Here is a 142,815-nt window from a genome sequence, read left to right on the forward strand (position 1 = left end):
CCTCCAGGAATGAGGTGAGCCAAAGCAGACTCGCAGGAAAAGCACAAGGCAAGTCTAATTGAGCTTTTCCAATTAAAAACAAAAAAGAAGCAGAAAAAGAAAAAAATAGTCTAAACTTCAGTAAAGAAGTTTATGCCAAGCCAGCAGTGGGAGAGGAAGGCCTGAACTTTAGGAGTTCTGGACCCCTCAGGTCTCTTTACCCTGAGGTCCTGCAGAAGCAGCACCCCTGGCCCCAGCTCAGGGTGGTTTTGGGCACCATTGGAGCAGGTCTGACCTGAAATAAATAGAGCAGGAGATCTTCCTCCTTTTTAATGCCTTTATTAAAAATCAGCTCGGGTGGGGAGAACGGACGGGTGGCGCACACGCTGCTGCTGCTCCCAGGAGTGGCACTGAGGAGGAGGAAGAGTGCAGCTGTGTCTGCTGGTCTGCAGGCAGAGCTGGGGCTTCTGTCCTCACCAGAGCACCAGGAGATTCCCCGCTTTTTCAATTTGACATTCGAGGTCCTCTGTCCAGCCGACGTCTTTTTAGGTTAAGCAGACACAGGAGTCTGTTCCTCACCTCTAGACATCACTTAGATCTCTTAATTCCATGGTGGCTCATTGTTTTAGGGGCTTTTCCTGCTAGATTTGGGGAGATGTTTCCTCATTTGCCTGCCAACCCTGGTGTCACCTCCTCCTCATAGTCCCGTGTGCCATCTTCCAGGAAGCAGCAGGATGATACTCGACAAAGGGGGATTTCTAACCATCAACAACAGGTAATTAAAGAAAAACTATTAACAACAGGTGATTACAACATGAAATTATTAACAACAAATAGTTAAAACTCCAACTTATCAGCATTTGGTTTAACCTGTTAACTCTACAACATTTTTTTTAAAAAAGTGGACAACTTTTCTACTCATAACATGAAACCCACCACTGGGAAGGCAGCAGCCACTCCTGTCACCTTGGAAGAATCCAAGGAGAAAAAGGAGTTCCTTGCTCAGGAGGGATGAGCTCAGGATGGCTGTGAGGAAAAGGGGCTTGCTGATGATAAATCAGCTTTCAGCCTTTCACAGGGGCCTATGGGGCAGGCTGATCCTTCCTGAGGCAAAGGCTGTGGCTGTGCACAGATGTTTCTACCCTCCTTCCATCCCATCTGAGCCAACAACCCCTCCTGGAGGGACAGAGGAAGGGGTAGCATAGGGTTTACCAGGGTGTGCTGAGCTCAGCGAGGCTCTGGGCCAGGCTCTGCTCAGCTGCTGGAGTTCAGCATGGCCCCATCAGTATCAGGGGCACAGCCTGGAGCAGGCAGCCCTGGGCATTGCAGCTCCCCAGGTGTTGTATTCATATTGTTGTTATCATATTTCTAGAGCCCCATACCTTCAGGGTGGTTTTCTCACAAGTAGCTCTTCACAGCAGTGTTGTTCCTGCTTCTTCATCAGGGCTCCTCCAAGGCTGTCCCTGACCAGCTCTCAGCTGTAGAAGAGCTGTGAGAGCTCTTCTTATCTCAGCTGTCCTATCTTCTATCTCCACTCATTGTTGTTATATTTCTAGAGTCCCAGCTCTCAGGCTGCCACAGCTCTCAGCTGTCCTATTTTGTGTCACGTTGGGGTCACCAACTGTTTTATTCATATTGCTGTTATCATATTTCTAGAGTCCCATACCTTCTGAGTGGTTTTCTCACAAGCAGCTCATTACAGCAGTGATGTTCCTGCTTCTTCATCAGAATTCCTCCAAGGCTCTCCCTGACCAGCCAACCCACCCTCTTTTATCCCAGTTATCTTCAGTAGCCACAGCTGCCACCCAGTTAAGGACATCACAGCTGCAGCCCATTTAGAACAACTAGGATCGGGGCAAGGCCACTTATACAATACATGTATTTTACTAGGACTCCTATTATACCCAGGCTCTGCTCGGGCACCAGCAGCGAGCTCCTCATGTTTGCAGCTGGGAATTCTGCACCCGCTCTGGTGCACTCCACTCAGGGCTGAATTTTGGAGTGAGGACACCTTAAAACAGATGCTGCCATCTGGGGATGATCATGGGATACATTGGATTTGACCAAGATTTTTCCAGGCAAACATCCTTGCTCTACTGGGTTTCTGTAAAACTGGAGATTTCTGCAAAATATCTCCTGCAAGTGTTTGAAGTGTACATTTCTTTAGGGAAGTAAGAACAAAATACTTCCCTCCAGGCTGATGTTAAACTGTTTTGTCTGAGTTGCCTCAAGTGGAGATTTTGGGGTAAAAATTGTCACCTGAAAGGTTTCTGACAGAAAAATCAGAACAGATTTAGTCAAAGTATTTTGCAAATCTGTGTTGAATTGTGACAATGAACAAAGGAACCTCTGCACAACACCTGGCGTTCTGCCTTTCAACAGCTTTAAATTGAAATGAGTCTTAATTCAAAGAACTTCTTTTTTTAGGCACTTAATTCCCTTTCACTCAAAACACATACTTGTATTAAAGGAAAAGATTTTCTGCCTAAAGAATAGATTTTATTCCTGTCAAAATGCTTTTTTCCTGATTATTTGTATTTTCTGCAGCCAAATGAGAATTCAGGTGTTTGTGTGCCCCAAGGGAGATGCTCAGAACCACGATGTTCTCAAGGAAGGTTGGATCATTTTCCCTCTGTGGCTCCTGAGGTGCCACGCTTAGCCTTGGTGGCTGCCCCCCAGCAGTGTGGGCAGAGGCAGGTTGGTGTTGTGCCAAAGAATTTGTTTTGACACATCCAAATGGAAATTGCATGGGATTCTGGTTCTCTCGTTATTTTTTCCCCGATGTGTTTTGAATTTTTCATCCTTGTTTGGGATGAGCAGATGCCAAACCAGCAGTGTGGGGTTTTTCCTGCTCCTGTCTCTCTGGCACTATGAGGATGCTCTGCCCTGCTCCCTGTGCCCCCACACTCAGGGCAGTGACACCATTGCTGCTCCCGGGAGGGCTTTTCCACACAGCCTGGAGATCTCCTGCTCTTCCCTCATTTGTGGAAGGCAGATGCTCTGAGGCTTCTCCAGCCCAGGTCTGGCAGCTCAGCCTGCCAGGGCTGCCCCACTGGCACCTGCTCCCGGCTCAGCTGCCACACCTGGAAATGGGGGCAGGCACTGCCTGAGCAAACCCCCTGCAAGGCCAGCAGGGGAAGGGGATGAAGCACTGGACAAGTCTTCCTCATGTGGCTGGAACTGGTCCGTCCCCATGGCAGGGGGGCACAAAAAGATGCTGAGAAAGTGGGGGCTGTCCAGCCTGGAGAAGAGAAAGTTGTGTGGAGACCTCAGAGCCCCCTCCTGGATCTGAAGGGGCTCCTGGGAAGCTGGAGAGGGACTGTTCATCAGGAACTGGAGTGACAGGACAGGGAAGGATGGGCTCAGACTGACAGGGGAAGTTTAGGTTAGAAGTTCTTCCCTGGCAGTGTGGGCAGGCCCTGGCACAGGGTGCCCAGAGCAGCTGTGGCTGCCCCTGGAGCCCTGGCAGTGCCCAAGGTTGGACACTGGGACCTGGAGCAGCCTGGGACGGTGGGAGGTGTCCCTGCCATGGCAGGGGTGGCACTGGATGGGATTTAAGGTCCCTTCCCAACCAAACCACTCCTGGATTCTGTGAAGCCCCCGGCTCACTGCAAAGGACAGCCAACTCATTTCTCCTAAAAAACTTTCCACACATTTACCTCTGGCCCCAGTCAAACCCAGACGCTTGGAAAGGCCACACTGCAGCATCTCATTCCCCAGATTCATTTCTGTTCCAGCCGGGAGCAGGTAGCCGTGGGCAGGAAGCTGCCTGACCTGGATTTCCACTCTCCCTTGACTGGGGGGTTTTGCTCTGCTGATGCCTAATTGCATCCAGGCCAGCGTTGCTGGTGGAGCCGGGCTCCAATCTCAGCTTCTAAATAAAGCTGTTTGCGTGGTGTGGGGGAAGAGCAATGAGCGGCCCCTGCCCCATTAACGCCGCATTGGGAGCTAATGAGTCCGAGAGGAATCCTGCACTCCAGAGCGGACCTGCTTGGAACAGTGGTTTATCGAGCTGCATTTTTCCCTCCTCTTTTTAAAGTTACTAAATATTTTATGAACATCTGTAGGGCAAAACATTCGCTTCCCACTCCACAGCAGCCCTCGATAACTCACTCACTGCTTTTACTGCGCATTAAATTCTTTATGGGTGTAATTGTGAAGCCTTCAGAGGCGCTGCCGGGGCACCCTTTGTCAGTGTCCCCTCCGGGTGACAGCCAGCGCTGGCACCAGCGGCTCGCTGCTGTGCCTATCCCTGTGTGTCGCAGGTGGCGATGGTGGGGACCCGGTTCGGTGCCATCGCAGCCGAATCCCCGCTCTGGGGCACGGGCAGGGCCGGTCCTGCCCCGCTGCGGAGCCGGCAGGGATGCGGTTGGTGTTGGCTGCCGGGTGTGAGCTGTGCGCTCGGGAAGGGTTTCCTCGGGAGGGGCAGCGTTAGCGGCAGTGATGGATGGATGTGCGCAGTGATGGATGTGCGCGCACAGCCGCGGCTCCTGACACATCTGCGGCTGCCAGAGCCGGGGAGAGCCGGGCTGGGCTGCCTGGGTGCCTCTGCTGCCTCCTGAGCCAGCCCAAAACTGGCAGTGATGCAGGACGGAGGGAGGCAGGGATTTCTGGTTGTGACCCCCGTGTCTGTGGGGCCGTTCTGCACTCCACAGGGAGCCCTGGGTTCCCTGCTTCGCCTTTGAGGTGTTCATAATCCACTGCTCTGGGATTCGAGGGGAGGGAATGGATGTGTGATGGGGAAATGGACCAGGACAAATGGAAATGCCAACATCTGCCTTTAATTCTGCATGATAACTTGTTTGATTGCTCATGTCTCTCTGATTTCCCTTTCCAGCTTCAGGCATACACGGCAGGCAGGAGCAGCCAGGGAAAGAGGATCTCCGAGGGAAGGCTGAGAGAACACAGCAGAGTGCAGAATGGTTTTAAAAATATATAAACAGAAGTATTGACACTGGAAATGTCATCCTAGGAGCTGCTGCACTTCTGCCCAATGCTGAGAGCGACATGGACCCAACCTCACGTCCCACTGCTTCCACAGAGACACTGCTGGGAAAGGGGAGTCACAAAAGGACCTGAGCCTGCAGGGAAGGGTCCAGCCCCAACCTGTGGGCTTTGCCTTCTTGTGGCTGCTGTACCCCGAGTTTGGCACTGGGAATTTGGTGAGGAAGAGGATGTGAGCAGAGCTGAGAAAGCCAATTTACTGAGAGGGACCCCGGCTGCTTCTTGTATCTGGCAAAACCTCCCGCAGCACCTCGGGGGAGACACAAGCTTGAAATCTTAATTAAAAAGCAGAAAGCAGGGTTTCATGCAAGGCTGATATTGTGACTCTCTTCCCTTTATGGACAATTCTTATGCAAGCTCCTACTGTGTCTGTGGAATTGCTAATTTAAAGGAAGTTACAGATCTGTGCAGTGCAGGGCCTGTGTCAGCAGTGTTTAACATCAGGAGACTGAGGTGTGTGCTGATCCCTTTCGTTGTTAGGAACTTTCTTTTTATTTCTTGCAATCCTTCCTTTCTTGTCATCCACTCCAGAAAACACCAGAAGGAACATTGCCACCACCTGGGGTGCATGGAGGGAGCACCAATAAACCAAAGTGTCACCATTCAGCACTAAAACTCTGTTCATGGCCAAACGGTTCCAAGGTCTGGATCAGCAGGGAACGTCACCCATGGGCTTCAGTCCTCAATTCCCCTCTGGAAATTTTCAGGGGGAACAGAACAGTGTTCTTACATGAGCATCTCCGACCATGGAGGTTGAAAACAGGATTGGAGAGACTTGTGGTTTGTGTTTTACTTCATCCAGGCCTGATGGAAATTTTGAAAAGCCAGACTGACATTATCTAATCAGAGCCAGTCCATAACCAGCCAGATGGGACAGAGCTGTCCCACCTCCAGCTGAAAATGAACCAAGGACATCAGCCTCTGGAGAGGGTTGGCTTTCTCTTCATGCCTGATTAGGGAAGCACAAGCTCCTCTCCTGAGGCACAACTTTGAAAAATGTAATTTAATTCCTTTTGCTTCTCCATCTTTTTAAGAAAATAACTTGTTCTGTCCTGTTAGATCAGGAACCTGATCGTAATGGGAAAAGTTATGAGGTCTGAAAGTACAAACCTTTGGGATGGTCCTAATAGGAGCACCTTTACTCAGGTTTAGGGAGATTTTGGGGAGAGGCTGTACCTTATGGAGATGGGTGGCTCCAGGGGGATCCATCTGGGGGTCCCTTGGGCACCCGGACCCTGCCCCAGACCAGATTTTGGCCAAGCATGACTTGCACTTCCTGGCAAAGATTTAAGAAAGATTAGAGTCCAGACTGGTGCCAGCAACAGATGAAATGCAAGATAACTTTATCTGTGCCCTTCTGGAGGAAGGACATTCAGACAATGCCTGATCCAATTGCGGAACTCATGGCAGGGCCAGGGGACACCAAACACAGAGATGGGTTTGGAAAGTCATTAGAGAAATGTGGCCAGGAAAGGGCCATCAAGGGCTTTTAAACACAAGTTACTCACAGCTCCATCTGGCTCAGGAAGGCCCTGATCTGCAAATGCCCAGAACTGGGAATGGTTTATGGCCTGTCCTGTTCCTGTGCCAGCCCTCCAGGAAATTGGCTTTGATGGACTTTTGATCTGATCTGGGAAGTTCTTCTTATACCCTTAGCACAAATGGCCGCTGAGAAATGATAAGAGTTTGATCAAAATGGGAGTTGGGAAGAAGTTCAGGTTGGATCTGACTTTGTTGCTAGCTCCTTGCAGGAAGGCAAAGTTTGGACACAATTTGGGTCTTTCCCCTTGTCCCAGAGAGATTAAAACTCCATCCCTGTGACCCAGCTGGGAGGACCCAGCCCAGGCGTTTGCAGAGAGTGCAGCTCAGGGCATGGAGGGGAAACCTCTTCCCTTCAGCTCGTGGGGACAGTGCTGGGGGGTTTTCTCTGGGAGCTGCTGCTCACAGGGGTCTGGGAGAGCTGGAGCATCTCAGGCTGCCCAGAGAGCGAGAGGACAGGCGTGGGCTGGTGCTGGTGCTCAGCACAGCTGCTCCCAGGCAGAGCAGGCCAGCGAGGAGCTGCTGATGGATGAGTCCATCATCTCACTGAGGCGAGGTTTGTGTCTGCCTTAGGGCTCCAGCTGTAAATGAGCCCCTAATGGATTCTGCTCCTAAAACTTCCCTGTAATACAGAAATAGCTGCATCCCCAGACATGGGAAAGGGGGGCAGAGATGGATGCACAGAGGGAAGGGATGCTGGAGCCCTGCAGTGGTTAACAGGGAGAGAAAACCCCTCCTGAAGCAGCCGGGGTGATGCTGAGACTGGTGAGAGACTGGGAAATGGGAGATGTAGCCACCCCTTCTCTCAGCCCCAAACTCTGCTTTGCTGCTGTAATAAACACCCCCGAGGTATCAATGCCTCCCAGACCTCACCCCAAAGGACCGCCACACTTGGGATCAGCCATGCACCTTCCCCTGCCCCTATTCCCTGCCCCTGCCACCCTCCCCTTGTTCCCACATCCCTGGAGCTCCCCAGTTTGGCTCAGATATGGAATGGGAGCAGATGGTGGCTGTGGCACATGGGAGACCCCGTCCTGTTCCAGCCAGGACTGTGCTCCTGGTGCTCCCTCCTGCACATCCACCTCCACATCCCTCCCTGTTCTCCTGCTGGGTTCAACACAGGCAGACACAGCTCCACTGCTTCTGCAGCTCAGCACGGGAGGACTGGAAATGCTGAACAGCTCTGCACCATTCCTGTGTCAGCAAACAAACAAACGAACAAAGGCATGGCATCTGTTCCATGGGGATGTCAGCACCTCAAAGCTGTCCTTGCTTGTGGAGCTCTGGGATGGACAGAGCTGATCCTGACTATGCAAAGGACCAGGTTTGGAGACACTACCACCAGGCTTGGAGAAGGCTGCAGCAGAAGGTAGGAGATGCTGGGAGGCACCTGGGATACTGGAAGGTGGACTTGGATGGTCCTCAAAGGTCTCTTCCAACTCAAATCATTTTTTCATTTTATGATTCTCCCTTATCCTGCTAATGCAGAGGAGCAAAAACCCCAAGTCTGTTCAAGTCAAGCAGGAGAGAAATCCAGGAACTGATTGCAAACCTGGTCTGGGCAAGAGGAAGGGACCCTGCGATGCAGCAGCTCTGGAGTTGCTCCCCAGACCTGCTCCCTTTTCTGCACTGAAATTTGCCTTTCAAATGCCAACCCCTGCAGGTGCAGCAGCTGCCCCTTGGCTGCTCTGCTGGGCCAGGCTCAGCCCTGGCACTCGCCCCGGCCACACCACCCTCCCTCGAGCCAAAACTAGAGTTCAACAGGGAAAAAACAGGGAAAAAACTCCTCTGCCTCTCACTGCAGATCACAGGGATGATCCTGGGTCTCGTACAAAGGCTGGCAGGCATTACCTTGCAAGCAATCTTTTTAATCTACCAGATGATTCCCTTCCCCTTGCCCTCCATCATTTTTACGGCCCCGCAGCGCGCGCAGGGCCTGGCGTGTCCCGGCGGGAGGTGGGAACCCAACCCACGAGTGCCTGATTCATCACCGCTAATTCCGTTTGCCATTCGCCATAATAACAATAATCAAAATGAATTAATTCGGTATTAGTGGAGAAGGAACATTGGAACTGCATGGGAATGGTGCTGCAATCAAATCAGATACGTGTCAATTCAAAGGAAGATCTCTTTATCTCTTTAATAGCTTTTTTACCTGCCTGGGACTGCGGTTTATTCTCAAGGACGGGCTCTCATATTAATATAACTTACAGCTGTTCTAAAATGTTTTCTATCTTTCACAGCTTGTTCTAAATATTTTAGCAAACATAAAGTGGGCTTCTTCCTTTCATCCTCTCTTGAGATGAGGCAGAAGATGATAAAAACCCTAGTTTTCCCCACAGCAAATGTACCTTTTTATAGCTTATTGGGAATCAGGCAAAATGGATCAATTAGGTGATCGTGTAGAGCAGCTTCTTGTTTATGGGGTGATAACTCCAGGCAGAGAGGAAGAAACTCTCTGGGTGTATGGCCAGGGTGTTTATTTAGAAGATGTATTTATACAAGGCTAATAGGAAACACCATCAATTTATTATTTGCACAGGATAAAGGTCAGCCTAATCAAGGACTTATTGAAAATGGTACTTGGGCCAGATTTAGGGTCTTGTCCAAAACTGGTCCTTCCACTTGAGGCTTTACCTGCTGCACAGTGACCTGTGGAGGTCCCCTCTGGGCTGGGGGAAGGAGGGAGGTGGGACAGGATTGCAGGGATTGTCACCTCCCCTGAGATGGGACCTGGAGCCTGGGCCATGATGGGGGACAGGGATGAGGATGCTGTGTCTGTCCTGGGCACGCTGCTGCCTTGGGTGCCTTCAAGCTCTGGTGGCTTTTCCCTGATGCTCCAGGGTGTTTGAGACCAAGCCAGCTGCTGGCATTGCCCTGTCTACTCTCAGTTAGGGGGTCTTGTCTCAGGAGGACACTGTCCTGGTTACGCTGTCCTGGTGACGCTGTCCTGGTGACACTCTCCTAGTGACCCTGTCCTGGTGACGCTGTCCTGGTGACACTGTCCTGGCGACGCTGTCCTGGTGACCCTGTCCTGGTGACACTCTCCTGGTGACGCTGTCATGGTGATGCTGTCCTGGTGACACTGTCCTGGTGACCCTGTCCTGGTGACATTGTCCTGGCGACGCTGTCCTGGTGACCCTGTCGTGGTGACCCTGTCCTGGTGATGCTGTCCTGGTGAAACTGTCCTGGTGACGCTGCCCTGGTGAGGCTGTCCTGGTAACGCTGTCCTGGTGACGCTGTCATGGTGACGCTGTCCTGGTGACCCTGTCCTAGTGACGCTGTTGAGGTGACACTGTCCTGGTGACCCTGTTGTGGTGACCCTGTCCTGGTGACACCAAGCACCCAGCAGAGATTCCCCATCACTCAGAGGTGTGAAGTGCTCCTGGAGTGAAAGGCTTTACTTCCACCCTGGAGCCTTGCAGGGAGGAGACACCAGGTGGGAAGAAGGGCTCTGACCATGTGAAGATGCCAGAGAACGCAGCACTCCCACGGACAGCTGGGACAGAGCCCCTCTCTGGGGTGAGAAACCTCCTCTGTGGCAGGTGACAAACCCACCTGTGCTCCTGGTTTGCCCCACGCTCTGCAGGAGCCCCTCTAGAGGCTGGCATTAGGTCCCCATGAACTGGCCTGGAGCGTCTCCCCTGTTCCTGAGGCTCCCCATTCCCAGACAGTGACGCAGCTGCTGAAACTCGTCCCGTGCAGCCCTGAGCCATTTCTTGCTCTCGTCTCTATTTTCTCCCCGTCATCTGGAGTCGCACATCACGGGTGAAATATGAAAGAAACAAATTAGAATTACCTCGCTGGTGTGACAGCGAGGAGAGCTGCGAGCTGGGGAAGCTGAATGGAATGATAAATCCCATCGCTTAAACCGTGTAATGAATTTTCCTGGAGATTTGTCTCAGAGTAAAGAGAGGGAGAGGAGGGGAAAAATATGAAATTCTCCTCGGATTTTGCAGAAGGGTTGCAGGCAGCTCTGACTGAAAAGTGTAAATCTGAAGAGTTCGTGCCTGCAGTGCATCCAAATAAGTTCCCCTTCCTTAACAGTCCTGGGTGCAATTTTCAGTGAAATGTCAAATCTTCTTTTCCTCCACTGGCATTCAGTCTAATAACATTATTTTGTCCAAGAAGCCTGGAGAACTAATGTGTTTCAGGAGTAATTCTGCAGCTAAATATAGGAAAGAGGATTTTTTGCATTACAAGAAAATATTTTTGTGCTATGAGGGACTTTTGTGGGGGTTGGAACATCTTTTGCCACTGATTAGTTGGGTGACCTTGGATAAATCATTATCCTCTCTGTGCCTGTCTCTCCTTCCCTCTCTGAACTTCTCATGGATTTAGGTTTCAAGGTTTTTGGGGTAGGGACCAATTTTTATTGGATTTTGAGGATTTCCGAAAGAGTCCCTAGGAGTGAGATGCACGTGTGAGCACAGCTCCAGCCAGGGAAGGAAAGATGCCTTGTCACAGAGCCTTTCCTTGGCGGGTGTGCAGGAGAACAGGCTAGAAACATGAAAAAGTCAGAGTTTTCCTCAAAAGCAGAGGTCAGGTACCCACAGACCGTGCCTGAAGCTACCTCCCAGTGAGCTCCAAAGAAACACAGATTTAGTGAATGGAAATCCCAAATGTTGACACCAGTTCTCTGAAATATGCATCCCAAGGCAGGAGTGAAGCTCTCTGGAGATGTGTTCTGAGGCTGCAAACAGGGCACCCCAGTGCATTACTACCAAGGCTGTTCCTGGAGCAGGAGGCTGGGAAACCAACCGAGACCTTGCCAACCCTGGGGAGCTCCTGGCAGGATGAAGATCTCAGTTCACAACATGTAACTCAATAAAAATGGGGTCTCTGTGACATCCAGGCTGTTTCATCATTGCCAGCAGCTCCCACTCTCCTTTTGTCCCTGCAATATTGAACTTATTTTTTTTTAAATCCTTATTTTTTTCAAGAGAAGCCCAAAGGAAGAATCCTGCAAGTTGCCTCCTGTGGGAACAGAGCACAGAACATGAACAAGCTACAAATACATGCCAGGAAAAATCCATAAAAAGTAATATTCCCTGAGGTAAAAGGAGAATATTCTCTGTATTCAGACCATGCTGTCTCACCTCACTGCTGTTTTCATTCAGAACAGGGTGTTGGCTGTCCTGGCCATACCCAGCCTGAGGGGGTGTGCAGAGACACAGCAGATTTTAAAAGAATTCTGAGGATTCTCTGCAAAAAGCACATTTTATTATTACCAAAAAAGGAGAGAGATTATTCTTACAAATTGGCCCCTCAGATGACCAGTGCAGCATCACCTGGCCAGGTGTCACCAAAGACAGGAATGGTTTTCATGCGATTTCTGATTGCAGCATCCCCTCCTGCTCTCTCTGCACGAGGGATCTCCTCTTTGATCCTCAGACTGCTCAGGGCAGGCTCAGGGTGGGCACAGTAGGAATTTCTGCATGGACAGGGGGCTCAGGCCTTGGCAGGGGCTGCCCAGGGAGGTTTGCAGTGCCCATCCCTGGAGGTGTCCAAGGAACAACTGGAAGTGGCACTCAGAGCTCTGGGCTGGGCACAAGGTGGGCGTCAGGCATAGGTTGGTGTTGGAGGGCTTTTCCAACCTCAATAATTTTGGGATTCTGTGATTCCATCTCCCACCAGATTCCATCTCCTTCTTTGCCCCTGCTCCCAGCCAACACTCCAAGTCCATCCATCCATCCATCCATCCATCCATCCATCCATCCCTCCCCCATCCATCCATCCATCCATCCATCCATCCATCCATCCATCCATCCATCCCTCCCCCATCCATCCATCCATCCATCCATCCATCCCTGGACAATTTTGGATTTCCTGCACGAGGACATTGGTCACGCTGATTTGGCTGCACAGCCCCGGCCGAGCCCCCTGCGGTTCCAGGGAACATTGCTGGGATCAGCAGCCCTGGCACACCGAGGCACGGGGCCCTGCCAGCAGGGAAATGAACCTTGACACTCGCAGCAAGCAGGAGGTAATGAAGGAGGTAATGAAGAGCAATAGGAGTTTTAAGCAATTCATTTTCCCCCCTCACCCCCCTTCCCACCATCTCCTTTTCCTTTTTCCTTCAAGGCCAAGGTGAGGCCACGTGCCCATTCCCTGGGAGCCTGCTCAGTGCCCCAGAGCCCTCTGGGGGCAGGACTTGTCCCTGTCCCCCGGCCTGACCTCCCCTGGCACAGCTCCAGCCGCTCCCTCAGGCCCCATAAGCTGGAGGCTGATGTTGGGTCCATCCCACTGGGGAATTTTCTAGAACCTTCTCACAGAAGTCACCTCTGGAGCACCCCCCACCCAAACTCTGCCACCCCCTAGTGCAGCTCTCATCCACCCTCGTGTGATCCTGAGCATCTTCCCTCGGGAAAATGGAACCCACTGGTTTTGCATGGATTGAGCCATGGAACACGAGGGGAATTTGTTTGGGTCCAGCTGGAATTTGCTCTCCCAGGAAAGAGGCAGCGTGGCACGAATTATTGCGGTGCAAGTTACACTTTCCTTTATTTGGGCTTCAGACTGTGGAACTAAAATTAAATTTAAACTCTTTGCAGAAAGGTAATTTTTCCTAATCACTCACACTGCTGCACAGATCTCTACAACTTGATTACGTTCTAATTAGATTAATTGGGTGGAGAATAATTTCTTTCTTCAAGAAGATCAACTACAAACCACAAGCAATTCTATAGATTCTGTGTGTGGGGGGAGGAACCCACAACAAAATAACCCCAACACTCACTCAGAGCTTTAAAACCAAAGCAGAGAATGCCCAGTAATTAAATTGTTAAAGAATTTATAAGGATATCTGGATAAGCTCAGGTGTTGTTTTTCATTCCTTTCCCTCTCTTTCATAATTTTCCCTTGTGCTGTCCCTCTTTTTCTATGGGCCATGAAATGAGATGTGGAATTCCAATTCCTTCATTGATTTCTGAGATAAAAATTTAAGAAACTCAAGTAACAAAAGGTTGCACTCCCACGTTCTGCATGTGAAATGGATTGCCTTTGTTACAGGGCAGCAAATATTGAACTGGGTAATGCTGTGAGGTCTTTGGCCTGAATACTAATGGTCATTATTTACCAGAAATGAACACGAGCCAGGGAGGTTCAGCACCTCCTGATTGGCTTTGGCATCCCAACAAAGGCACAGAAAGAGGGGCAGGGGACAGGAAAAGTGGATGCAGAGCTCAATTCCTGAGCCTGGCCCAGCGTTATGAGCCAAGCTGCTGTGAATTAATGCCGAGCAGTTTTCCGCTGGCAGCATCTGGTGACAGCGCACGTGGCTGTTCAAGCAGGCTGGAATGTGCTCGGAGGATGCTGCATTCCCGATGTCCTCGCTGCATTCTGTCCTCTGCCCTCTCCTTGGGCAGCGCTGCCCTTTGCTGGGCACAGCTCCGAGCTGAGCTGCAGAAGGGGGGCTGTGAGTCCCTGCGAGCAGCTCCCGCGTTCCGCGCGGGTGAAGGTGCTGAGCTGGGCACCCACGGGGGCACCGGGGCCGTGGCAGCTGCAGGCTCAGCCTGGAAGCTCCTCACGGAGCTCTCGGTGCCACTATAAGGGCGTCAGGGCCCGTTAACTTCTGGGAAGGACACGGAGGCTCCTCGATTGCTCTCTGTTGTCTCTTAAAAACCCAGTGGTGATTAGAGCAGACAGGAAACTCAGCCACCTGACCTTCAGAGTGCCCAGGGAGGTTGGTTAGAAGGGCACAAACGGGCCAGATTTGTTCTGGAGACTCTCAGGTCAACGCTGCTCTTTTCCAAATTGTCACAGGATCATTGAGGTTGGAAAAGCCCTCCAAGGTCATCGAGTCCCATCTGTGCCTGATGCTCACCCTGTCCCCAGCCCAGGGCACTGAGTGCCACAACCAGTTGTTCCTTGGACACCTCCAGGGATGGGCACTGCAAACCTCCCTGGGCAGCCCCTGCCAAGGCCTGAGCACCCTTTCCATGGGGAAATTCCTGCTGTGCCCACCCTGAGCCTGCCCTGGCTCAGCCTGAGGCTGTTCCCTCTGCTCCTGTCCCTGTCCCCTCCTGGCAGGAGCTGTGCAGAGCCACAAGGGCCCCCTGAGCCTCCTTTGCTCCAGGCTGAGCCCCTGCCCAGCTCCCTCAGCCTCTCCTGGGGCTCCAGACCCTTCCCCAGCTCCGTTGCCTTCCCTGGACATGCTCCAGCCCCTCCAGGTTTCAAGGTCCTGTGCCCAGGACCGTCCCACACAGATCCTGAGCAAATGCACCTTCCAACATTCAGTGAACAGGAGAATTGTGCCAGCCTGGAGCTGTGTGGGAGGTTTTCACTGCCAAATGACCCCGAGCCCTCTTCCTTGTCCCTCCAGCCCTTTGTTTCCTCATGGGATGGGTGGCAGATTTATGTCTCAGTGGCTCCCGTGGTGTTTGGCTCCTTTGTGCTGAATGCAAAGACTGCCCAGAGTCTGAAATATGAAAAGTGTTTGAATGGGGCAGATAGGCCACCTGCAGATGTCAGCCCCAGGAATGATGACAGAGCCTGGCAGAGCCACTGCAAGTGCTGATATTAATAACAAGAGATCTATTAAGCGGATTAGACACACGTTTGAACACTTACAACTTTATCTCTTGCTGCTTGTGGCAGGGACTATTTATTTCCCCAACCCAAATGTCTGAAGGGTGATTTGTAGATTGGAGAAGGTGGAGAGAAAGTTTGCACACTTGAATCCCCAAACCTCTGAGCTTTGGCGGGGGGTGAGGGATGGGGACTTGGCCCTCCTGGGCATCTCCACAGGACTGAGTTGTGTCTCCTTTACTTTTGTCCGCACTCTGGAGCCATCCTGGAGAGCTTGAACTGCCTCCTGTCCAGCTCCTGGATGAGAAGGTTCTCTGGGAGCACCCCAGCCATGTCCAGAGCATGGGATAGGGCTGGGGCCACTGCAGAGCACCCTCCCAACCTCTGCTGACATTGGTGCCAATGCAGACACAGCCCAAGACACACATCCTGCCTGTATTTCCAAAGGGGAGCTATGGTTGGAGGACCCTCCCTTTCTGGGGAGAAGGTTTTGGGGCAGGGCAGAGGGGTTGCTGCACATCTTGTGTCTGGTTTAACCTCTGGGAAAGCCACACCTGCAGGGGGGAGGCCCGTGGACAGCTGGAGTGCAGGGATGTGCAGGTACCTCTATCTGTGAGATTAGAATGGTAAATCTGAGCTCTCAGAGGTCTGAGTGCTGGACTTCACAGCCTCACCTCGTTTGGATGTGATTCTGTGTGTGTGGTATGTGAGATTAAATGAAGAATAAAGCAGAAGATGGAAACCTCATGCCCAGCACCACCCAGCAGGGCTAGAACACACTCCTGGAGCTGCAGGTCTCTAACGTTTAACTGGATTCCTCCCCAGATCTGAGTCAGGGGGAATGGCAAAGCTCTTCTGAGCTGCTGTGGGGGAAACCATGTTCCAGTTCTAAATGTCTCTTTGATACAGGTAAATTCTGGGATGTTCACAGGCTCTTGAATCTCCTGGTTCACAGCACAGCCTAAACAGGTCCTTTTATGTTCCCTGACACTCGTTAGAAAGTTTTAAGAGATTGAAGAGAATGGAAAAATCAGATTTAGTCTTTTTTTTTTACAATATGCCCCTAAAAGGAGCCTCATAAAATATGAATTCCACTGAATGTGCTTGTTTCTAAATTCAGAACATGTGTCCAAGTGAATTTGTAGCTCAGGAAATGAAGGACAAACTGCCTGGGACAGGAGATGAGCAGACAGGCAGCTGCCCTTTCCCTGCCCTGCCATGCCTGCCAGGGCATTTCCCAAAATATTTTGCATCCAAGGCACCCCCCTTGCTGTGCAGGGCTCCTGCCTTGTCCACCGGGTGCTCCCACCCTCATCCCCTCACCTTTCATTTGCAGGGTTGGTATTAGGTGTGGATCTGGGAACAGGGGGACGCCTCAGCCCCTTCCTGGGGCTGCCCTGGGTTCTGCTCCCTGTGATCCCTCCACCTCCAGGTACTGACCTCACTTACACTGCAGGAGGGAAAATTTTCCTGCCCTGCCAAATATTTTAGGTTCAGCAAAGCTCCCCTGCCAACCACGATGGGCTGGGAAGAGGAGCTCTCAAAAACCATTTGCAACATAAAAGCTTGGCAGAGTAAATTGCTTTTGATCTGTGCAAATAATTCCCTCGGCAATTTTGGGGAGGTTTTTGTATCCGTTTCTACTGTGTTAACTTTCTGTTTGTAATAATTAATTTCACGATAATCAGCTCGACATTGTGAAACGCAGAATCATTTCAAACCAGAAATGTCTTTTATTTTGCAAATATCAAGGCTGAAACACGAACAAAGACAAAAATGTCCCAGAGGCAGCCAGAAAGGAGGGGGTTGGATGCAGCCTCCTCTGCAGAAGTTCAGTTTCACCAAATAGACATTTTCTAAAGCCCCAGTCTTGTGCTGAGGACTTCAGTGGCCTCCAAGTCAATATTTTTAAAATTTTCTTGGTTTTTAAGGTGTGATAAAGTCTGGCTGCAACCTTTTCAGGGCAGCAGCCCTCAGTGAGCTCCTTTCTCTCTGGAGTGGGAGCAGGGATCCAGGGAGGGAAGAGCAATGGGAACGTTCCCAGCCGTGTGTTCTGAGCCATCCTGAGTAACCCAACACGGCCTGGAGAGGGGAGGGAGCTGGGCTTAAATCAGCCCCACCTCCAGGTGTCAGACCCAAATCTCCAGCCCTTCCTCCCCTGTGGGGGTTGCTGTTCCCCAGCAATGGAAAAGCTGGAGCCATCCCAATGGATGTGATGCCAGGGGAGCTATGGGGCTTTTATGGGGTTTTTTGGGCTGGGTCCCTCATGCACCCCCTGCTGAACCCTGCCTAGCTGTTGGAATGCTGCTCATGCCTTCCTGGGGATGATGAAGCCGACATTTAATTGGGGACAGCACCTGGTATTTGCTCCTTCTCAGGCTCTGCTCCTCTCCATTAAAACCATAACGAACCCAAGGAGTGATGCAAGTAATTTTATGGTGCTGAGAAGGGTCAAACACATTTGCTCTTTGATGAGAGGAGCTGTAAAATCCTTAACTGGGAGCTGGATGGATCAGGCTTTCTGAGCATAAACAGGCAGAGGAAAAATGTGGAGATGGTCTGATGGGTCAGTCTGGGAGAAGAGAGATGGATGCATTAAATAAAGATCCACTCAGCCATTTATCCATCTCCTCTCAGTCTTCATCCGGGAGGAGAGCTCCCTCCCCGCCGTGGGCAGTGCAGCAGAGCTCAGGAGGCAGGATGGATGGGTGCAGGAGCAGATGGATGGCTGGGCAGCCTTCCCCCAATCCATCTCCATCTGTCCTTACACCTCAATCTTTATCTCATCTGGTGATGCACACACATGAAGAGCTGGAGGCCTCAGCGGGGAGGTAGACAGGGACTGAGTTTAGGGTGGAGTGGAGAGACCGAGAGGTTTTGTTCAGCCCCAAAAGCTGAGTGTGGACAGTGACAATGACAGGACATTGTTTCTGCAGCCCTGCCCTGCTCCCTGTGAGGCCACAGCTCTGCCCTGGCCATGCCGAGGGCTCCTGTTAACCTTGGCTGTGCTTCCCTACCCATCCTGGCTCTGCCTTCAGAGGTGAAACATTTCAGAGCAGGGAAAAAAAACCCCTACAATTAGAAGTATCTTTTGGCTTTTTTTGTCTTTCCAGCTGCTCATGTCCCCTTTCCTGGGGCCTGAATGCAGCATCATTCAACAGAAAGTTTTTGTGAAAGTCACTATGAAAGCCAAAGCATTGGCTTTTTCTGTGCAAATAACGCCAGATTTTAGAGCCTCTGGACAGGAATCCAGCTGGACAGATGGAATCTCTGCACCCCACTCCTCCCAGGGGCGCACAGGGCCCTGCTGTGCCCTGAGATGTCTGCAGCCACCCAAAGGTGACAAGGAGCTGACTGCAAGGGGGAGAGTTCCTCTGCAAGGACCTCAGCTCTGCCTGGTTTGTGGGACGTGGGCAGCCCTGCTCCAGTGATCCAGGAGCGTTGAAACAGTAGGTTCAGCAATGTTTTAGGAAGAAGGATTGAATAATGGAATCATTCGGGTTGGAAAGGCTCTCTGCGATCATCGAGTCCAACCATCACCCAGCACTGCCAATGTCACCTACACCCAGCTTTTAAACCCCTAGAGGGACGGGGACTCCACCACTGCCCTGGGCAGCTGAGCCAGTGCCTGACAATCCTTTCCATGGAGAAATTTTCCTTCAAATCCCGCCTGAGCCTGCCCTGGCCCAGCCTGAGGCCGTTCCCTCTGCTCCTGTCCCTGTTCCCTGGAGCACAGCCCGACCCCCCCGGCTGTGCCCTCCTGGCAGGAGCTGTGCAGAGCCACAAGGGCCCCTGAGCCTCCTTTGCTCCAGGCTGAGCCCCTGCCCAGCTCCCTCAGCCTCTCCTGGGGCTCCAGCCCTTCCCCAGCCCCGTTCCCTTCCCTGGACTCACTCTGGCCCCTCCGTGTTCGGAGGGACCCCACACGAGTGCACGGTGCCAATGCAGGGCCATTTGGGCCTGAGTGCCCTCCAGGCATCTCCAGCAGGCCCCTGCCGGGCACATTTCTCCAGCTCGCGTCTCTCCTCTTGCAGAGCCCTTCCCAAGCCCCGCAGTTACCAAAATCCTGGTACGTCCCGGTCAGAGCCGCCGTTCCACCCCGAGCCTGCGGTTCCAGGAAGGGCCTGTGCTCCTGCACGTCAGTGGGGAGCTGTGAGGTGAGCCCAACCCTAAGACCAGCCCCGAGCCCGGCCCAGCCCAGCCCCGAGCCCGGCCCAGCCAAGCCCCGAGCCCGGCGCCGAGCCCAGCGCCGAGCCCAGCGCCGAGCCCGGCCCCGAGCCCAGCCCAGCCCCGAGCCCAGCGCCGAGCCCAGCCCAGCCCCGAGCCCGGCCCCGAGCCCGGCCCCGAGCCCGGCCCAGCCCTGTCCGTGTGCCAGAATCGATGGGGATCGTGAGTGCCCCGTCAATAACAACGATCCCATAATGAATAGCGGCTGTGCTGCAGGCTGCGCTCCGGGCCCGGCCATTACAAGATCCTGACCGGAGTGGTTGGATACCAGGAAATCATTGATTTAATGACCCTTGGCTGGAGTTCTGAGACAGAGCAGAGACCCAGAGGAGGAGGCAGGTGGAGCAGGGGTGAACTATCAAACCTTGTGTTTGTCCAGATTTATCTTTTAGCCTCTTCCACACCACACTGCAGCGCCAAGCCTGCCAGTCCCTAGGAATTAGGGAACCTTTGGGGCCCCTTCCTCATCCCCATAGAATTTGTCCCAGGATGGGACCCTCCCTGACAGTCACCAGTGTGGGCAGGCTGTGGGGTGCCGGGGGGCTGCAGGGGGGTCCTGGGGTGTCATCCTGCAGCTCCCACTGATTTTCCCAGCTGTAGGAAATCCCTGGGTGTTTCTCCCCATCCAAGGGCGCTGCCCCCTGATATCCACCGGCTGACGCTGCTTTGCTGAGCCTCGGGCACAGCCCCTCAGCCAGAGCCCCTCTCTGCTGGGACACAGCCCCGTGAGCATCTCAGCACGGATGGAAATCAGCGGGGAGCTGAGCGCTGTAGGATTTGAACGCATCCCTCTGCAAGGGCTCGGGAAGGGGAGGCTCAGAGGCTGTCGATATTGCCCTGCTGTGATAAAAGCTTAAGGAGCTGCCCACTGCGAGGAACACGCTGCCGCTGATCCCAGAGTGCAGCGATCCATCGCAGCCCGTGGCTCGTCCCGCTGGGAGGGATCCCAGCCCCGGGGAGGCAATCTCCCGGCACAATCAAACACCCGGGAATTGTTCCCAGGTACAGAATCTGCCGCTTCGGAGCGGCTGCTTTGCTCTTGGGCAGCTCTTTGTGTGTTAGCCTCAAAGGGAATTCAACTAAAAAGGGTTTGGAATCTCCTGCCCTGCTTTCCAGCAGGGAAACTGAGGCAGGGACAGCCCCACTCTCTGCTGTGCCCCTCGCTGACCATTGGCACGCCCTCCTGGTGAGATCCTGCACACAATTTGTAAATTGGAAACTTCCTGCAGGTGTTTTGCTCGTTTTCTGAAGGCAGTTGAGCTCTAAAGAAACTCCACGCTGTGAGTACATGGTGTGGATCAGTGTGGATCTCTGCTTTCTCCCACCTCTGTAGTTTTTGAATGTTTTAGTTATTTTCCAGCGAATTTGACAGAGGAATTGAGGTTCACGATGCTTCTGCCACCTTCTGTCAGCAGGAGCTGAGCAGAGGAAAAGGTCCCCAGGGATGACCTGAGAGAAGCCCCATCAGATGTTGGAGCAGTGGTAGAGGATAGGGGAGGAAAACGAGATTTAATGGCAGGAAAAGCCTCAACCAGACCTCCCAGTCCCCCACGAGACCCAAAGCTGCAGCAAACAGCCAATTTGAGTCTGATACTCATGTTAATATTATTTTTTTCCTCCTGATTTTTCTGAATTCCTGTGGTTGTGTGTGTGAAGGGGTGTGGAGGGGAGACTCCTCTGCACTGGGCAAAACACATGCAGGGAGGCTGGAAAAGGGGGTCAAGGCACCAGCCAAAACACCCAAATTTACATGAGGACAGCTGAGATGAGACAGGGGCCCCTTCCCTCCCCACTGCCAGCCTGGAACTGTGCCCCTGAGCCTGGCCTGACATGATCTCACGTGGAATTGCATCAGTTTTCTCTACAAAGCAAGGATTTGATGTAACCATTCGAGTATATCTCAGCTTAGATGTTCTGGAGCTGCATATGAAAGCTCCAGAAAGTTATTTATTTCAGCCCATTTAAAGTGTTTTTGCTGATGTATTCTGCAGAGTGGGTTTAGTGTGTGAGCTCTTTAGTAAAATCATTTCTGTATTAATGAGACCTAACCCAAAACCATTAAACGTGGCTTTAAAGGAATACCTCAGCGAATGGCTCATATTGAGATGGATGGGAGCAGACAGAGAGTGTTTGTAAACTTACACATCCTCAAATCAAACTGGAACTCATTAAATACAGCAAAATTATTCACTGAATAATTCACTCGCCTTGAATATGAAAGATTTGGACAACCTTGGGTTGTTTGATTGAAAAACAGCTTATTTTTTATGCTCCTGTGTATGTGACAAAGTAAAAATATGAGCTGAAGGTGGGGAGCTCTGTCACCTTGGTGTCGAGGGCCTTCCTTGGAGGAAGCTTCATTAAAGCTGAATTCTGACAAATTCAGCCTGGGGGAGGGTGGGCTTTGCTGGGGACAGTCAGCCTGGCTGACTCTGAGGATTTTAAAATATTTCTCATGTTTCATGCCCTGGTGGGGGGCAGCAGCTCAGGGGGCTCAGGGGGTCTGAGCTCGGGGTGTTGGCTGAAGGTTCTGCATCAGCTCCGTGTCCATGGGAGGCTGTTCTGTGTCAGGCCAGGCTTTGAGATGCTGAGGGCAATGGGAACCAAGCATTCCAGGGTTTTCCTTGTCCCCTAACTCCGGCCTGTCCCCGGGGGTGTCCAGCTGTGCCAGGAGCTGCCCCAGCCCCATGCGGGGCCCCGCTCCCAGCACAGCTTCTGTGCAAACTGGGGGCTCTGCTGCGCCTTATCCTGCCTGCAAAGGCAGAGAGCAGCTCTGGGGCAGCTGAGGTTTGTGAGGGGATCCAGGCTCGTGGCTGGATCCACGGCTCCAGCAGCCTCTGGGCCAGGAGAGCTGCTCCTGCTGGTTCTCCTTCCCCAGGCAGGGAGAGCAGGCAGGACGTGGGGAAAAGCCATGGTCCCACTGTGTGTACATCCAGAGATGTGACTGGGCTGAGCTCCTCGGCCATCCCTGCGGCTCAGGCTGCGATCCTGCAGGCTGCACACTGAGGGAACTGTGGCAGGAGCTCCAGCAATGCCCCTTCCCTCCGTGTCCCCTCCTGCTCCAACCCCATCCCACCACCGCCACGGCGACTCCACAACCGGCTCAGGAACCTCCCAGCAGAAGAGAAAGCTTTAAACAAAATACAATTTTACAGTTCATTTCAGGTAATCACAGAGTCTATGTTCCGAAATGATCCTCTCGGCATTGCCCATGGAGAGGAGCCATGGCTGATTGGCATTCCATTACTAAACAGCTAAGCCATTCATAATGCAAAAAAACAGACTTGATGGAAAGATTTGATTCAGTTTTCAAGCTAGACTAATTCAAAACCCAGGGCTCTATAAATCAGAGCAAATGTTCTTTATAAAAAAAATATAGCCAGAGCCCATGTGCAGTATCAGATCTATGATTTATGTCTGTATCCCATTAAACTGAAGGACAAGCGAGGGGAGCAGGGCTGTCCCTGCACCCTGGGGTCCTGCCTGCCCCATAATAAACTCCTTTAGTGACTGAGGAAATGGCTCTGATGTCCCAGGGACATCTGGGGACATTGGGCTTTCCCTTGGGGAGGGAGCACAGCTGAATTGTGCCCTTCTGTTGCTGTCAGCAGAGACAGGGACAGGGGGACAGGGACACAGGGGCAGGGACAGGGGAACAGGGACACAGTGACACAGGGACAGGGACAGGGGGACAGGGGCAGAGGCAGGGACAGGGGAACAGGGACACAGTGACACAGGGACAGGGACAGGGGTACAGGGACACAGTGACACAGGGACAGGGACAGGGGCAGGGGAACAAGGACAGAGGGGCAGAGGATGGGGCAGGGCAGATCTGGCAGCACCATGGCCAGGGGAATGAGCTCGCAGCTCGCAGGGCTCCTTCCAGGGCAGACTCTCCCAGCCAGGGACAGCCCCGTGCCCCAGGGATGTCCCCACTGCTCCCCCAGACCCTGGGGTGCCTCTGGGGGCTGTCATGGCATTGTTCTGTGTGCTCTTCATAGAACCACGGGATGCCTTGGGCTGGAAGGGACCTCGTCCCACCCCTGCCATGGCAGGGACACCTCCCACTGTCCCAGGGTGCTCCAAGCCCAGTGTCCAACCTGGCCTTGGACTCTTCCAGGGGTGGGGCAGCCACAGCTGCTCTGGGAGCAATTTCTGCTCAGTACAGACATTAGCTCTCTCCAACTCTGCTGAAACCTGTGGCTTTTTCTTCCTCACTGCACCACCTCAGGTCCTGAGGAGCATCCTGCTTGCAGAAATGTCATGGTTTAACCCCAGCCAGAGCCAGCCCCTCATGGCCTCTCGCTCACTCCCCACAGCAGGAGAGTAACATCTGGATGGCTCATGGATTGAGATAAATTCCATTTAATAGGGAAAGCAAAAGCTGCACCCATAAGCCAAGCAAACCAAGGGATCAGCTCCCTGCTTCCCATGGGCAGGTGGGTGTTCAGGAGAGCAGGGCCCCATCCCATGAAACGGTGGCTTGACCTCCATCCCCCAGAGCAGGAGCTGAGGTGCCCTCAGACCCAGCTGAGGTCTGTGGGAGAGGGAGGATGTGACCCAGGAACGCTCACCCTCAAGCTGCTGGACAGAAAATTCCCTAAATTGATTTTCTTCCCCCAGACTTACCTGTCTGCTGGCAGCTCCAGCATTCTGTGAGAGCCCAGCCCCTCGTGCAGCCCTGGCACAGCGAGTGGTGCTCAGGCTGCCCCGAGTCCCCGAGCCTGGGCTTGTCCCTGCTCCCCAGGACAGAACCATCCCCAGGGCTCACTGCCTGGGCCTGCTGCTGTTCATTCCTCTGCAGTTCCTGGAGCTGCTGCAGCCGGGGCTGGAAACATCTGTTGGCAATCCAGAGCTCACAGGGAAAAGGATGCCATCGTTCAGGAGCCGACAGTGACATTTTAAAAGCTGTGTCTGAAATCCCCAAACAATTAAGAGGCATCTTTTTTACATTCCCTCCCTATCTGAGGCATTGCACAGGCAAGGCACCAGCTGAGAAGTACATGTAGATCTTGACAGGAAAAGCTGCGATTAATGAATAATGGAGCACCAGCAATATATAACTTCCAGGCGGAGCCATCGTAATTCAATCCAAACAGTAATATCAGGGTCTTTTCTTGGAGGAGTCTAAGCAGCAGTTAAATATTAAATAAAAAAGATGACATTTTATTTTATTTTCCTTTGGCAATTCTGCATCTCCTGATTCAAAGAAGCAGAAGGCAGAAGGTGCCACCACGGAGGGGGAAGGAAAGTTTAAATGTAAATTCACCTACCCCCAGCCTGGGCTATAAAAGTGCTTAATGAGGGAAAGGGAGGGCAGGGATGCAGCACTGGGCAGCACTCTCCGGACTGATTTACCACCTGCACTTGTGCCCTTCATCTTTTCATCATCACTCAGATCGCTGGGACTCTTCAAGGAAATAGCTCCAAAGTTTTGTCCCTGGTTTTGTGTGCCTGGGAAGATGTGTTCTTAAAAAACCCAATAATTCACCATCTGCACAGGAGCTTGCTCAGTCATCCCGAGCAGAAGCAGATTTGATCCCATCAATGCAATGGGTTCTGCTTGCTCTCCATGTGGCCTTTTCCCCCTTTCCTCTCACATCTCTGGAGCTCTGTCCCCCTGCAGTGCCCCTGGGGCACCCCCAGCATTTCAGCTCTGCTTCAAATCTCCCCTCGCACCCCTGGGCTGGGGCGGTCCCGGCCCCTTCTCCCACCCCATGTTCTCCCCAGAGCAGAAACCTCCCTCGTGGCCTCATTGCACCTCATTAAATCCTCATTTCTTTCCAAATCTCACACCAGCCCATCCCTCTCCCCTCTGCCTGGTGCTAGGGCTGAACGATTTCATGAACCAGTAATGCCTCCACGGAGCAGCCCCAGCTGCTGGAGAGCTCCTCTGGCACCTCCTGCACACCAGGGACGGCTCCGGGCTGCCCGGGTCAGCCCTGGGGTGAAACCCTCCGCACCCAGCAGCCCTCTGCCATCAGGAGTTACCAAACAACGGGGGGACTCCTCTGCCATCAGGAGTTACCAAATAATGGGGGGACTCCTCTGCCAGTGAGCACAGCTCTCTTCTGTGACCTACAAAAATGGTGCTCCCAGCAAGGAGCTATGGGGGAAGAGAGGGCAGACAGGGAGGATGGGGATTTAGGGTGGAGCAGTGGGTACCTGTAGGGCTGTGTGAGGATTTGGGGTGAGCAGTGGGTACCTGTATGGCTGTGTGAGGATTTGGGGTGAGCAGTGGGTACCTGTAGGGCTGTGCAGGGATTTGGGGTGGAGCAGTGGGTACCTGTAGGGCTGTGCAGGGATTTGGGGTGGAGCAGTGGGTACCTGTAGGGCTGTGTGAGGATTTGGGGTGCTCAAACTCAGCCACTCTCCCTAAATCTCATCCAGTAAATTTTTGCCAATGTGTGGCATTAACTCTTGGTTGCTTTTCCACCTGGAGGACAAAACCTTTACTCCTTGTCCTGGCTCTGCTGTTCCAAGAAGAGCAGGGGGCAGACTGAGAGCATTCCTGGTGTGGAAAACAAAGCCCCAATTCACACAAATCTGTGCTGCTGCAGGCTGAGCCCGGCTCCCCAGTGAGCAAGGGAGGGAGCAGTGATCCGTGAGCTCCTCCAGGGGTTTGTGCTGCACACCCCTCACTGGGCTCAGGGCTCTCCCTGGAGCCAGGGGGGCACCAGGCCTGGCACAAACACAGCTTTGGTCCCAGTGGAACTGGAAGGAGGGGAGAGAGAAGTGCCTGAGCTGTGCTGCAGGTGAGGGCTGGGTGGGGAGCACGGGGTCCTGTGGCTCACAGATGCAGTGTTCCTGCAGAGCAGGCAGTGTGGCAGCAGGAGCAGCTCCAGCCCTGCAATAACAGAGCTGACCCCTCAGATAAGGCACAGAAACACCCACGGGGAGGGGCAGATCCTAAGCTCAGCCTGACTGTCGGGTGTATCCCTGAGCCTGGCAGCAAAAAGCCCCCCATGGAGGGGTCCCAAACAGAGGTGTCCCCGTGGAAGGTCCTGGGGACACAAGAGCCCAGCCAAGAGAGGGCTCTGTGCACTGGGCAAAGCCTTGTCCCCCCCATGGCCAGCAGTGAGACAGAGCCAGCACAAACCAAGCAGAGCCAACTGCAGAGCAGGGTTCCAGTGAGTTGCCCCAAGATCTGTATAGTAGGAGTCCTAGTAAAATCTATGTATTGTATTAAGTGGCCTTGCCCCAGTCCTAGTTGTTCTAAATGGGCTGCAGCTGTGATGTCCTTAATTGGGTGGCAGCTGTGTCTATTGAAGATAACTGGGATAAAAGGGGGTGGGCTGGTTGGTCTGGGGGAGTTTTGGAGGAACTCTGATGAAGAAGCAGGAATATCACTGCTGTGAAGAGCTGTGTGTGGGAAAACCACCCAGAAGGTGTGGGTCTCTAGAAATATGATAATATTGATATGAATAAAACCATTGGTGACCCCGATGTGATACAAGATAGGACAGCCGAGAGCTGTGGCAGCCTGAGAGCTGGGACTCTAGAAATATAATAACAAGAGATCTGCCCTGGGAGCAGCTCTGGTTTCCTTCCACATTGCTCTTCCAGCCACCCGTGGAAGGTTTGTTTGCTTTCTGACCCCCCTTCACAAAAGAACAATATTTTACTATCACTTCTTTTCTTTTTCCTTAATTTTCTTTAATTATACTTATTTAAAGTCTGTAGTATTTTTGGAGGGTTGAGGAGGATTACAAGCACCTTCTAAGACCTTTAATTCTGTTCAGATAAGAGAGCTGCACTAAATCATCTCCAAAAAGAAAGCAGAAGTTAAGATAAGACTGTGCTTTCAAAAGTATCCCAGTGACTCCATTAGAGACAAAACTGGTAGAAAGCAAGCAAGATGGAGCAAACCAGATCTTTCTGGGAATTTAATTTTTGTCTCACTGGAATTAGAAGGAACTCTCTTAACAAACAGCCTTTTATTCCCCAAGGAAAGGATTTTATTCCCTAGTAAGAAGTGATGGGATGAGAGAAAACATCCCCAGGAAGCACCAGGGGAGGTTTAGACTGGATGTTTGGGGACATTTCCACATTGGAAGGGGTTGTCAAGCGCTGACACAGCTGCCAAGGGCAGTGGTGCAGTCACCATCCCTGGAGGGGTTTACAAGGCTTGTGGCACTTGGGGAGACATGGGGCAGTGGAAGTTTGGAACTTGTACTGAGGAGAAGTTGTGCCCACAGAAGCTGTGGCTGCCCCTGGAAGTGTCCCAGGCCAGGCTGGATGGGGCTTGGAGCAGCCTGGGGCAGTGGAAGGTGTCCCTGTGTTGGAACAAGATGGTCTTTAAGGTCCCTTCCCAAACCATTTTAGGATTCTGACCTGAGAGGGAACTGTGATCAGGAGGTGTCCCTACCAAGGATGGAATTTGTTAAGCTTTTGGCAGAATGATTTTTATCTTTTTTTTTCCCCCCATGAATTCTGCCTGCTTCCTGCTGCAAATTTCAATATTTCATCAGGAAAACAAAAGCTTCTTGGCTCTCAGTGGATGTTTTATGTGTTTTGAGCAGGATGTTGTGACACACTGTTGATGTGTTTCCAAGGGAAATGGGAGCTCCTCTTGCCCGAGCTCTCGGTGCTGTCGCTGCTCCTTCCTTCCCCAGCTCTGCCTGCCCAGCCTGACTCGGGTCCCACCCCGAACCCCATTTCCTCAGGGCAATAAAGGAAATAACTGCAGCCCACGGCTACTTCAAACTCTCTCCAGGAGGCACAAATCCCGCACAGGATGGGCAGACAGCACACTCTGCTCTCACATCCCGAGGGAAAACAGGGGAGGCAGGGAGGGAGAGAGAGAGGGAAGGGAGGCAGGGGTGGAAGGAAGGGAGTCAAGGATGGAGGGAGGGGAGGGAAGGGGAGGCAGGGATGGATGGATGGATGGATGGATGGATGGATGGATGGATGGATGGATGGATGGATGGAGGGAGGGAAGGGGAGGCAGGGATGGAGGGAAGGAAGGCAGGGATGGAGGGAAGGGAGGCAGGGCCGCTTCCCTCGGCGCCCGTGATGCTCTGGGATGCTCCTGGGGAAGGCAGATATCCCGGACCTCGGGGCCCTGAGCCAAAGGCGGCGGGTGCCTCACCAAAACAACATCGCTCATGCGTGCAGCTGTTCCCAGGGAATCAGGCGTTAATGGGGTGTCACATTTGTCTTGCTGACAGCTGGCATCGCCGATAAGAATTAATCAGCTATAAATAAATAAATAAGTAAAAGTGATAAAACCCCTCCAATATCTACTAACAAGGCTATTTGTGATTATTTATTTATTTTTTTAGTGTTGCTCTTATCTTACACAGAGGAAGGGAGGAAAAGCAGCGAGGCAGATAAAAGCGTTGGGTAAATCCAGCATGGCTGGATAATGCCATTGGAGCCGAGTGCTCCGTGCTGGGGAGCAGACTCCTGCTCCTTGCTCCTGCCTGATAGTGGGCTCAGGCAGCTTTAGCACCTTTGGGCTTCCAGGCAAATGCTTCCAAGTGCAAGCAGGGTCTTGCAAAGCCTTGCACATTCACATGCACACCCACCATGCAGCGGTGATGGCTTTGTGCAGGGTTTGTGCTGGAATCAGGCTGGGCTGAAGGTAGAGGATGTCCCAGGAGCAGCTGTTAGCAAGCTGCAAGATAATCAATAATCTTGATGGAGATGCAATGGGTTCCTGGAGTCTGGAGTTTATGATTTTGCCATAAGTAGAAATAATTGGTTGCCCATTTGCTGGGGAGGGTATTGAAAATTCTGTGGGTATTTGTCCTTCCAGGGAAACACCTTTGTTTATAGACCCAGCCTGGAGCACACCAGGGCCTGTCCTTCCTGCCCTGGTCACGCCAGGGATGACAAAGGCACAGCTGATGCTTTGGAGACTTTACCAGAGGCATTCTGTGTCCTGCCTGCTTTGGGGACCCCCTGCTCCCATCCCAGGATGATCCAGCTCTGCTCTGACCCTTTTCCTCCCACGATTTCCCAAAGCAAAAGCACGACTCTAAACACTCAGTGCAGCCACTGTATCTTCACAGAAATATCAATGGGATCTTGTCTGTTAAAATCCCATCTATTTGAGCATATAATTTTGCCAGAGTCAGAATCTATTAGTGAAATCTCAGCCCTGGTGACAAGATAACAGAATCCTCAAATTAAATAGGGTTTCCACAATTACAGCGTCTCCCTTTCTTTCCCAGCATTAACACCATAAATGCTGCTGTCAGACAAGATAAAATCTGAATTCTATCCTGACAAGGCAAATGTTATCAAAGATCAGTTAATTACACACTGGATTTCAGAGGAGGCAAATAAACCCCCTGTGGGTTCGTGTGAAAACTGCTGTCTTCCCAGCAGCTCCTCCCTGGGCCACCAGGCACGATTCCCTCATCCTCCCTCCCTCTCCTGCACGCTGAGGAAATGCAATCCACACTTTCTGCTGCTGTCAGACCTTGCCCCAGCCCAGGGCAGGATGCTGACAAGGGAGAGGTGCTGGAGGTTTGAAATGTTTGCTGCAGAAAGGGACATGTAAAAACCTGCTGGGCTTGCGAGGAGGGTCTATGGCTCTGCAAAGAGCTCTTTCAACCCAGCCCATTCTGCGTTTCTCTGATTTATTTCATTAAAACAATTGTTTCCCTGCAGGAATTGTCAGAATGGACACACATCTTCTCTTATCCAGTAGCTGCTTCTCTCCAGCTGGGAGTTTTTTCTTCCTGTTCTTTGTATTTGCAAATAAGGTATTTAAGCCTTATTTTGAGTGGCAGCCTGTGTTGGAGGGGGATGTTTTCCAGCTGCTGTGAGTTCGCACGGAGCTGTATTCCATCCATCTCCAGCAGCCCTGCAGGTGGATGGGACATTCCCACTGCTCATCCCAAGATCCCGATGGAAGCATGAGAAGGCTGCTGTTAAGAGCTGCCAGCCACAGGTGTTGCACAGCCCACAGCAAGAAACAGGCCAAATTCAGAAAATTATATGGAAAATCAGAGCTTGTGGATATCTCTGATTGCTGCATTTAAAATTTTCTTCAGCCCTGCAGGGTCACTGCTCCATTGCTGAATTTTTGCTAAACACAGACACGAGTGCAGGACACGGCCCAAACCCCCTGGTGCTGCTTTGGGGGCTCTGCCCTGTGCCCCAGCCCTGCCTGTCTCTCCTAGCTGGGTTTTCCCACTTTGCTGCTTCCTGCCCTGCATTCCCAGTGTTCCTGGGGCTGGCAGCTCCATCCCAGCCCAGCACAGTGAGGGCTGTGTGCAAGGAGCTGTCACAGAGTGGCTGGCACTGAGCAGGATAAATGTTCCTCCTCTTTTGTTAGGTTCCTCATTGAGGAGAGCTGGTGATGCTCCACCAGGCTGGAATGATGGACTCCTGTCCTGGTTTAGGGCAAATCTGGGAGAAAACCTCCAAAGGGGCCCCTCCCCACAACTGGGTCAGGAAGGATTCCTCAGAGAGAAGTGGAAAGAACCTGTTTATTTAACAGGCACAGCACCCCCAGCACACAGAATGAACAATACCAGGTGACACCACTCTGTCACCACTCTGACAAAGATGACAAATTCAGAAAGTCTCTCTTGGGGGTGGTCGCTCTGTTCTCAGTCCCTCCTGTGCTGGGGCAGCTGCTGCAGCCACAAGGGGCAAACTCTCGGTGTTTCCAGGGCCCAGCCCGGAGCAGGTTCGGGATGGTCCAAAAAAGGGAAAGGAGAAAGAGTCCAGGGAAAATTTGGACTGCTTAGCTAAACTAACTAATGAGCAGGAGCAAAAAGCAGGAGCAAAGCAGGAGCAAAGCAGAAGCAAGAGCAAAAGCAAAGCAAAAAGCCAAAGCAGCACCATGCACTGCCCTGTCTGTGTGTCCTGCCAGCCTTGGGGGAGCAGCTGAGAGCAAAACCAAAACAAAACATTCGCTCTTCAGAGCCAGTCTGGAAGGCACAGAACATGATATCCAGCATGAACAGAACACAGGAATGGGGATACAGCATCATAACATCACCCTAGGACAACTCCCCTTCCCACGCTGTCCATGGGGAGCGGGGTCCGGCAGTGCTCTGCTCCCACCACGCTCCTGTGATCCTCTCCACCTCCACTAATCCCCTGAAATTCTGCACTTCTGCTCAGGGCAAGGCTCCTCACAGCCCTCACCCTGCCTGGGCTCAGGGCTGGGCACTCCACACTTGGGTGGGTTCCTGGAGGCCAGGGCAAGTTGGGAAAGCCCCACCAGCATGGCAACAACTCGGCTGCACGGTGGGACTGGGAGAATGTGGTGGGACTGGCAGAAATACAAAATTTGGGCTTCTTGACTTGTTCCATCCTCCCCCCTTTTATCTCCCCCTCCACCTCTCTTCTTCACCATCCTTTTCCATTTTCCCCCAGATCAGTCTTTCCTGAGGACTTTGAAATTTGGAGTGCCAGGATTTGTGTCAAATGCTGTGTGACAAAGGAGCTCTACCCTGCACCCAGGTGTGATTAATGTTACCAACAGTCTGAGCTCATTGTCACAGCTTTTATTTAATCCAGGAGGAAAAGAGCAAGAAAAGAGAAAGGAAAAAAAGAATATGGATAATTTATGGCTCCAGGGTGCAGAGAGGGGCCTGGTTGTGATTTTCTAGGAGCAGTCTCAGCTCTCCTCTTGAGGAATCAGTGCCCCTGTGCTTAAGATTAGCCCAAGAAGGTCAGAGAATCATGGAATGATTTGGGTTGAAGGGCCCTTAAATCCCATCTCATTCCCTGACATGGGCAGGAAACTTCCTCTAGTTACTCCGGGCCCTGGTCCTGCATGTCTGTGCTAGAATTAAATACAAGGAAGCCCAGCCCAAATCAAGGTAAAAATTAGGATTCTCATTTAAACAGGAGCCAACTGCCTGAAAGTGAAAGATGGTGGAACCCCCACTGCTCATTCCCTTGGTTTCATGGCTGGTGACAGGCACTGCCCTTCCTACTGGGATATGGGATCTCCATCCAGCACAAGGGTGCCCACTGGGACACAGGGGCTCCATCCAGCACAAGGGTGCCCACTGGGATATGGGGGCTCCATCCAGCACAGCAGTGATACTGGGACACAGGGGCTCCATCAGCACAGCAGTGACACTGGGAACGGCCCAATTGCCTCCTGGTTGCTGTTTCCCATCCCACACCCTGAGCCTCCCTCCCTTACTGAGCAGGGGAAAAGGGCAGAACAAACTGGAATGTGTAAAATGCTCCTTCCTTGCATGTCCCACCTGGCTGGTCTCCCAGTGGGCTCCTTGGGGTGCCCATCACTGCCATTCACCAAGGGCACCATTACTGGTTTTGTCACTTCCTTACTGAACAGGAAAATACCAATTTTCCCCTGCCCTTAGTAGAATGGGGAGCCACTGCTTTCATGGTTAACAAGCCCCAGGTGATGCCATACTGGTCTGACTGGTGTGAGAGCTCCTGGGCTGGTTGGTGGCTCTCAGGGACGTAGTGAAACCCTCACTCCTGCTTTGGGATGATGTATTTCACACAAGGGCACAGACACAGCCATGAAATAAAGCAGAGCTTAATTGCAAAGAAAAATGCAGGGATGGGAATGTAGCAAAAAATTCAGGATTTATTTGCTTGTGGGAAGCAGCAGAGGTGGGGCATTGGCAGTAATTGACTTGGAGTAGGCTGCAGATCCATTCCCTGCCTGGAATTTACACCAAGCCTTCTAAGTACATCCTCCACCAGGGCTTCCATCATGTCAGACTTGTCAAACGTGGGTAATGCAGATGAAACACTTTAAAAGAATCTCATTTTCAGGACAAGCTGATCACTCTTTCCTTGAAAATAAAGCCCTTGTAAAAGATCTTAATTTAAGCAGTCAAAGATTAAGCTGCCCAGAGTGATTGCCTGCTTTTGCTGCAGAATTTCCTGGCATTTAGCACGAGGCTGTTCATGGTGTGTCACGAGCTCTGAGCCCCATCCTGCTGATAACAGCAACTGGGGGGCAAAAGGAGACCCGGGGAGGCTGCGAAGCCTAAAGTGACTATGGCAGAAAAACAGAGGCAGGTACCAGTTTTGCCCTTGTCCCCAGTCCCTCTGCAGCTCTCCTGGAGCCCCTTCAGGCCCTGCAAGGGCTCTGAGCTCTCCCTGGAGCCTTCTCCTCCCCAGGCTGAGCATTCCCAGCTCTCCCAGCCTGGCTCCAGAGGGGCTCCAGCCCTGCAGCAGCTCCGGGGATTGATCTTCACCTTTGTTCCTGGAGGCGGCAGAGTCCCTGGAGGGCCTTGGTGCAGCCTGTCACACCCTCACCTGCTCCCTGACCTCTTGGGATCCCAGAACTGAAGGGGAATTGGAGATTTTGTCTCCTGAACTGTAGCTTAGGAGAAATCTGAGCAACAGCTGAGTCAGTGCTGGCCCATCTGGAAGGGGAGCTTTTTGTTCAGAGGGGCACAGTGTCACAGCACACTGGGAGCTGGAGTAAAAGGGGGAAACAGGGATAAAAGGAGCAGTCAGAGGAAGAAATCAAGTGAACAAAGCTCATTTCCTTGAGGTATTTGAGCTTCTGATCAACTCTAGTATCTTCAAGCAGCAGAAAGCCTTATTTATATATTATTTATCTTTGGCTTAAAAAGAATCATTCTCTCAAGTGACAGCTTCTGCCTGGATTTTTGTGCCATCTTCTTTTCTTTTCCCTATGTTTGTTGTTTTTTTTTCTTCTTTTTCTTTTGGGGAATCTTAACAGAGCTGCTCTGCCTCTGTTTGCTTTTGTAGCCACAACTTCAAGGCCTGACCTTGGTGTAGCTCCTGCCCATGGCCTCGGGCTCTGCCTTGGCCCTGCTTCCCCTCCTGCCCCAGCTCTGATCTTCTGGAGCTTCACATCTGCACGTCCAGGGCTGCTTTGTGCTGCAGGCTGGGGAGGGCTGTCCCTGGAGGAGAACCGCTCCTCATTGATGTGGAAAGCAGAAAACAAAGCAGGCGCTTGCACTCTTTATCTTGGGGGAGCAGTTTTGTTCTCCCCATCCCCTCCCTGCAGATATGAAAGCATCCCAGCCCGGGGAAGCCCTGGCAGCAGGGTGAGGGGAAGGCAGTGCTGAGAGCAGCAGGCACGGTTGTTTCCAGCACTGGGGCTTGGGCCCTGCTTTGCCATGGGGCTTTTGCTGCTCCCTGGCAGCCCCTCAGTGCCTGCAGCGCCCTGGCTGTGCTGCTCTGCCGCCAGGAAACCTGAACTGGGAACTTGTTACAGGGCTTGCAAGGGTGTTTCAGGGTGAAGAGAGAGATGAGAATGTTGATCTCATGTTCAGAAGGCTTGATCTATTATTTTATGATATATATCACATTATAGCTATACTAAAAAGAAATAGAGAGAAAGTTCTCAGAAGCTAGCTAAGCTAAGAATAGAAAAGGAATGAATAACAAGGGGCTGTGTCCCAGCACAGAGTGAGACCCAGCTCTGCCGCGAGTGGTCAGTAAACCCAAACATCCACAGGAGACCAATCACGGATCCACCTGTTGCATTCCACAGCAGCAGATAACCATTGTTTGCATTTGTTTCTGAGGCCACAGCTTCTCAGAAGGGGGAAAAATCCTAAAGAAAGGATTTTTATGAAAAGATGTCTGTGACAGGAACTGGGGGAAAATCCCAATTCCTCAGGTTCAGAGAGGCTGCAGAAATGGCACATCAGGGCTGGGATTGAACCAGAGACACATCAAAAGGCAGTGGGTGCAGAAAACTTTAAAAATGTTCCTTTTGGGGTCCCAGGAGTGCTCTGTGCCTGTCCCCACCCCTGTGCCATGGCACCACCCCACACCCTGCAGGGCACAGCCCCTGCACATCTGTGCACAGCTGCAGACAGCAGGGCTCCCCCTCAACAGAGCTCTGGCCAAGTGGAAAATGGGCATTTGTAGGTACAAGGCCTTTGATTTTCCACTGGGAAAAGAGCACAGGCAGCCAGAGCTGGGAGTGTAAATCAGAGCTCACTGACACGGATCCGAGAACCCTTCCAGATCAATATTTAAGAGAGTGAGGTAGGAAAGGCAACCACAGTCCCTCTCTATCCAGCAGCTCTGCACAGGGCTGCTTATCTCATCTATCTCCTATCCCCCATCTCCTCCCAGGCTCTTCTCCCCCCATATCTGCAGCACCATCGAGCCCTCTCATAATTCCTCTGTGTTCCAGCCTCACTTCTACAAGGGAAGAATCCCAGTACTGAGACCTATTCTCACTCTTTACTCATGTGCAGGAGGCTTGGGAGTGAAATCAGGACCAGAGCTGCTGACACTGAGCTTTACCCCAGCCAGGCAGGTCCCTGCTGCTGCTGGGGATTGTTGTGATCCACTGGGAAAGACTTCACGCCCCGGCAGCTCCAGGTAAGAGCCTGCTGCTGTTTTCCTCTTTGCCCTGCTGGAGTCAGGAGCATCTGGATGCTGTTGAGAGGGTCAGACACGGTGAATGTCAGGGTCAGTACTTGGTGAATGTCAGGCTCTTGGAGGCTCCTGGCACAGCCCCCTTGGTGTCACAGCTGTCCCCCCATGCTGGGGGGTTGTCACTGTGGTGGCACCACAGCAGAGGACAAAGGCCTGTGAGGGAACCCAGAGCCAGGAGCTCCTGCCCTGAGGCAGCTCCCACCCCACACAGCTGGGCCAGGGCCTGGCAGCTGGAATGGCCTCAGTGCTCTGCAGCCCTTGTCTCCCAGTGAGCTGAGATGTTCCTGATTTCCTGATTTCTATGGCATCTCTGCCCTCTGTGGGTCCTGTCCTCGTGGGGCTGGGGACAGGGACATGCCATTATCTCTGCTGCAGATGGGAAGTGCCTCTCTACAGCTCACATCCCCTCCTCCAGCTGCAGGATACACAGGGCAGTGTTTATTTATCAAAATGCAGTAGTCTGGGGAGGGATGGGCATGAAATTCACCCTGTGTCAGTGTGCCTTGGAGAGGAAGCAGAGCTGAGCTGTGGATCATCCCTGAAGCCCTCAGGAGCCACATCCTGGCAATGTCTGTGTAACCACTGTCCATGGAGGGCTGTCCTGCCCCCAACCCCCCCGAGGCTGGGTAAGATGAATGCCTCTGACGCCATGGGAATGAGACCTGGGCTATTCCCAGGATTTCTGGGGTCTGACAGGCTCAGGGCAGGTTGGGAAGGAGCAGGGTCTGAGCCCTGTTGGCTCCTCACAGATCCTCACCACTGGCTGCCCTTCCTGCTCCCAGCAGCTGCCCGGAGGGATGAACTGCCCTCTGGAAATACCTTTCCATGCCATGGGCTTAACTCTAAAGCCTGACTTTAAGGTGGGAAATCTGCTTTAATTAGGCAGGAAGTCCAACTGATACCTTCACTTCTGTCTCTCCATACTGGTGCTTCCAGCAGCATCTTCTTCCCAGAGCTTTTGGGAATTACTTCAAGCCAGCAGAGTGGAGGGCAGGCACAGAGAGTGTGGGGAGGTGTGAGCTAAGTATTGATACAGAACTTTGGTGTCACTCAGACAAGTTTGTGCAGGCAGCAAAGTTCACATTTATGTGCAAATGAGGAGACAGTCACACTGATCTGGAGGGAGAGGATGCTAATGAATGTTCTGCCAGGCTTTAAGGAGAAGATATTGCCCAATGCTGTGGAAAATTAAAATTTGTTTCTAATATGTATGGTAAATTTAATGCTAAAGACCAAAGATAAATGGGAAGGGAGTTTAATCTGAGCTGACCCCATTTTTGCTGGAATGTCATTTGCTGTGGTTTCTGCTTCCTTTCAGAAAGCAGGAGACACTCTAATTAGTTCTTGCATTCTGCACATCCATTATTGCTCCCAAACATTGAGAGGAGAACGTGAGGGATGCTGAGGAAGGAGCAAGGGAACCCTCCTGGACCCACAGAGCTCCCAGGAGATCACAAGCAGGGGGACTGGGGCTGCAGAGCCCCTCCTGATGGGCAGCAGGAGCAGTTTGGGCTCTGAGGGCTCTGTGGAGGTCACTGCTGTGTATGCGGTGGCCATGGCATGGCTGGGATTGAATTCACCTTGGGATGGAAAGAGCTGCCTGGCTAAAGAGGATCTGGAGTGTGCAGGGCTCTGCTGGTCTGAGGTTCCTTGAGATGGATCCAACTTCCAGCTCTTTCAGAATTTAACATGCTGCCCACTGCACACACAAATCCAAGTATCCTCCTTGCATTAAGCTGTGAATTCACACAAACTGATCCAGCTATCGAAAAGCTGATTTGCAAAAATCCCTTGCCAGGAAAAAGATGAAACCAGAGGACCCCTTCTAGCCTTCATTCTCAGAGGGAAAGATTCTGAAATAACATGATTTATGGAAATTCCTTAGGAGTAGATCAGAGTTGGAGCTTTATCTTCCTTAAGCAGTTCCCTGTGAGGCGCAGGGAAGCTTTTCCTTCAGGGTGGGTTTTCAGCCACGGCCCAGGTTCCCCCCAAGGCACTGAACAGCAGAGCTCAGGAGGTGCAGAGGTGGTGGAAGCTGAGCTCAGAGAGCATCCCTGGCACGGAGGGAGCTCCCCAGGGCCGTGTCCAGCCTGGCCTGGCTGTGCTGACCCTCCCTGGCAGCCCCAGAGCTCAGGAATGATCCTGCCTGCCTCTGCTGGGGCTCAGCAAACCCAGCACAGCTGCTCAAAGTTTACAGCTCAGATGAGAGGCCCTGGAACTCCTCTCAGGGACATTCAGGTCCCTCCATGCCCTGCTGCAGGAATTTAATTGGCTTGTGGCTGTGACAGGTTATAATCAACCTGTCCAATTTTAATTTCATCATCGCCTATGTGGCAGATCTATGTTTATTTTTTTAATTGTCTGCTTTCTTTGAATGGTGAAAATGCCCTGCTAAAAGAAAATACTCCCACAGCTGTTTTCTCCAGGCAACTGGAAAAGTTCCTCCTGCAACCAATGTGTTTCAATGGCAGTGCCCAGGAGTGAGATGCTAAGGGAGAGGGGCTCCTCCTAAAGGGTTAATTACTCTGTGTTGGACTGTCTAAGAGGAAATGGCATCAAACAGCCAAACCCAGTTACCTGTGTGGAGAGCTTCAAATGGGAAATGTGATTTGGCCCCTGGTGGAGAATTCACAGCTGCAGGAGCTGGGGAAGGGTCCCTTGTGCCTGGCAGGAAGGACTTGTGCTGAGAGATCACCCACAGAAAGCCCTGCAGGGAAAGAACTGACTCCAGCCAAGAGGAGACGGGCTGCAGGAACCTCACTGGGGTCACTGGGCAAAGCCAGTCTCGTGCCTGGAGCTGGGTGTGTGGAGTGGGGTCGCCATCCCCTTGTGAGCCCCCCTTGCTGCCCCCGACTGCCCCAGGGCAGCCTGCACACCCCAGGGTGAGAGGGCTTATTTTGGTTAAAAGTAATTTTAGGAACAATTATAATTCCTGGCTTCTGTATGAATTATTGGGAAGAGGGACACTCGGACTGTGCCTGTGGCCATCAAGTGTGTTTTCAAGGGGTCGCATGAGTGTAGGTGTAGCTGCCACGGGGCTCCTCTCTCCCTGCAAAGAGAGGCCAGCTGGATCTGGAGCTTTGGTGGGAATTGTCTTTGGTGGGAATTGTCTTTGTTTGGCCAGGAGCCTGTGCCCTGTGAGGAGGGAGGGCAGCAGGAGGGCTGGAGCATGGGGCCAGCCCAGCTGCAGCTGCCCCACATCGCGGCTGGGTTTGCTCCGTGCCAGCCCTCGGACAGCCCTGGGGGTGCCAGCTCTGGGGGTGCCAGCTCTGGGGGTGCCACCTCTGGGGTGAGGCTCTGCAGGGAGGATCTGGAGCTGTCTGTCACCATTACAGCTCTTGGCTTCCCAAACCCAGCCTGACAGGAGTGTTTTGTGAGGACATGATCCGAGAGGACACCTTCCCCAGCCACGGCCAGGCTTGGCCAGCCCTGCCCATCCTGGCACAGGGAACTGGGATTCATGCCAGGGGGAATTCAGAATCCAGCGTTTCCCCGTGCTGGGTGGGAGCTGCAGTGGCTGTGGGAGGTGTGTGGGGTGGGCAGGGATGGCTGGGTGTGCTGTGTCAGGGCATCACTTCAAACTGTGGCGAGAACCAGCTCGACCCTACGGAGTTCTGTGCGGTGTAATTACCTCTTCTGGGCACAGGGGATATTTTTAGCCTGCTTGCCTAAGGAAATTAAGCTTATATGATGATGGAATGAATGCGTGAGTGTTCCTGCATGTTTATTCTGACCTTAATAATTTTTGAAGCCATTGGCAGTTTCAAGCAGATTTGATGGGGGAGGAAAGCAGTCTCACATACAATTAAGGTTTTATCCACACTGTGAAAACACTGGTCAGGTTGAAGAGAGAAAGCCCCTAAATGCTCCCAATCAGCATTTCTTGTCTGAACAACAGACCAGAGCGTGGGCTTCTACCTCGCCAGTTATCAAAGACTCCACACCAGGGGAGAGAATTTAGCAAAACCCATTGGAACGGCAGGAAAGGATTTGATCGGAGCTCGCAATCAAGCATGAAATGCAGATCTTGGGGAAACAGAGCTTTGTTACTCCATGTGCTGATGGGACTGCATATTAACTGCTGATTAGTTGTATCAGCACAAAGGCAAGAATGGATTTAGTTGGAGGTACAAAGCCGTTGCTGGTAGCACAGCTTGTTCCTCTTCCCCACATAAGTGCATTTGTGTCAGTCAGGTTGTTTGCTGCACTCAGGGAGTTAATGCTGCTTTCACTTTGGGGCATGAGCAGGGCTTCAAAGCCCGGAGTATTTCACATGGAGATTTCGGTGCCGGGGTAAACCCAACCAGCTGTCAGATCTGGTTCTCTGCTGTACTTAAAGTGACATGGATTAGGGCTGGGGAAGGGAGTTCTTATGGCAAATCCTCTGCGTTGCTGCTCCTCAGAGGCTGCCATGGAGCTGTGCTGGGGGCTCAGCTTTGGGGGGTCCAGAGAGACCCCTCCTCAATCCAGCCCTGAACCCCAGTGTGGCCCAGTGTCCATGGCCACTGTCCTTCCTGCCCCCCTCAGCTTTTCAGGGTGGGAAAACCACATCCCTCTCCCACACTGTGGAATGAGCAGCAGGCACTCACATCCCTCCAGCTCCCGAGCTTCTCCCCCTGGTTCTCCTCCAGGGAGATATCCAAGATGATTACACGTTCCTCAAACATGCACGGGAGCCTTCTTAAAATGAACATCGTCTCCATTTCATTTAGCATAACTCACACTGGGGCTTAATACAGTTTGGCTAATCCACTGGAAATTTTGGCTTTTGCTTAATTCAGATGAATTTTGCAGAGAGTCCCTGCATGGACAAATCTCCTAAGGTGCCTGACAGCAGCCAAGGCTTGCCACGTGTGGCCACAGGGACAAATTGGAATTTTGGAATTGGAATTGGCCAAGATGTGTTTTGTTTACCCTCTTTCCTGCTCTCAGCTGAATGATGGGAAAACATCTTCCAGCTGCACTAACCCCTTCCAGCTGCACCAAACCCTTCCAGCTGCACCAGCCCCTTCCAGCTGCACCAAACCCTTCCAGCTGCACCAGCCCCTTCCAGCTGCTCCATCCCCTTCCAGCCTCCCCCATCCCTTCCAGCTGCACCAATCCCTTCCAGCTCCACCAGCCCCTTCCATGTGCACCAATTCCTTCCATTCCATCTGCACCAACCCCTTCCAGATGCACCAATCCCTTCCAGCCTCCCCCATCCCCTCCAGCCTCCCCCCGTCACACACGCCCCAGTGAAAGCTCTGGGCATGGCTGGGGACAGTGGGGTCACACAGCTGAGCCCAGAGCAGTTGGGGTGGGAGATGCTCCTGCATCCCTGCCTGATCACCTGGCAAAGCCACCAGAGCTCCGAGGTGACAAAGCTGCCATGAAATCCAGTGTCAGAAGGGATTTCATGGGAATGTTTCTGATCCCAGGCTGGAAACCATGGCATCTCCAAAGAAACAAGCCCCACTGCAGGGCAGTGCTGTTCTCCTGAGCTTCACCCCATTCCTGCCTCCAGGGTGATTTGTTTGCAGAGTGACTTTAATTAAGTCACTGGGAGCCCTGTGGGTCTGTGTCAGCTCTGCTCTGCACACCCTGGCAATGAAACCCCATGGAAACATCCCTTGTCCTGCTCCTGCCAGCTCGGGGCAGCTGCAATTGCACTGATGGGACCCAGCACAGGCATCATCAAAGCCTTCCCAGACTGTTCTCAAGGCTGTTTGCCATAAACTGGCTGGGTGAGAACCACAGGGAATGCTGAGGAACAATGTTGAGGATCCTTGTTGGACATTGGGGCTTGGAGCACTCTGGGCAGTGGGAGGTGTCCCTGCCCATGGCAGGGGTGGAACGGGATGGGCTTTAACGTCCCTCCCAACTCAACCATCCAATAATTCTCTGATGATTTAGGATGGGAAAACTCCTCTCTCTGCAGGGGCTGACTCCTGTTGAATCTGAGCATCCAGGAGTTCTCTGTGTCCCAAACTAGCCTGGCTCTCCAGGTGCCCGGAACCCCTGGACACAGCAGCTCCACTCTGGAGCTCCAGCTGCCATTTGAGGATGCCCAAAGCACCACCCAGGGTCAGAGTGTCCTGAGTGTCCCCACTGCAGGGTCAGGGTGTCCCTGAGTGTCCCCACTGCAGGGTCAGGGTGTTCCTGAGTGGCCCCAGTGCAGGGTCAGGGTGTTCCTGAATGTCCCCACTGCAGGGTCAGGGTGTTCCTGAGTGGCCCCACTGCAGGGTCAGGGTGTTCCTGAGTGTCCCCACTGCAGGGTCAGGGTGTCCCTGAGTGTCCCCACTGCAGGGTCAGGGTGTTCCTGAATGGCCCCACTGCAGGGTCAGGGTGTTCCTGAGTGGCCCCAGTGCAGGGTCAGGGTGTTCCTGAATGTCCCCACTGCTCCCCTGGTGCCCTGAGGGATGGCCCTGCCTGCTCCCTGCACGCAGTGAGTTAAAGACACCGTGGGACTGATTCCAGTGCAGCTCCTCAGAGGGAGCCTGGCAGCCCTGGGCAGCCCTAGTGCTCACACAGCCTCACTGGGAGGATCGAATGAGTGCTGTGGTGACAGCAGCAGGTCCTTCCTGTCACATTTGGTGTTGTGGATCCATGGGGGATGTGGGAAGAGGGAAGATCAGATCAGGCTGGAGCTGGGGGACGTGCTGGAGCTGGAAAAGCTGACACCAGAGTGTGCTGGTGACAGATAGGGCAGAGCTGAGGTGGCAGTGGAGCTTTCCCAGATCCCCTGTAATGCTGTCACACTGACCTTTCAGAAATATACATTGGAACATTCCAGGAGCCTCTGCTCCCAGGTTCTGCACAGCAGCAGCTCTGAGGGTGGTTCAATGCCCAGGGATGGTTTGGATCCTTGCAGAGCTGCCACTCACCGTGGTTCCCCCAGGAACGCTGACCTGGAGTGCTGCCCATGCCATGGGGTGTCCCTCTGTGACATGGGGACACTGCTGGGACCCTGGGCAGAGCTGGCACTGCTGTGTCAGTCTCCATGCTCACTCCATGGCCTGGGGGAGGGCAGGAAGAGGGAAACCCCAGAGGATGGAGCCTGGAAGGGAGCCTGGTGCTCTCCCCAAAGTTTTAACCCTGGGCTTCTCCCCCTCTTTCAGGCTGGTCGTAACCCAGGCAGTTTTCTAAATTTGTACAAAGGGATAATCCATGATTAACAGCCATTTTAATAAATGGCTAATCAATTTATATGGGTTGCTATAGAGTTTAATAAATCAAGCCCAGGTTGATTATAACCATGGCTTGTGGCCATCCTGTAATGCCTTCCTCTGATGTGCTTCTAATAGTCTGGAACCTCCAGTGCTGCTGTCAGGAGCTCATTTAAAACATCAGGCAGTGTTTTTTAACACACTAAAAGCACAGGGCGAGTAAATATTCCCCTCTACTTGTAAGTCACATGATCCTTCATGGTGGCAAATTTGGGTCCCAACCAACGTCCATCAGGAGCCTGGGCAACCAGGGGCTCGTGGAGCTTGGAAGAGAAGCTGGGAGGGAGATGTGACTGTAGGGAGGGTGATGCTGGGCTGGACTGGGGTCCTGTGGGGCCTGAGAGGGGCCAGGAGAGAACTCCTGGGGGGAGGGTGTCACAGACATCTTTTCATTAAAATCCTTTCTTTAGGATTTTCCCTTCTGGGAAGCTGAGGCCCCAGAAAAAGAATGTAAACAATGGTTATCTGCTGCTGTGGAATGTAACAGGTGCATCTGTGATTGGCCCATCTTGGATGCATACAATTAAGGGCCAATCCAGGACTGAGCTCTCTCTGGGACAGAATCACAGAGAGCTCCTTTGTTATTCATTCATTTTCTATTCTTAGCTTAGCTAGCTTCTGAGAACTTTCCTTCTATTCTTTTTAGCACAGTTATAATGTAATATATATCATGAACTAATAAATCAAGCCTTCTGAACATGAGGTCAACATTCTCATCTCTCTCTTCACCCTGAAGACCCCTGCAAGCCCTGTGACAGGGAGGGGATGGGGAAGGGCACAGCCAGAGCCCCTGCCCAGCCTGCAGCAGTTCCAGGCTCTGCAGGGAGCCGAGTCCTTGTCCTCACCTTCCAAAGCCACAGATGGATTTATCTCGAACTCCACAGTCCCAGGGCAGCTCCAGGGGCCTCTGGGGGTCACCTGCTCCCCCAGGGCCACCTCGCTCAGCTGTCACAGGGTCACCTTTAATGTGCTTGTCACACAGCTCTGTGCAGTCCCAGGGGAATCACACTGAGGGAATGTTCATGTCACTGCACACAGCAGAGGTGGAAAATGTCTCTCTGAAAGGGCTGAACTTTGCCCACAAACACCCAGGAGGGGCTGGGGGCTATTCCATGGCCTGGATGTCCCTGCTGGCACCTCACTGTCCCCAGAAAGTCATCCTGGCTCTTCCCAAGGCCGTGTCCTGCCAGCCAGGGGGGACAGCGATTTTCTGAAGGAGAAACAGGAGTTCAGTACTTGAACTGATCCCTCAGAGAGCCAGAATTCCTGCTGCTCTCCAGCCCCTGTGTTTTCAGAGCCATCAAGACAAAAGAGGATCATGGTACATTAAAAAAGCCAAGCAAACTGTGAGCTTGAATGTTTAAAGCCCTACAGCCGGTAGGGTTTGCTTTTTTTATATTCAATTTTTTTTTTTTTTTTTTATTTCCAGCTTGATTCACACAACTCTTTGGAAGAAGCCCCATCTGCTAAATATAGTCTGAAACCTGTAGCTGCCTGGAAAGAGAAGTGTGGTGATTTCTGAAAAACTCCAGCCTATAAAAGCTGACACACAGCCACTCACACTCTCTAAAAACCATCTCCTGGTGGATTTATTAGTCTTAGGCAACAGCAGTTGGTCTGAAAAGAAAATGTATTTAACCTTTCTTTTTAATTGTCGCACTGTTAACCTGTCAGTTCTACATGGGGCTGTTAATAATTCCGCTTTAAATGTCTCAAAAGAACTTTCATGTTTAAATATTAAACACTAAAACTTGGGTACACTTAGCAGAGGATGGAGGCAGCACTCAGAGCAGGAAATGTGGCTCAGTGCAGAGTCCACTGCAGTGCCTAGGAATTGTCACTCACAATCCAACAAGCCCAGACACAGCGTGGGCTGCACATCCTGATCCCAGGGTCAAACCCTCGGAGCTTTAACCAGGCTGAACTGTGGGGTTTAGCCTGGGAACCACCTGGTTAGACCTTGAGAGCTGGGCTTTACCTTCAGCTGAAGGCAAGATGCACATGGAGGGGCACAATTCATTAATTAGGCTGAGCTGACTGCACTTACACTGCTCCTGCAAGTGGTGCACACAGATCACCTGGGCTCCGGAGGAGCTGTCAGCTGGGAGCCAGCTCCCAGTTTGTTTAAACAGCAGTCCTGTGTTAAAGGCCATGCTTTGAACCATCTGCTGGACCTAAAGCCTTCCTCCCATGGCAGAACGGCGTCCCAGCCTGGCTCACACCCCTGCAGCTCTCACCCTCCCTTCCCACCAGGGATATCCATGAGCCCTTCCCAGTGAGACATCCCTTTCAGCAGGGATGTTTGGGAGCCCTTTCCAGCAGGGATATTCATGGAGCCCTTTCCAGCAGGGATATTTGAGGAGCCCACATTGCTGTGATGGAGAAATCCTGGTGACACCTCCACACTTCCCTTGGCAGAAGCTCTGCAAGAGCCTCACAGGCTCTGCTCTACCCTCTCCAACCCCAGGACAAACGCCCAGAGGGTTTCTGAGCCTGGCCAGGGCACCATGGACCGTTCACAGAGCAGGACAGGGGTGCTGAGCACATCCATATCCTGTCTTGGCCCTTCCAGTCAGGATGTTTGCATGCCTGGGATGCCACGGGTAAATTCAGCATTGCTGGTGAAGGTGGCACGATTCAGAGCCTGTCAGGCTTGCTGAGGCTCCCTGGGCACTTCTTACCCCTGGCTGCTGATGCAGAAAGCAATATAAATAAGAGTAATTTATGCACCAAAGGAAAGGTGTGAGTTAAAATAACTCCTAGCCTAAAATAACCTCTGTGTGGGGAAAGCGGGAGAGAAGGGGAGACTGAAATTTGTGCCACATAGAGCATCAGCTCTGAATTTGGCCCTGGGCCTTAAAGCTTTTAAAAAGAAGGAATAAGTTTAGTTTTGAGATCCCCCATGGCTCTGCTCCCTCTGCAGGACTGCGGCCGAGCAGCGGGGCTGGCAGGGACAGGGGCAGGGGAAAGAGAAGGGGAGGGGGCAGGGGCAGGAGAAGGAGAAGGAGAAGGGGCAGGGGAAGGGCAGGACAGGGACAGGGATAGGGGAAAGGGCAGGGGAAGGGAAGGGCAGGACAGGGGCAGGAGAAGGGGAAGGGACGAGGCAGGGACAGGAGAAGGGACAGGGACAGAGATAGGGAGAGGGACAGGGACAGGGACAGGGGCAGGGATAGGGACAGGGACAGGGCAGGGGCAGGGACAGGGCAGGGCAGCGGCAGGAGAAGGGTCAGGGGAAGGGGAAGGGACAGTGACAGGGGCAGGGCAGGGCAGGGCAGGAACAGGGCAGGGCAGGGCGGGGCAGGGACAGGGACAGGGACAGGGCAGGGACAGCGCAGCGCAGGGCAGGGCAGGGGCAGAGGCAGGGACAGGGCAGGGACAGGGACAGGGACAGTGACAGGGGCAGGGCAGGGCAGGGACAGTGCAGGGCAGGGCAGGGCAGGGACAGGGGCAGGGGCAGGGACAGGGGCAGGGACAGGGCAGGGACAGCGCAGGGACAGCGCAGGGCAGGGCAGGACAGGGACAGGGACAGGGACAGGGGCAGGGACAGTGACAGGGGCAGGGCAGGGCAGGGACAGTGCAGGGCAGGGCAGGGCAGGGACAGGGGCAGGGGCAGGGGCAGGGACAGGGGCAGGGCAGGGCAGGGACAGGGACAGGGACAGGGACAGGGGCAGGGACAGGGCAGGGACAGCGCAGCGCAGGGCAGGGCAGGGCCGGTGCTGAGCCGCTGGGTTTCCAGGGCCGCTCTCTCCCTGCCCGCTCCCCGCTCTGCCCGGCCGGGAGGAACCAGGGCCACCCCCAGCCCCAGCAGTGCCCATCCCGTGCCCGCTCCCAGCCCTGCCCTGAGCTGCCTTTGCCCCTCGCTGTGTCCCCTCGGGTGGCTCCTGCCGGGATTTGTCGCTCTCAGCGCCCGGCAGGGACCGAGCATTCCCCGCGCTGCTGTCACCCTGCCCGATGGTCACTTAGCGCTCAATTGTCCCTGCAGGCAGCGCTGCCATCGCCGCTGCCCCGGGCGCTGGGGGGTGACAGGGACAGGGCTGGTGCCGGTGCCACTGCCGGTGCCGAGTGTGACACCCCTGCCTGTGACACGGCACCAGCCCCGGGGCTGACCGGGGACAGAATGAATAAACATCCCCGTCTGAAGGGGGGAGGCTGTCAAAGGCTTTCTAAAAACAGTCGGTAATTGGCTTTGTACCAGGCTGATGAGTGTCTGGGACCGTCTCTCCTCCTGGTGCATCCCTGTGCTCCAGGGCACGGGCACAGCCTCTCCCAGCCGCAAGCACCAGCAGAGGATTTTCCTAATGTCGTGGTTTGACAATGACAGGAAGTAGGGTTTTTTTTTGGGATATGCTGTGGGTTTTTTTGGGGATATGCACAGGGCAAGGCCCTGCTCCCCACGGGATGGGAACACAGCTCCCCCAGTGCCCTTCTGGAAGTGCTGACCCCTGGGCACTGGGGACAGCTCGGCAGGGTCCACACCAGCGATCCCAGGGGATTTACTGCCCCTGATCCTGATCCTCACGGTTTGACTGTACTGGCTCCCACCATGAACCTCTCAGCTCCAGAACTTTTCCTGCTTTGGAAAAAAAAAATCGTAGAAGATCAAATTTCCTGGCTGAAGTGTTTGTGCTAAGGGCAGGATTTGATCCCAGCAATCAGTGGCAGAGGCCTGATGGAGACCCTGGTGAGTGGGAGAGCTGAGGCTGCTCCTGCCCCCAGACCTGCCCCAGGGCTCATCCCTGCTGTGGATTTATCCCATGGGATAGAGCACAGCTGTGGGCTCAGGGGGCAGCAGCCTCTCCCACAGCCCTGCTCACAGCAGCACTGCCTGCTTTGTACCAGCTGGGAACTCAGGGAAGGTTCCAGATCACCTTGGGCCTTCTGGGTGTCCCGGTCAGGGCACACATTTCCAGCCTGGTGTGAGATGCAAAGCTGTGTTTCGTGTCAGGTACAAACAGGCGACGTGTGTACTTGTGAATGCGAAATGTGTGGACCCCGACAATGGGAGAGCTGTGAATTCTAATAATAACTGAGGAAAATAAAGCATGGAAAAAAGCTTTGAACCTATCTTTTGTTTGCAATTAACCCTGGTTGATTTAGGAGCATTGGAATTAAGGTGTTAAAGATGTTGCTTTTTGCTTGCATTTAATCCATAAAAAGCTCTGCAATAATAACCTTTTGAAGTATAATTTTAGAATATTACTTATATCCTTGAAACTATAGCTTTGGAATAGATATAAAGGAAATATGCTTATCTCACACCTTATTGAAGCAGAGAAAAACAGTTTGAGAAAGGAAGATGAACGTCACCTCAAGGATTTATGGTTTTGACCAAAGGGAAGCTGGACATCACTGTTATGAGATTTATAGTCTCTGCAATTAAAAGGTGGACACACATCTGGGGAGCTGGACCCCAACAGATGGGAGTCGTCTTTCTTCTTTTGGAAACTGGACTGTCACCATCTGGGGATACTCCTTTGAGATACATCCTGAGAAATTAAAATCACAATAGTGTATAGAATTGTGATGTAATAATTTAGAATAAAAATTGCTGATGAGTAAAAAAATTGGAAATAGAAACTGCTGAAAAAAACCTGATGAGTACCCCTATAAATACCTGTAACCATCAATTATGAGTGTGCAGTTGGAGGGAAAGCTTCCCCCACTATACCCAGTGCTGTATTGCTCATACTTTACCATATTAAATAATAAATTGATTGCTGCTTGAATATTGGCCTAGTCAAGCTTCTTATTCATAACACTGGCCCCAAACGTGAGGGTGACAAGGACCCCTCCTTCCCCCCCAAAGCCACTCTGCTCCTCTGTGCCCTGTGATCAAACTCCTCCTGCCTTTAGCAGCACTCGGATGAGGGGTTTCCTCCTCAGGCTCTCGCATGAAAGTTCACACACATCTTAGAGCACATGTGGAGGAAAGCCTTGAGCACTGAAATTCACCCACCCAAATCATCAAAACTCCTTTTATTTTTACACAAAATGTTTTTCTTTATGAAAGGAATAAAAGAAGTCTAACAATCATGATGAAATAAGAAAGGGAATGCCTAGAGCTAACTACAATATAAAATCGTATTCATCATATCATAATATTTTACATTTTGCTCGTTGTTTTTGTGGGTTAAAACCCTCTTGAACCAGAATGTAACAACGGTAAGGAAAGCTGCAGAGGAGGAAGAGGAGAAGGAAGGTGCAGCCCAGCGGGCAGGGACAGCACGAAATGCCCCCAGACAGGCACAGGAGCCAGAATTAGACAGAATTCCAGAATGGTTTGTGTTGGAGGGACCTGAAATCCCCTCCAGTGCCACCCCAGCCATGGCAGGGACACCTCCCCCTGTGCCAGGTGCTCCAGCCTGGCCTTGGGCACTGCCAGGGCTCCAGGGGCAGCCACAGCTGCTCTGGCCACCCTGGCACAGCCCAAACCTCTCTAACCAGGCCTTGCCAGGCTACAAACCCCCTGTGGCAAATGGCACTGGGGGCACCTGCAACCAGCCAGGAAATCATTCTTTCCTTTCCTTTCTCCATTTGCTGCAATGGGTTTTGGTGCTGGTTTCCATCCTTGATTGAGGAATGTGAATGCCAGAGTGGTTTGGGTGGGAAGGGATCTTCAATGGCAGCTGATTGCAGGGCAGGGCCACCTGCCACTGTGCCAGGTGCTGCCAGCCCCAATGTGCAGCCTGGCCTTGGGCACTGCCAGGGCTCCAGGGGCAGCCACAGCTGCTCTGGCAATTCCAGCCCAGCCCCTGCCCACCCTGCCAGGGAACAATTCCCAATTGCCAAGATCCCATCCAGCCCTGCCCTCTGGCACTGGCAGCCATTCCCTGCCTCCTGTCCCTCCATCCTTGTCCCCAGTCCCTCTGCAGCTCTCCTGGAGCCCCTTCAGGCCCTGCAAGGGCTCTGAGCTCTCCCTGGAGCCTTCTCCTCTCCAGGCTGAGCATTCCCAGCTCTCCCAGCCTGGCTCCCCTCCCCTCCTTGCCCAGGCCCAGCCCCAGCCCCAGCCCCAGCCCCAGCCCCTGCAGTGCCCGTGGTCCCCAGCCCAGGCTGGGTGTGGGGTTGAGGCACAGAAAGGGGAATAAACGAAGCAGGAGATCCTTCCTGTCCTGGAGGCTCCAGCCCAGCATGAAACCGCTCCCTGGGGCTGTGTCAGCAGCCTGTGCTGGGTGAGGAGCAGAGCAGAGCCGGGGCTGCCCCAACCAGCCCCACACTGGGCTGGCCCAGCCCCTCAGGGCAGAACACCCCTGGCTGCAGCAGCCCTGGGTGGGAAATGCTCTCTGCTGGCATCCATGCAGCTCCCAAGGTGTCCTTCCCCAAATTACTGCTAAAATACCAGCGTGTGCCTGGGATTTGATTGTGAGCACCAAGGGCTTTCTGCAGTGGAAGGGAATGAACAAAGCAGCTCCTGGTCCTGAGCAGAGCCAGAGCCCAGGCAGCTCCAAGGGCTGTTTGCAAACTGTGCAGGCACTGGGAGCTGGGGAAAGCCAATCCCATCCCTGGCAGGCTGCATGTCCTCTCCTGCATAAAATCCAACATGGCATTTACTACTCAAACCACTTTGCAATACATTTCCAGATGCTTCCAAAGAACACTTTAAATTATCCATGTGCCATTTTCCACACGTGGCAGAAAGGCCCTGCACTGCTTTTATTTCCTGGGCAAGTCAGGACGGCTCTGGTGGGGTTTGCTTGTGAGAAACAGCAATGTGTGTGTGTGGCAGGAGCTCTGCTGGGTGTGGGTGCCACCATGCAGCTCCTGCAGCCAGAGCTCTGCCAGGACATCTGCAAACCTGGTCTGGCATTAATTTGTGTATCATTGCAAACCTGGCCTGGTATTAATTTGTGTATCATTGCAAACCTGGCCTGGCATTAATTCGGGTATCATTGTAAACCTGGCCTGGCATTAATTTGTGTATCATTGCAAACCTGGCCTGGCATTAATTAGTGTATTGCTGCAATGGGCCCTGGCTGGGTAATAATTAACATAGACTCCATGTATTTCAGAAGGCTGATCAATAATCTATTAAGAAATCCATTTATTTTATAGACAGTTATGATACAGGTGGACCCAATTGGTCCTCTAGTCCAAACATCATCACCATTGGCTAATTTAGAAATCACCCTTTGGTAAACAAATCTCCATAACACATTCCACACGTGCACAGCAACAGGTGCAGCAAGTGGAGATAAGAATTGTTTCTCATTCTCTCCACTGATCCTCTCTCAGCCTTTCCCAGCACAATGCCTGGGGAAGCTGTGCTGTTCCCTGTGGCCAGAGAGCTGCTGCCACATGGGTCATTAACACTCCTGCTGTGTAAGCATGAACACAAACACACTGTGGGCTGCATAGGTGTGGAAAATGCATGTATTTTATGATTGGCTTTTCACAAATATTAAAATGAATATTATATGTGTTGTGTTAGAAAGTAATGCTGTATTAATTCTCTTAAGTACTGTGTTAAATATAGTTTTAGGTTATAAAAATTGTTAAAATAGAAACTATGCTATGTAAGATGCTTTGTTTAACAGAAGGGGCTTGCAGCGAGATAGCAGCCACAGGATACCTAGATCTTTCAGAGAAAGGGAATTTATTGACTTCTTAGCAGAAGAAAGGAACTTCTTCCCGCCTTGGAGGCGCTGCTAGGATTAGAAGGAAGAAGTTGACGCTGACCAGACAGAATCCTGTGTTTGAATGGAATTTATGCATCATGTATGAAGTGTATGAATATGCAACAGGCTGTTGTTTTTAAGAGTTAATCCTTTGTTAACGGGTGTCCTTTTTCGGGCTCGTGATGCCCAGAAAAAGGTACCCGGACATCCGTAACTCTTTGTTTTTATTGTCTCATATTGTCTTAATTCAATTTGTCCAAGTTGTTATTGCTCTAATTGTGTTACTATTCTTTTTAACCATTTTATTACTATTAAGCTTTTAAAAATTTTTAAAACGAGTGATTGGCGTTTCTCACCATAGGGTTAAACACTCTGGGGTTTCCATTCCAGTGAGCTCTGCTGGGGCACACCCAGGCAGGGGCAGTGGGATCCTCTCACCCTCTGAGTCCAGAGTGGAGCCCACAGTGCTGCTGTGCCAGCCTGCACCTGGCAGGGAAGGGATGCCCTGCCTGACCTTCCCCTTGCAGCCTGAGTTCCATCTCCTCTCTGCTGCCCCTCGGGGGCCGGGCTGGGTCAGGGCTCCCTGGGCATTTCCATCAGACTGATTTTCCTGCTGCCTGTGCCAGGGTGGGCACAGCCCTGAGAGGAGGCAAGATGAGAGCTGGAAATGAAGTTATTCTTCATCCTCGAGATCACTGCTGAGGACGAGACTGGAGCAACCAGCCCGAGGTGCTTCTGCCTTCCCTGCTCTCCATCTCAGTCCCACACAGGGACGTTGAATTGGCAGCACTTTCTGTTTGTGCTGCTAAAACGGCCATTAAATGCCAGCAGGGGAAAACCAGCCATAAATACCTGCTCCCCTCTGTGCTTGAGGGAGGGAAGGAGCATCCCTCCTTCTGGAGAGGGACCTGCTTCTAGCTGGGAAGGGCTGGGAAGGGGCCAAGCTCCCAGCCCTGCCCAGCACAAGAAAAGAGGGATCATTTTGATTTTGTCTCTGCAGACTGGGACCCACTGCATGTCTGAGCCCCTTTCCCAGCAGGAGCTCCTGGAAAGGATTTTCCTTCATGTCCAAAGCCCTCCTGACCTGTTGCAGGACCAGAGGTGTTGCAGGTGTCTCACCAAGCTGGGCTCAAGCAGCCTTTAGCTGGGGCAGCAAAGCTGTGCCCCCAAGGGAGAGCTCTGCATTGCTGTCCCTACAAAGGGCTGGGGTGGGATGGGATGGGATGGGATGAGATGGGATGGGATGGGATGGATTGGATGGGATGGGATGGGATGGATGCCAGGAGGGGCAGGCACAGCAAACAAGTCCTGCCTGTGATGCAGGACTGTCCAGCACTGCTCCAACACCAGGATCCCGGGGGGATTTGGGGAAAGGAAAAAAACAAACAACCAAAAAACCCCTTGTGGGTTTCTCAGTGCCTTGAAGTGGCTCCTGGACAATGTTATCCCACCTGGATCGGACGAGATGGATCTTCTTGGAGGGTGAGCCAGCGGTGGGAGACAATCTCCCTGTGGGAACCACTCAAGATGTGGCACTTTGAGGCACCTTGGGGATCCAGCTTTGGTGTCCCCACGCTGTCCCTCCTTATAAAGCCCTCGAGAGCCACTGAAGCCGGCAGGAGCTGTCTCCGGCCCCAGTTCCCGAGGGTCTCCAGCCCCACGCCCTGGGGGCAGCTCCAGGCAGCAGAGCTCGGTTCTGCAGCAGCACTAAGCTGGGCAATGCCTCACCAGGGGAGCTGGGGGGGCTCGAGAGGAGCCGCCGGGATCAGATAAGCCGGGCTCTGTAATGCCGGGCTCTGTAATGCCGGGTTTCCAGCGCCGGCCTGGGGGGCAGATTAGGATCATTGTGTTATCTGCTGTTATCTAATTCAAGGAAATAACCGTGTGCATGGCACATGCTATCAAACGCACAGCACTCCTCCGAAAATGATAGGAAGGCAGGAAGCTCTCGGTTCCAGCCCCACTCCATCTCCAATTCCCGTCCCACCCCCGCAGTCCCGCGGGGCCGGAGGGGCTGCACAAAGCCAGGTGAGCTGCAGGGATCAGAGCTCTCATTCTGAGCTTTCATCCTGCAGCCCAGCCCTCGCCTGTTTGAGCAGCAAGCAGCGTTATTTTAACAACTTGGGCTGTGTTTGTTTGGTTTCTGCGCTGCCCACGGGGGGAGGAGGCCGGGCACAGCTGTGTGATGTGGATTTTGGAATGCTCTGGAATTGCTGCTGGAATTGTGCTGGGGATCGGTCCTTGCTCGGGGACATTCATCATTTCCATAAGCAGGGGAGGGATGTGGAGGAGTGGCTGGAGGTGTCCCTGGAGCATGCGGGTGCAGGAGGGAACAGGGAGAGCCCACAGCCCCTCCATCCCATCCCATCCCATCCCATCCCATCCCATCCCATCCCATCCCATCCCATCCCATCCCATCCCATCCCATCCCATCCCATCCCATCTCATCCCTGCTGGATGCACAGCACGTGCTGATTTTAATCTCCCACTTGTGACCCAGCAGGGAAGGATTTTGGGCTGCCTGGGGATGGGAGGAGGTCTTTAAGCACCGTCTCTAGTGACTTTTCAGCCTGACACAGCAAAGATTTAACGCTGCACCAGCCTCCCTCTGGGGGAACCCATCAAACGCCTGCACAGCCAGAGCCTCATCAGAAAAAAGGGATGAAATCTGTAATGGGGGAGATGTTTCTGTTCATCCTCACTAGAGCCTGAAGCCTTATCTGGGAAGCTGCTCTTTAACTGGAGATGTAAATTTAGGGTTTCTCTCCAGCATGAAGGGATGCATCCCCCTGGGAGCTGGCTGCTGGAGGCAGAGCCTGGCAGCACAGAGCAGCACGGCTCGGTGCAGGGCTCGGTGCAGGGCTCAGTGCAGGGCTCGGTGCAGGGCTCGGTGCAGGGCTCAGTGCAGGGCTCAGTGCAGGGCTCGGTGCAGGGCTCAGTGCAGGGCTCGGTGCAGGGCTCGGTGCACGGCTCAGTGCAGGGCTCGGTGCAGGGCTCAGTGCAGGGCTCAGTGCAGGGCTCGGTGCAGGGCTCAGTGCAGGGCTCGGTGCAGGGCTCAGTGCAGGGCTCAGTGCAGGGCTCAGTGCAGGGCTCAGTGCAGGGCTCAGTGCAGGGCTCGGTGCAGGGCTCGGTGCAGGGCTCAGTGCAGGGCTCAGTGCAGGGCTCGGTGCAGGGCTCGGTGCAGGGCTCAGTCAGGGTCCAGGGCTGGGACAGCCCTGCCTGGGCTGCAGGGGGACACCAGCTCCCAGCACACGGCTGGGGCACATCCCACTGCCAGCCTGAGCTTTGCAGTGATCCTGAAGGGGCAGGGGAATGGGGTGGATTTCATGGCACCACAGAATGTCCTGAGCTGGAAGGGACCTGCCAGGATCATCAAGTCCAGCTCTTCAGTGAATGGCCCACAGAGGGATCAGAGCCACACTTGGTGCCATCAGCCCCTGCTCTGACCAAAGGAGGCCCAGGGTTACACAGTTTCTCCCCTACAGCACTCAAACCCCAAAGTTTAACCCTAACCCAGCCCCTTTGCTTCCTGGGCAGCCAAAGGACCCCTGGCAGCCCCAGCAGGAACCCTCGCTCCCTCATGGCTCAGCTCCACCAGGGTGCCACAGCCAGACCCAGGAGCAGCCCCAGGCAGCATTTGTGGGATCTCTCTGGGATTTCTCCAGAGATGGCTGCTGTGGAAGCTCCAGTTCCTCAGCTGATGCCCAAAGCTGCTGCCCCATGGCCCTGCACAGGCTGCCCAAGGACACCAGGACTGGGATTATGTTCCCTCGCTGAGTTTTGGGCAGTTGCTGGTGCCAGTTTTAGCTCAGGGCCCTCATTCCCAGTGCAGCTCATGGCTCAGGCCTCAGCTTCCATCACAGGAGGGAGTTTGATCTGTGAACAGCAGCAGCTCCTGGGGCCAGGAGGGGAACGGGACACAGCTGGGGACAGGGACAGGGAACTCTGCTGAGGGGATGTGGGAGTCTTCCCAAAGCACTGAGGCATCCAAGGGGCTCACTGCAAGCAGGAAAAGTGCAAAGCCTTTCTCTTGGAAAATGTGAATGATACCCAGCACCAGCACTCCTCACTTCAGCTCCAATCCCCACAGAATATTCACAGCCATGGACCTGAGGATGGGAACAAAGTCATGAATCACTCCAGGGTACCCTGTTCTGCCCTTGGGGTGTTTGCACCATCTCTGGACATGGAGCTTTGCCAGCTGGATCAGCTCTGCACAGATTAGAGGCACCAGCTGCAGGAAATCCAAAGGGAAACAACATCCATCCATCCATCCATCCATCCATCCATCCATCCATCCATCCATCCATCCATCCATCCATCCCAGCAGGGTCAGTGCAGAGCTCCTTGCTCTCTGCACCAGAGGTGACCCTGTGGATGTCACCCATCCTGCTTTCTCCCTCTTTTCCACCCAAACACCTACATGGAAATGAATGTTCCCCCTCAGAGGGAATAGTTTCACTTCAAAAAGTTCCAGAGGGGTTAATTCAAACATTTCCCTGCCTTGGAAGGGGCAGATGCACAGAGATCAGCCCTTCACTGTGGCAGTGTCTGATGCTGGAAACGCAGCAGTCCTGCAGGGAGAGAAGGAAGGAGAAGCTACAAACCTCCTGCCCGAATTGCCCCAAACCCCCTGTTCCCTGCCTGAATGCCCCAAACCCCCTGTTCCCTGCCTGAATATCCCCAAACCCCCTGTTCCCTGCCTGAATATCCCCAAACCCCCTGTTCCCTGCCTGAATTGCCCCAAACCCCCTGTTCCCTGCCTGAATGCCCCAAACCCCCTGTTCCCTGCCTGAATTGCCCCAAACCCCCTGTTCCCTGCCTGAATTGCCCCAAACCCCCTGTTCCCTGCCTGAATGCCCCAAACCCCCTGTTCCCTGCCTGAATTGCCCCAAACCCCCTGTTCCCTGCATGAATTCCAACCCCCTCTTCCAGCTCGAGCCTGGAGTGGGACGGTGGCAGTGAGGCCAGTCCCAAGTGCAGCAGCAGAGCCCAGGAAGGGCTGCAGGGCACAGGGAGGATAACCAGGGATGGATAACCAGCTGTACCCAGGGCACAGGATGGATAACCAGCTGTACCCAGGGCACAGGGGTGGATAACCAGCTCTATCCTGGCACAGGATGGATAACCAGCTGTACCCATGGCACAGGATGGATAACCAGCTGTACCCATGGCACAGGGATGGATAACCAGCTGTACCCAGGGCACAGGATGGATAACCAGCTGTATCCATGGCACAGGATGGATAACCAGCTGTACCCATGGCACAGGGATGGATAACCAGCTGTATCCATGGCACAGGGGTGGATAACCAGCTCTATCCTGGCACAGGATGGATAACCAGCTGTACCCATGGCACAGGGTGGATAACCAGCTGTACCCATGGCACAGGACGGATCACCAGCTGTATCCATGGCACAGGGGTGGATAACCAGCTGTACCCAGGGCACAGGATGGATAACCAGCTCTATCCATGGCACAGGATGAATAACCAGCTGTACCCAGGGCACAGGATGGATAACCAGCTGTATCCATGGCACAGGATGGATAACCAGCTGTACCCATGGCACAGGACGGATCACCAGCTGTATCCATGGCACAGGGGTGGATAACCAGCTCTATCCTGGCACAGGATGGATAACCAGCTGTACCCATGGCACAGGGTGGATAACCAGCTGTATCCATGGCACAGGATGAATAACCAGCTGTACCCAGGGCACAGGATGGATAACCAGCTGTACCCTGAGCACAGGGGTGGACAATCAGCTGCACATTTCCCTGGCAGTGATGAAGTGGCTGAACAGGGCCCAGACCTGGCACACCTGGCACAGCTGAAACCAGGGAACATCATTAAAACTAAACGACCCAGGCTTTTATTTATTATTTGTGGAGTGCAACACACACAAATAATAAAAAATGTAGCCTTTCAGCCAAAGTGCTTTCTGACCAGAATAATGGCTTTTTTTTTTTTTTTTTTTTTCACCCTTGGACTATTTACAAGCCATGAGTAAAATCAGCCCAGTTTGCAGCAGGACACGGCCAGAGAGCCACTGGGATGTCTGGCAGCAGAGTCCCACAGATTCAGCAAAAAACCCACATTGTTCCCCTACTTGTCTCTTCTCCCTCCCTCCCCAAACACAAACTGGTTCCATGCACCTCCTTTGGGTCCTTGGATCCACACATTTCATCACCCATGGCCCTCTAAACTTCTGGAGTTTGCATCCATCATTAATCAGGGACCCTCAATCTTGCTGCCAGCTTCCTACTGTGCCTCTCACATATGGACCCAGAAAGTGATGTGAAAACAAACATTAATTCCCAATACTGACTGGGATGTCTCATCACTGAGGAAGGAACAGTTAAAAAAGAAAAAAAAAAGAAGGAAAAATCATCAAAAATGAAGTTGGAGCTACTGAAAACCAAAAGAAGATAGACCAGAGCAGGTGTTTGCTCTTGCTAAACAACCATTCCCACACAATGATAGTTTTTATGATTAATTACAAGATGTTGCCTCTGTATAGGAATTTTTCCCAGTCTTTGTTCAAATATGGATTTTTGGATGTGGGGAGAAGAAATCAACCTTCCTTCCCTTCCCTGGCTGAGGACACCCCAGTCAGGGAGGGTTTTTTAGGAAGAACAGATGTCAGCCAGGCGGTGAGGGGGTGCTGGGGAGGTGCAGCTTGCTGTCACCTCCTCACTGGGCCATTTGGGTTTGGGATGCTGCTCTGGGGCAGATTCCCTCATTGCATCCCCCCTGGGATGTGCCTGGGATTAACCCTGGAGCTGGAGAGCTGCCCTGCATCCTCCTCCTCCTCACTGGGGCACTGGGAGCAGCAGGTTCAGCTGTGCCCCTGCCCTGGGGGCTGTTCCCATGGGAATTCCCAGGGTTTGCTCCTGCTGGAGCCCATCCCAGAGCGAGGCACAGGGGAAATCCTGGCCAGGAGCTGCCATTTGTGGCCCCCCTGCCCTGCCCTGACCCCACTCTGGTGCTGTGACAGTGGTCACAAGGGTTGCAGGTGAAGGGAGAGGCGAGAATGTTGACCTCATGTTCAGAAGGCTTCATTTATTATTTTATGATATATATGCTACATTCTGACTATACTAAAAGAAATGGAAGGGAAAGTTCTCCGAAGGCTAGCTAAGCTAAGAATAGAAAAGGAATGAATAACAAAGGAGCTCTCTCTGACTCTGTCCGAGAGAGCTCGGTCCTTGATTCGCCATTAATTGTACACATCCACACGTGGGCCATTCCACAGCAGCAGATAACCATTGTTTACGCTCTTTTTCTGGGGCCTCAGCTTCCCAGAAGGGAAAATCCTAAAGAAAGGATTTTTATGAAAAGATGTCTGTGACATCGTGCACCATGGAATGGCACAGCTGGGGGAGGGTTGAGAACATCTGGGTTAAAAGATGAAATGAGGGAATGAGGGAAGCAGAAAATTGGATGGACAAGGGTTACAACAAAAGAACAACGTGACAACACCCTGGATGGATACAGCCCTGTTAACCCTTATCAATAATTGATGGCCAAGAACATGGATTTTCTATTATTCTGATGAGATCAGCTCTGTTGCTGATATGTTCCTTGGCACCAAAAATTACCCACGCATTAAAAATTACTAAAATGCTTTTTCCATCCCTTTTAGAGACAGACCCTCTGCATTTTCCTCTCCTCTCATCCCATTGAAGCATCCCAGAGCGGCTGAATTTTCAGGCAAATGTGCACGAAAGACAACCTGGATAAAGCCTTGAGTGTTCCTGGCATGGGGAGGCTCTGAGGGACCTGGGAACTCTTCCAGTGCCACCCCTGCCATGGCAGGGCCACCTCCCCCTGTGCCAGGTGCTGCCAGCCCCAATGTCCAGCCTGGCCTTGGGCACTGCCAGGGCTCCAGGGGCAGCCACAGCTGCTCTGGCAATTCCAGCCCAGCCCCTGCCCACGCTGCCAGGGAACAATTCCCAATTCCCAAGATCCCATCCAGCCCTGCCCTCTGGCACTGGCAGCCATTCCCTGCTTGGTCACTGGGCTAGTGGAGAAATGGCCATCCCTAAAGACCCAAAGAGGGAGAACACCAGGAATCCTATACACAAAAAATGCACCAACAGAGCCAGGAACAATAAATTTCACCTCCAGCGGGAGTGGAGGAGCACCAGTGCTCAGGATTCGTTTTTGTGACCAAGGTGCACCAAGCCTCCCCCTGGAGGAGCCAGGATGGGCCCAGGATGTGCTCTGGGGCTGGGATCGGCCCCATTACACCTTGGGATCTCAGGGTGTCCATCCATCCATCCATCCATCCATCCATCCATCATCCATCCATCCCTCCATCCATCCATCCCCCATCCATCATCCATCCATCCATCATGCATCCATCCCTCCATCCATCCATCCATCCATCCATCCATCCATCCATCCATCCCTCCATCCATCCATCCATCCATCCATCCCCCATCCATCCATCCATCCATCCATCCATCCATCCATCATCCATCCATCCATGCATCCATCCACTTTGGGATCTCAGGGTGCCCATCCAGAGCACCAGGATCTGCCCAGCTCTCTGAAATCCCAGCCATGCATGGAGATAAATCAATGCTGAGGCAGCTTTGCCACCTTCCAAAGGCTCATTTTGGTTGGGTTTTCTGTCAAGTGTAACCACTTGAATTTATGCAGATTATGCACTCCTGCCAGGTGTTTATTTTATGTGGTTCTCTTCCCCCCTGCTACACTGTGAAAGAAAAATTGGGCAATATTTGCTAATGAGGCAAGCGGGATCCTTCCAGGCCCCTTTAACTTACTCGGAATAAAATATATTTTTAAAAAATTGCTGACCCTTTAAACCTCAACTGTTAGCTTATCTTGGGGACACATTTCTTAGTCAGCAAAAGGCCTTTCCTGCAGGAGTTATTTGTAATTCATTAGCACTGGAGTAATGGCCACATTCTTAAATAATTCCTGTGCTTATAAAAGACCATCTGGCACATGTGCTGAGAGCCCTACACTCCCCTGGTGTAAATCAGGAGAGATCCATGGAGTTGAAGGAGTTCTAGAGGCTTTACACCGTCCTGCCAGGCTGGCCCAGAGCTGCTCTCCAAGGCCTCGTGTTCCCACTTTTACAGGATCAGCTTCTCTGTTCCAGCTCATGGCAAAAGCTCAGGCTGGTCCTGGGCAGCAGGAATGACCTGGGCCTGGGGCAGCTGCAGCTCCTTGGGCTGTATTTATGTATTATTCTTATGATTTATGTATTTATGCATTATCCTGTTGGGATTTGTGTCCCAACAAGCACCAGGTCCTCTGTGCTGAGCCAGAACACCTGCCAGGAAACTCCCAGTGTAAGAGGGGGGAAGGAAATATTCTGACTTTGAAGCCACTCTAACTTGAGCTTAAGGATTTTGCTTAAGCACAGGGATGGATTTGCATCAGTTAAAGGAGATTTGCTGGGGTTATATCCTACTGCCCTCACCCCCCCCCCCCCCCCCTTAAAAAAAAGCAAAATGTAGTGAGAGGCAGGAGGGAGATTTCCAGGACACAGGCAGTGAGGAAATGCAGAGTTCTTGTAAGCAACCCAAATTAAAAACATTTCCCACTCACAGATCCTGCCTGCAAAATTTCAAAACTGCTTTGGACCCCCTTGGGCTCTATAAGGGGCAGATGCAGGGAGCCAAAGGGATGGAGCCAGGGCAGCCAGCAGCAGGTGTGGCTGTGGGAACAGCTCCCTGCCCACCCTGTGGTGCCAAACCACCCCAAAGCCCTCACAGGAACAGATGCCTCCAACCCTCTCCCAGCTCAGCCTCGGGCTCGTTGTTCACCAGCTGCTTTGGGAAGGTAAGAGCAGCCCTCGTGTTCCTGGGGCTGCTCCATTTCCACTGGAGGCTCTCTGGAGCTGGGCCCCAGGAAAAGCAAATCTCCTGTGCTGTAGGCAGGGATCATATTTCAGCACAGCAGTGCAAGATTTCATCAGGGCTTTTGTCTGTAACAAAACCCCAGCGACAGCCAGAGCTTAGTGTCCTGGAAACTCAGCAAGGACAGCACATTATGGCCCCAGCCTTTGGTAGTATCAGGTCCTTTTTACTGTTTTTTAGGTGTCTGATATCCTAACCCCCCATTTGTTCAATCTGCCTCCTCTGGGATCAAAGCACCACCACAGCTCGGAGTGATTTGTGTGCTCCCCAAAACACTGACCCACACATCTCCCCCAGGGAAACCAAGGCTTCCAAATAAATCCGTTCCAGTGGGGATTTAGGTCTGAATGCAGCTCTGGAGGAGCAGAGCCCATCCCCAGCTGTTCAGAGCTGGCAGAGGCAGCTCAGCGTTCCCAGCAGGGCCTTCAGGGCCTTTTGGAGCTGCTCATTTCCCTCCCCGTGGTGCAGAGACAGCAGCTTCAGGGTTCCCGTTCCTGCTGGCTCTCAGCATTCCTGGAGGGCCAGGCTGCTCCATCCAGGAGCCAGCACCACCCTGGGCTGGCTGAGCCCTCCCTGGCTCCTGGCACTGCTGGAGAGCTCCCACCTTCACAGCTCCCAGAACTATTCCTGGGAAAGCATCTTCTCTTTGGTCCTGTGCTTATTTGAAATTTTTAAGACTCAGAAAATGTCCAGAATGAACTAGAGCCCCTGCAGACTGTTCTGCACAGCTGAGTGCTGAGCTGGCCTCATCTGCCTCTTGTAAAAGCCTCGGTCCCCTCCTGCTGCCCAGCTCCAGCCTTGAGCACACCCATTCCCAAAGCAAGGCTCTGCCATGGCCCCAGGTGAGGGCATCTCCCATGGATGGGCACGTCGAGGCAGCCCTTGGGCTCAGGAAAAGGCACCTGAGGTGGGGCAGGCCCCTGAGAGGGAATTTGGGGAAGGAAGGCAATGGCAGAGGGAAGGAAGAAGGAAGAAACACAGATGAAACTCTGAATTTCTGCAGCACCAAGTTCGAGTGGATTCTGACCCAAATTAATTAATTGTTAATGATAATTCGTACAGCTGAGAGTGGGAACAGGGCCCAGGGAAGGTGAGCAGAAAGCAAAACAAGGGAGTGGAGCAGCAGGAGGAAAACAAAGCCCTGGCAGGCTGTTGTCAGTGGCAATAAAGGCTCCCAGCCCCAGTGATTTATCGGGGCTCTGTCTCTCTCTCTGCTGTCTCCTGGCGTTTCAAGACATTGGTATTTGCAGAAAGTGCAGTGCAGCCTCTGGATAAGGGAAAAGAATGAATCCATCACAGCTTTCCTGTGGGCTCCTGACAGCTCCGAGCCATAAAAGTGGGGCAGGCAAGGAAGCGCAGGCAGGGCAGGGCAGGGCAGGGACAGGGACAGGCAGGACAGGGACAGGCAGAGACAGGCAGGGGCAGGCAGGGGCAGGCAGGGCAGGGGCAGGCAGGGCAGGGCAGGCAGGGGCAGGCAGGGCAGGGCAGGCAGGGCAGGGCAGGCAGGGCAGGGCAGCTCCTCTGGGAGGCGGCGGGTCCGGGGCACTCATCGAGGGAGCTTATCAGGGGTGCCAGCCCTGCACAGCTCCTGCCCACTGAAACCCAGCTCCCCTTCTCCCTGCAGCTCCTGTCTGGGCTGCTCCTGCCTCCAGGCCGGGCCAGGCTCCATCCAGGACACAGTGCCTGCTCTGCCTCCCCAGCAGGGCTCGTCTCTCCCACCCAGCCCTGCTCCACACAACTCCCAGGTGCCCACACCAATCCCAGGTTTTCATGCAAATCCCAGGTATCCACACAACTCCCAGGTTTCCACACAAATCTCAGGTTTCCACACAAATCCCAGGTTTCCATACAAGTTCCCTTTGCACAGAGGTGAAAAGATCCCTTGGCCATGACACTGCAAAGTCAAAGGTGCAGAAGAAGCCCTGTGAGAGCAGCAGAAAGGACTCCAGAGGGTGATTCCATCTTTGTCACCCAGTATGAACCTGTCTGGGTCACACAGGATGGGTCATTCCATGCTGCTCCCAATGCACCTCCCTGTGTACAACAGCTCCAGCACAGAATCCCACCAAAAGGCCTCTCTCAATTGTCCTCCCATAATTAAGAGCCTTTTACAGCAACAATGTGAACAGAAACAGGCAGCAGTGGAACTGTTCTGGTTTTATGGCCTATTTAGCTCCATTTCTGGTCTTCTCTAAGGTTCTGTGGCTCATTGGAGCACTCCTCTGTTCTCCTACAGAAGCTGTGCTGGACTGGCACCCGTGCTCTCCCCAGCCTGTGGAATTCCAGTGTTCCCAGTGGGGCTGCTGGGGTTGGGAAGGAACACAAACCCCCACAGCAGAGGTGTGCACACTCGCCAGCTTTATCCCTGCAGCTCCCCTGCTCCTCGCTTCCTGTATTTCATACAAACATTTCAGAATGACAGACAGTTAAAAAAGGAAACTGCAGATGGAAGTGTGAAATTTTGCACTTTGGGGCTGTAATGAATCTTGCCTGGCTTCCCACTCCTTGCAATATCCTTGCTGGAAAGTGCAAAGACCTTAATTTTCCCTGCACACAACTTAAAATGTCTCAGCTCCTGGTTGAAATGTCAGGGCTCCATCACGTCCCTAATGCAGAACAAAACCTGAGGGCAGCCAATGCATCTCTGTGCAGGGAGGGGCTGGGCTGGGCTGGGCTGCCCAGGCAAGTCCTGCTTGGGAACTGATCCCTGTAGGGCTGGGAGGGACAGGATCACCCCGGGAGGGACAGGATCACCCCAGAGAGGGACAGGATCACCCCAGAGAGGGACAGGATCACCCAAGGAAGGACAGGATCACCCTAGAGAGGGACAGGATCACCCTGGGAGGGACAGGATCACCCAAGGAAGGACAGGATCACCCTAGAGAGGGACAGGATCACCCCAGAGAGGGACAGGATGATCCTGGGAGGGACAGGATCACCCCAGGAGGGACAGGATCACCCCAGAGAGGGACAGGATCACCCAAGGAAGGACAGGATCACCCCAGAGAGGGACAGGATCACCCAAGGAAGGACAGGATCACCCCAGAGGGACAGGATCGCCCTGGGAGGGACAGGATCACCCAGGGAAGGACAGGATCACCCCAGGGAGGGACAGGATCACCCCAGGGAGGGACAGGATCACCCCGACAGGGACAGGATCACCCTGGGAGGGACAGGACCAGCTCAGAGCACGTGAGCCCACCCAGAGCCGGCACTGACCTCCAGGACAGGGACAGGGACTGAGGGATGGGGACAAGGACAGGAACAGGGACATGGACAGGCACACGGACGGGGACAAGAACAGGGACACAGATGGAGATGGGCACAAGGACTGGGACTGGTACAGGGACAGGGACAGGGACATGGACAGGCATAGGGACAGGGACTGAGCAGGGACAGCAGCCAGGGCACGGCTGGGGCTGGGCCAGGGCAGCTCAGGCTGGAGATCAGGGCAAGGCTCTTCCCCCAGAGGGTGCTGGCACTGCCCAGGCTGCCCAGGGAATGGGCACGGCCCCGAGGCTGCCAGAGCTCCAGGGATGCCCAGGCTGGGATTGGTGGGGTCTGTCGGACTGGGTGATCAGGGTGGGTCCCTTCCAGCTCAGGACATTCTGGGGTTCTAAGTGAACACAAACTCCTGGTTTGGAGGAACACCCCACATTCTGCTCAGGACAGGGGGAAAAATATAACAATGAGCATTTTTCTGAGGAGGTTTCCACAATGCTGACTGTTCATTGGGCACTAATGAGCCCCATCCTGGATCAGGCACTCTGGGCACAGCCCCACAGCCCAGCCCGTGCCAGGGCTGCACACTGAGCTCACCCTGGGGACACCAGGGTGCAATGGATGGCTCCTTCTCTTCCCTCTGCTACTGCCAGCCAGTTTTAGTTTTATTCCAAGCTTGTCCTTGCAGGGATGGAAACATGCTGGAACACAAGCTCTGGTCACACCAAACCCAAACAGTCCAAACCCCAAAACTTCACACCACAAAGCACCAAACCAAACGATCAAACCCCAGAAATCCCACACCACCAAACCCAAACAAAGAAGAGCCTTGACCAAGGTGTCCAGAAGTCCTGAGAAATCTGGGATCCAGCCCCAGCTCTGCACATCCAGGCAGAGTTTGGGACAGACCTAAGCAGAACCAATGGGAATGTGAGTGTCAGCAGTCTGGGCTGGTTCTGGTCTTTAGGCAGGTGAGAGACAAGGTCTTCCCAAAGGAGGAAAATAAATCAAAGTGGAAATAAAGCCTTTGTTTCCCAACCTTTGCCTTGCACCCACACATTTTACACTGACACCGCTCTGCATGACCCCAGTCCTGTGGGAAATTGCCTCTTTTAGCATCCACGGGGCCACGTTCCTCTCCTGGGCTGTAATCAGCCTGCTCCAAACCCTGCAGCAGCTTTTACAGGTATTTACAGAACGTGCAATTCAGATGTCACTGGATGATTAACCTTGGCTGGGGAGCCCTAAATGTCTGCATTGGCACAGATGAGTTTGTTTCCTCTACTGCAGGCTAAAGAAGAGAGCAGGAACAGGGGAGAGCAGGCAGTGCTGTGCGACTGCCCTGCACCCAGAAAGGACAGGGAAGGGAAGGGAAGGGAAGGGAAGGGAAGGGAAGGGAAGGGAAGGGAAGGGAAGGGAAGGGAAGGGAAGGCAAGGCAAGGCAAGGCAAGGCAAGGCAAGGGTTGGCAGCCATTCCCAGGGGCTGGAATGTGGGAACTCCAGCCCCAGAGTGCTGAGAGGTGATCTGGAAGAATATCAGGAGAACAAGACTCTGCTTTCAACAGGGAAAATTCAGATTGAAGTGGAGGGCAAACCCTGGAGCAGCCTGGGCAGTCCCCAGGCACCACCTCCTGCTGCTTCTCAATCCCCACAGCCCCAGGGGTGCTCCCAGCCCTGCCTCATCTCCACTTTGAGATCTGGGGAAAGCAGCCCCTGCTCAGCCCCTCTCCGTTGCTTGTCAAACAGGGGCTGGGCTGTGCTGGGACACGATGGGACACGATGGGACATGATGCTGAGCTGGTGACAAATCTCTGCTGCTCTGGAGGCAGCAGAGCTGTGACACGGAGCTGTCACCCTGGGAGTGGCACAAACCATCCCCCGGGGCTGTGACACAGAGCTGTGACATGAGCTGGCACTCTGGGAGTGGCACACACCATGCCCAGGGGTCACAGAGTGTCCCTTGCAGCAGGCCTGGCCAGGGCCAGCTGGGCTCCCTCAGCACAGAAGGATTTTGTGTCCGTTTGCCATGGCCATGGGTTCCCATGGGAGAGGCCCCAGACAGATTCCCTGAGGAGCTCTGGGCTGAGGAGATCTCTGGGCTGGGCTCAGGAGCTCTGGGCTGGGCTCAGGAGCTCTGGGCTGGGCTCAGGAGCTCTGGGCTGAGGAGAGCTCTGGGCTGGGCTCAGGAGCTCTGGGCACGGCTGCCAGGGGATGCCCATGCACCAGGAGGGCAGGCAGCTGCTGGGGCTGTCTCCAGGGCTGCTGCAGAGGGGCACAGAGCCCAGCCCAGCCCCGTGGCTCTGGGAGCCCTCAGGGGTGTGGGGTGTTACACAAACCCCAGACTGACTGAGAAGTGCCATTCCCAAGGCACTGGAAATGTCAGAGCCACCACAGGAAGATCCCCCTTTGTCCCTGATCCCTCTCAGATTGCTGCTTTCACAGGGAGATGGAAGGAATGGGAAGGGGAAAGCTGCTCTGAGTGAAGCCTCCCCAAGGTTTCCAGCTCCACATGGGCTCCTCTGTTTATTTTTGGGTTGTTTTGCTGAGCTAACCCAAATACACAGGCCTGTTCTGGCACTGCTGCTCCATGGCTTTCCTGACAGTAATCCATCTTATCCCAGCGAGGAGCAGCAGGAAGAGCTCCTGTCACTACCAACAAAGACAAAATAAAATCAGCTGAAAATTTTCTCTGACTATCAGGAAACTCAGTTCAGCTCCAAACATGGTGAACAAAATGCCATCAGTGATTTTCCCTTTGTAATTAGGTTTGCAAAGGTTGACTGGCAAGGAATTAAAACATGGAAGCATTTAAAATATCAGTGAGTTCTGGCATCCTAAGTAATGTGACATTTATATGATAATTTGGCAATTAAATATGCAAGCAAGGATGCTTTTTCTTTTCAAACACGAAGGTACAACACTTCCACAAAACCCTTCCAGCATTTTACAGGTTCAACTTCTTGCTCCAGTGGAAAAATATTGTTTTCAGTGTGTGGGCAGGGGACACTTGCAGCAGAACTGAGGCAGCAGTGCATCCCCCAAAGCACCCATGGGGACCTGGGATCACTCATGGACAGGGGCAGGTTCTGGTCTCACCTGGGGGATCACTCCTGGCTCAAGCCCAAGGTGCTGCAGAAATAAAATCTCTCTCCAAGTTGCACAAATGAGGCTGGAACAGCTGGGACTGTTCAGCCTGGAGAAGAGAAGGTTGTGTGGAGACCTCAGAGCCCCTTCCAGCATCTGAAGGGGCTCCAGGGAAGCAGAGAGGGACTGTTCATCAGGAACTGGAGTGACAGGATGAGGAGGAATGGGGTCAAACTAAAAGTGGGGAAATCCAGGTGAGATACTGGGAAGGAATTGTTCCCTGTGAGGGTGGGGAGGGGCTGGGATGGAATTCCCAGTGGCTCCCCCTGGATCCCTGGCAGGCTGGACACTGGGGCTGGGAGCACCTGGGACAGTGGGAGGTGTCTCTGCCATGGCAGAGGATGGAATGAGATGATCTTTAAGGTCCTTCCACCCAAACCATTCCCTGATTTTGTGGCTGGACAAGACCTCCAGAATGAGGAGCTCAGCCTGTGCTGCCCCCACACGCCCCCATCACACCCTTCCTGAGGATTTCAGCAGCTCCCTTCCTGAGCTGATGAATAATTTGGAGGGCCTCAGCCATTATTAAATAATAAAGATTCTTTTCCTTGCAGAAATAATTGAAGCATCAGAGCTGAGAAATTGAGGTCGCCCTGAGCTCTGCCTCATCCTCTGCTCCCACCAGACCCTGCCTGGCTCTGGGGAAGGGGGGAGCTGGAGCCACAGGGCCTCCCCAGGGGCTGCTGACAAGGGCAGGGACATGCCAGAGCTGGCACCGAGGCTCTGGTGGCCCACAGGTGTAACTGGGGTCCATGGTGGCCCTGGCTGCATCACCCAGCTGGGAGTGAGCTGCTGCCAGCTCTGCCCATCCATCAGCCCCTCCTGGGTGCAGGGGTGAGCAGGCTCTGCTGCCAGGGTCTCCTAAACCACTGACTGCTACAAGACTCCTTCCTCATCAATGGAAACCTCCCTCCTCTCCAAAGGTAAAAGTTCTGATCAAACTCCATTGCTACCCTGGGGCTCGGTCTTGGCAGCCCTGAGAGGTCTGGAGAAGCTTTAATTCAAAGTGCCGGCAGCAACACATCCAGGGAAACCCTGCTGCTTCCAGCCCCCCCTGCTCCCGTGGCTCCTCTCTGTTGCTGTGCCTCAGGCACTGCACAAGGGCTGGCTCCAGGTGGATCCCAGTGGATGAGAAGCTGTGGCTGAGGTGTCTCCTGTCATCTCCACTCTTGGTATCCACAGGAGGAAAAGCCAACGGGAAAACCCTGTTTTGTGGAGAAAAGAAGAGAACCCCACAACTTTGTCAAAGTTGTAAAGCTCGGTGTGTTTATTACAGCGCTGGACGCATGCGGAGATTGCTCTCCTCAAAAAAGGCATGCGCGCCTCTGAGAACTTCAGGTCTCTTTTTATCTCTCTCTCAAATACATATCCATACAGTTTCACAATAGGTTCACACATATTCATTTTTATGGGTTTCGTGTGACTTTTACCACTAGTTCCTTTTTATCAGAAAGAATTCCGAGGTCAGACTGACTTGCCCTTACAGCAGTCCCTGTCTCTCTCTATCATTTTCTGTCTCCCCCCCCCTTTATCTCTGTCCTTTGCTGAAGTAACTTCACTGAGCTTAGGCCTTGCAGTCTGGCTAAATAACTACGATTTCTAACCACAGACTCAACTCAGAAATGTACATTTCACCTAAATTAAAATGGATTTCTATTCTGGAAAATTTTCACTTTGCTTCAACCCCAGCAAAACAAGTCCCCTTTAACCCAGCAATGTTCCCCCATCCCCCCTTTTCCTCCCCTGATTTTCCTCCAGACCAGAAGGGAAATAACAAAGGTGCCACAGTTTTCTGTCTTCACACTCCTGAGCTGAGAAATAAAATCAGCCTTGACCAGTACATGATGAATAATGGCTCCTCCCAGGAGGAAAAATCCTGTTCATGGAGAAGGCAGCCAGGATAAAAGTAATGTGGGTTCAGAGCAGCTCCACAAACACAATTAAATGTGGAATGAGATCCTTTCTGCGGGGTTTTCATGAGCCACTCTCATGGTGCCAGCAGAAGGAGCTTCAGGTGACAGTGACAGGTGACCAGCCTGCCCAGAATGGGACTGGGAGTGCAGACATTCACCGAGGGAGGATTCAGTCACTGCAGCACCAGAAATGGGAGGAATACCAGGACAGAGATATCCTCCAGGATAGAGAACTCAGAGTGAAATGAGCTGTCCTGAACTCTGCAATCAAATAACAATGAAGACATGTGGAAAGACTTTTCCCTCCCTGGGGACTCCCTGCACTAATTAGGACAATTAACACCGCTTTAAGGAGCACCTGTGGGTTTGCTGAGCACCTGGAAGTGTCATCTCCTCACAAACACCTCGGCCCAGAGTCTGGAACCAGGGCAGAGCTGCCCAGGCCGAGCTGGGCACCCTGCAGAAGGCAAAGCTCTGCTCCCTCCATCCCCTGCAGTTCCTGGGGTGAGGAACGAGGCGTCTGAAAGCCCCATGGCCCTTCCTGAGGCTGTCCCTGGGCTGGACAGGCTGGCCTGGGGAGCTCTGGAGGGGAAAAGAGGGGATCATACCATGGATTTCTGTTCCATGAAATAAAAGCCTGAATCCCAAATTCTGAACTCTGTTACCTTTCAAAAGTGTATGTGCAGAAACCTGAGAGCTCTCAGGGCAAAAAAAGTTCATTTTCCAGATGTCCATCCAGACATTTTTTAATTAGACTCATTTGTGCTCGTGAGCTCCCCACTGCACAGGAGGGATGATGGTGGAGTTCAGGAGCCTCAGTACAGAGAGCTCTGAGAGCCCTCCTTGGCCAGCTCTTCAAAGGCTGAGCAGGTGCATTTGTTAATTCTAAATAGGATAATCCATAATTACAAGTAAAGTCCAAACTGAAGGTCTGAGCTGCTTATGAACTTTCTCCAAACCTCATTTCTATTGCAGAATAGTTTTGTTTACATGAGGGTTTGTTCCAGCTAATGTGACCTTGTGGATAAAGGAGAGAGAAAAATAGGAGAAAAAAACGTGTACATGCATGGGGAAAGGATCTTCCTCCCCTCATGGAAAAAGCACAACAAAAGCAGAATTGTTCTGGGGCTTGTTTGAACTTTGTCTGAAAATTGATTTCAGCTCTGAGCAGCCTGAGCTCGCCCCATTCCTCAGCTCCACCTGCCAACAGGCAGCACTTTTGTCTCTGTTGATAAGGGACTTTTTAATTATTGCCATTATCATTTGAAAATTGGGTTCCTGCCACAAACAATTGAAATTAGATTCGGTGTTGCTTTTAATCTTTGGTAATGTCTTTTTATCGGGGGTTTCATTTCCTATGAGCAATAAAATGTGTGGATGTCTGCACACACGTGCTGGGTTTGAGGGCACACAGGAAGATCTGAGCACTCCCAAAATGGGAGTGTTTTACACAGGCCGAACAGGTGTGTTTTACACAGGCTGCACACAGGTGTGTTTTACACAGGCTGAACAGGAGTGTTTTAGTCAGGTTGCACACAGGTGTGTTTTACACAAGCTGAACAGGAGTGTTTTAATACAGACTGCACAGGAGTGTGTCACTCAGGCTGCACACAGGTGTTTTACACAGGTTGCACACAGGTGTGTTTTACACAGGCTGAACAGGAGTGCTTTTATACAGACTTGCACAGGAGTGTGTCACTCAGGTTGCACACAGGTATTTTACACAGGCTGTACTCAGGTGTTTCAGGTGCACTCAGGTGTTTTACACAGGTTGCACACAGGTGTTTCACTCAGGTTGTACTCAGGTGTTTTACACAGACTGTACTCAGGTGTTTCAGGCTGCTCACAGCTGTTTTACACAGGTTGCACACAGGTGTTTCAGGTGCACACAGGTTGCACTCAGGTGTTTCAGGCTGTACTCAGGTGTTTCACTCAGGCTGTACTCAGGTGTTTCAGGTGCACTCAGAGGTTTCAGGTGCACACAGGTGTTTTACACAGACTGTACTCAGGTGTTTCAGGTGCACACAGGTGTTTTACTCAGGCTGTACTCAGGTGTTTCAGGCTGCACACAGGTGTTTCACTCAGGTTGTACTCAGGTGTTTTACACAGACTGTACTCAGGTGTTTCAGGCTTCACATAGGTGTTTCACATAGGTTGCACACAGGTGTTTCAGGTGCACTCAGGTGTTTCAGGTGCACTCAGGTGTTTCAGGTGCACACAGGTGTTTCACTCAGCCTGGGCAGGTTGTAGAGCAGAAAGGACTCCTTGATCAGCCACTTCCATCTGTGATGGACCATGGCCCTGTGATTTCTGCACGGATTCTCCTCTGCCAGAGAGGCCCCAGCCCAGCCTGGAGGGTCTGTGCAGCACAGCTCACCCTGGGCCAGGCCTGGCAGGGTGACTCCCGATCTGCACTGAGCAGCTTGGAGGGGACACACGCAGGTGAAGAAGGTTGGAAAAGGCTTCTGATCCCAGGAGGGGCAGCCTTTGGTCCTTTTCTGCTGGCAGATACTGAGATCTTTTTATAGGAACAGGACTGAGCCCTCATGAACCCGTGTGACCCAGATGGCTGTGCTGGATGTATATTTATACATCTCTCATCTCTCTCTCACCCACCTGGCAGCAGGTGAGACCCGGCTGCCTGAGCTGCACAGCCCCAGTGACCTTTGCAGGAAGGTGGGGACAGCAGGCACGAAGGTGCTGCCACCTCCCTGCATCACAGTCCTTCTTTCCATGCCATTTTTCAGCTGAAAACCAGCGCTGCTGGCAGGTTTCAGTGCCCAGGAAATGGGATCTGTCCCCAGCTCTCCAGGCCACTCTAAATCCACCACAGCCTGTTTTGTTTGGGCAGAAACTCAGCTGGCAGCTCTGCCCAGGGCAGGCAAAGCCTCTCCTCTCCAATGCACCAGGAAAACAGCTCCAATTACTCTTTTTTCTTTTGTTTTTTCCCCTCTCCAACTGCCCACATTGCTCTGGGTTCTCTCAGCAGCCCAGCTGCCCACAGCCATCCCCCAGAGCTGGCTGTGTTCCCCACAGTGCCCAGCATTTCCTGCAGGGACACAGGGACACAGGGACACTGCAGCCCCAGGGCAGGAGCAGCTCTGAAGGGCTCTCCTCTGTGGAGAGGAGACCTGCAGGACACAGAGCTGGCTCAGAGCTTGCAAAAGGCTCCTGCCCCCAGCTAAGGGTGGGTGACTCTTCCTGAGCACACCTGGGCTCCCATCTCTGGGCCAAGGCAGTGGAAACTGCAGCTCAGGGAATCCCACAATAGTTTGGGGTGGAAGGGACATAAAAGATCATCAAATTCCAAGTCCCTGGCATTGCAGGGACACCTCCCACTGTCCCAGGGTGCTCCAAGCCCAGTCCAACCTGGCCTGGGACACTGCCAGGGAGCCAGGGACAGCCACAGCTGCTCTGGGCACCCTGTGCCAGGGCCTGCCCACCCTCACAGGGAGGAATTCCTTCCAGATATCTGATCTGAACCTGCCCAGAGTGGTGCAGAGACCAAATCCCATAGGCAGCACCGCAGTCTGTCAGGGAGGCTGAGATTACAGACATAAGCCTGGTTCTAAAATATCTGGAATACCTTTAATGGACTTGAAGCCATTCCCTTTGTCAAGGGGAGGTGACAAGGAGACTTTGCTGCTATTTCTGAGCCTCTTTACCAACCCACCCTCCTATTTTAGGTAGGATGGCACAGAAAAGCCTTCTAGGATGAGAGCAAAGAGCCTTAAAAGATAAGAAATGAGCTTTGGAACAGTAGTCCTTCATAAGTTCACCTGTGCTCTGCTTTATAGGAACTGTTTAAATCCAAGGAATAATCAAGGAGAAAGACAGCTGAAAAATAAAATTGTGGGTGTGTTGGATTTGAGGTTTTTTTGTTGTTCTTGTGTGGTTTTTGTCCTTTTTATTTAAATAAGAAAAGAAACTGAAGAGTTTTATTTGTTATATTCCATATTATGAATTTCATTCAAAGCAACCCCTCACTCATAGAAGTGGTGCAATAAACCCTCCTGGTTTAATCTGCCTGCTCGGGAAGGGAAATAATCAGATCCTGCCTTTTGCATAGGCAGAGTTTTAATTACCTCTGCAGCTCGCCTGGTCCCATCTGAGCAGCTTTTCAAAAGCAATCTATTAGCAAACAATAACCCTGCAGCTCCCTGCCTGCTGCTCAGCAGATGCTATCGCTGCCTGCCCCAGCCTGGAGCAGGAGCCAGCCCCAAACGCTGCTCCTGAGGGGCACAGGGGCTGCCAGCAGCACGGGCCAGCAGGAGAGCACAGCCCCCAGGGCTGGGGCCCACACGGAGCATTTGGGGCAGAAGATGAATTCCCACGGGAGGAGGAGGAGGCTGTGGGCAGCTCCAGGATGGCCAAGCTCATCAGCTGAGCACTGGGGTAAGGAAGCTGTGAGTCTTTGTCCTGAGGCTCACATTTGGGTCCCAGACCCTTCCCCCTGTGGAGAAGGGCCAGGAGGGTTTTAGCCCTGCCCAGAAAAGGCCATTGGAGCCCTGGGCTGGCTGTGAGACGCTGAGTGGCCAGACCTGCAAACAACAACCACCCGAGGTGTCCAAGCACGGCCCAGCTGCCAGTGAGAAGGCAGAACAGGCTGGAAAGGTGAGTCCTGCCCCTCACTGAGGAAAAGGGACACCTGTACAATCTCACAGGCCTTCCTGAGCCTCCATTTCTTCAGGCTGATCAACCTCAGTTCCCCAACTGCTCCTCTGTTGGGATCGGTGGGAGAAATGCGGCACGCAATATGAGTGATCAGCAAATTTCAAACTTTATTGATAGGTACACATCTTTATATCGGTGTGACTCCTATACTTGTCCCCTTCTAGCTTAACCAGCAGCATTATGTCGACGTGACCTTTCTCAGCTAACCAACTGTCCACAAAGCTCTCCACACTCCTCACTTTTGGACTCTCCCTGTAACATTTCTTCCCGCTGAGCTCCTGCTCTGGAAGGATTCAAACCCAGCTTTTTTCCCCAGCAAAGAGGAAACCTTTCCATCATCAGCCTTTCCTGGTGGCTGCACACCTGCCCCAGAGCTGTTGCTGTCACATGCATCACTTCAGCTGCAGGGTGTAAAGACCCTCAAATGAAGTTCCCTCACTGCACCATTACCCTCCTGATAGAGCTGCTGTTCCCAACCAAGCTCCAGTGAACCTTTCCCAGGCTGCCTTTCCTGAGCTCCAAACACCGGAATTCCTCCTGCAAACCAGCTCAGACACCACCAGGAGCAAATATTCCCCACACCACACACCTTTCCCCACTCCACGCACTTTTCCCCACTCCTGTCTTTCTTACCTGGAAATTAAAAGCCCAGGAATGGCCTCCAGGCCTCCCGGCAGAGCCTGGATCCTCATCTCTTGCCCCCTCAGCTGTTTCTGCCTCTGCCCCAGGATGGTCTGGAGCCCAGCAGGGCTGGTTTGGGCTTGCACAGATGGATCAGGGTGGCTCCTGGCTGGACTGGGCTGCCCTGGTGCTCCGGGCCTGGGAAGGATGGGATGCAGAGCTCATCATTCCCAGCTCTGCAGCAGGAACAGCCAACGGGGCTGCAGGAGCCAGGACTGCTTGGCTGCCTCCCTGGCCATGGAAATGCTCAAAATGTTGAGCAAAACTCGGGCTGCACCCTGGGGGTGGTGGTGATCCTTGGATTGTCCCTTGCCTGGGAAGGCTGGGAGAAGCAGGAGATACTGGGGGGTGAGGTTGCTTCATCTCTGCAGAACAACCAGACCTAGGAGGGTTTTTTTTGATGAAAAGAAAAAGAACATTCCCCCAAGACAGCGACTTTAACACTTCTCACCTCCAGGATCCAACAGTCCCCTCTCAAATGAGCAAACCCCTGTCTTTCAGCACCCTGGAATGGCTCTGTGCTGCTGATCAGTGATTAAATGTGGGAGGCCAGGCTGCATTGAGGGCTCTTCTTTTGGAATTGGAGAACTGAGGGATCAAGCAGAAAACAAAGCAGGGAAACAAAAGGGAAGGAGCAGGCGGATCTATCCCGAGCACGAGCTGTGGGGGTGACAGGGATCCCCATCTCCAGGGGCTGTGAGGACCCTGGTGACAGGTGACAGGCTCAGGGACGTGCTGGCTGTCACCCACAGGCAATGTGTGTCTGTCACGTTGCTGCTGCTCAGGCTGGCATGTCTGAGCTCCTCCTGCTTTCCGTGGCCTGCACAAAGCCATCCCTGGATGCACAGACAGAGCCTGCAGCACTCAGAGGTGCCTGGAGCAGCAACATCCTCCCCACAGCTTTGCTCCTGCTCCCTTTGCTCCCAAAGAGCCAAACTTGGAGCTGGGGCAAAGGCACTGAAAGGCTTTGCTGGATTCCCAGCTCAGGAAAAGCTCCAGCCCCTCTCTGGCAGTTCTGTGGCCCTGGAGGAGCAGAGCCAGGACTGAGGAACATGGAAGGAGAGAGGAGGCCTGGGCAGGTGTTAATGAGAAAGTGATTTGTCTCTCCAGGATGTCCTTGTGCTTCCCAGGAAAGTCACTGAGCAGGAATTCTGAATATTTAATACAACTTCTTAATTAAGAGAAGGGTAAAAAACCTGAGGGATAACTTCCCCTCCTGCAAGGTCAGGGACAGAGCTTTAAATCCAGGATAATCACTGTAGGAAGAGGGAGGCAGCTGGTGGAGAGGGGTGGTCTCACAGTTTGGACCAGAGAAAGCCCCTTCTGCACTCTCTGCTGCTGGCACACAACCTTTGCCCTACGGACTGAAAGTTTTCAGGACATTATAAATGTTTTTTCCCCCGTCCTGCCCTGCAAAAGCTGAATATGTAAAATAAGGCTCATTTAATGAAGACTCTGACCAAGTAATTAAAAAAAAAAAAAAAAGCTCTGTCTGGTTTCACAGAAACATTTCAGTTTAGTAATTTCCAAAGGTTTCATTTCCATTTCAGTCTTTCTTTTTGTCCTGTAGCTGAACTTCTATTTCAAAGCAAAGAGCAAATTCGAAGCAAAATAGAATACTTCCATTTCTGGAGTCATGGTGACCTGTGGATGATCCTGAAAACTTTTCTCCATTTTCCCCCAAATGTAAAATCTACTGAAATTGATCCTTTCCTATGAAATATGCTGGCTTTGATGAATCAACATGTTATGATGAGAATTTTTTTGGCAAATGACTCCCAGGCACACTCATTTCTCCATTAACATCCTGCTCGGCGTAGGGCGCAGTCTGCGCCTGGCTCGGATTTCAGGGATGCTTTCCCCATTCCCATTCTCTCCTGTGTCCCCTGTGGATTTTCTCCTGCCCTGAGGAGGGAGAAGGCAGGGAGTGGGAGCTGTCAGCTCCATGTCCCCCTGCAGCCTGGCAGTGGATGGGTGTCCCCAGCCCCTGTGCCGTGAGCCATGCACAGCACGCGCGGTGCCATCGCCGCCCGCCTGGCAGGTGGCACCTCCCACGCGTGCCACTGCATGAGCAGCCACTTTGTGTGGGACTGACTGCAGCCACTCTGTGCTCTCCCTTCCCCCTTTCCCCACGTCTGCTCGGGCCAAAAATACTGCAGGCACAGGAAATCAGGCTGTGAAGTTGTGCCTCAAATAAACACCCTGTGCCTGCACACGGGGCACACCTGAGCCATCGGGAGTGTGGAGAGAGGGGTAAAAAATCTACCTTTGGGTCAATCTGCTGTTGAAAAGGGAATTGAGGGAATCAGAGGGGCTTGGAGAGAGACTTTGGCCAAAGGATGGAGAGACAGGAAACAGGGGATGAATTCCCACTGCCAGGGTGTCCTTGCTGTTCCCACAGCCGAGCAGACACACCCTGCCAGTGCCAGGTACCAGCTGCTCCAGCAGCTCCTCCAAGGCAGCACCTCCTGAGCAGGGACTTTCCTTGCCCAGAGCTGCTCCTGCCAGGATAGCAGAGCTGAGTGCCAGGCTGTGCTGCCTTTGGATGTCATTCATGGACTCAGCAAAGTCATTTCCCCTGAGATTTGGATCCGGGTGCCCGGTGCTGAGCAAACAGGAGGAGACTCCTTAAGTCCTCAATTACATTTCCTTTCTCCTCTTCAATTCCAGCCCAGACAAGAGGTGATAATACTGAATCTTTCAAATATTTGATATACAAAGAGAAGAGCTTGTTAAAACGAGACCAATTAATGCATTTTTAATCCACATTTAAACACATGCAAAGATCCTGAATACTAATGCTGTCATTTGAATTCTGGGTGGGGAGGGCTGGAGCATGAGCCTGCATATCTTTCCATCTTTCCACCTTTCCATGCTTCCACCTTCCCATCCTCCCAACCTTCCCATCTCTCCCTGTTTCCATCCCTGCTTTGCTGCCTCACCTGGATGAGGCAAGGTCAGCTCAGCACTGCTGCTTTAACAAAAAGCTGCACTGAGGCTCCCTCCAGGTTTTTTAACCACCTGGTGATCTTCTCCCAGCTGCTGCTCAGGTTGTTTGGGGTTTTTTCCCCTCTTTATTCTTCTGCCTTTTATTCCTGAAGCTCAAGGACATTTTGAATCCTCTGGCTGTGCCCGCTGCTGGAGAAAACAACCACACAAAGGTGTTTGAATAATGAAATCCTGGAAAGGATGGGATTAGAAGGGACCTTAAAGCTCATCTCATCCCACAACTGCCATGGCAGAGACATCTCCCACTCTCCCAGGTGCTCCAGCCTGGCCTTGGGCACTGCCAGGGCTCCAGGGGCAGCCACAGCTGCTCTGGCAATTCCAGCCCAGCCCTTGCCCACCCTGCCAGGGAACAATTCCCAATTCCCAGGATCCCATCCAGCCCTGCCCTCTGGCAGTTGGAAGCCACCAAGAATCCTCATGTGGAGAGACCATGGACGTGTGAGGTTCTTACAGAAGTTTTGCATCACCAGTGCTTTGATTGCTCATGCAAGTCTGAGTTAAAACCTGAATTAAGAAATAGTCTGTATCTCTAAACCCGAGTTTCCCCCCAGGAGCAGAGGCTGCCCAGCAGGGCCGTCAGTCCTGGGCTGAAGTTTGTTCATTGGGAAATTCTGGAGCATCCAGCCCTGTGCTGGATCAGCTCAGAGGACAGGGCTGGCACTCATCATAAAACCCTGCTGCCCTTGAATTTGCATGTTGATGGCTTTCCCTGAGCCACAGGAACACACTCCAGATAATCTCTGCTTCCTAGGAGGCAGGGAAAAAAAATTAAAACCTTGAAATGTACAAGCTCCGAGCCCGTTGCCATCCCTGGTGGAAGGACTGCCCTGTCTGGGTCATTCCTGTGCTGGGCCAGGTCTCTGCTGCTTTCAGCGGGGGTTGGGGCTGCTTTGGGGCTCTCCTCCTGCTTGCCTGGGGCTTGGCAGCTGTGGGGCTGATAACCCTGCCCTATCCCTGCCAGGATCTCCGTGCCCAGGGCTGATTGCTGTTCCTGAGAACAGAGATGCTTCTCCTGGGAACTTTGGGAAAGCTCAGCCTGGACGGGGTTGAAGTCACCCAGGTTTGGTACCTTTGCAGAGATTGATTTTCAGCTGCAGGCTGGAATATTTCCAGGCAAACTTGATGTGAAATTCACTCCAAAACCCACACGGGAATCTAGGCTCATATAAAATGCTGCAAACTTTTAGCTGCCTCTGAAGCTGGAGGCATTGTTTCTTTTCCAAACCAACAAACAGCTGGGGTTTGCATCTTCTCCCCATTTTATCTATTTGCAAACTCTGTTTTGTCCTACCATGCAAGCCCCCAGACAACCCTTGTGAGACTGGAGGGTCTGTAAAACCCTGCACCCTGCAGGTGGAAATTGCAGCACAAACTCACAGATTTCAACCTTTTTGGAATGAGCACAGATTTCAAGGCTGCTTTTCTAAGTCAAAGGTTCACGGGGATGTGGTTTGCAGAGAACAGCGTGAGATGGAGGTTGTGCCCAGATTGGATCAGCCCTGCTGCAGCCTGGAGACCCCTGAGGACACCACCCATCCCCTGGGATATTCACCTGTCTTCCAGAAATGCTAATAAGTTCACCAATAGGAAAAGTGGGCAAAGGCAAGTGAAGATTTGCTATTTATTTAGGATTTTATTAAATGTGACAGACTGCAGTGGAAGTTGAAAGCATTTTCCAGCCTGGGTGTTAATCCTGAGTGTGCTGGAAAGTGGAGAAGACACTCAGGGCCTCAGAAAATGAGGATATGTCTCAGAATGGGTGTAATCCCCTCAGGAGATGGAATCATAATAACAAATACTTCTTTGAAAGCCTGTCAATAATAGGAGATGTGTACCTGAACTCCTGGACTCATCTCATACCCACTGCAAATGAAATGAACCTTAAGACAAAAAAACCTCTAAAATACAAATGTGTGTGAGCAGGTGGGGAAGCACAAAGTACAAACCAAGGGCAGAAATTATCTGGGTTTCCTCAGGGTATTGGCCACTGTCAGCACCTTGTCCTGCCCATCACAGAAATGGGGATTTGTTATTTGCCACCGCTGTGCCAAGGATGGCAGTGCTGAGGCAGGAGTGTCCTGGGGTGATGTTATGATGCTTGTATCCCCATTCATATGTTCTGTGCCTTTAAGACTGGCTCTGAAGAGTGAAAGTTTTGTTTGGGTTTCTCTTATCAGGGACACAGAGACGGGCAGTACATAGGGCTGCTTTCGCTTTTAGTTTTTGGCTTTCTGCTTTGCTCTCTCTCTCTCTCTCTCTCTCTCTCTCTCTCTGCTCTCATTTCTGCTTGCTTTTGCTTATTAGCTAGTTCTAGCTAAACAGTCCAAATTCCTTCCTGGACTGTTTCTCCTCTCCTTTTCCTTCGACCATCTTGAACCTGCTCCGGGCTGGGCCCTGGGAACACCGAGAGTTTGCACCTTGTGGCTGCAGCAGCTGCCCCAGCGCCAGAGGGACTGAGAACAGAGCGACCACCCCCCAGAGAGACTTTCTGAATTTGTCATCTTTGTCAGAGCAGTGACAGAGTGGTCTCACCAGGTATTGTTCATTTTGTGTGCTGGGGGTGCTGTGCCTGTTAAATAAACAGGTTCTTTCCACTTCTCTCCAAGGAATCCTTCCTGAACTGGTTGTGAGGAGGGGCTGTGTGGGTTTGCTTTCTGGAGGCACCCCTTTGGAGGTTTTCTCCCAAATTTGCCCTAAACCAGGACAAGGAGCCAGGTTGATCCAGCAGGATCCGTGCAGGGATTGGGGTCCCAAACAAAGCTGGGAATGCAGCAGGTCCCTGCTCCAGCTCCCACACGCTGCATTCCCTGCTGGAATCACCTCAGCTGGAGAGATCCCTGCTGGACTCCTCCCCTGGGAGGTTTCTGGGGGTGATAAGGGGTGGCCAAGGGGGGACAGGAGACAGGGACTCCCCTCCTGTCCCAGGAGGCAGAGCCTGGATCCTCCACCCCTGGGTCCCACCTCCATCTGGCTCTGATTTACACTATTCCCCACATCCCAGGGGATTTCTCTAGGGATTTTTATTTTCCAGAAAGCCTTTGGAGCACAAATTCAAATCAGTCATCAACTTCCCACTGAGTTCCAACCAGCTCTTTCCCCATTTTAAATGATTTTTAAATGCATGTGATGCACTCCATCTTCCAGCTGAAATAACTTCAGTATTATACTGCGAGCCTGAATTCCTCTCACCCCTCGCTCCCTGCTCACTTCAGATAATTCAGTGGGAATTTATTTGAGGAAAGGTGGTGGGTCAAAAATGAAGTAAAATGCTGACAGCAGGAGTTCCTTCCCATCCTCTGCTCAGGGGAAGGCAGGGAGCCAGCTTTTGGGAGCTCAGGGAGAGCCGTCATTAGGATGCTTGAAACCACCTCAGCAGAGGGGTGTTTTCCCTTCTTTTCCCATGAGAAGAGATTTCCTTTGGTTTAAATGATATTTGATGTGATATGTGTCTCCCCTTGCCCTGCTGGAAAACTCAGACTCCTGAGAAAGCAAACCCTGAGCAGGAGCAGGCAGGGCCTGCCCAAGGCACTGCTGGGAGAAGCCTTGTGGGAAGCACAGCTGGAGTTAGGAAATGAAAAGCCTTGTGGGAAGCACATCTGCAGTCAGGGAATCTCAGGGGCTGTGGGAAGGAAGGGGAGAGGCACCTGGGAGCTCCCAGAGAAGTTGCTCCGGTTGGGGCTGCGGACAGGAGCAGCCTCTGCACCCAGGGAGGCTCTGCTGGAGGAAGGAGGTGCAAGCTGAGATTCCAGGTGTGTTCCTGCTGGAGTTCCCTTACTCCAGAAAATGCAGGCTGGGCAGGGCAGGGCAGGGCAGGGCAGGGCAGGGCAGGGCAGGGCAGGGCAGCACTCCCTGGTCCTCTGGGGGGACTTTGAGGGGAGCTGCTGTGGGAGAAGTGTGGATGCAGCAATCCCTTGGTGTCAGGAGACAAACCTGGACTGCCTGAGCCCCAACAGGGCTCTGAGAGTGAATTTCAGATTGGGGAGTTTGAGAAAGATGGGGACAGACCTTTCAGCAGGGACTGTGCCAGGACAGGGGGGGAATGGTCTGAAACTAAGAGAGGGTTGGTCCTCACTGATTTATAGAGGGAATTCCTCCCTGGGAGGGTGGGCAGGCCCTGGCACAGGGTGCCCAGAGCAGCTGTGGCTGCCCCTGGAGCCCTGGCAGTGCCCAAGGCCAGGCTGGACGGGGCTTGGAGCAACCCGGGATGGTGGAAGGTGTCCCTGCCCATGGCAGGGGTGACACTGGATGGGCTTTAAGTTCCCTTCCATCCCAAACCATTTCATGATTCTTTTTTTGGGACCATCTTTTCCTCAGCCCCTGTGCACACAGTGCCCACCCTGAGTGCAGTGATGGAAGCTCCTGTTGGTGATTCCTGCTGGAAACACAAGATGCTCTGGATGAATCCCAGACTCTCAGGGGGCTCTGTGACCCCCAAGGATCACTTAAACCCTTCAGAGACATGGTTTGGCCAGGGCAGTCCCTGAGCTGGGACAGTTCAGATCTGGAGCAATTTTGGGTCTGTGCCACCTGCATGAGCTGGGCTGACCCTGACCCCACTGCAAATATTTCCTCCCCCAACCCTCGAGGTCCCTTCCAGCCCCACGGGTCCCTGATGATGTTCTGGCTGCTCTGTTCATGACTTGTTACCATCAGAAGTGCCAAGAGATCACTTATTTTAATAAATCCAGAGGAAACCACCCCCCACACTGCTGCCACAGCCCAGGGCAGCAGAATCTGACCTCTGGAGCCTTTTAAATGGCATTAATTAAGCGGAACTCATTGGTTGGAGTGGTTCCAGTCCCACCATGCAATGATGGCTCCTCTCCTGGGTTTGTCAAAGCCCTTTTGGATCTACTCCACCCAAACCTCTGCCTGCATCCTGCCCCCTCAGCCAGGCCAGTGTTGTCTTTCCAGACCCTGTTGCCAAATTTTATTTACTTGAAGTGAAATCAGCTTGAAAATGCTGGGAGAGGGAAGGTGTTTGGGAGAGGGACACCAGCGATGGCCCAGCAGAGCCACCAGAGGCTCATCCCTGTCTCCTTCCAGCTGGGGATGTCACAGCACAGACCTGGCACACCCCACCCAGGGTCACCCCGGGCTCTGCAGAAGGGGGTTAAACTGCCTGGAAAGGGTTAAATGCACAGACAACAGGAGTTTTCATGGGGAAAAGAAGTTCTGTGGCTCCCTCTCTAGATGGAAAAAGGAAAACAAAGTTGTGTCCCTGCCGTCTGTTTAAGGGCTTGCTTACACGGGGAAATTAACTAGTGGTGTGAATTGCAAGTGGATTAGTTAAATTATATTAAACCTAGGCCTGGATACTTTCATTTAAAATTAAAGTGGCCTTAATTCAATTTGGCTCAAGTCACTTCAAAAGTGAATTAAGAAAAACTTAATTACGAACTCCTTAATTCCAAATGAGTGTGTCTACATAGGTTGCTTAATGTGCTTTCATTTATCCTTTTTAAAAATTAATCTTGATGAGCTTTTCCAAATCTCCCCTTGGTGGAGAGATCCAGATGTGGGAGTAAAAACCCTCTGATTCCCTGGAAAAGCAGGGGAAAAAGAAATAACAGGCCAGGTGACTTCTGCCTGCAGCCAGCTCAGATAACACTGCTGGGTTTGCCCTGCCTGGTGCTGGGGACCTCGGGCTCAGGGACTTTCCCCTCCCAGCTCTTCTCCTGGCAGCATTCCTCCCTGCCAGCTCCCAGCAGCATTTCCAGGAACTCTCTCAGTGCTATTTTTTCCCAGAACCACAGAAAACCTGCAAAGTCTCCACCTGCTGCACCAGGAGGTGCAGGGAGGGCTGTGCAGGGGATCTGTGCAGTTATTTATGGACACGAAGTGTGAGGAGCTGCCAGGGACCTGCCAAGGATTGAATTCCCACCCCTGCGCTGCCCCCTCAGCGATGGAGAGCTCTTCCTGGAGGAATTGTCCCTTCTCCATCGTCTTGAGAGACCTGCCTGGTGTGAATTTACCATTTCAAACTGGGAGCCAAACGTTTCTGGCCCAGAAGACCTCAGGAAGCCCCCAGGACCAAACCCCAGTGACAGCAGGAGCTCGGTGCTATTGAGATGCTGTGGAGAAGCAGCAATGAACCATTAATGCCAAAACCTCCCCAAAATGAGATGAGACAAGGCCAAAGTTTCTGATTCTCCTCCCAGAAAATGATGTGAGCACTGGAATCTTTCCTGCAAAGTGCTGGGAATTGGACAGAAGTGCATTTTGGAACCCAAATCACAGCTTGGAAGCATTTTCCTGGCCAGCCACAAGGATCTGTCACTGCTGGGATGCTCTGTGTCACCTCATTCTTTGTCTCCTTGGACGTTGGTGATCCCTGGCGTCCCTTCCAGCATATTCTCTAATTCCATTTGCATGCAAAATGGAGAAAAGGAACAATTCCTCCCCAAGCAGCACAATTTAACCTTTGGCATGACTTCCCTAAACCAGCTCCTCACTCTGGGGCTCCTGGATCCAGGCTGGAGACGAGCCAGGCCAACGGGCAGAGCACCCTGAGCCCAGCCCAGCTCCCAGCCCAGCCTCTGCTCCAGAGCTGCTCCCTCAGCTGGGGCATTTATCACTCCAAAAGGATTTATCTCAGTTTTTCCAAGGTGTGTTCAAAGCTTCTGAACACTCCCAAAGATTGGCTGGGGGGCTCTCCCAGTTCCCTGCTGCACACAGGGGCTCTGCTGCCTCTCGTGCTCTTTGGGGCTGCAGTGGCTCTTCCCAAAATACTTCCTGCTGCTTCCAGGCTGATTTCCCAAGGAAATGGAGTTCTGTGGGGTCACCCTATTTCTGGGTGTCTCTTGGCCTTTTCAGCCCCCTGACCACATCTGAAGGAATTTAACAGAACCAGAGGATGGTGAAGGCAGATGTAGGAAATGTTCAGGGAGGATCAGAAGTGGAGGAGTCACAGAATATCCAGAGCTGGAAGGATTCACAGGGATCATCAATCCAGCCCCTGGCTCTGCCCAGACCCCCCAACAACCCCAGCCTGGGCATCCCTGGAGCTCTGGCAGCCTCGGGGCTGTGCCCATTCCCTGGGCAGCCTGGGCAGTGCCAGCACCCTCTGGGGGAAGAACCTTGCCCTGATCTCAGCCTGAGCTGCCCTGGCCCAGCTGCAGGAATAATCAAATAATAACTCCTATAAATAAGAACTGATGTCCCTATTGTTATTTAATACAAATAATTGCCCCAGTCCTGTGTTCAGGTGCTGGGAGAAGGATCTTGGCAGAGTTTGGGCTGTCCAAGACGCAGGAGAGAATTCCCTGGAAGTTCTGGGATCTGTGCTCCCCTCCCAAGGTGTCACACAGGGTTAAGGGCTCTGTGTCCCTCCCCCGAGGAGGAGCTCATTAAAGCTGCAGCAGTGAGAGGCAGAGTTTATTTTGTTTGGGAGTTCTGGTAGATATTAATCACTTCACATCCTCAAAAGGTGTCTGAGGAACTTAATTTGTCATGGAAATGTCAGATAAGAGAGACGCGGCGTCTCCAGCCGGGAACAGGCAGTGAATTCTGTGGAATGTTGTGCTAAAATGACCTTTTCCTTTCAATTAAAGCAAACAGGCAAAAATCAAAGTCGAATCCGCTGCAGAGGCCCGAGGAGTCTCTGTGTTTGCACAAGTGTCAGGGTGTTCCTTCTTCTTGAAGCACACCTGGCACAGGGATCAGCCCTGGTGGCCTGGGACTGCCCCTGCTCTGGGAGGATGAGGAGGGATGCTCAGGTGTCTCAGAAATCCTGGCTGTACAAAAAAAAAATATATAGGAATCTGCAGTACATAAAAATGTATTGGTTTATATTACTTTCTATGGGGTTTTTTATCTAAATATAAGTATGTTATTACAATATACTACATATCATATCACATTATATTTAGATAATATACTATAAAATATATATTTTATAGATTATATATACTATCTATTGTTTATATTATTGTATTGTTGATATTTCACAGAATCAGCACCACAGGTGGCAGGAGCTCCCCATCCTCCTGTCCCTGTGTGAGGAGACTCCATCCACATCCCAGCATTTTCACTGGGGGCTCCTTTGCTTCTCCAGAGTTTCCTGGGAATGTGTCACAAACTGCCAGTGGAGGGGAGAGGTTGGACAGAAGGGCAGAGGGAGCTGCCTGCACTCAGAGCAGGAGCTCTGGGCTCACTCAGCAGCTTTATCTTGAGATTATTGTGTATTTTGTCAATAGCTCAGAAAGTGCCTTTAATTTCCTCTGCAATGTCTTTGTTTTCCTGCTTTGTTTGGCTGCCCCACCAACATCCACACGTTTTTAGGAGATGGAGATGACAGAGGGGGTTTGGTGGCAAAAGTCAAGGCTGGGCTTTGGAAATGAACCCTGGTTGGATCCAAACTGGGCTCTTCTGGAATCCCAGCTCCCCACTGGAAGAGCTCAGCTCCAGCAGGACCTGGGGAGTGGTGCTGGTCCCCAAAGGCTGCTGAGCCATGGGGGTGGCACAGGGGGCACCAGCACCTCCCAGTGACCCCTCACCGTGCCAGGGAGGGACAAGAGGAGTGGGCACTGCAGAAAAAGGGAATGGCTGTGCAAGTTTGACTCCAGGGTGAAGCTCTCCAGCAACAGTGGGGCTGAGGAGGGGGCCAGAGCCTGCTGGGGGCAGGAGCTGTGGCAGTGACTCAGTTCATGACTCAGGCTGGGAAATCAGAAGGTAAAACAAGAGCATTTTCAGGTTTAGTTGATGATCTACAAGAGCAGCTATTCCAGGTCATAGCAAAGGCCGAGGTAACCAGGTTTCCATCTCCGGAGTGGTTAATGGGACACCAGGAGCTGTGTGCAGGAACAATGGGGGGCTTTGCCTGGTTATTTTCCCAATCTTTTCCAGCTTGCAGTTGATGATTTTGTACTTAACAGCCCTTCATGGATTCACTCCCTGCTGCTCTGCCCACTTGCCTTTGAAACCTGTAATATTCTGTGACAAAATTTCAGGGGGCAAAAATAGTTAATTCTCAGTCTTATCCCAAGCAGCTCTTCCCTTGCATGAATCAGCACCTCCTCCAGCCACTCTGCAGCCTCAGAGGTTAAAGCTGGCTGTCAGCATTTGCCTGGCACAAAACAAAACCTCTTTATTTCAGTCTGAATTGTGGGATTATTTTTACTCTTCGCACATTTAAGTCCATTTTGAAATAAAAACAGTGTTTTTTGAAACAGTCAGAATGTTCTGGTTTGAAAATGGCAGAGTAAGTGCTCTCGCTCTTTCATTGTTTCTTTATTTTATTTCTATTTTCTGGCCCAAATCGTTTACAAAAGTTTCCCCAGAAGCTTTCATCCTCTCCAGATCTGTGTAATTCCACCAGCTTGTGAGACGCAGAGCCTGTCCCTGCTCAGGGCTGTGTTCAGGAATCACCTCCGAGCACGGCACCGCTGGCAGCTCTCCTGCCCGGGGCTGCTTTTCTGCCTTTGCTTCGCTCATGGAGCCGCGTTCAGCCCCGTTCTTGCCCCAGCCCATTACGAGGGGTTTGCTCAGCTGTGAGCACTTCTGTCCCCACCACCAGAGCACTAATTTATTGTCCTGCTGAGCGCCACGGCTCCCCACGGCCTCCCGGGATGAGCTCTGCCCCTCAGGCCCGCTTTGCCCCACGGGGCCTCTCGGCATGGAGGAGACCCTGCCTCGCCTTCTGAGGCCTGGCTGGAATCTCCCTGGGGAGCAGAGGGAGCCCGGTCCTGGCTGGGATCTCCTGGGGGAGCAGTCGGAGCCGAGCCCTGGCTGGGATCTCCTTGGAAAGCAGCAGGAACCCAGTCATGGCTGGGATCTCCTGGGGGAGCAGCAGGGGCCGAGATCTCCCTCAGGCAGCACCGGGCCCTTCCTCAGGCAGCACCGGGCTCTCCCTCAGGCAGCGCCGGGCCCTTCTTCCTCAGGCAGCGCGGGGCTCTCCCTCAGGCAGCGCCGGGCTCTCCCTCAGGCAGCTCCGGGCTCTCCCTCAGGCAGCACCGGGCTGTCCCTCAGGCAGCTCCGGGCTCTCCTTCAGGTAGCGCCGGGCTCTCCCTCAGGCAGCGCCGGGCTCTCTCACAGCAGCCCCGGCCCCTCCGGAGCCGTCATGCAGGGGCCGTGCTGGAGCGGGAGGAGCGCGGTTCCCCCTGGCTGCTGCTCCTGGGGTTCCCTTTGAACAGTGTTCCTTCCCACAGCTCTCCATGTCCATTGATGCCTCCCCACCGCCCCTGTGGGAAATGGATTGCTAGGAAAATTTTAACATTTGATAGAAAGTTTATATAGTGCAAATAAGGCTAGATACTTTGGAGAAATAGAACTATGAAAGATGCATTGTAGTAGGACCCATGAAGAGTAATTTTAGATTATTAGCTTTAAGACATTTACAACATGGTGTAGCAAAAGCTGATAGGCCAAGAAATGCTTATAGTGTATTGTAATTAGGAAATAGTTGGTTTCTGATTGTGATGGTGTGAATTATAACATCTGTATTGTCTCACCCTTCTCATGAGACTAAAAATGGAATAAAAGTTTTTAAAATGTCTCTCAGCCCATCTCTGGATCAGAAAAGGGCATAATCTGACACGCCCCCACATTTTTTAGGCATGGATTGAGAGCCCAGAGCAGTTCCAAGGTGCCTCAGCCCCAGCACAGGAGCAGCTCTGCCAGGCCATGGATCCTTGTCTCCCTGGAGAGGAGACACATCACTGGGACTCAGCTGTTCGGGATGAGAAGGCCATGGGAGCAATGGAAGGCAGGTCTGGAGGTCTCTCGCCCAGCCTTTGGGACTGTCACCAACTCAGGAAGGTACTGGAAACCTCCAAGGATTTCTAATCTCTGGATTTCGGGCTGGCTGTTCCCCAATACCCTCCCCATCCCTGCAGGGGACAGGGAAGCTCCCAGAGAGCCCAAACTGTGACCTGGGATTTCTCCTTGGGTACAACTCAGTGGAAGAAGAAAGGATGGCAAAGCCAAACCTTTGCTAACAAGGAAACTTCGGCCTCCAGACCTCAGGTTTCTTCCCCAAACAGCAGGAGCTGCTTAAACCAACCACAATAGATATTTTTATGAAGAGAAAACCAATTTACTTTCCTCCCTTTACTCCCTCCTCAGACACAGTCAAATCACTTTGTACCCTCATTAAAGTTTGTTTCTCATTGGAAAAAAAAAAAAAATCCAGGAGAATGTGAGTCCAAAAATGTCAGATTTTCCTGTGCTCTAACAAAGTAAGCAAAGCAGGATTTTCTAATGAGCGATCTGCAGGAATCAAAGGGAAAGGCAACATCTCCAGCTCCCACTGCCTTGTGCTCACCCAGCAGCTGAACTTTTCATGGCTGGAAGTGAGCAAACAATTCCTGCTGTTTTAGGGGAAATTTCCATAATGGCCACAGTGTTGTTCCTGTGGGCAAAACCCAGAGGGAAAAGCTGGCTGAGAATGAAAATGAAAGGTGTTAATCACTGCAGTTCTTTGCAGGTATTCCCTCTTTGTTTCTCTCACTAGTCTCTTCAAGGCCCCTCTTTCTGCCTGTGTATCTGTGGCTGCTCCTCTGGCCAGCTCTCCTTGCTTTAATTAGCTCCAGGAGTCCTGAAGGCATCTCCCCGGGCTCCCTAATCCTCTCCATGTGCTGACTAACCCGACCCCAGGAGATCCTTGCCAGAGAAAAACTGCAGGATAAAATCAAATGATTCCAGACTTCTGGTTTCTTAATGAGGGCCTGGAAATCCGAAATCCAGGGAGGGACTATCTGACAGGGAGACTTCACGTTCTGAAGAGAGGGCAGGGTTAGGTGGGATCTTGGGAATTGGGAATTGTTCCCTGGCAGGGTGGGCAGGGGCTGGGCTGGAATTGCCAGAGCAGCTGTGGCTGCCCCTGGAGTCCTGGCAGTGCCCAAGGCCAGGCTGGACACTGGGGCTGGCAGCACCTGGCACAGGGGGAGGTGGCCCTGCCCTGCAATCAGCTGCCATTGAAGATCCCTTCCCACCCAAACCACTCTGGCATTCCCATTCCTCAATCGAGGATGGAAACCAGCACCAAAACCCATTGCAGCAAATGGAGAAAGGAAAGGCAAGAATGATTTCCTGGCTGGTTCCAGGTGTCCCCAGTGCCATTTGCCACAGGGGGTTTGTAGCCTGGCAAGGGCTGGTTAGAGAGGTTTGGGCTGTGCCAGGGTGCCCAGAGCAGCTGTGGCTGCCCCTGGAGCCCTGGCAGTGCCCAAGGCCAGGCTGGACACTGGGGCTGGGAGCACCTGGCACAGGGGGAGGCATCCCTGCCATGGCAGGGAATGGAATGAGAGATCTTTAAGGTCCCTTCCAACCCAAATCCATTCTGGAATTCTGGGATTCTGTTCCCAGAAGTGATGCAAACCCTTGGAGTTACACACAAGGGTACTTGGAGGCATCAGGACACTCAACTCCCCACCCACAAGGGGCACATCAAATACAACTGCCCAGAATAATAATTGCAAATCTTTAACTGGAAAGGGACTCCCCACAAATCACCATAAAATGACATTTCATTCCAGAAGATTGAAATGAGGTAAAATGCAGCCCTGAAACAAGTGCCTGGATTGCCTTTAAAACAGATCCTTGTTTAGGTGTCTCTGCGAGGTCAGGTGCCTGCATCTTCCAGCCACATCTGGGAAGGAAATTTGGTGTCTGGGATGCAAATTGGCACTTGCAGACTTAAAAGTGATGACTGGAGCCTCTCTGTTGCCTTGGGTATCAGAATACCTTGGAATATCTGTGGTTACTTGTAGCTGGGGGACTTTAATGGGCAATTTAAGCCAATCTGTCAGACTCTGCTCAGGGTGGCTGAGTCAGAGCTGGGCCCAGCTGAGGCAGCTGCAGCTGGGGCTGAGCAGGGAACTTCTGAAACAGCTCCAAGAGTATGGCAGGAGCTCCCCTGCCTGTGCCCTCCCTGCCACCAGGATCAAACCCATCAGGGCTTTGGAAAGTCTCACAAGTGACTGGTGTGCCCCAGACTGGGCACGGGATCATCACTGGCGCTGTGGATGCTCTGGTTTAATTTACAGGGCTTTGCACTGCAAAAGGCATCCAGATGGCCAGGCTCTTGTTAATATGGATTAAAAGTGAGTGGTGCTCCTTGGCCCAAGTGCAGCTCCTGGAAATCCACACCTTCTGCATTGGAGCTGGCAAGAAAACATAAAAAATGTCTGGAATAAACACAGGCAGAGCTTTCTGTACTTCACCTGCCCTTCACATCCACACAGAGCCGTTCTGAGGCTGCTGGAGAGATGCAGTTTGCAGTGATGGACATCAGGTGCTCTCTCTGCTTCCAAGGCCAGCTGTGTCTGAGCCCAGGCAGCCCCTGGGGATGGCTCAAGGTCCTGGCAGCTCAGGGGGCACCAGGATCAGCCCAGCATCACCTGAGAGTCACTTGAGCATCTCCAGTTGTCTGTTGTGGTGGAGGAACAACGTGCAAAGTTCAGTTTGTGTTGACATGAGTGAAATCCTGGGTGAGCCTCAGGTAGTTCAGGGAGCTGCTGCCCTAGGTGAGGTGCTCATTTTCTCAAATGGGACTTCTGGGATCCATCGCACACCCTGGAAAGCCCTTAAAGCTGGAATTTGGGGACTTTCTGCTTCTCTCCAATGTGCACACCATGAGGAGACCATGGCCCCACAGGCCCAGGCCAAAGGAAGAAGCAAAGGCACAGGAGAAGGTGGATTGCTGAGGCAGGAGGGGAGCCCAGGATTTCCTGTCCCTGAAGGGCCCTGGCTGGGACCTGGTTGGAGTTCTGGGCCAAAGGGATCAGGTTTCACTTTGCTTTGTCCCATCTCACCTTGAGGTGCTTGGGAGTTAGAAAATGACTTGAAAAATCTCCAGACCTGTTGCCCTTTTTTGATAAGCTGAAGTATCAGCTTTCCGTGTGAAAACAACTCTTTGGTTGAGGTTTTCCCTTTTTTATTTGGATTATTTTTTTATGGATGTCAGATCAGCTGCTCCTCTTTGTGACTATAAAGAATAAAAAATAGTGGCAGATCCTGCCCTTCCCAGCTAAGTGCTTTTGATCACTGGTCAGTGCACTGATGGATGTTTTTCCATTGCATCCTTCATCCCAGGCTTTTCAAGGCTGGTTAGCAGTTGGAAGGCAAGACCAAAGAATGCTGCTCTCTGACGGAATTCAATTTCCTGGAAAAAAATATAAATCTTTTTTTTTTTTCCCTGTGACCTAAATGGAAAACATATTGTTCTGAAAGTGCTGTTCAAACAGAATTACCCAAACCTTTTATCAACAAAGAGACCATCGTCTATCAGACATCTGGTGTGGATGTCAATTATAATAATTAATTAGACATCTCCCCAGATGCCTGACACTACATTCTGTCAGCAGATTTTTTTTACTTCAATCAAAAGTGCTTCTGCATTATGCATGAAACTCCTGGAGGAGCTGGGAGTGGAGGGAGCAGCCACAAATCGCAGCCAGGCGTGGGAAGGGCTCCTGGTTCTGAGGCTTCTCCTCCCCTGGAGCTGCCGAGGGAAGGTCCACGCGGATCTCGCTGCCTCTGTGACAGCGCTCTCAGATGCTGCACATTGCTTCATGGGGACTGGGAACAAACAGGGTGAGGGGGGAAGGATAATATATAAAATATATCAAACCAGGTGATTGCGGCTGGATCCTCGGGGCAGGGAGAACTGCTCAGTGAGGGAATGTGAAAAGCACCTTCACTGTCCTGTCACAGACATCTTTTCATTAAAATCCTTTCTTAGGATTTTTTCCTGCTGAAGCTGAGAAGTTTCAGCAACAAATGTAAACAGTGGTTATCTGCTGCTGTGGAATGCAACAGGTGGATCCATGATTGGTCTCCTGTGGATGTTTGGATTTACTGACCACTCACGGCAGAGCTGCTCTCGCTTTCTGCCAGGACACAGATCTTTGTTATTAATTCTTTTCTATTCTTAGCTTAGCTAGTCTTCTGAGAACTTTTCCTTCTATTTCTTTTTAGTATAGTTATAATGGAGTATATGTATCACAAAATAATAAATCAAGCTTTCTGAACATGAGGTCAACATTCGTGCCTCTCTCTCTCACCCTCAAAACCCTTGTGACCACCGTCACACTGTCCTGTGAAAATGTACAGAGTTTAATAAAGGACAAGAGGAGACAAGGACCATAGAGCAAAGGTTGTTATGGCTGGGTGCATCTTGGCATTCAACCAAGAACACTCTGTTATCTTTGGGGACAGCTCTTAAATACCTTTTAATTACATCAGCCTGTTGCATATTCATAGACTCCATGCATAATAAACCTTCCTCCAAACTAGTTTACATATTCCAAGAAGTTTAGCATGGCTCCTTTTTAGAGCATGTGAATTCCTTGGCTGTGGTTTCAGTCCATTCTCATCCCCTGCAGCTCTGGGCCCTGGCCCTCACTGCCTTCAGCCGGTGAGTGCTGCTGGTGGCAGATGTGTCCAGGTGTGCTCATCCTGTGTGCATTGGGTGTTATCCCATCCCAGCAGGCATTTTAACACAGCACACTGATAGCAGCTATTGCACTGAGCTTCATGAACAACCGACATAATAAAAACTATATAACAAAGTTACTTTAACACCACACATATAAAATCTATTTTAATATTTGCAAAAAGCCAATATTATAATGTGTATCTATAACAGGGAATTCCAGCCTGGAGCACAACCACGGGAGCTGCTGCATCCATCCCTCACCAGCAACACCCTCAGGAATGACCCTGACAGGCCCAGAAATGCTCCTTAAATGTTCAGAAATTATCTTCAAAGGTCCAGAAATGATCTTAGAATGTCCAGAAATGATCCTAGAATGTCCAGAAATGACCCTCAAATGTCCAGAAATTACCCTCAAAGGCAATTGGAAAAGACAGAAGACAGAAGAAGACACCTTCCTTCCTTCTCCTTACTTTCTTCTTTCTTGTGTGTATATTTTTTTAAATTAAATTGAAAGTAAATTAATTCCTGGAACGTGTAATTCAAACAAACTAATCATTTTTTGTTGCTGTTTTCAGTTTTTCAAAAAGGCTTTCACGTTTCCTGGGCAAAACAATCCAATTATTTCTTCGCAGTTTAGGAAATTGCTGCAGTCAACCGCAATAATTTTTTTTTTCCAGCAAGGAAGAGCTGAACAAATATATCAGCAACTTTATCAGTATTAGCAGGGATGGGAACTGCTTCATGCTTCAAACTCAGGACTCAAAACTGCTCCTACAGTCGGATTCTCTCAGATGGGAATTGGCTGGGATTCAGCTTGAGGCTGGAATTGTCCTGTGGCAGGGACAGAATAAAATCCTGGTTGGAATTGCTTGGTTTTCCTGTTCTCACTGGGCCAAAGATCTTTTATTGCTCAGCGGAGTTTGGCTGAGGCTGGAGCAGCATGCAGTGATCAATGAACATGGAACCCCCAATCGCTGCCCTTGCCAGGGGGGCAGTGCCTTTGGTTTGAAGGATTTGCCCATGGGAAGCCCAGTTACAAACACTCCATGCATTTGGGGAAGGAAAAATATTTGTAGTAATCCTCATGTTTCAATACTTCATAAAAGTGCCTGGGTTAGTTTCAGTTTCAACGCAAACAAAAAGAAAATACATTTAGATTGAAGTGGATTTGCACTGATATAAAACAAAGATTTTTTTTGAGGTTTCTATTTCCTTCTTCTGTTTTTCCTCTCCTCACTGGCGGAGTCTGAGGCCAAATGAGAATGGAGGCAAAAAGTAATTTTTTAAAATTCGAACAGTTGAGCTTTGTGTGATATCAAAATGAAAAATGAGGATTAAGTTACGAGTGTATTGTTCACATCTACGTTTTTGAGAGAAATAATGATTATTTTGTAAGCTGTGGTGACAGCTAACGACGCCCTGGAACCAGCAGAGAGACGGGAGCTCTTATTAAACCTGAGGCTGTTTTCATGGAGCGGGAACAAGGCTGGAATGTTGGCACCAGGAATAGGAGCAGGGGCTGAGGTGTGAGGGCAGCTAATTGGTGCTAATGAGTAACGAGAGGGCATTAACAAGCCCGGAGAGCAGCACATGGGAAAGCTGCAGGAGCTGCCTGGAGCTCAGTGCAGGGGCTGCAAACCCCACCTGCTGCAGATTTTGGGGGTCTTTGGCCACCCCCTGCCCAAAGCCAGGCCTGGCATTTGCAGGACAAACAGGACACCACTTTTCATGGAAAGTTCATCTCCACAGGGGAGGCTGAGAAGTTTAATCCCCTCTTTAATAATTGCAATTAACGCAGGTTGGGGATTTAAGGAGGATTAGCCGGAGTGCACTAAAGCAGAGTGTAAACACTCCTGGTGAGGCAGTGCACTAAAGCAGAGTGTAAACACTCCTGGTGGGGCAGAGCTGCTGCCCCATCCTTGGGCTGCCTCAGCCCGAGGGGCTGAACTCAAAGTGCCCCTCTCTCCATGGCTGGTTTGAATGTCTGGGTGATGGTCGAAGGTTTTGATGTGTTTTAGAGGCACTTTTGGCTGTTCACTCTTCTGTGGAAGCACAGAAGTTGCCCTGACTCTGGGGAGAGCCTGCAGGGAAGGTAATGTGCCAGAAATTCCCAACTTTTGCTTCAATTTCATGGGGTGATTCTTGAGATTGGCCTGTGCAGGGCCAGGAGCTGAACTTGATGATCCTTGTGGGTCCAACTCCAATTATTCTCCAGTTCTGTGATCATTTCACTGGGAGGAGAAAAATGCTGGAGCTGGAGGGTCCTGCCCTGATTGATGTTACTGCAGCTTGGAATGAAAGGGCTGCACCAGAAGAGTTCAGAAGAGTCTGAACTAGCTCAAATGGTGCACTTGGCATTGATGCAGCTCCTTTTCCCGGAATGTCTCCATCCTGAGTTCTGGGGCTGCTCCCTGGCAGGCACAAGCACTAACCTGGATGTGCAGTGGGGCTGGGTGAATATTTCCCTTTTCCTCTGAAAATGAAGTGTGGAGCAGAATTTCCCATTCAAGGCTCAAAAGAATAATTTCTATTTGGACAAAGGAGGCAGAAATCAAAGAAATGCATCATAAGAAGGGGATGATCAAGAGGAGACCTTGGAGGACTTTCCAGGTCTCTGAAATAGGCTTCATTTATCTCCTGGAGTTCTTAATTACTGAGCATTTCTAATCTTGCTTCGTGTTTAGATATAGAGCAGGAGCATTACAGAAACACCAAGCACATCAATAAAATAACAGAAAAACTGCAAGGATGAGTAATTACCTGGGATCCATGGAACAGTGAATTAACATTGAGGAAGAGGCAACACCAGCAATCACTGCACACTGCCACTGATAAGAGAACCAGATATATTTTTTTCTTTGCTTAAAAAAATAAAAAGAGATACTTCCCAGGAACTTGTAGCCAAAAATCTTCCCAGTCAATTAATGACCTTTGCCTCTGCCGTGCCTCCCTCCAAGCTTTGCATGGTTATTATTTTCAGCACTTAATCTGTGAGAATGATTTGTGTCTCCTAATAACTGACTGATTGTTTTGCTATCAGTCAGCTCCAGGACTGCCACAGCCTCTGCTCAGCTCAAATCTCGCTCCATTCACCTTGTGACTTCAAACACAGCTGTGGCTCAGGCGGGAGGAAGGAAAAAGCCCCCAAATCCCATCTTGCTCCTTACAGTTTTATTGCTTAGGAAACTAAAGGCAGAAAATAAAGGTCACAAGAACTTTAAATCAACAGTAAAGTCTCAGGGACAGGAGAGTTTTAAAAGAAGTTACAAGCTGGAAATGACAGGCTTTGTTTTTTTTTTTTAGAATGCTCCAAGAGATTTCAAACCCAGCAGAACCCCCATTATTCCTTTCCTCCCTCACTTCCCATGGGAGGTTATTCAGAATTCTCTCTCTGAGCCAAGGGAGAGCAGCTGGGGAAATGTCAAATATTCCAAAGGTTGGAAGGAGAGAGTACCTGAGGAGCCCACAAGGGCCTTGACAGGATAGGGAAGGAGCTCCAGAGCCCTCAGATGTCTCAGGAAACCCTTTCCTCATCTCATTGTTGATAAACATCTCCCAGGTGCCACGGGACAACCTTCCCCAGGTGTGGGCAGAGGGTCTCACCTGAGCTGGTCACCCTGGGCCACAGCCCCAGCTGCATCCCCAACTCAGTTTGAGGGGTTGGCTTCAGAGGAGACCAGAATTCACCAGGATGAGTCCAGAGGGGGATGCAGCCCTTCTGGGATGTGTTTTCCTCACCAGGGTCCCTGCAGAGCCCCAGGAGCCCAGCCTGCTGTGGGGAGAGCAGCAGGACATCTCAGGCAGGGCTGAGCTCCTGGAGCCAGAGCTGCTCTGCTGCCCAGGGCCAGCATTTCCTCGGGAGGCTCATCTGGAAATGCAGCTCAGGAGACTTTGCAGAGCTGCAGGGGATGGTTTGAGCATCCTCCAAAGCACCCCGGGGACCCAGGGGCTGTTCTGCTGTGCAAATGCCATTCCCTGTCCTTAGAACACCTCATGGTTAAGCCATTTCTGAAAATAGGATGGCCTTGGATGGCTCCTGGGCACATCCTGTGGGTGCTGGGATCCTGATGGCACAGGCACAGGCTCTGGGCAGCTTTTCTGTGCACACACCTTGAGGAAGTGTCAAAGTTGCCCAGTGCCAAGAGAAGTCAAACCCCAGACCTTGGCCTTGATTGAAAGCCCCAGGCTCAAGGCTGTGCAATTTTTGTGATGTGTCATAAACAGGGAGGGGAGGATCTGAAACCATCAGAGCTCCTTCCTTTGCTGCCTTACCTGTGCTCACCCATCACTTCCCTCCAGGCTCCTTCTCCTTCCCAGCTGCCTTTCCAATGGAACCTCAACTCCCTGCTCCCCATATCCAGCAGAGCTCCCTGAACATCCTCAGTGCTCCCACTGATGGCATCAGCCGAGCTTCTGAGAGGAGCTGCTCTGGATAGCCAGCCCTGGCCAGTGGAGTGTTCCATTAATGATCAGATATGCTATCAATGGCATTAATTATCAGAATTGCTGTCAATGGCATTAATTATCAGAATTGCTATCAATGGCATTAATTGTCAGAATTGCTATCAATGACATCAATGATCAGAATGGCTATCAATAGCATTAATTATCAGAATTGCTATCAATGGCATTAATGATCAGAATTGCTATCAATGACATTAATTATCAGACATGCTATCAATGGCATTAATTATCAGAATTGCTATCAAAGGCATTAATTATCAGAATTGCTATCAATGGAAGGTGGCAGAGCTAATGAGGGAGGAAAGCCATTGTCAGGAGACACTGCAGGGAGGTTGTGCTCCAGCCCTGGGTACTGGAGGTGTTTCTGTGGGTGTGTGCCTGACCTACATCACTCAGGGAGGCTGGATGGTTTGGAGAGACCCTGGAGGAAGTGACAGGAACTCCCACCCTCCTGGAGCCGAGGGGGATCTGCTTGGTAAGAGACATTTTAACATCTTGGGAGCATTGCTTGTTTAATTTCCATCCCTGCCAAAGCTGTTCCTAAAATGAGGAGGAGATTTTCAGCCACCTGACCAGGACAGAGCAGAAGGAGAAATATGTGCCTCTGCGAACTCCTTTTGAACTTTCCTGAACAAAAAGTCACATGATAAACACAGAACTGGAATTGTTTTGGGTGAGTTTCACTGCATCCTTCTCTGGGCCAAATGATTGGATAACAGATCCTCCCTTGCTTCAGTCAGTTATTCCAGTTTTAGGTCTGGAATAAAAATCTCTCCTGAGCACCCCTCCAGGCTCCCCCTCCTGCAGAACACACACAGGATAACCCTGGAACAAGGAGGAGATGGATCTCTGCACACATCATTAACAAAATAAATCCTCATCTAAAATCTTATCAGAGCTGGAGCAATCAGGGCACTTGATCTCTTGTCCTGGGCAGCTCAGAAGCTTTTCATTACTGGGCTCACTGGACCAGAGAGGCTACAAGGCTGCACCTCTGGATGAGGTGATGAACAATTTATGGGGCTGTGGCCTCCTCACTTAACCCAAGGCAGTGGCCCATGGTGGGTTTGCCAACCTCGCTGTTCCCAGCAGGAACAAACATTTTATCTGCTGCCAATTTAGCAAACCCATTCCCCCCGACCCCCTACATTGCCTTTGCTCATTAATCATCCCCCAGTGTTTCTCTGATGAGATGTGTTAATTTTTACAGGCCTTGCTCAGCAAATTCCAACCCCAGCGTGCTCCCTGGGCACTGGAGCAGGGCTGAGCTCCAGTGAGGGAGGGTTTGTCCAAGGAGAGGCTCCTCTGTGCCCTTGGGGACCACTGATGCTTCTGTGGCCTTGAATGAGCTCAGGAGACCTTCTCTGAGTGGAAGGCAGTGAAGGCATCCCTTGGACAGCAGCATTTTGGGGCTTTCTTAGCTCAAATCTTCACTTTTTGGTAGAGTTTGCAGCTCCCTGGCAGTAAAAAATGTTCTTGTAGATCAACACAAACAGGCAAATTTGTGTCCATGGCATTCTCCACGCTCTGAGGTGGCTTTGGGCAGTCTGCTCCCACAAGTTGATATCAAGAAGATGTTTTATGAGGGCTGCATCCACCCGGATTTGTGTAAGCTGATCCCACAGGAGTTACACTGTGCTTAGGATTGGGGAAGAAGGAATGCTGTGTTATGGCAGGGGAGAGAGACACAGGGAAGGAGAAGATAAGGGAAGACATTGAAAATCCATGGATTCTGGGATTGTCAGTGCAGGAGTCACAAAGCAACCAGGAAAACGAGGTTTCCTTCCATGGGGATTCCTGCCATCACTTGGAGAGCAACCCCAGCTGCTGGAATGCAGGCCCAGGTCTGAGTTGGCTCTCTGGGAAATCCTGCCACACCAAGGGCAGTTCAGCCACAATCTCTAACATCTGCGTTAGAGAAGGCTCAGTCACTCCCTGGGGGAGCTCATCCCTTGCTCCACTGCCTGCAGAGGAGCCCAGCCAGCCTGACCTGGGCCCTGCAGGAGCAGAGGCTCTGCTGGGATGATCTGGGGCTGGAGCTTGGCTTTGCCCAGGCTGGGGGGAGGCACTCACAGCCCTGCTCAGCAGGGATGGAGTGGCTGCATTCTGAGTCTCTGCAGGGCTGGGGCCAAACTGGCAAAGCAATTGGGAGTGTGTGTGAGCGAGGCAGTAACTCTCCTGGCCCTGGGGACTGGCATTGATGGGCCTCTGCCCTTCCCATCTCTGGAGGATGCAGGGTTGATATTCCCTGCCTTGTGCCCAGCCATGCCATCACTGCAGTCTGGCACCAGCCCCTGGGGGTGTAAATAAGGCTCCCTCCTCAGCTGCCAGCCCCTCTGCCTGGAAAACATGAGGCTTATTTTGGCTCCTGACATCCAGCTGGATCCTGCTCCCTTCTCCTGCAGCCCCTCGGTGCTTCCTCCCTCGCTGCTCTTTTCCTGGGCACATTTCCATGGAGCAGCAGCTGCCTGAGCTGGGGAAGGGATGCAGGATGGGCTCATTGTGCCCTGCAGATGCCTGGGGAGCAGCACAGGAGCCAGCCCTGCTGTGTGGTAACACCTGGGCATGGTCTGTGCATGGGGCCAGCAGGATGCTCCAGGTCCCTTCCCACTCTGGCTGCTTTTCCCATCCAGGCAAGTGTGGGTTTGCAGTTTAACCCTGGGATCACATTCCCTGTGCAGCCCTCCCAGGCTGGCTGCCCTGCTGCCATCACATCCACACCAAAGGATGATTTTTCCCCCTGGCATCTCTCAAATCAGCTGTGACTGCTGGGGACCAAACTCTGTGCACTGAACTGAACCTCCCTGAGCAGCAGTGCCTGGCCCCAGGGCAGGGACTCCTCTGCTGCTGCTCCAACATCAGCCCCTCCTTCCCTGTGCAGCTGGGCAGGACAGGGGGCTGCAGGAGGGCCCAGGGTGGTTCTGTTACTCCAGACCAGGGCACTGCAGATCCACATTTCTCTGCACCTTTTGCTAAGCACTTTTTTTCCTATTTGGATTCTGTTTCCTTTCAGCAAAGCTAAAGGAGTTTTCAGCTTCACGTCTGTTGCTTTGCCAAAACACTTTGAACCTGCTGAGTACATGAAACCAGAAATACTTTTTGTGTCCCCAAGCATTTTTAATAAATGAGGGGACCCCAACAAACAGAATCTCGTGGGTTTTCTCTTCTACCTCTCACTGCCCATGGGCTGGGCTGGGCTGGAAAAAGAAGGCACCATCTGTGGGCTGCTCCTTCCCTGGCAGAAGGGACAAAGAGGGAGGAAGGAAGGGGCATTATGGCCACAGATGTCCCATTCCAGTGAATCTCAGAGGGTTGTGGAGGGTGATTCAGAAGGGACCCGATATTTTACCCAGAGCTGTGAGGAATCATTGTTGCAGGGCTGGGAGTAGGTTCACCCAGACTGAGAAACTGAAAAGTGGATGGTGCAGGGAAGGAAAGGTCAGGCTGGAGAAGGCAAATTAATTGTGCTGAATGGTGATGGAAGATAAACAAGAGGATGCTCAGCACTGTCCTCAGCTCCCTGAGCGCCTGCCCAACACTCCAGCACTGCTGCCTCAGACTCCACAAACCCAAACTGCTCAAGCAGGTGAGCCCTGGGAGTGCAGAGTTTAATGCAGGCACTTAACTCCATAATAATATTCCTGTTATTGTTATAGCCCTGCTGTGCCTGCTGCAGGCACGCAGCTTTGATTCCAATTGCCACTGACATTTGGAAAGTGCTGATTCAATGGAACTGCCTCTCCCTCAGTGCTCGGGAGAGCTGGGGAGAGCTGCAGCTCTCCTGGGAGGGCTGGAGACCCGCCAGGGAGCTCCTGGTGCCCCTGGCCCTGATGTGGGCTGGCCTCTGCTACTCCTGCCTATCCATTCTGGGCACAGGTGGTGTGTGCTGGGGAACAGGCAGCTCCTCCCTGGGCTTCCCAGGCTGCTCCCCCACATCTCCCTGCAGCTCTGTCCCTGAGCCTGAGCCTACACAGCAGCTCCCTCAGTTCAATCCAGGCCCCAGGTACAGATGGCAAACGTGGCCCAAGCCAAAGCCCAGAGCACTGGGGCCATGAGCTGAGCACAGAGAATCTTTCACTGCCCACGTGCAGGTTCTGGGAGCAGCCAGCTCTGGGAATGGCTCTCAGCACTGAAAACCCTTTGTTTTGCCTTGAGCTGCAGTATCATGCCAAAATTGTGTAAATAATCCCAGAGCCAGGCACGCTGGGCTGGCAGGCACAGGCTGCTCTCCTCCCTGCTCCCCTGGGCACAGCCAGGGCCAGCACCAGCAGTGTCAGAGATGGGGACGGGGTCGGGGGGACCAGGTCAGGGCCCACCCTGGGCCCGCTGGCTCTGGGGCAGCAGGAGGGCCCTGCCCCATCTTCCCTCCCTGCTGTCTGTGCTGCCCTGGTTACAGAATGCTGGAGAAGATGCTCCAATGTGCACACACATTCTCCTTTTCACCCTTTTATACATGTGTCCCCTCATTTTTACATTAAACTTTCATTATTCAATACTCTATATTATTCTATAATCTACATTATTCTATAATCTGTTATTGTATAATCTGTTTTATTATATAATATATTATATATTCTATATTATTCTATAATCTATACTATTCTATAATTTATATTATTCTATATTCTGTATTATTCTATATTCTGTAATATTCTATATTCTGTAATATTCTATACTCTATATTATTCTATACTGTATATTTACCTTACTTTTCTATCAATTCTCTCTTTAATTATTCTACCAACCCTCCAACAACCCCCCAGCTAAACCCCAACCCTCTCCCACCTGCTTCCTTGCCGATTTTTATGCCTTTTATGTGATTATATTCACCATCTCAAACCTTCCTATTTTCTTCCTTTCCCTCTCCCGGAGTGGTTTGTGTGGGGGTGAGTTGTGTGAGGCTCATTTGGAAATGAAAGCCACGAGCAGGATTGTGGCAATTGTCTGTACATTGCTCCTCGTATTTACCTCATTCAGCAATTCCCGACGTGATTTGACAATGAAAGTTAATGCTCTGATATATGTTTTTACATTTTATATATATATATATGCACATCTCTGTGTATTTCCCCTTTTATTCCTTGATTAGAGCTGTGAACATTTTCAAAGATTAAAGTGGAGTGAAGTGCCTGGCTGGGATCTTTCTGCTAGCTGCCACATTAGCTTTAATTGCCTGCTAATAGCTCCAGGCCTTCGGCTCCATCTTCCCATGAAAGCCTTTTCAGGAGAATTTTGTGGGATGAGGATCCCGTCCCTGTCACTGTCCCGGGAAGCAGATACGCTGCTGGCAGTGGGATGCTCCGGGGTGGGCAGAGCTCCCAGAACCTTCTCTGACATCTCAGGAGATGCTGGAGATGGATTTTTGCTCAGCCTGGTCCCTTCCTGCTGTCTGGAACCTCTGACCTTCCCTTCCTCGTGTCCCAGCTCCCTCTGGCCCGTGCTGTCTCCCCAGACTGGGTCTGTGCTGCATTACAGACACAATGCATTGTCCCTTGTCCTGTCACCCCTCGAGGGCCACCTTGTCTCATCTCAGTGTCTGTTGGTCTGGAGAGCTTTGATGGAGAATCCCATAAAGTCCTAAAAGGTTTGGGTTGCAGTGACCTTAAACCCCATCCCATTCCACACCTTGCACTATCCCAGGTTGCTCCAAGCCCCATCCAACTTGGCCTTTTTAAAGAAGTTTCCTCACTTTTGCCATCATTAAACCTTCCAGAGGACTCCCCTGTCACAGAATTTTAGGACCATTTGTTTCTGTGTTCTCATTTTGTTTCAAAGATGTCAAAGTGCTTTGATAAGTCAAGAGTGCCTCATTACAACTTTCGGGGTTTGTTTTCATTTCCTTTTCAACTTCCCTTCTCCAGGATCCCTTTATTGTTGGAGACACGTGGAATTTCAGATGTGAAGCCTCTGTAAGAGGCTGAGTGAGAGAGGGTTTGACTTCATCAAACCAGAATGACTCAACAGAGCTGGAGTGAACAGTTTCAGCAACTTCACAGAACGGGGTCAGGATTTTCATTACTTTGGAACCTTCCAGTTTGAGTTGTTCATGTGCATGTGTTCTTATTGCTCTTATTTTGAGGCTTGATGGCCTTAAAAGATTAAGGTAGAAATAGCAGAGTTCCTCATGGATCTCAAACCTCAAACCCCAGGTGATCCTACAGAATTCACGCCGTGGTGTTGGGATAGGGGTTGGTGATATTGTAGCTGAAGTTAAAACCAGGCATTCCCAGAGTTTTCTGTGGAAGTTGAGGGTCTAAGTACAAAGATCTGGAACAGATTTTTATCTTCTCTAGATCCCCTGATCCCAGCTCTCAGTTTTTTATATTTCTATAGGAGAGGGGCTGTGAGGACCTGGGAGAGAGGCAGATCCCCCCTGGAATTCCACAGGTGTCCTGGACTGGGAGCAGTTCTGGAGCTGGGAGAGCTCCTGCCTTTGGCCATGTTTCTTTTTTCAGTGAACAGCTGTGTTAGGAACTGAAAAGAGTGAATGAAGCTAAAGTCTGCAAAGCAAAATGAAACTCCTTCTCCTGTCCCCAAGGGACTGAGCAGCTCAGGAGTGAGGTGCAGCTCCCTCCCTGCCTGCTCAGCACTCCTGGGGTTTATCCCACCTGAACCAGGGGCCTTGAGCTCACAGTGCCAACAAACCTCTCCCCTGGGCAGGTGACAACAGGGGCAGCTGCATTTATGGCAGTTTGAACCCCAAATGAACCCATATTTAAGGCACTGGGAAATGACCCTGAAATGCTGATTTGTGCTCTGACAAACAGGGAAGAGCTGGATTTGTCCAGCAGCTTTGTCAAGGACTCCCTGGGAGAGCTGGGAAACATCAGAACTGAAACTGCACAAAAAAGGAAAGGGGCAGGAAAGGCTCTGGGGGGTCAGAAGGTCTCTCCTCTGCCTCAAGCCAGGAAATGCTGCCCACCCCACCCCTGCAGGGCTTGGAGCCACCTCCCTGAGCAGCGCAGGCTCTGCCCCTCACCTGGACTATCAGCTCAGCGCTTCCCAGAAACAGCCTCAAACACAGCCTGGCTGCTGTCAGACCAGAATCCTTCCTGCTGCAATTTCAACCCATTTCTTCTTCACTTTTCATCAGGGGCACGAAAAATAAATTCCTCTCTTTTTTTTTTCCCTTTATCCTGTTTGAAGGTTGTTATCTCACCGTCTCTTCCTCAGGCTAAACAGTCATTTCACCTTCAGGCCGTGTTTGCAGGGCTGCTGACAGTCCCTGCTGCTGGTCTCTCAGTTTTCTTAAAGAACAATATTAAAACCAGATAATTCCTGATTATGTCCCAGCCAAGTGACTCAACGTTTATTCAGTCAAATTTTCAGGCAGGCCTGCACCTCATTGTTTTGTCTTTTGGGTCTCCCATTCCTGGCTTTGAACTCCAGCCTTCACCCAGACCCTGATTATTATCTCTCAGTTCAAAGAAACCTGGACCTTCATTTCTGAGGAGTCCTGGGCCTCATTCCCTAAGCCTGAGCCCAACTTCCTCAGCAAACACTGGGTTATAAATAAACATGATATTTATCATTTTATGACAGTTCCAGGTTCTCTGGGAAAGGTTTTGACTGTAATGAGAGGAATCAATCCTTGGAGGTCTCAGTTCCTCTTCCCTCTCTGCATGGAGTGACTGGCTCAGAGCTCATCCCTCACTTTTCCAGCCTGATTTCGGGCAGGGAATTCCCAGAGGAGCCCAGAACCATCTGCCAGGCCAACCCCAAACTTCCAGCCTGCCCTGCGCCTTGCAGGAGGCCAGCACTGCAGGCCTGGGGCTCCTCTGCCCCACAGATCCCCTTAGAGCACATTTGGTGTATTTTCATTATTTATTTGGTGGAGCTGTTCTAATCCTGGTGTCCCTCCCCTTCCCCTCGGAGGGCAGGTAAGGCTCAGGTCAGGCAGTTCTGGAAGCAGTGAGGACCTCACTCAGCCTGGCAGGGAGCAGTGGGAGCTCTGCCCTGCTCTGCAGCTGAGTTTCCCCTGGAAATGTCACCAGCCCATCAAGGGACACCTGCAGCAGGTCTTGATTTAAATTCTGGATGGAACTCGGATAATTCTGCACCCTAAGGAACACCAGGTTCAGAAAGGGGAGGGCTGGGAAGATTTGGGATGGAGGGTGCTGAGGAGAGTTTGAAAAGATGGATTCACTGACAGGCAAGTCCAGGTGGTTTGGGGTTGGGTTTTTGTTTTTCTCCCGGCAGCAGGTTTAGGCTGGGGGCAGATGTAGGAACCAGGATTAAAGAGAGCAACCCAAATCCACCTCCCCCTGCCCATTCCCACAGCTGGATCTGGGTGCAAAACAGGTTTTGCTTTGGGTTGAGTGGGTGTCCCATAACTTCAGGAAAAGCAGAAGCAGAATCTAAGAAGGGTTTCATCCTATTTTTTTTTTTTTTCACCACACATGGTGCTCTCAAAATCCTGAATTTAATGTGGTTCGTGGAGATCTGGAAATGAGATGTTTTGTTTTGCATCCTTGTCTTTTGATGACAGATTAGGGAAATGTGAAGCAGTTTCTGAAAGGAAACTGGAAGAAGCGAAGCTCTGAGAACACTGAATTCCTAAATGCTCTGGAATATTTTGAAGTGGCAGACTCAGGGACATCAATATGGATTGACCAAGCATTTTGGGGAAAGGAAATCTGCATTTTTGGCACAAGAACAAACCAAACGCAGGAGTGGGAAAGAATTCCCTGAGGCCTGCTCTGGTCTGCTCCCACTGGGAGATGTTTCCAAACCAAACCACCTCATGGAGAGCTTCAATAATCAAAACTGAGAGTTTTTTCCTTAATTAGTTGTCTGCAGGGATCCTGACCGGTCCGGCTGTTCGTCTCTGCCCGGTCACGCGTGGGATGGCCCTGGGACAGCCCGCGCTTCAAAGGACGAGTCTGGGCTCTTCAAATTTTCAATCTTTGATATTGTTTATTATTTCTTATCTATAGAATTTTCTTCCAGCCCGACAGAGGTTTGACCAGCAAGGCAGCCAAGGGCACTCTGACCTCCCACTGGGCAATCCTCTATTTTTATACTAAAGACTAGGTACATCATATTTACCTTTATTTCCCAATACCTTTCACCCATATTAGCAAGTGCACCTTTACCAAGAACCAATCCCAAAGTGCCAACATCACCACAGAAAATGGATGACAAAAAGAAAGAAGAAGGACAAGACATGCCCTGATTCCTCCATCTTGTCTCCATAATCCCCCTGTACCAAAATCCTAAAATCTGTATTTCCACCCTGTGAATACTTAATTCTTACACCATTTATCCCCAAGTGATTCTCTTGTCCTCATACAGGTGGCACATCCCGTGCAGGGTCAAAATCCAACCACCAGGCACTTCTGGCGACATTCCAGGATTTCTGAGCCCCTCAAGGGTTCTCTCGGTAACTCTGGACATCCGGAGTGATGTGCTGAGTTCCCAGAGCATCCCCCTGGGAGCAGCAGTGCCAAGTCAGGAGCAAATGGGGTCCCAGCAGGGATGTGGGGCCAGCTCTCTCAGCTGAGATGGACCCCCCTGTCCTCTGAGCACAAACCATTCCCACCTCTGCGAGGCCCAGCCAAATCTCCACCACCTGGCAAAATCACTTTGGGCAAAACTTGTTTTTCCCCCACTACAAACCTGTGGGCTGGGAGCGATGAAACAGGCTCTGAAACTTCCACTGAAAGGAGCAGGGAAAGTAATGGAACAGAAAATAAAAAGAGGCTGAAACAAAAAGCAATCTGCCATTAATTTTTTTTTCAACTTTTTGCTTGACTGGAAAAATTGAAAAAATTTCAATTCAGGTTAACTCAAAATGTATTTTTTCTTCCATTTGGCCATTGAACCAAGAAAAGTGTTGTCTCTTAGCTCTTGCTGGCACCTCTCTTTGTTCAATGCTGTGGTTCATTGCCCCTGTTTTCAGGAGGCAGCCCCAGCTCTCTAATTGTGCCTCTGTGCTGGGGAGGATGTGGAGCAGAAGCTCCACTGGATGATTGTGGGTTATTTTGTTGTAGTGGAGGAGAGGAGAATAATCATTGGCCCACACTATCATTTGTGTCTCCTCTCCACAGTCAGAGCCACCAAGGACTCACATTTAATGTCATTACCCCGGGATCCCAAACTGAGAGCTCATTTCAGGGAGAAAACGTTGTTCTGTCAGTAAATGCCACTTTTGATGAGCGAGATGTTGCTCAGGAACATGTTGACTTCAATCATGTTTTATTTGAGGGGAAAAAAAAAAGCGCCACAGAGTGGAACTGTTTTTATTTTCCTTTTGAAGTGATTTTTCATTTTAGCTTCCCCCCCCCCCCCCCCCCCTTGGTATTAAAATTCTGTTCAGTTTTAGAAAGTAGAACAGGTGGGAGACATTTCAGTCATTAAACCCAAGAGGTTTACGTGATCCCCAAAGCTTTTCCATCTGCTCAGAATTTTACAGGGGGGAAATATCCCATCCCAGAATCAAAGAAAATGAATGAGAAATTGTGAAATCTCTCAGGAGAATTATAAAATCACGGAATGGGCTGGGTTGGAAGGGACCTTAAGGTGCATCCAGTCCCTCCCCCCTGCCCTGGGCAGGGACAGCTTCACCTGGACTTGAAGAATGGGCAAAATAATTCCTACAAAGGCTTAAAAAACTCCCTTGGAGGAGGAAAATCCTGACTCCAAACTTGATATAAGATGTGTATTGGGTTCTTCTAGTTTCTACAAAGTGTTTTGGGAGCTCTCATTTCCCAGGTGGATCTGGGGCTCTGGTGACATCCAAGTTAAATGAGAGACTTCCAGAAGCTCAGGGATCCCCATGCTGGGGTGGATCAGAGCTTTGGGGATCCCACAAACACCTCACCTTCCATCCTGGAGGTGGGGCTCTTTCTGGGGTCCCCAGTGCCTGAGGGGGGCTGACAGAGCAGCCCTGGGCTGGGGCACAGCACCTCCCATGCCCTGGGAGCAGAGCCTGCAGGGGGAGTGGGATGGGGGAGTTTCCTGCACCTTTCAGCCGGGAATGGCTGAGCTGGGCCAGGGCAGCTCAGGCTGGAGCTCAGGGCAAGGCTCTTCCCCCAGAGGGTGCTGGCACTGCCCAGGCTGCCCAGGCAATGGGCACGGCCCCGAGGCTGCCAGAGCTCCAGGGATGCCCAGGCTGGGGCTGTTGGGGGTCTTTTGTCCCTTTGTGGTCACCAAAAGCTGATGCCGTGTGCAGGCTTGTCACAGTGGTCACAAGGGCCTTCAGGGTGAGAGAGACGCAAGAATGTTGACCTCATGTTCAGAAGACTTGATTTATTATTTTATGATACATGTTACATTATGACTATACTAAAAATAAATAGAAGGAAAAGTTCTCAGAAGGCTAGCTAAGCTAAGAATAGAAAAGAATGAATAACAAAGGAGCTCTCTCTGACTCTATGCCAGAGAGAGCTCAGTCCTTGATTGGCCCTTAATCGTATACATCCAAGATGGGCCAACCACAGGGTGCACCTATTGCATTCCACAGCAGCAGATAATCATTGTTTACATTCTTTTTCTGGGGCCTCAGCTTCCCAGAAGGGAAAATCCTAAAGAAAGGATTTTTATGAAAAGATGTCAGTGACACAGGCTGACCTAGACCAGAGACTAGACAGAGTTAAAGAATAAAGCAGGGATTTATTAAGAGGCCTCAATGGATCCACCTTGGGCAGCACAACCCAAAATGGTCCCAAAATACACAACCGGGCACGGGGTCTCTCCCTTGGATCAGTTCTGCTCCATTTGCACCTTGCAGTTCATTGTCCCATTCCAGCTTTAGCCCAGGCAGTCCCACCCTGCTTGTTTTTCTCTCTCCAGCCCACGGTGTTTGTGCTCTTGGGTCTGAGATTTGGATCAGTTGTCCTTGGTCCCCAGCTAGAGAAGGAATTGTTTTGTCTCCCTACTCTGTGTAGAGAGCTCACCATCCCATAATATGAAGCCTAGACTTACACACTAAAGCAGAACAAAGTCTGAAAAATAGAAGAGCTAAACCTGAGGCATCAGCTGGGGGGTCTGGGCAGGGACAGGGCTGGACTCCATGATCCTGTGGGTCCCTCTCCACTCAGGATATTCCATAATTCTGGGGTTTTTCTTCCTTCCCCCCTGCTCAGACCTTGTGCTCTGCTTTATTCTGAAGCCACCCAAAACCCTCTGAAGCAGCATCAGCTCCGCCCCAAATCCCCCCCACCCCTGTGGCTGCAGCTCCCAGCTCTGCCTGTCCCACAAGGTCCCACCACTTCCCTGGATAATAAATCCCCCAGCTCAGCTCCCTGCCTTTCCCCTCGCCTTCAGGCCTTTGACAGCCGCTCCCTCCCCACCTTTTGTCAAAACAGGCTCTGATGTGAGCCCAGTCATCGGGGACTGAGGTGTGATTGACGTGTGGCTGATGCGTGATTGACAGCAGGGGCAGGGGCAGGGCTGGCAGCTTGGGGTCACAGACATGAGCCAGTGAGGCAGAGCCCGGCCCTGCCACTCGTGTCCCTCAGTCGGGAACAGCAGCTGGGAAAGCTCCTGGGGATTTCAGGTTCCATTGGCACCCTCTGATGCCCAGCCAAGGGACCCTGGCAGGTGTCAGTGCCACGTTTCCAAATGGCTCCAGTGCCCTGGGTGTTCCTTCTTGTTGATCTTAAAATTGTCAAGCACTTGGAGCAAGGTGTGGGAGTGGGGCAGAGCAGAGCAGCTGAGGGTTCTCTGCTCACACCAGCTCCTGTTTCCCTCCTCTCCTTAGGTGGGCTCAGTTTTCCAAGGGATTCTGCTGGGGGGACACCAATAAATATGTGCAAGCATTGGTGGGTACAACCTGGGGCTCCTCCTGTGCTGGAGAGAACAAAGGCATTGGAAAGCTCAGTTTTCTCCTTCCTCCTCCAGAAAGGGAATTTGGAGACAGACAGAAATAATTAGCCGTTCCATCTTAATTACCAGGAGTGGAATTTCTTCTTTTGATTCACAGAACATTAAAGCCATTCAAACAATTCCTTGAAAATGATACTGCTGGACTGAACCTGAGCAAGTTATCAACCCGTGACCACAGCAAAACCTGGGGAGAAAAGTCTTTCTTCTGCTCTGGCACTGCCAAGTGACAGCTCCAAATGGGCCTGTTTTGGGAAAGAGCTGACATTTTTCATCCCCAAATAGCCCCATTCAGATGTGTTAGGAGAAGAATTCTTTCAGCCAGAGGGTGACTCTGAAAAGCTCTCACTTCAAGCCTCCCTGTGAGGTTTAACCCCAGCCAGCAGCTCAGTCCCACCCAGGCGCTCCAGTGGGATGGGAGAGGATCCAGAGGGCAAAAGGGCTGAACCCAGGCTCTGTGCTGAGTTTGGGGCCACTGAGAGCCCCAACAGGCCGAGGGCTTCCTCCTACAGCCAGGGGCTGATGGACAGCACCATTCCAAGCCTGGGATCTCACTTGGCTGTCCATCAAAAATGGGACTCAGAAGCTGCAGGGCAAACCCCGATCCCACCCCTCTGCCCTGGCACTCCCAGGTGCTGCCAGGGAGCAGCCATGGGCACCTCCAGCTCCCTGCAGGCCCTGCTGCCCCTCCTCACCCACGGCCCTGCTGTGCAATAATCCATCAGATCCCTCTCCCCAATAATTGCAGGGAATTGTTTGTGCCCCCCCCAGGTTCAGGGGGGCTTTTGGTTTCTTGTTGTCACTGCAGGTTTTTTACCAAGTGTATGACACAAACTCAAGCTGTGCTGCCGAGTTTCAGAGCCGTGCAGGGCAAGGCAGTGCTGTGATTTCTGTGCTTCAACCCCACTCCCTGAGAAAGCTATTTGTGGAGATGCTTTCAAGCTCCAAATCAATGTGCAGCTACTGTTTACCATGAAAATGAACATTTCAGTCTCTTCCACTAAAAGGGAGAGAAATTTTCGAGTCACCTGCCATTTAAATGGCATCTCGCACACAGTCACTAATTTAATGCAAATCCGATACAGTTCCCTTGTATTTGTCATTTCTGAGCATTTTTGTGCTTGTAGTTTTTATGCAAATGTTGCTGCTCCAGTGCTAACTGGGTCTGTGCAGTGATCACTTCAATAGCAGCAATTCCAGCTGGGGTGTGTGTTCTGCCTCTCCAGGCTCTCTGGCACCTCTCTTTTATTGCTGGGAGAGAAGTGAGACCTCACTGTCAGCAGGGCTTTGTTTGCAGTGCCTTTCTCCTCTCCGACTCTGATCAATATCAAACTCAGCAAATGTTCCAGGTGACAATAAACAGAACCCTGTGGATCTGGGGAAAAACAACAAAACCTGAGGATGGAAGAAAAGGACTTAAAGCCTTGCTCTGCTCTCCAGCAGAAATGGTTCCTCTGACCCCAGACCCCCATCCTGGCTGTGTCCAGGGGGAGGCACTGAGGGCCTCAGGGATTTATTGCTCACAAACCATTCGGCCAAGGGGAGAATGGCTGAATCTGGGGAGTTTCCCAGGCCAGTAAGGAAGAAGAGAGGAGCCCACCTGATTTTCGTGGCTCCCTGAGGTTCCTCCTGAACCCTCAGCCAGCAGTTTGCTCAACACCAACTGCACTGCCGCTCCTTCCTACAGAATTCCAAAACACTTCCTCCCTGTGGTAGCAGAGCAACCCCAACCCCCGTTTGCACTGGTCCAACTGGAGACCAGCCCAATTTGTTCAGCAAACCCTGCCAGCCCAGGGTCTTGCCCTGGCTCCTGCTCCCACCATCAGCCACATCCCAGCTCTCAAATCCTGCAGGTTGGCTCTGGGATGGGGACAGAGTGAACTCGGTGACAGCCACAATGAAACATGACACACAATCATTGTCGAGAAGAGATTAACGGGCAGCCTTGGGGAGGGAAAAAAAAAAAAAAAAAGAAGAGAGAACGTTTCATTTTGTCCTCAGTGCTCTTGACAGGAGAATCGTCTGCGAGTCACTCGAAGTGCAGTGAAAGCTGAGCTGAGCGCTGCTGGCTGCGGCTCCTCCAGGATCCGGGAATGAGGATGACTCCCCTACACTTCTGCTTTGATAGAGATAAGGCTGAAATACCGAAATACACTTCAGATTAGGAGGCGCTCGGGCTGCGGGAAGGTGATGGGGAACACGGTGGAAGATGTGAGTGCAGAATGTAAACAGCAACATGGGGAGAAGGTAATTGAAAAGAGTCTGCCAGGCAGAACGAGGGAGCGGGAGGGGTCAGCGCCATCCGCCGCCTTCTGCCGGGGCGTGCGGGGAAACCGCCGGGATCTGGCAATTAAATCCTGGCACGGAGAAGCTGCTGCTGCTCCTGCAGACAGCTCAGGGCTTGGAGCAGAGTCGGGCACCTTCTGTACTTGGCACTGCATGGACCAGCAAGGGGGGAGAGCAAACAAAGAGCTTAAATCGGCAAAACCTGGGGAAACCGAGGCACGGGGCAGCAGGTGATGTGGGCAGGGATTTTGGAGCAGCATGTGCTTTTTCCTGCTTTTTTCCCATCAATTTGTTTGTCCTGCTCCTCAGAAGGGCTGGAACAGGCTGGGAGGATCATGGGGACCCCGTGGCACGAGGGACACCCACAGGTGCCACTGCAGGACAGGCCAGGGAGCGGAGCAGGGAGATGCTGAGGTTTGGGATTGAGGACAGACTGCTCGTCCAGGGCCTCGTGGGCCAGGAACAGAAGCTTCTGGTCCTTCAGAGAAGCTGAGTACTGTCCAGGGCACAGCAGTGCAGCTCAGCTCATTCTGCTTCAGGATCCTGCCCCCTGAGCCGAGTTCAGGCACTTTGGAGCCAAAAAGCCAGGAACCATCAGAGCCACGTGTGCAGATGACAGATCTCTGAGCCCACCACGGGGCTGCTGTGAGCCTGGAGAGAGGCAGAGACTCCTGATGGGAGCTGGAAAGCTGCCAGGGCCGGGCTTTGGGCTGATTTACATGAAATGCAGATAAGCACCATCAGCCCCTTTTAATTCTGATGAGGCACTCACTCGAGCAGCTGGATGGCAACTCAAGGGCTGCAGGGAGGAGACAGCAGGAGGTCCCCAGGGACTGATGTCCCCAGTTCTGAGTTTTCCGCTGGTCAGGCTGTGCTGACCCATCCGCAAGCCTCAGGAACGTCTCTCATTTGTCATTTCCAGGTCAGCAGGCTCTGATCCCTCCCAGACCAAAAACGTGCCTGGTGGAACTGGAGTCCTGGAGTGGTTTGGGTTGGCAGAAAGCCCATCCAGTGCCACCCCCTGCCATGGGCAGGGACACCTCCCACTGTCCCAGGGCATTCAGCCTGGCCTTGGACACTGCCAGGGATCCAGGGGCAGCCACAGCATTTTGCTGAGTGTTCCCCACTGTCCTCTGCACAAGTTCAGGAATGTTTAGGAATGAGAGTCACCACCCAGCTCTGGGCTGCTCCACTGGTGGGGTAAAGGCAGAAGGAAAAAGGTAGAAGGGAGGATGGACTATTATGAGTACTGCAAGAGGCAGATTATTACAGCTTTACTGAATTATTGTATCACCAAAAGGTTAAAAAGGAGGCATCTTTCCAATACCTCCAAATTGTTCTTTCTGCTTTCTTGAAGAGGAGACAAAGGAAAAAACTAAATACAAATGAAATTAAATCAAATGAGTTCCTGGACTGCTTAATATGGTATTTTACCCCATTTAAAACCTCCCTCAGGAGATGAGGCTGATTTAATAAGCCTAAGAGATGTTGCAGCGATGACTAAAATGCCTTGATGAAAGCACAACTTGGCTGGGGCTGCATTAGCCTGGGAAACTTGTTCCAGCTTCTTAAGAGGAGTCTTTTAATCCATTCTCAAGATGGAAAGAAAGGATCAGGCAGAAGACATCCATAAAGGGAAAAAAAGCTCCATGCATTTAACACAGCTCTGCATGGAAACTGCTCTGATTGCAATGTTAATTGCTAGGTAGGACAGTTTAACTGGGGGATCCAAGGGGAATGCACGGGGGGCCAGAAGCACCTTTATTTAGTTCTGTCTGTCCAAAGCTGCAGTTTGCAGTGTGACACCCTGATGGATTTACAATTCCAGCAGCCAGGATGGGGAAGGGACAGAGTTCCCTCCTTCAGGATGGGGGGACAAGTCCTGCAGTTCAGTGCTGCCATGCCAAACCTTCCCCAGGGGCAGAGTCTGCTGGGAGAAATCATCAGCTCTGCCCAGAGTCACTGAGACCTGGAGGGACGTTCTGGGCCTGCGCCTGGGAGCCACCAACAGTTCCCCAGCAATGACAGAATTATGGAATATCCTGAGTGAGGAGGGACCCACAGGATCATGGATCCAACCCTGGCCCTGCCCAGAGCCCCCAGCCAGCCCAGCCTGGGCATCCCTGGAGCTCGGGCAGCCTCGGGGCCGTGCCCATTGCCTGGGCAGCCTGGGCAGTGCCAGCACCCTCTGGGGGAAGAGCCTTGCCCTGAGCTCCAGCCGCGCCCTGGCTGCTGTCCCTGCTCAATCCCTGTCCCGGGGATCCGTGCCCAGCCTTTTAGCTTGTCCTGCCTTTTGGGGACTCAGCAGCTCCTGACAATTCTGTATCACTGCAAAACCAACTTCATCCTGCTCTGAGCAGAGCCCGGGCAGGGAGGGGTTGAGGATGAACCACCCACCTGGAGATCAAGGCTCGGAGGTCAAGGAGCTTCCCAGCCCTTATTCCATCCAGCCCTGCCAATTCCACCCTGCTGATCCCACCCCAGATGCTCTCAGCTGTGGTGGTTGAGCACAAGCTGCCATCCCTCCCACGCTGCCCCAGCCCCGCCTGTCTTGCACAACACCCGGCTGGAATTTGGGATTTCTGAATGCATGGAGGGAGGCAGAGGATCCTGATCCCACCCATCCTGCTTTCCTGCAGCAGTTGTGGCTCAGGAAGCTGCTCCTTGCCTAAATCTGCCTGTGTGGAGCTCAGAGAATGCTCTGGAATTGTTCACATCCAATCTTTTCCCTCTGAGGGTGAACACAAACCTCTCTGCACTCGCTGGTGAATTCCTGACCTTGGAATAAACCACGGGAGCTGTTTTCAGCAGCTGGTTGGCAAAGCAGGTTTTCCAGGTGATGGACAATCTCTGTCGTTTTGTGACTGCAAAGAAACCCTGTCAATGTGTTTTTATTTCACCCCAGAAACACCAGAGAAGCTTTCCCACTCCAGAGCCCACTGCTCAGGAGAAGGAACTCTCACTCTCAGAACTGATTTCCTGATTATTGTGTGGCTTGGCAGCATTCTCAAGAAAAGCCTCCCGCAATTCTCCTGTCACAGGTGCAGTGACAAAGGCAGAAGATTTGGTGTTTAGATCAGAAAGGCACAGGGAGAGGATGAGGGAGTGACTTCAGGCCTTTGCTTTGGAGTCTGGGAGAGCTCAGCCCCTGCACAGCTGAAATCTGTCATTTATCTTGGTGGCTAAATGGAGATTTAGCCAAAGAGACCTTTTCCCCTGTTAACTTTTGCAAATTTTAGTGAAACCTAGGATACTCCACACGTATCCACACTTGCAGACCTTTTTGATTTATTAATCAAATGTCTTCACTAAAAAGTTTGACTGAAAAAGTAGAAAAGCTGTGCCATGATTAAAATTTCAAAAAAAAAAAAAAAGGTCAATGTCTGTTTAAACATCTTATTTTTAAAAAACAAAGTCATCAGTAAATCTGGCAGCAATAACAGCAGCCAACTCCTAAAAGGCTTGGATTTATAAATCCACTTACAAGAAATATTTCAATTTCTAGTCAACTTTTGCAAGACACAATCCCATAGCAAAAGCAAAGCCAGACACGCCATGAAAAAATCAATGCCTGTTTCAGGTTCCAGACTTTCATGAGCTGCACTGAGGTGAAATGGAAACCTGTGCCTGCCCACGGTAAGCTCTGACAGCCCTTTCCTGCAGCAAATGCAAAATCCTCCAGCAGCTGCTGCTATGAGGAGCTGGTTTGAGTGTCACAGGCACAGCTTGGGACAGCAGCACCGTGTGACAGTGGGACCTGAGGGGACAGGGAGGGACTGGGGAGGTGCAGTGTCCCCAGCAGCAACAGGGACGGCCTGAGTAGCACTGATCCCTCCTGATGGAGATGAGCAGATGGGCTCTGTTTAAAGGAGCTCTTCTCAGTGCTCTGTGCCCTGTGGAATGCCAGTGAATGACACTGGAGCACAGGGCAGCAGAGGGGCTGGGGTTGGGATGGGATCCCACACAGGGCTCAGAGCTCCTGGCATAGAAATCCCAGCTCGGCTTCATTTCACTCCAGGAACACACCAGGAAAGGCAAACCCCTTCTCAGGGGATGCAAACCCTTCTCAGGGGATGCAAAACCTTTCTCAGTGACTGCAAACCCTTCTCAGCTGGGGCTGGGGCTTGTTTGGAATCAAGCCCTGGGGGTGGCTGATGATGCTCTGGGTTGTGGAGGGCAGGGCAAGCTCCCAGGCCGTGCTGGCAGAACCAGGGCATTCCTTGGTGGCTTTGTCCTTGAGTGCTCAGGGTTTGTCCCTCCTCTTCCCCCTCCAGCTCAGATTCAAGACAAGCTCGGATGGTGCAGCCCCAGCTCTGCACTGTCCCCTCTCTGCTCCCTGTCCCCATCCTGAATTGAAGACAGCAGGACAGCCAGGATCCCCTCTCTGCTGGCTGCACCTTGGGAGTCCCTCCTTATGTAGTTTAGACACTCAGAGCTTAACTCTTATTTAATTTCATGAGCAACTTGGAGTATCTGTGGCCTGGGTCAGCACACTGGGCCCTGTCGGTCGTTTGAGGCAGGAAATGGGTGAGGTTTGGACGCTGTTGAGAAATGGGAAATGGGGAAGCGCTGGATGCTGTTGGGATTCTCACAAGCATCCAGGTCCACAGCGCTCTCAAAGGAGAGAGCCTTTGGTCTGCACAGCTCCTGCCTCACCTCAAAGAGAGATTCCCAATTTCTGCTGAATTTAGGGGGCAGCAGGAGGGACATGGAGCAGCACTTCCCCATCCAGTTTCAGAATTAGAAACCCCTCAGAAATCCCTGTCTGCCTAAAAGCCAAATTATCCCCAGCAGGAACAAATTTGGCTTGGTGACCATAAATGACCAGAGCTTTGTAAAGGCCGAGTCTGCCTGTGCAAACCGGTGATTGCACAGTTTCCTGTGGGACGAGGTTTCCTTCCAAGAAGTGACCTTGGCACACCTCTAGAGGCGGCAGGACCTGCCCTGGGCAGTGACAGGGACAGGGACAGCCCGGCTCCGTGCCCTGCCCTGCCCAGCTCTCCGCAGGCAGTCCCGGCTGAGCCCCGCGGCCGGGGCAGGAGCGGGGCCGGGGCAGGAGCGGGGCCGGGGCAGGAGCAGGGCCGGTGCAGGAGCGGGGCTGGGGCCGGGGCAGGAGCAGGGCCGGTGCAGGAGCGGGGCCGGGGCCGGGGCCGGGGCAGGAGCAGGGCCGGGGCAGGAGCGGGGCCGGGGCCGGGGCCGGAGCGGGGCCGGGGCAGGAGCAGGGCCGGGGCCGGAGCGGGGCCGGGGCAGGAGCGGGGCCGGGGCAGGAGCGGGGCCGGGGCCGGGGCCGGAGCGGGGCCGGGGCAGAAGCGGGGCCGGGGCAGAAGCGAGGCCGGAGCGGGGCCGGGGCAGGAGCGGGGCCGGGGCCGTGGCTGGGGCGGGGCACCACCGCAGCCCCGGCCCGGAGTTCATTGCCCGAGGGTGAGTCCTGCCCTGCCTCCGGGCCGGGCGCTCCTCGGGGCTGCGTTTGGTTTTCTGGTTTTTCAGGGTCGCTTCTGGTTTTCCGCTCAGTTTCCAGAGTCACTGCAGGCCGAGCCCAAAGCGAAGCTGTGACCGAAGGCAGAGGGTCCCTCCCGCCCTGCTGCTGTGACATTCCCGCTCCGGAGGGAGCTCCGGGGACGATCGGAGCCCTAACGCAGGGCCCCGAGCATGAGACACGAACCAGAAGCCAGGCAAGGAATTATTACTTCTGCTTCTGTTCCATTATGCTTTATGCTAAAAGACTTAAATGATCAATGCTGTGTTAATAAATTTCATTTGGCTCATTTAATAGATGACTTAGTAGAGGAGTGAGTTTGGCTACGGCCAGTAATGAATTAATAACTATGCAAGGAGCACATTCCCTCACAGAAATACTTCATCGTGGCATAATTCTTTATTCCAGGGGAAACACAGAGGCTCTGCCGGACTGCTGCCTCTCTGGGAGCACAGGTGTCACTCGGATCTGGAGACAGGAGTGAAATGTTCCTTTAGGACACGGGTTAAAGGAGTGCTTTCCCAACTGGCCCAAGTGCTCCCATTGTTGCCTCACTAATGTTGCCTCACTAATGTTGTTGCCTCACCGGCACCAATTTCCCGGTGCATGGAGAGCGAGGGCCTGACAGGAGAACTGGAAATGGAATTTGTCAGCTTTGCTCAGCTGCATCCAGGAGTTAATGCCCGGCTGGGCTGGGGTTTGCAGTTCAGCTTTTGCAGCTGCTGGCCCAAAACTCCTCCAAAATCCGCTGTGGACGATGCAGCAAATGGAGCATGGACTGGAGGTTCCTTACGGGTCCCTTCCAACTCCAGATATTCTGTGATTCACCTGTTTGAAATCTCTCTGTTTTGCTCAGAGTGAAAATGTTTCTTTAGCACTTAAGCTGCACTTTCCCTGCTCAGCCCCAGCCTGCTCCTGCTCACACTGGCAGTGACTGATGGGGATAATTCCTCCCCACTTGCCCCGGCACAGCCTCTTCTGCAGCTGCAAACAGCTCTGCTGTCTCCACAGAGCCATCTCCCCTGCAGCCCGGGCCTGTCTGGCTCTCCCAGGCCCAATTCTCCAAACCTTTCCATCATTTTGATGGCTCCCTGGCTGCTATGTGCTGCTGGAGCTTTGTGATGTGCATCAGGCTGATGGAACACCTCGGGCAGGCGGGGCTGGGCTCACCTGGGCTCACCTGGGCAGCCCTGGGAGCTGCAGGGACCCACGGATTATCCCCCTGGAGGGGGCACAACACAGTTGGGACAGGCAGATGGACAGACAAAGGAAGCAGCTGGAGCAGCAAATGCTGTGCAGGAAGCTCAGGGAATGCACACAGATCACAGAATCCTGCAATGGTTTGGGCTGGAAAATCTCCCACCACTCGCCCCAGAGAGTCCCATCTGTTGGACACTCCCTGTGTTTTATCAGGTCCCACCCAACCCTCACAGCTGGAAACAGCTGGAAGCTGAGGCAGCAGGGCAGGGCAGCTTCTGGAAGTGTCCTCTCCCAGTCCCAGGAGATCCCACGGCATGGAACCCAGCTGGTCCCCTCTCCCTCCCTGCACTGCAGTCACTCCTTTGGCTGCTTCTGTCCCTGGGCTGCTTCTGGAAGGGAACAGGAGCTGTGGGAGGCACCAGGAACCAGGGAGGGATCAGGGACCAGGGAGGGATCAGGAATCAGGGAGGGATCAGGAATCAGGGAGGGATCAGGAGCCACAGAAGGATCAGGAACCAGGGAGGGGTCAGGAATCAGGGAAGGATCTGGAAGGGGGGTCAGGAGCCAGGGTCTCTGCACACACAGCCCACTTCCTGGAGATCTGAGTCTGCTCCTTGCCAGCTTTGTATCCTGGAACACCAGCACTGCTCAGGGGTTTGGGATGCTGAGAGCACCACACCAGACCTGCTGATATCCAGCAAATATCCTGGATGTGCTGCTTCTACACAAAATGAGGTTGTTTGCCTAACAAAAAACCAACCCAAAACCTGCTTGCAGGATTAAAATTGCTCCTAATAAACACCAGGGTTCTCTCTGCCTCCAAACACAGGGATCAGAACTCCAGCAGAGATGGAGTGACTCTGCCAATTCCATGATTCTGTACCTTGGTGCGGCTGGGTTCTGCCCCCAGAGCCCTTTTTGTGCCTTTCTCCCCCAGGAGCAAGGACAGGTTTTACTTGAGATGCAAAAGCAGCTCCCGTGGCACAGCAGAGGCAATGAAATACTGAGTGTGATCACTGCCAGAGCTCGTGGCTGCTCTGTGGGGCTGCTCCAGCAGTGTGAAACCTGCCTGCTGCTCATTCTGAGATGATGGAAATGCCAAACTGCCAAACCAGGTGTGGCCTGAGAGCTGCAGGGGAATGGGGCAGAGGGGGAGGGATCCCTCAGTGCCCTGGCTGCAGCCCAGAGTGACCCAGACGCCTCAGAGCCCCCAGCCAGGATCACTGCTGGGGGCAGGAAGGACCAGAGCTCTGTGCCAGCCCTAGCAGAATTCAGCAGGAATTTTTCCTGTCCCCAGACCACGGTGTGAATTCCCTGCTCAGGAGTGCAGGAAATGGGATTTTATCATCAGAGAGCCTCGGGTGCCAGAGCTGAGGAGCAGCCTTGCAAAGGAGCTGCCTTGGGCATCGTACCTGGAGTGGAGAAAATCCCTGTCAGCAGTAAAACCTCACCCCTGTCCCATGGGCAGCCAGCAGGAGCTCTGTGTCCCTGTCATTGCTGTCACTGCCCAGCTCAGACCCAGACTCACCTTGGCTTGAGGTCACCCAGCTGAAACCTGGACCCTGTGCATGTGCAGGTGCCAGGGGAGTCCTGCTGCTTATCTCCTGCTCTGGGACTGGGCCTTAAGCCCTGAGCCTGCTGAAAAAACAGAGATAAAATCCCCTGTCCACAGCCCCAAACCTGCCATGAACAGAGATAAAATCCCCTGTCCACAGCCCCAACCCTGCCATGAACAGAGATAAAATCCCCTGTCCACAGCCCCAAACCTGCCATGAACAGAGATAAAATCCCCTGTCCACAGCCCCAGAGCTGCCCCCAAGTCCTGTGTGCAGCAGGCCCTGCTGGGGCTGTCAGTGGCTGCTGAGATAAGGAGGAGCTGCAGCCATGGAGCACTGAGATAAGGCACCACACACAGATCAGGGATCTCTCCTGCCTGGCATCGAGGTGCACACACAATTGCCCATGCACTGGTGGCTGCTGGGACCTGGCCACTGTCCCCTGCTGCCCCCAGGCAGGGTGGGCACTGAGAGCCCTCTGTGTTCAACAGCTGGGAACAGAGAGCAGATAACAGAGAGCAGAGAGCAGAGCAGAGAGCAGAGAAGCAGCTCCTGGGGCTGGAGGAGGCAGAGGGACCCACCCTGTGTCCCCAGAGTGACCCTGACACTGTGGCAGGAGAGGTTGTGGAAGTGACTGGAACAGAGTCCTGAGGAGGAGCTGGGTGTGGAATTGTCCTGGGAGCTGAGCAGAGGCTGCCCTGGCCCTGGGGTGAGGCTGAGCAGCCGCCCAGCTCTGCCAGGGTTTGTTCAGGGCTTTTCCTTCTGCTCCAGGGCGTTCTCCTGGGAGAGGGATGCCCCCGTGCCTTGGGAGGAGTGCCAGGCTGTGCCATCGAACCATGGAGTGGTTTGGGCTGGAAGGGACCTGAAATCCCTCCAGTGCCACCCCTGCCATGGCAGGGACACCTCCCACTGTCCCAATGTCCAGCCTGGCCTTGGGCACTGCCAGGGCTCCAGGGGCAGCCACAGCTGCTCTGGCAATTCCAGCCCAGCCCCTGCCCACCCTGCCAGGGAACAATTCCCAATTGCCAAGATCCCATCCAGCCCTGCCCAAAGAAGTGACAGGAACGTTTCGCAGACTAAGATTCCTGACCTTCCGAATTCCCCTCATTTTAACACAAAGGAAGAAAACTCTGAGCTTTCAGCCACCCCTTCCCCCAAAACACACCATTTTTTTTGGCTGGGATTGAAGTGATTTTCGTTTCCATTGTGGCTGCTGAGCCAAAGAAGTGCCTTTCTCTCTGTTCTGCAGCTAATTTAGAATTGCTGCATAAATTGTCACTCAGCTCCGTGCCCAATATCTGACTGCAGCTCAGCTCATATTAAAAATTAGACAGGTGCTAAATGCAGCTTTAATGTTTCCACTTATAAGATGATCCTTCTCCCACTTCTTCTGTGATCCCTCCCTTTCCTGTGCCAGAGAGAGGAAAGGATTCCCAAAGAGCCTGGTTCAGTATGGCTGAGGAAAATCCCCCTTTGCCTTCCAGATCCTGCCCAGCCTGGGGCCTGCTGGGCTGAGAACATCCCTCACCCATCCCAAATCCCAAATCCCAAATCTCTCACCCCAAATACCTCATCCCTCACCCATCCCTCATCCCAGATCCCTCACCTGAAATCCTTCATCCCAAATCCCTCACCCTTCACCCATCCCTCATCCCAAATCCCAAATCTCTCACCTCAAATCCCTCACCCCAAATACCTCATCCCTCACCCATCCCTCACCCATTCCTCATCCCAAATCCCAAATCCCTCACTCCAAATGCCTCATCCCTCACCCATCCCAAATCCCTCATCGCAAATCCCAAATCCCAAATCTCTCATACCAAATCCCAGATCCCAAATCCCTCATCCCAAATCCCTCATCCCTCACCCATCCCTCATCCCAAATTCCAAATCTCTCACCCCAAATCCCTCACCTCTCACCCATCCCTCACACCAAATCCCTCATCCCTAATTCCTTCACCCCTCATTCTTCACCCTAAATCCCTCACCCCAAATCCCTCACCCCACAGCTGGAGCTGCTCGTGTTGCTGTGGGTATGAGAACAGAGCAGGGAAGGGTCTGGAGCCCCAGGAGAGGCTGAGGGAGCTGGGCAGGGGCTCAGCCTGGAGCAAAGGAGGCTCAGGGGCCCTTGTGGCTCTGCACAGCTCCTGCCAGGAGGGCACAGCTGGGGGGGTCGGGCTGTGCCCCAGGGAACAGGGACAGGAGCAGAGGGAACGGCCTCAGGCTGGGCCAGGGCAGGCTCAGGGGGGGTTTTGGGGAAGAATTCTCCATGGAAAAGGTGTCCAGCCTGGCACAGCTGCCCAGGGGGGTTTGGAGACCCCATCCCTGGAAGGGTTTAACAGCCCTGGATGTGTGTGTGGCACGTGGGGACAGGGGCAGGGCTGGCCTCAGCAGTGGGGGGAACAGGGGGTCTGGTGGTGCCAAAGGTTTTCCCCATGGTTCTGCAGGAAATGTGCCAAGGAATGGTGGAGCCTGTGCAGGTACCGGGGCTGGGCAGGGCTGTTCTCTGTACCAAAGGAGGGATGGGCAGTGAATTCCATGGCAATTCAGTTTGTGGGTTTGGTTACGCCTTTATCCTGCTGGGTAAGGAAGTCCAGAGAGGTTACTGGGAAGGTTTGGGGGTAAACTGCTGCAATGAGAGCCCTTGAGGGTCCAGACATTCCTCACAGATGTCCCGGAACCCTGCAGGATGCAGTAGCCCCTCCTTGGAGAGGATTTTCCTCGTGCCCTTTGTGCACAAACCCAAATCATCCTAACGTGGAACCAGAACTGTCCCCAAAGTTCTGAATATCCTCTACCTCTCCCTCATCCCCTCCCTGATTCCCTCTGTGCAGATTCCCCTGAAGAAAAGCCCTGAATTTGACACCAAATTCTAGTCACCAAAAGACACAAGAACCCCCCAGAGTGATCTCCAAGTGCCACATGGAGCAGTTGCTGTGGATAATCCCTATAAAAATGAATGCCTCAGAAAACGTTTGCTCCTGGAGCCCAGCCCAACACCATGAACCATCTGCCAGCTCCAGGACAGGGCCACAGGGCCAGGGGCTGCACGTGGCACAGAGGGGATGGGGTTGGCACTGAGCTTGTAGCCAGGGCACATCCTGCAGCTGCAGCCTCCTCAGGGAATGTGACTGTGCTCATGGGGGTCTGAGGGAAGAGACGAGGATCCGACTCCATGTTTCAGAAGGCTCGATTTATTATTTTATGATATATGTTACATTAAAAGAAAATTATATAATAAAACTATACTCAAAGAATAGAAGAAAGGATTTCATCAGAAGGCTGGCTAAGAATAGAAAAAGAAAGAATGATAACAAAGGTTTGTGGCTCGGCTCTCTGTCTGAGCCAGCTGACTGTGATTGGCCATTAATGAGAAACAACCACATGGGCCAATCACAGATGCACCTGTTGCATTCCACAGCAGCAGATAATCAATGTTTACATTTTGTTCCTGAGGCCTCTCGGCCTCTCAGGAGGAAAATAATTAAGGAAAGGATTTTCCATAAAAGATGTCTGTGACAAGGGACCAGCCCAGGAGAGGAAAAACCCCACAAATAAATGCAAGGGCAGGGGGCTGGGGCAGAGCTGTGCTTGAAGGGTTTCATGCAGCTCCCTGAGGCTTTTGGAGGGTTGGGTTATTCCCAGCTGTGGGGTCCTGCAGCAAAGGCCATGAGGGCTGTGCTTGGCTTTGCCAGTCCCACGGGAAGGCTCTGGCTCCATCCCAGTGCTCTCCAGAGAGCAACAATTCCATCCCACATTCCTCAGCCAGAGCTCAGGGAGGCTTTTCCCAAAAAGAGAGGGGCTGGAGCTGCTGGTGAGCCGTGCTGTGGGGACATGAGGGGAGACGAGGGGACACAAGGGAATACAAGGGGACACGAGGGGACATGAGGGGACATGAGGGGCTGTTGGGACACGAGGGGACACGAGGGGACACGGGGGACATGAGGGGCTGTGGGGACACGAGGGGACATGAGGGGACATGAGGGGACACGAGGGGACATGAGGGGACATGAGGGGACATGAGGGACATGAGAGGCTGTGGGGACATGAGGGGACACAAGGGGACACGAGGGGCTGTGGGGACACGAGGGGACCCTCCTGGAGCCCCAGAGAGGAGCAGTGCAGGGGCTCAGGGCTCATGGGGACATGGAGCATCCAAGGATTTCAGCACAGCTCCGGGGCCAGCTCCAGGCACAGCCAAAGGTCCCAGAGGTCCCAGAGCTCGGGGTCACTGACCCAGCAGCAGCCACAGGGCAGCAGAGGAACAGGAAACGTGACCCCAGAACCAGAGGGGGCAGGTCTGCCTGGAAAGGGCTGCAAAAACCCCAAATCCCAGCCCCGTGCACTGGAGCTGCAGCCCTGTGGGCTTGGCACAGTTTGGGATGTGCCACAGGCACCTGCAAGGACCTGGGGTTTCAAATCCCCAAAACCAGGATTGCAAGCACAGGCTTATTGGGATTTACAGCCCCCAAATACAGGGACAGGCCAACCCCTTCTTCTGCAGCTCAGCACCAGGAATCTTTTCCCAGCTGCCTTGGTGGGTAATGGGAAGTTTTCTCCATGAAAAATGTTGAAACAAAGTTTCTGATGGGAACTTGGGGGTTTTGAGGAGAAAAACCCAACAGCAAAAATGCAATGTCCCAATATTACAAACTTCTCATAAAGAACTGTAACTTAATTGATACAAAGAGTAAAAACTGAAGCAATTCCAAAAGCACCTGTGAGGTGATTTTTACTTTGTTTTGTGGGAAGCTAAAATTAAGGTGTTTTGATTTTTTTTTCTTTTTGTGCACAGCAAATTTTCAAGTTGTGAATTCCCCTGAAGAAGCAGAGGCTGCCCTGGGGTGTCTGGGAGATCACTGGTGATGGAAGCAGCGACATTAATAATCTCCCATTATCTCCTGTCTGCTCCCAACTCCCCAGCTCTGCTGGAAGCTCCAGCCTTGAGCTTCCCTTTGGAAAAGGAACAAACCCAAGCTTCAGGGTATAGTAGGAGCCCTAGTAAAATATCTGTATTGTGTTTGAATATCTGTGTATAGGCCTTGCCCTGATAAGCTCCGATGTCCTTAATTGGGCTGCAGCTGTAGCTAGTGAAGATAACTGGGACAAAAGGGGGTGGGCTTGGCCAGTCGGGGAGAGCCTGGAAGGAGTCCTGACTAAGAAGCAGCAACAAGCAGAAGCAGCAGCTTGTGATGTGTAGAACTGATAGTGGAACCCTGGAAAAAGTTAAAGATAGAATCTAAAATGTTAGGCTTTGTGCTTTCCCAGATCAACTGCACCTGTGTAAGCAGTATGATAAATTATGTAATTGTTAGATGTGATGATTGTTTAGTAATTAAATGTAATTATTATATAACCATAAGAAGAATAGTGAGAAACTATGTTGGAAATTCAGAGAGGGGCTAAATTTATGTATACAATAGAACAATATAAGTTTAATAATTAACATGAAAGTTATGTAACGACAGAGTATAAAACATGATCATTTCGGATGTATGGTCGGAGTCAGATTTGGGTTGAATATACCCCGATTCCCAGAGCTCTTAATAAAAAGCACCACATATAATCCCCCATGATTATGTGTTTTTGAACGCTAACAGAACTGCCCCCAAGAAATATCGCCGAGAAGGTACAGGACTTTAGAAATATGTTTGCGACAGTGTGGGACTCTAGAAATATGAAATATAACAACAAGATAACAACATCAGGAGAAAGGAAAGGAAATAATGTAAGTTATTGAAACTTGAAAGTTTCTGGAGTAGAATAGACAGTTGGAAATTGTGTGGAATCCTGGAACGGTTTGGGTTGGAGGGACCGGAAATCCAATCTCACTGCACCCCTGCCATGGCAGGGACACCTGCCACTGTGCCAGGTGCTCCAGCCTGGCCTTGGGCACTGCCAGGGCTCCAGGGGCAGCCACAGCTGCCCTGTTCTGAGCCTGGGGCTGAGCTGAGTTTTGTGAAAGCAGCCTGAGAGCCCAAACCCAGCACAGAGCATTGCTGCAGCAGCACTTTGGGGTCTGCTGGGATGGAGGCTGGGCTGGAATTGCTGCCCCCTGACAATGGCAGCCACAGCCTCACTGCTCAGCCCCCATCCATGGCACACTCCAAGGTATCGACAGAACTGTTGATATTTTATTTTTAGTTCTCCTTTCAGATGCTTGTTGAGAGTAATTCCAGAGAAGCAGGTGTGGAAAGGGAAGGTATTGTGAGCCTGAACACTCTTTTTCCATTTAGGGTTGCTGAAAGTGCTTGAAAGTTTCTGCAAATGGAAAAGAAGATCCACTTATTTTCCAATCACAGTGTTGGCATGAGAAACCCAGCGGGAAGTGGCTCTCAGACACAAAGGAGTTGTTTCACCCAGCCCCTCAAAAGGGCATTTACAGCATGAGCTGGGGGGGCTGGGGGTGCAACGGAAACTTGGGAACATCTGAACAGCCACGAGCTCTGCACAAGCTCAGGACATGGAATTGGGCTGGGATGGGCTGGAAGGGACCTTAAACCCCCTCCAGTGCCACCCCTGCCATGGCAGGGACACCTCCCACTGTTCCAATGCCCAGCCTGGCCTTGGGCACTGCCAGGGCTCCAGGGGCAGCCACAGCTGCTCTGGCAATTCCAGCCCAGCCCAGGATTGTCAGAACCCAGGACATCCCTCTGCCTGTCCTGGATGGCTCCAGCCCCTGCCAGGGGGCTCAGAGGCCTTGGCACAGAGCCCAAGTCACACCTGTGACTTTGATTTTGATCCGTGGAGCAAATTACCACCTTTATATGAAGAATTACAAGTCAAGAGAGTTTAAGTAGAATAATAGTTTGTTTGTCACAGGGTGCAAAGCAGAATTTTGGGTTTTTTTAGAATGAGGGTTCAGGAGGCAAGATGGAGGAATTTGGGTGTGTTTTGTCCTTCTTCCTCCTTCTTCCCCCTGGCCTCCATGTTCTCAGTGATGTTTGCACTTTTGGATTGGTTTAAGGTAGGAACTCACTGTCTAACATAGGTGATCGATATTGGGAAGTTATTGTAAATAATGTACACGTAGTTTTTAGTATAAAAAGATAACACTGCCTCTTGGGGGCAGTCAGTGTGCCTCTGTCTGACCTGCTGAACAGAGCTCAGCAGGCCAGGGAAAGAATGTAATAGATAGGAAATAATAAACAGCCTTGAGAATGAGAACAGAAGAATCCTGACCCTTTCTTCGACTGCCCTGCTGGGCTGGGGAAAGAGACTTGTGCACATCTCAGGGTCACTGTGAGCAGCAGAGATTCTGAGACCTGCCCGCCCTGCCAGGGAACAATTCCCAAGGTCCCATCCGTCCCTGCCCTGTGGCAGTGGGAGCCATTCCCTGGCAGGAATGGGAGGATCTGGGTTTGCTGTGCCCACCCTTCCTTGGCAGTGCAGGAGCTCCCTCCCCTCCACATTCCCCAGCACCCAGAGCATGGAATGTCTCCTCATTTGCTTTTGGCCTGGACAGGGTTTCTAGAGCTGTTCTGGGATGTGAATGAAAGCACCAGAAATGTCTGAAATCCTCGATCAGAGGGGTCCTGTGGGCAGAGAGCCCCTGGGGCAGCTCCTCACAGCCTGGGGTTCATCAGAGCCCGGCTTTGTGAGGCTCCAGCAGCTGGGTTCTGATGGGGCTGGTTGAGTTTTGGTGGCCTTGTGCTTCAGAGCGTTCAGGGAATTCCTGCAGCAGGCTGTGAAATGCTGTGCACCTTCATCCCCTCCTCATCTCTCCTTTTGTTCCCTCCCAAGGAGCCTCCTCCCCCAGTTTTCAGGGCAATTTTGGGTTTATTCCAGGGGCTGAGAGCACCAGCTCAGGCTGGATGGGGAGGCTGCAAAGGGAGGGGACAGGGGACACTGCCAGTGCTGGGTGGCTGCTGGGAGGGGCTGCCGGGGGGGCTGCCATGGAACATTTTGGTATTTGCAGGGAAGAGGAGGAACCCTCCAAACTGGAGCAGCCTCCCTGGTGGGAGCTGTCACAGACATCTTTTCATAAAAATCCTTTCTTTAGGATTTTCCCTTCTGGGAAGCTGAGGCCCCAGAAAAAGAATGTAAACAATGGTTATCTGCTGCTGTGGAATGCAACAGGTGCACCTGTGATTGGCCCATGTTGGATGTGTACAATTAATGGCCAATCCAGGACCGAGCTCTATCTGGGACAGAGTCGGAGAGAGCTCCTTTGTTATTCATTCCTTTTCTATTCTTAGCTTAGCTAGCCTTCGGAGAACTTTTCCTTCTATTCTTTTTAGTATAGTTATAATGTAATAGATATCATAAAATAATAAACCAAGCCTTCTGAACATGAGGTCAACATTCTCATCTCTCTCTTCATCCTGCAACCCTTGTGACCACTGTGACAGGAGCAGTACCCTGAGCTTTAGGAGAGTGATCAGCCTCCAGGTGCCAGTGAGCCCAGACAGCCCCTGCATCCAGGGGTGGACATGGAATGGGGGACAGGACCAAGACCACCAAGGACCCCTGAGGTTTTCCAGCCTGCTTCCAGAAAGGTCCAGAACACTGGGCATGCTCATTGACTTGCATAGAAAGTGTGGAACTTCTCTCCGGGGAGAGCAAAGCTAACCTGTGAAAAGGCCAGGGACAAGCTGAGCCCAATTTCCACACCAAGTGTGTCACAAACCCCCTGGGCTCTCACTGAGCCTCTGTCATTTTCTGCTCCTTTTGACCACAACATCTCTGAATCTTCAGTGCTCCCTTCCCTTAAGGAAAGATCTCATTTGCCATCAATATTCTCCCCCAAGCAGCACAAAGGAAGCCACAATTCCTACTTTGGAATGTTTTGTTGATCACCAAACTCCCGAGGCTGACACAAAGCACAGGCCCAGGAGATGGGGCTGGGATGGAGCATCATCCCTTCAGGGATGGGGAGCAGGATGTGTTTGCACAGGCACAGCTGTTTCCCTGGGTTCTGCCCAAGTGTTTTGTGCTCCTGAAAGGCTCTTCCCCGGGACAGTTAACGAGGCAGATTAATTCCTGAGGCTCCTTGCAGCAGGGCTGGGCTGTCACCGGCAGGAGAGGGCTTTGATTGTGTTATTCCCCATTGTCAACACAGGCACTTTATAATAGATTTATGGCTAATAAAATCTTTTAGTAGGAGAGGGTCCTTGAGTTTCAATTCTGCACCTTTGGCCCTTGCTCAAATCACCAGCAGATGCAGCATTAATAAAACCACCAGCACGTGGGTGCTAAAGAGGCATCTGGCTGGGTCCTGGAGAAAGGAGTGAAACACAGCACAGGGGCCTTTACAGGCTCTTTGGCCTGATGGAATCGTTCTTTCCATGGCAAAATTACTCTTTCCAGACATGACAGAGCATGCCTCACATCCACAGAGCCATTCCCAGAAAATTCAGGGATTTGGGGTTGGTGCTGCTCAATAGAACATTTTCATCTGAAAACCTGGGCTGAATTCACAAACAGGGAGTGATGAGGAGAGAGCTGAGCCGCAGCCAGGGGAGCAAACAGGTGCAAAATAAAGGATAGACAGAGCTGTGGGAAAGCTGCCTTTTAAAGGATCTGTTTGCAGCCTGAACTGCACGATGGGCTGCCAGGATGGACACCAGAGATCTGTCAAACTCTCCCTTAAACTCAGCCCAGACACCTCAAACCAGAGACTCTGGGTACAATTTAATCTCATTGTGGGCTCTCTGCTGCTCTGCTGTCAGTGAGCTGAGGCAGCAGAGCAGGGACAGAGCTCCTGCACTGGCTGGGTTGGAGCTGCAGCCCCTCTGCTGCATCCCCAGAGCAGCCCAGGAGGGCAGGGAAGGGTGGAGAGCAGCAGGACTGGAAAGCAGAGCCCCGACCCTGGGCAGGAGACACGGAGCTGGGAAGGGCTGGGAACCCAGGAGAGGCTGAGGGAGCTGGGCAGGGGCTCAGCCTGGAGCAAAGGAGGCTCAGGGGCCCTTGTGGCTCTGCACAGCTCCTGCCAGGAGGGCACAGCCGGGGGGGTCGGGCTGTGCTCAGGGAACAGGGACAGGAGCAGAGGGAACGGCCTCAGGCTGGGCCAGGGCAGGCTCAGGGGGGATTTTGGGAAGAATTCTCCATGGAAAGGGCTGTGCAGGCAGGGCAGTGTGGGATCCCCATCCCTGGAGGGGTTTAACAGCCCTGTGCCTGTGGCACTTGGGGACAGGGGCAGTGCTGGCCTTGGCAGGGCTGGGTTAAGGTTGGACTCTGATCTCAGAGGGCTTTTCCAGCCTGGCCAATTCCATGAGCCCAGAGATTCCAGGCTGTGTGAGCCCTGTGCTTTCCCCTGCTCTGGGGCTCTCAGGTTGGAGCTGTCCCAGCACAGCCAGGGGATCAAACCCTCCCAGAGCTCAGTTCAGCCGTGTGCCATGGGCAGGGAAGGGAGCAGGGCTGGCAGTGACAGGGGCACGTGAGGCACTCTGAGATGAGAGGCACCCACATGAACCCTGCAAGTGAGTTCTGCTGCTAATTAAATCTGTTCTCCTGATTATTTATAGCCCTCTATTTACTGGCTCATTGGCTTTAGAGGCCATGTTAGTTTTCCTTTTACATGTCTGTGTGAGCAGGCAGATTATCACTTATTGCACAGAGAACAAGCGAGTCAGTGCCAGGGTGATCTGTTACACAGGGACAGCGAGCAAAGGGCCCCTGTCCCTGCCTTTGGCACCTGGATGGACAGGGAAGGATGCTGAACCCTGCTCATTTGGAGCAGAGGATGTGTCACCCCTGCCAGTGGCATTTTGGGGAGCTCAGGGCCGGATCTGTGCAGATTCTTCTGCTGGGAGAGGGTTGGAGAGGAGACAACTGAGGATCTGCACCCAAAAGTGGCTGTGAAATGGAGATGGAGAGGAGAAAAGAGTGTTTGCTACCCATGGTGAGAGAACTGTGGGGTGTTAATTGCAATTAGCAGCCTTGCAAGGTGCAGCAGGGACGGGGAGCTCCCAGGAGGGGCTGGAGGTTTGTGTGGTTCCAGAGCACACAGCCCAGCAATCACCCTGGGTTAGGGAGCCCATGGATCCCTGTGGGGTGTTCAGGGAGCTCAGGAGGAGCTGCCTGCATTCTCCTCCTGCTCCTGCAGCTGCAGAGAAGAGCCTGAGCCAGGGGAGCTGCTCTGAACTGCCCCGAGTGACAGCTGGAAGCCAAAGCTGGGGCTGGCAGCAGCGTTAGCCCAGCCCTGAGGCAGCTCCTGGGGCAGCAGCTCCTGCTCTGGCCCTGCCGAGGCTGCTCCTCACCCTGAGAGCCACCACAAACCCCACTGAGTGAGGGAGCACTCAGCCTGCACACACATCAGCTCCCCACAGGGACACAGGGCTGGCTTTGTGCCTCCCCACAGCGTGGGCTTGAAGGGCTCAGATCCATTTCCCAGGGTGAATGACCCTTCATGGTGTATTTGTGGGGCCCTTCAGCCTCAGTAACTCCACAGCAACATCTGCAGCTGTGACTGGAGCTGGGGCTGTGTCAGGCTGTGCCTGGGGCGCTGTGGGGTCCCCAGGTGAGCAGCACATGGATCATTCCAAGGGTTTCTGCAGCCCCAGGTGAGCAGCACATGGATCATTGCAGGGGTTCCTGCTGCAGGAACAGTCCCAGGTGAGCAGCACATGGATCATTGCAGGGGTCTGTGCTGCAGGAACAGCTCCAGGTGAGCAGCACATGGATCATTGCAGGGGTTCCTGCTGCAGGAACAGCTCCAGGTGAGCAGCACATGGATCATTGCAGGGGTTCCTGCTGCAGGAACAGCCCCAGGTGAGCAGCACATGGATCATTGCAGGGGTTCCTGCTGCAGGAACAGCTCCAGGTGAGCAGCACATGGATCATTGCAGGGGTTCCTGCTGCAGGAACAGCCACAGGTGAGCAGCACATGGATCATTGCAGGGGTCTGTGCTGCAGGAACAGCCCCAGGTGAGCAGCACATGGATCATTGCAGGGGTCTGTGCTGCCACTCCAAGGGCAGGGAATGGGGACGAGGTGGGAGCTGCACTCTGGAATCAGGAGGGTTGTGGGAAGATCACAGAACCATTAAAGCTGGAAAAGACTCCCAAGGTCACCAAGTCCAAGCTCTGAGTGCCACCATGGAGTGGGACCTGAGCTTGGTTTGGGTTTTCCAGGGAAGGGAACTCCTCCATTGCCAGGGTTTAACCCTCCCAGAGAAGGAATCTGTCCTGATACCCAGCCCGAGCTCCCCTGGCTGATGCTGGGCTGCAGCTCAGGCTGAACCCTGGCCAGGTCTGAGGCCACCCCAGTGCCTGTCCCCAGGATTTTGGCCAAACTTGGTGCTCCACGTGTCGAGTGGCACCAGGGCTCTGGCTGTACCTGCTGGGGGTACCTGAGGGGATCAAAGCTGCCAGACCAAACCTGCCCCAGGCTCTCTGAAATCAGACACAGATAAAAACCCAGTGATTCTGTGTGCCTGCAAAGGCACGTTTTTATTGCTATTCCAGAAGATTCTCCCCAGTGTTGATTCACCCGCTGCTGTGTCAGCTTGCACCTGACCTTTGAATTTACTGTATTTGCTAGAAAAGAAAACAAGTTCCTTCCCTCTCTTCCCCCAATTGTTTCGTGCTTAAAGGAAATAGACTTTTGTTTCAATAATCATAAGCGCAGAAGGTTCCCCAGAGGGCTGTTTGAGACTCTGAGCTAGTTAAAAAGAACATTTGCATGAATTAAAGAGCAACAACGAGTCACTGCTGCTCTGAGCTGCTTTCTGTGTCTGGAGGTGGGGAGAGTGAGACAGGCCTGGAGGAGGTGGGAGAGATGAGAATGGGAATTGTTCTGCTCAGAGCAGCACCTGGGGACAGCCCCTGTCCCTCACAGCCACTCTGTGCTCTGCCAGGACAGCCAGGCCCTGCAAGGTGTTACAGACACACATCATAATATTGGCTTTTCTCAAATATTAACGTGGATTTTGTCTGTGTGGTGTTAAATAACTTTGCTATAAAGATACAGATTTTATTTCTGTTGTCCATGAAGCTCAGTGCAATAGCTGCTATCAGTGTGCTGTGTTAAAATGCCTGCTGGGATGGGACAATGTGACCGTGGTCACAAAGGTTTGCAGAATGAGAGAAAGACAAAAAGTTGACTCTATGATCAGAAGGCTTGATTTATTGTTTTATTATATATATATAACATTATGACTATACTAAAAGGAATAGAAAGAAAAGTTCTCAGAAAGCTAGCTAAGAATAGAATAGAAAAGAATGATAACAAAGGAGCTGTCTCCTACTCTGTCCAAGAGAGCTCAGTCCTTGATTGGCCATTAATTGTAAACATCTAAGATGGGCCAATCACAGGTGGACCTGTTGCATTCCACAGCAGCAGATAACCATTCTTTACATTTGTTGCTGAAACTTCTCAGCTCCAGCAGGAAAAATTCTAAGAAAAGATTTTAATGAAAAGATGTGTGTGTGACAGGATAACACCCAATGCACACAGGATGAGCACACCTGGACACATCTGCCACCAGCAGCACTCACCGGCTGAAGGCAGTGAGGGCCAGGGCCCAGAGCTGCAGGGGATGAGAATGGACTGAAACCACAGCCAAGGAATTCACATGCTCTAAAAAGGAGCCATGCTAAACTTCTTGGAATATGTAAACTAGTTTGGAGGAAGGTTTACCATGCAAGAGGGTCTATGAATATGCAACAGGCTGATGTCATTAAAAGGGGTATCCCCAAAGCTAACAGTGTGCTTTTGGCTCAGTGCCCAGATGCACCCAGCCGTGACAACCTTTGCTCTGTAGTCCTTGTCTCCTCTTGTCCTTTATTAAGCTCTGAACATTTCCATAGGACAGTGAAGGTGTTTTTCACAAAGGGCTCCGTGCCCTGTGTGCCCCAGACAGCCCCGGCTCCAGCAGGGAGTGAAGGGACTCACTGGGGCTGCTGCAGCACACGGGGGGCAGGGGCTGGGCTGGAGCTGCAGGGGCCAGGCTGGGCTGGCTTCTCCAGGGGCTTTTCCTCGATCCTCCCACTGCAGACCCTGCAGGAGCCCTGCACGAAGCCCCCAGACTGCCGAGGTGGGGCTGAGGTGCATGGCAGGAATGAAATCCCAAAGCGTGCAAATCCACAGCTCTGAAACACCCACATCCCCTGCAGGGCACACAGAGCACACCCTGCTCCTGCCTGCCTCTGACTGGGCTTTCTCTTGGTCACTGCAGCTATAGATGTTGTTATTTGTTAATTAATGATGGCTGGGCCTGGGCCAGGGCAGCTCAGGCTGGAGATCTTGTGGTCAAAAGAGGGCAAGGCTCTTCCCCCAGAGGGTGCTGGCACTGCCCAGGCTGCCCAGGCAATGGGCACGGCCCCGAGGCTGCCAGAGCTCCAGGGATGCCCAGGCTGGGGCTGTTGAGGGTCTGGGCAGGGACAGGGTTGGACTGGATGATCCCTATGGGCAGATGAGGACAAATCCCTCCAGGGACTGAAGCCCCCAGGGCTCTGTTTATAAAGCTGACACACAACATGGGTGTGAAATCACAGCCCCTGGAGCTCTGGCTGGGACTGCAGCTCCAGAGCCAGGCCACTGTAAAAATCCTCAAGTTTGGGGAAGTCAACATCCCTGAAACATCCCTGAAACAGCCCAAAGAGCCTCTTGGACAGGTACTCAAATGTAAAACCTGTTTTTCTATGAGCAGAGCTCTTGCTGAATGCAGCCCCAGCGCTGTGAAACACAAACATAACAGGGAGAATTTCCAGGGCTGATGCAGAGTTCAGGAGCTCCAGGAGATCAGATCCCACACACCCAGGAGCTGTGTGGCTCTGGCATGCCTGGGTTTAATGCCTTGTGCCAGAATGGGACTTGGCTAGAAGTTGTGTTCAAGCCTGTGAGGCCAGGCTGGGCTTGCTCAATTATTCAAAGCCCAGAGTCTGTTAATCCACACAAAAACAAAGTCAGGTGAAGGGCAGGGCTGGGGCAGAGCAGAGAAAGCCCAGCAGCAGGGCAGGGGCAGTGCTGGGCCAAGGTTAAATCTGGAATTGGCTGTGAGGCCACACAGCAGTGTCTGGTACCAGCCAGTCCTCACTCATGGGTGGGGCAGGATGGAGAAAATGTGGGCAGTCCTCGGAGGGCCAGGCTGGGTTTGGTCCCACCAGGGTTTTGCAGAAGGGGAATAATGTATTCACTTGAGATGGGGGAGTTTGTAATTCCTTGATAGGGGGTGGGGTCCTCCTCAGCAGGGGTTGATCAGCCACACTCCAATAAACAGAATTAACAGCTCCAGGGACATGAACAACAACTGCTGTCACCATCCAGGATGAGCTGGCTGTGACCCAGTGACCTGCCCCACATCCCAGCCCAGATCCCTTTTTTGTTTGCTGGGATGGAGGAGGTGCTATGCTCGGGATCTGTCACAGACATCTTTTAATGAAAAAATCCTTTCCTTAGGATTTTTCCTCCTGAGAAGTTGAGAGGCCTCAGGAACAAAATGTAAACATTGATTATCTGCGGCTGTGGAATGCAACAGGTGCATCTGTGATTGGCCTATGTTGGATGTTTCTAATTAATGGCTAATCACAGCCCAGCTGGCTCAGACAGAGAGCCAAGCCACAAACCTTTGTTATCATTCTTTCTTTTTCTATTCTTAGCCAGCCTTCTGATGAAACCTTTTCTTCTATTCTTTTAGTATAGTTTTAATGTAATATATACCATAAAATAATAAATCGGCCTTCTGAAACATGGAGTCAGATCCTCGTCTCTTCCCTCATCCTCACACCCCCGTGAACACGGTCTCAGGGATCCCAGCCCAGCAGAGGGGAGCAGCCTCCAGAGCCCTTCCCTGGCAGCTCTGTCCTCCTGCCCTGCTGGCAGCACTCCCCAGGCAAAGCTGCAGGCAGAATTTCATCCCAAGCCCGCACTGCAAATGCTGCAGCAGGAGCTGAGCTCTGCTGCTGCTGCCCTTCACAAGTAAATATTTATTTGTCTTTATCTGGGAGAACAGCAGCATTTCCCCAGGGGCAGGGCAGAGCAGGCTGAGGTTTCCCAGGCTGGGGCTGGGATTTGGGGAGCTTTAAGCTCCAAGGAGCAGCTCCAGCAGCTCCCTGCTAGCATTCCCAGCATGGATCAGAGCCCAGCACCTGCCTTCAGCAGTGCTCCAGCTTGTCAGCCCTTGCACCTCCTCAGCCCTGAATGAGAGAGCCAAAACCTCGCCAGGTGGGAGCTGTGGGGCTGGTGGAGCAGTGCTGGGTCACAGGGACACCCCCTGTCACTGCTGCCCTGACAAGAGCTGAGCAGGGCTTTTCCTCTGCTGAGACATCACCGGGGGGAGCAGCATCAGCCCTGGCTCTGAAGCTGTGTCCAGTCCTGCATCCCCTCCTTGCTGCATCGCTGGCACCATCCGCCACCCACCCCGAGCCACAGCAGTGGCACAGCAGTGACATTTGCTCCTTTCCACCAAAGAGGGGTCTCCTCTCAGGTGTTTTATACCAAAAGGTGTCTCCTCTCTCAGGTGTTTTACCCCACAGCCAGGTCTCCTCTCAGGCTGCCCTCCCTCAGCCAGGCAGGAGGCAGAGCCCTCCAAGGTTCAGCGGTTTCTCTGGATTTCAAACCCTTCCCTCTGCCCGCTCTCCAGAGCTGCTGCTGGTGCCCGGGATGAGGCAGCTCCACCCCATCCCCCGCGGGGAGCTCGGAGCGAGCGGGGCTTTGTTCCTGCCCCTGGGGTTCGCTCCCAACCACGGGGAGCTTGGCACAAAGGAAAAGCACTTGCAGAGTTTGCTGGGGAGGAGAACAGTCACGCTGCTGAAGTGAGACAGTTCTGGCTCAGCCAAAGCCCACCTGGATGGGGCTGGGATGCTCTGTCCCCTGTCCCTGCAGGGATGCTCTGTCCCTCTGTCCCTGTACCGATGCTCCGTCCCTCTGTCCCTGCCGGGCTCCTGGATGGGGCTGGGATGCTCTGTCCCCTGTCCCTGCAGGGATGCTCTGTCCCCCTGTCCCTGCAGGGATGCTCTGTCCCCTGTCCCTGCAGGGATGCTCTGTCCCCCTGTCCCTGCAGGGATGCTCTGTCCCTCTGTCCCTGAAGGGATGCTCTGTCCCCCTGTCCCTGCAGGGCTCCTGGCAGGCACACAGGGAGGGCAGAGGGTGCCAGAGCAGGAGGATCCAGCTCTGTGGTTCCCATTCTGGGCCTGCAGCTCGAGCAGACCCCTGGGTTTGTGTGGAAGGAGCCCAGGATGGAGCTGCAGCCCCTGAACTGTGGGTTTCTGGCTGCAGCCGGGCAGGGGACAAGGGACACTGGTGTGGGGGCATGGAGGGACAGCACACAGCTATGGAGTGGCAGGCTTGGAGGGGACCTCCAAGCTCATCCAGTCCCTGGAAGGGTGATTTCTGTTTTCATGGAATCATAGAGGTTGGAAAAGAGCTCCCAGACCATCGGGTCCAACCTGTGCCTGATGCCCACCTTGACCCCAGCCCAGAGCCCCCAGTGCCACATCCTGAATCCTTCCTTGGACACCTCCAGGGATGGGCACTCCAAACCTCCCTGGGCACTCCTAAGACCTGACCACCTTTTCCAGGAAGAAATTCTTCCTGAGACTCAGAACAGAATTCCTTCATTTAGTGCGGTCCCAGATCCCACCAAGTTCTGGTGCAGGTGTGACCCGGGTGTGGGGACAGCCAGGGCAGGGGCTGAGGTCCAGGCAGGGATAAAGTGTGGGCTCTGAGCAGCAGGATCCACACCAGGATCCTGAGCTGGAGCCTTTGGCAGATGAGCAGCAGGTTGGGATGGGGAGGCACAAGTGCCTCATGTGGGAAGGGGTCACGATAGCACAAAGGAAGGGTTTCTCTTTGAGGGAAACATGGAAATACCTGGGATTACCAACTGCCTACCTGGAAAAAAATAACAATGCTGAGAGTTCCTTTATTGCCAAACTCTTGTTTGATCCTGTCAGAGACACGGGGAGCAGGAAGAGGCAGCATTGTGGGTCTCTGATCAATACACCCAAAGCCCACTCTCACTTTGATCTCACACCAGGCCTGGGCCTGGTTTTGAAGTGTAAATCGGGCTTTGAAACACTTAATCTTCCCCTAAAGCCTGACTGAGGGGGAAGACTCAGCCCTTGTAATAATGGAGGGCAGCTGAGCTGGTCCCAGACCTGACGGCAGCCAGGATTCCCCTTCTCCCATTGCCCAGCCAGGCAGGGACACCTCAACCATCCCAGGCTGCCCCCAGCCAACCCTGCAGCCAGGACATTGTCCCTAAATCTCCCCTGGCCAAGGTGAGGCCGTTTCCTCTTGCCCCCTCTTTTATTACCTGAGAGAAACAGCCCAGCCCCAGTGGCTGCACCCTCCTGCCAGGGCCTGTGGGGACACCAGCGTTTCCTCCAGCACTGAGAAGGACAATTCAATAGGAACCAGAGGCACTTCTGCAGGAAGAGGCTACATGAAATGAGCCTCTTTAATGAGACAGACAAGTTATAATCAGCATTTCCAATTGTGAAAAATGCCAATCACTTGTTTTTAAAATTTTAAAAGTTTAATAGTAATAAAGTGGTTATAAAAATAGTAATATAATTAGAGTAATAAAAATTTGGACAATTAGGATTTAGGACAATAGGGGACAATAAAAATAGAGACCTACGGATAGTCTGGGTACCTTTTCTGGGCAAAATAAGCCCAAAAAAGGACACATGTTAACAGAGGATTAACCCCTAAAAGCAACAGCCTGTTGCATATTCATACATCTCATACATGATGCATAAATTCCACTCAAAACCAGGATTCTGTCTGACAGTGTCAGCTTCTTCCTCTGAATCCTGACAGCATCTTCAGGGCTGAGGAGGTTGGAAGAAGTTCATTTCTTCTGATAATGGAACAATAAATTCTTTTCCTTTGAAAGATTGAGGTGTCCTGTGGCTGCTATCTCGTGCCAGTGCCTCATTCCTCTCTTTAAAAAAGTACCTCACATAGTATAGTTTCTATTTTAACATTATGTTATAACCTAAAACTATATTTAACACACCACTTAAGAAAGTTAATACAGCATAAATTTCTAACATACCACATACAATATTCATTTGAATATTTGTGAAAAGCCAATCATAAAATATGCATTTTTCACACCGATCTTCTCTGGGGTTTGCTGGTGCAGATGGACAACAGCAGCCCTGGGACTGCAGGGGGGACATTCCCTGACACGGATTTGTCCAGCAGCTGGCACAGAGACCTCCCCAATCACACAGACACCAGTTAACTGAGACCAACACACAGCAAAGGGATCAGCACACAGCACAGGGAGAAACACACAGCACAGGGAGAAACACACAGCAGAGACCAACACACAGCAAAGGGATCAACACACAGCACAGGGAGAAACACACAGCAAAGGGAGAAACACAGAGCACGGGGACAAACACACAGAAAAGAGGGCAACACAGCAAAGGGACAAACACACAGCAGAGAAACCAACACACAGCACAGGGAGAAACACACAGCACAGGGAGAAACACACAGCAGAGACCAACACACAGCACAGGGAGAAACACACAGCACAGGGAGAAACACACAGCAGAGACCAACACAGAGCACAGGGAGAAACACACAGCACAGGGAGAAACACACAGCAGAGACCAACACACAGCAAAGGGATCAACACACAGCACAGGGAGAAACACACAGCAAAGGGAGAAACACAGAGCACGGGGACAAACACACAGAAAAGAGGGCAACACAGCAAAGGGACAAACACACAGCAGAGAAACCAACACACAGCACAGGGAGAAACACACAGCACAGGGAGAAACACACAGCAGAGACCAACACACAGCACAGGGAGAAACACACAGCACAGGGAGAAACACACAGCAGAGACCAACACAGAGCACAGGGAGAAACACACAGCACAGGGAGAAACACACAGCAGAGAAACCAACACACAGCACAGGGAGAAACACACAGCAAAGGGAGAAACACACAGCAGAGACCAACACACAGCAAAGGGATCAACACACAGCAAAGGGATCAGCTCACAGCAAAGGGAGAAACACACAGAAAAGGGACCAACACACAGCACAGAGACAGCAAAGAAACCAACACACAGCAGAGAGACCAACACACAGCACAGGGACCAACACAGAGCAGAGACCAACACACAGCAAAGCTCTTGGGGATTTCTAGGATCCAAGGGGGGCCCTGCTCTCTGGGGTTTTGTGTTGCTGAAATGGCTCCCGAGGTACTAAAGAGGTGTTTTTTCTTGGCTTTGTGACTGAAGAAGAAGTTGGGATTCCTCAGCTCTGCTTTTCAAGGTTGTTTATTTTCTCTTATCTATGACATTCTTTCTCTGACCTGCTGAGTCTGTCTGGCAGGCTGGTTCGTGGCACACTGACTGCCCTTGGGGTGGTGTTAGTTTTTTATACTAGAATTTACGATACTATTATTTACAATAATTTTCTAATACCTATCACTTATGTTAGACAGTCTGTCTCTACTTTAAACTAATCTAAAAGTGTCACTATTACAGCAGAAGATGGAGGATAAGAAGAAGAAGAAGACACAGGACACATTTAGATTTTCTATTTGCTTCTTGAACCCCCATTCTAAACCCCCAAATTTCTACTTTTTCACCTTGTGACAAATTAACTATCATACTATTCAAACTCTTGTGGCTTATAAATCTTCACACAAAGTTCGTAATTGTTTCTATGGGTTAAAATTGAAGGTACAGGTGTCTTTGACTTCGTGCTAAGGTCTCTGAGCCTCTTGCTAGGGTGTCAAGTGTTCTAGGGCAGTTAAAGGAATGTCCTGGCTTCTGACACTGCTCAACCCAGAACTGCAGGGATGCATGGGATGGATCAGCAATGCTGAGCAGAGAGAGTTTCCAAGGTGGAAGCCAGAAGTTTGCAGGTCTGTGCCCTGCTCAGAGCATGTTGGTGTCCCCTTGGTGTCCCCTTGTTGGCAGGACGGGCTCTGGAGAGCTGCCCAGGGGTCAGAAATGCCAGAAAATCTCCCTAAACTTGGGGCAAGGGCTGTTCCTGAGCTGGGGTTGAGGATCCTGCAGGGATTGAGGGATCCTGAGCTGGGGCTGTTCCTGAGCTGGGATTGAGGATCCTGAGCTGGGGCTGAGGATCCTGCAGTGGGACTGGGATGGGGCTCAGGACCAGGGAGGCTCCTGTGGGAGAAATCCCAAACTCTCACCTGCTCCTGGCAGGGAAAGGCAGAAGGAATGGTAAAAGGTGAAAACCTGCAGCACCAAAGATTGTGGCAGTTTCTGGTGACATTTGCAGCCACTGTTCCTGCTGGATCTGCAGGCTCTCTGTCCTTCAGTGAGCTGGTGGGACCCGATTCTCCAAACTGGGAGGGTTGGTTTGTTTTCACTGTTGGAAGCTGGGGCTGGGCCAGTCCTGGTGGAATCCCCACTCTCCACCTGAGGCCCCAGAGCCCTTTCTCTCGTGTGACCATGGGGCACGGCCAGCCTGTCCTGACCCTGCTTCCAGAGCTCTCCCAGCAACATCACAATTCCAGGCTGTCCTTGTTTGTCAGGGCAGGGAGGGAGGGAAGCTTGGGCAGCTATCCCTGTATCAGCCCACCCGGGAGACAAATAAAGCAATCGTGTTCATCAACATCATCATCATCACCATCATCACTGTCATCATCACCATCACTATCATCATCATCATCACCATCATTCTCATCATCACCATCATCAATATCATCACCATCATCATCATCACCATCTTCATCATCATCATCACCATCATCATCATCACCATCATCATCATCAC

Source organism: Melozone crissalis, unplaced genomic scaffold (assembly GCF_028551555.1).
Source record: "Melozone crissalis strain CALT ecotype California unplaced genomic scaffold, PUWL_Pcris_2 ptg000111l_1, whole genome shotgun sequence".
In the NCBI taxonomy this organism is placed as follows: Eukaryota; Metazoa; Chordata; class Aves; order Passeriformes; family Passerellidae; genus Melozone; species Melozone crissalis.